The sequence below is a fragment of the Pogona vitticeps genome, chromosome 6 (genome assembly GCF_051106095.1).
Source record: "Pogona vitticeps strain Pit_001003342236 chromosome 6, PviZW2.1, whole genome shotgun sequence".
Lineage (NCBI taxonomy): Eukaryota > Metazoa > Chordata > Lepidosauria > Squamata > Agamidae > Pogona > Pogona vitticeps.
The window spans coordinates 44,723,449-44,867,627 of NC_135788.1; the positions used below are offsets into that span (position 1 = coordinate 44,723,449).

The following is a 144,179-nucleotide window of genomic DNA, read 5'->3' on the forward strand; positions in this document are numbered from 1 at the left end:
CTGCATTCAATTTTCTGTAACTTTCCCTATCTTCCTTGCATTTTGTTTCCCTTCTCTTCTCTACTATTTTTAAGGCCTCGTTGGACAGCCACTTTGCTTTCTTGCCTTTCCTTTTACTGGGATTTTTTTGTTGCTGCCTCCTGTACAATGTTATGAGCCTCTATCCATAGTTCTTCCAGCACTCTGTCCACCAAATTGAGTTCCTTAAATCTGTTCTTCACTTCCACTGTATATTCATAAGGGATTTCGTTTAGATTACACCTGACTAGCCCAGTGGTTTTTCCTACTTTCTTTAGTTTAAGCTTGAGTTTTACTATAAGAAGCTGATGATCAGAGCCACAATCAGCTCCAGGTCTTGTTTTTGCTGACTGCATAGAGCTTCTCCATCTTTGGCTGCAGAGAATATAATCAATCTGATTTCGCCATTGCCCATCTGGTGATTTCCATGTGTAGAGTCGCCTCTTGTGTTGTTGGAAAAGAGTGTTTGTGATGACTAGCTTGTTCTCTTGACAAAACTCTATTAGCCTTTGCTCTGCTTCATTTTGAACTCCAAGACCAAACTTACCTGTTGTTCCTTTTATCTCTTGACTCCCTGCTTTAGCCTTCCAATCCCCTCTAATGAGAAGAACATCTTTCTTTGATGTCAGTTCTAGAAGGTGTTGGAAGTCTTCATAGAATTGGTCAATTTCAGCCTCTTCAGCATCTGTGGTTGGTACATAAACTTGGATTACTGTGATGTTGAAAGGTCTGCCTTGGATTCGTATTGAAATCATTCTATCATTTTTGAGATTGTATCCCAGTACAGCTTTTCCCACTCTTTTGTTGACTATCAGGGCAACTCCATTCCTTCTATGGGCTTCTTGCCCACAATAGTAGATATGATAATCGTCTAAATTGAATTCGCCCATTCCCGTCCATTTTAGTTCATTGATGCCCAGGATGTCAATGTTTATTCTTGCCATCTCCTGTTTGACCACATTCAGCCTACCAAGGTGCATAGATCTTACATTCCAGATTCCTATGCAGTATTTTTCCTTGCAGCATTGGGCTTTCCTTTCACTTCCAGGCGCATCCACAGCCGAGCATTCTTTCGGCTTTGTCCCAACCACTTCATTAACTCTGGAGCTACTTGTTCTTGTCCTCTGCTCTTCCTCAGTAGATGGACGTCTTCTGACCTGACGGGCTCATCTTTCAGCGTCATATCTTTTAGCCTTTTGTTTCTGTCCATGGAGTCTTCTTGGCAAATATACTGGAGTGGCTTGCTAGTTCCTGCTCCAGGTGGATCGCGTTTAGTCAGAACATTCTACTATGACCTGTCCATCTTGGGTGTCCCTGCATGGCATAACTCAGGAATGGCACGCAGAGCACTTTCTGCAGGCACACAAACCATAAGTCGTCGGATTGCTACTCTGCTCACCCACAGCCAAACCTGAGGCGGCGGCTGCAGCCACGGTGCTGGCGCTTTGACAAGCGGCAGGCCAGGATCTGGAGCAGCTGGCGCTGGATCTGGTGTGGGGTCTTGAGGCACCTCCATACCCAGGATTCCCCAGTCTGCTGCCATTTCCAGTTTCACCACCGCCACTTCCGATTCTGCTGCCTGCTGGGTCCATTCCCCCCCCCCCAGTTTGGGCACTTGGGCCCAAAAACATTCACCGCTCCTGCCATAGCCCATAGCTCCTTTGAATTACTCAAGCCCCTTCGCCATGACAAGGGCTTTGTATAAGTATAAGGAATACTTACATCTATCCTAATACCAGAGATTTATGAGGCAGCTGACTGTATAAATTTACATTACACCAAACAAGTTATTTTCCTACTAAAGTTTTCTACAAGTCTCCATTCTTCAGATGTCACAACTGCATCAGTGATTCTGAACCTCTGGCCCACAGCAGAACCTGGAGTCTGTCGAAGAAGAGCCAATTTTAGTTCTGTTCATAAAGTGTTTTCCCCATTAGCTTGCTCACAACATTTTCTTTTGAAGAGAGGGAACTTCCCCTTAAGCAGTATAAACTTTATCTGATTGTGAGTTTTTCAGATATATTTCTATAAAGAGAAGCTCAATCTTTTGGTTGGTTGGGAATCTAGTCGCGCTGGCCACGTGACCACGGAAACTGTCTACGGACAAATGGCTCTATGGCTTGGAGATGGGGATGAGCACCACACCCTAGAGTCGGACATAAGTGGACTAAATGTCAAGGGGAACCTTTACCTTACTTGGAAGGGGAAAATGGGAGACACAGATCCTGTAGTGGTTCTTTCAAAGGGAAGTTAAGAGGGTGGTGAGTGGATTTCTTTAAGGTGATAATAAACAATGGTTGCAAAGCAGCTTTCCCCAAGCTGGCACCCTGTATTGGACTAATTCCCATCAGTCTCAGTTAGCATAGGTAGTGGCAGTAGACATAATCCAACATGTGGAGATTAAGGGACAGAGAAAGCAACTTGTGTACTTTTAAGTAGCAGCACTTCCACACAAAACATGTTTATTTAATAAATAGCTAGGGGCCTGGCTGTGTAAGGGACTCCCTGTATCATTATGAGCCTTTTCCAACATTAAGATCTCCAAAAGAGGCCCTCTAAAAAATATCAAGTTTCAGAGGTCCATCTAACAAGTTCACAGGAAAGGGCATGCTTCTGTGCATCTCCCAGAGTATTGACTGCACTCCCTTCTGAATTGTGATGTGTTTCCACTCTGAATGTTTTTAAGAAGGGAGTAAAAACATTTTTAGACTGGCTCCATGTCTTTTAAATTAAGCTCTGTTTCCAATAAATCAAGGGCTGGCCCTTCTTCCAAGCTAACCAAATATGGGGGCGAGAAAGTGGCACCACAGAGAACATGCCATCTCTCTGGAGCTACAGAACATAATTGTATTGTATTAAGGAAATCTTATTTTTGAAATTTCTTCAAGAGTTAACATCTTGCAATCCTCTGCATCACTATCACTCCCATAGGAAGGGACAATACCTCACTGATAAAACACTCTTGTGCCTGTGTAAGGGCCCAATTCCTGCCTTATCCAGATAGGAATCGATGTAGTGGCTTTCACTGATCATCACTGTATAAAATAGCCCAGCAAGATACTGATACCAATGTAATTGGTCTTATTAATGAGTACCAAAAGTCTGTCTTTCAGTGTTAGGAACAGTTTTCTTGGAGCTGTGACCCTGTCTGCTGAATAGTCACTGGGGCAGTAAATTGGAGTCTGTGCTTTTATCACTTGAAGTAAAAACTGGCATGATTGAATAATCCTACATACATTGTTTCTATACAGAAAAGTGTCAGGAGAGGGGAGTGGGGTATCCAGTCTGCCACACATCCTCACATACTAATTTCCAGAGCACAGGACATTTTTAACACTCAGTCATGGGAACCTCAATTCTTAGGTCAACTCATAGGTTTACCATCTCAAAGTCACTCTTACTATAGTAAAGGTTCCCCTTGACAATTTTTGTCCAGTCGTGTTTGACTCTAGGGGGCGGTGCTCATCCCCGTTTCCAAGCCATAGAGCCAGCGTGTTGTCTGAAGACAATCCTCCGTGGTCACGTGGCCAGTGCAACTTAGACATGGAACACTGTTACCTTCCCACCGAGGTGGTCCCTATTTATCTACTCGCATTTGCATGCTTTCGAACCACTAGGTTGGCGGGAGCTGGGACAAGCGACGGGCGCTCACTCCGTCATGTGGACTCGATCATACAGCTGAAGATCTACAGACCTTACCACACAGAGGCTTCTGTGGTTTAACTCGCAGCGTCACCACATCCGTCACTTACTATAGTCACCCTTAAAAACAAATTTGCACGAACAGTATAAAGCAGGGATAGGGCACCTGTGACCCTCCAGATATTGAGCTAGCGTTGTGCCAGCCCACTTGTTGCGCTGCTAACTAGGGCTGATGGGAGTTGAAATCCAGTAACATGGAAAAATCAGGTTTACCACCTTTGCTGCAAATGGTGCTATTTTTTAGAACAGTGTGGAAACAGTGCAGAACTGCAGATAATGCTGGACTGCATCTCCCAGCATTTTTCTCCATTATGTATTTTGGCTATGGCTGATGTGAGTTACAGTCCAACATCTGGAGGCCTTCACTTTGTATATCGTTGTCTTAAACTATTTTGCAGGTACCTTAATGTTGTACTATATATATGGTATCTTCTTTCTCACTGGGTCTTCTGGCATGTTTTATTCAGAGATGAAAATGGCTATGGAAAATACATGTTGGAAATACTATAACAACACTGTAGTGCAACATATGAACAATACCTGCCAAGGGCAATTTCAGATATGTTTCCATCTCTTCATGGCAAGACTGAAAGTCCGCAAAAGCCTCTTACTAGTAATGGCTAGGGACGTTCGAATACCTGTATTGCTATACATGCAGTGCTCCTCCCCCAACTTCAAAAGGTACACAGCACAGTTGGTACCATGTTTTCCATGGCAAACCAGTATGTAATACATTTACACTTGGCATGCACATAGTATGAGCAAAAGTTGCTGACAAAGAGTAGCATTAAAGGGGAAGACGCTAGATGGCAGTTCACCAATATTAAAGGGAGTTGGTGAGTTGGGACTTGCCAACCAGATGTTCAACTTCTGTTCCCATTGCCTTGGACTACTGGCAATGCTGGCTGGGACATCTGGAGCGGCACATGTCCCCCAGGTTTCCTGGTAACAGAATATCATGTAGGTATGGCTGCACAAAGAAAGGGATAGCACAGTGGCTCCCAACCTGGGGGTCGCGACTAGAGATGGGGATATTTGTATACAAATTTGAATATCCCCACACAGATGGAAATAACATGGGGCTGGACTGTCCAGTCACGATTTTGCCACTGAAGCCAGCTCGTTGGACCTTCCCATCACACAGTTGTCCGTAATCGATTAGCCAGTCCTGGCAGGAGACGGGATGACAAGTCTCTCTGCTAGGTTGGAGAGTGGCTAATCCATTGCAGAGAACAGCACAATAGGAAGCCTCCATGGAGCCAGCGGCCAGACCTTCATTATTGCTACCTGTGTGGGGATATTTGTATACGAATACCCCCATCTCTAGTCGTGACTCCCAAGAGAGTCCCTGGTGGGTCATGGGTCAACTTGGAAGTGTTGGAGCACTTATTAAATAATTTCTTCCTTGACCTTTCAGAATGGGATGTTAAAGTTATTATGTATAGTGGTGCCTCGCTTAACAGGCGCCCCGTTTAACGATGAATCCGCATAGCGACGAACTTTTTGTCATCGTTTTTGCGATCGCATTGCAATGTTTTTAATGAGAAAACGCTTTGCGATGATCGGTACCCTGTTTCGCATACCGATCATGGCATAGCGATGATTTCCCAACAGCTGATCGGCGGTTCCAAAATGGATGCCGGTAAACAAAATGGCCGCCTGCTGTTTCCGCCCGGATTCCTCGCTTACCAGGCAGCAAAAATGGCGGCCATATGGAGGATTTTCGCTTAAAGGTGAGTTTTAAGCCCATAGGAACGCATTGAAGGGGTTTCAGTGCATTCCTATGGGCTTTTTATTTTCGCAGTGTGACGAAATTGCTTTGCAGCGATTTTAGCTGCATGGATTATCATCGCTATGTGGGGCACCACTGTATATGTATGAGAAACAGGCCACTTGGGGGGTGATGACTTTACCCAATTACAGTGGTGCCTCGCATTACGAGCGCTCCATTTTACGACAAAATCGCTTTACGTTGAAGGTTTTGCAATTGCAAAATGATGTTTCCTATGGGGGAATTTTGCTTTGTGATGATTGGTTCCCTGCTTTGGCATCCGATTCTCGCAAGCGATGATTTTCGGCCAGCTGATCAGCAGTTTCAAAATAGCCACCGGGTAAAAAACATGGCTCCCCGCTCTTTTCTGGGACTGATTCTTCGCTGCACAGGCAGCGAAAATGGCCGCGCTATGGAGGATCTTTGCTGGACGGTGAGTTTCAAGCCCCTAGGAATGCATTAATCAGGATTTAATGCGTTTCTATGGGCTTTTAAATTTTGCATTACATTTTCGTTCTACAGCGATTTCGCTGGAACGAATTAACGACATAATGTGAGGCACCGCTGTAAAAATACCTTTTTAGGCAAACATCATGGGAGGGTCACAGGTTACTAGGCTAGGTCCCTTCCTCTATTCTCTGTACACACAATTGCACCCCACTGTATAATACCAACACAATTATTAAATTTGCAGATGATATAACAGTGGTGGGGCTCTTAAATAAGAACAATGATTCTGCTTACAGAAAGGAAGTACAAGGGTTGATATTCTGGTATAAAGAAAATAATTTAGCATTAAAAATAATCTTAACATCAAAAAAAAAAACTAAGGAACTCAGTTGATTTTAGGAGGAAGAGAAATGTACATTTGCCACACTGTATATAAAAGGCGAGGAAGTGGAGAGGGTTGGTAGTTTTAAATTTCTGGACACTTACATCTCAGAGGACCTCTCATGGACTATAAATGCCAACATGCTAGTGAAGAAGGCACAGAAGAGGCTGCATTTCCTGAGAATGCTCAGGAAGTTAAATTTATCTCAGCATTTATTTCTGTCCTACTATTGTAACACCATTGAGAGTATCCTAACCTATGGCATTCTTGTATGGTTTGGGCGCAGCTCTGTAGTGGACAAAAAAAGCTCTACAGAGAACCATTAAAATTACCCAGAATATCATCGGGCTCCAGTTATCAACCCTAGATGACATCTTCACATCCCACTCTCTGAGGAAGTCACACAACATCCTTAGAGACTTTTCCCATCCAGCTCACAACTTCTTTGAACTGTTGCCGTCTGGCAGAAGATACAGAACAATTAAGACCCGGACCACACATTTTCTGAAGTTTTTATCCCAGAGCTATAATTGCACTTAATAATGAACTTAAAGACCATTAGCAGTGAACAGTTGGACAGTGTTACTTAGCCTGCGGTACAGATGGTTGTGTTCTTAGTGGGGGATTTTTAGTGGGTGGGGAGTGTTTGGGGATTTTTTTATGTGTGTGCATGTGGGTCTCGTGTCTGTGTGAATTTCGTTGTATGTGTATACTATGTATATACTTACAATGACAATGTGTATTATATAAAAAGGGGTTGCAGCTTGAAGAAAATTGGGAACCACTGAGTTAGCAGAATTTAATTTGTAACATTAATTACTATTAAAGCATTGAAGAAATCCTCTTCCATGAATGAGAGAATTAACAAAAATGAAAGTGGCTTCCTGTGATTTCATTTTTGCTCTCCTGATCCAGTTCCAAAATATATGAAATTATAAATTTCCAAAGTATTTAACATTCAGCTTGTATTTTTCTCCCCATGAAAATATTCCTTTATATGTTATTTGTGTTAATGCAAAGTTTTTTTTTAAGATTAAAAGATAAACAAAGTATATCAAAGCTATAAACTAAATGATATTCAGCTCAAAAAGTTTCCTAAGTGATTGGTTTGTTGTTGTTTTTCAATCCTGCAACTTGCCCATTTGCAGAAGCATCACTCTCAGCACTTCTGGGAATTTCCAGCTTTCACACATACTTTCGTATTGATCAAACTGGCTGGATTTGTGTATACAAAAGATGTCCCTTTTTATGATATGTCAAGTCAACAGCCCACAGCAGCAAGGCTTTTCTTTAAAAAGGAAAATATTTAAAGGGACAGAAGCCAAATGTTAGCCTTTTCTGTTTTGAGAACCCATCAATTTCTTAGTAACTTCAAACACAAACATTTGGAGTGGAGGAGCATCAATGGAAAGCAAAAAGAATACAAAAACAGATTACTAAAAACCACATATTCTTCATAATATATCCCAGTCCCATGTACTGCCATCTCCCACTGCAATTAAAAAACTACGCAAAGTGTTTCTTCACTATGTTAAATTCTAATGTCCAGACTGGAATTTAAAATGTTCAGAATGGGAAGGCAGGAAAGAGAGTAACAATCTCAGTGCATGTCATTCTGGGAAACTGAGCAGGTTGATATGTCATGACTGTCCATAAAATAGAACTGTCCTCCTGATTGGGAATGGGTTTCTGAATACTGTGATTTTGTTGATTTTGGTTTGCTTTTACCATTCACCTCCGAGAACCCTTTCAGGTTTTCAGTCCAGAATCTTGGCAATTAAAATAAAACCACAAGATTGCCTAGATGAAGAATTATGCACTAAATGGTGAACAGCCACACCTGCATTTTGCAGTTATAGATGCAGCATTTGCAACCAAGATGTTGTCCAAATGAGTCCAGAAATACTTTACTTCAGTTTATTGAAAGCCATTTTCAAAGAAAAATAATTTATTTTAAAACAAGATAAATTCTTTGTACATTGCTTAAAATGTTGAGCAGCACTGTGTCCTGGACAATGGTTACTTATCCAGTCCTCTAACGAAAGCAGCAGCCCTGAGAAACCCATCAGAGTTATGTACTCACATGAGAAACAGCTTCTGCTGCTTTGTTATTACACAGGTAGTTGGTTCTTTGAGCTAAAGTGTAGTGACTTGGATTTATTTTATGCATATTGGATTTTGTTCTATTATTCTTCAGGAGATTGTGCTCCCTTGAGTCAGCTGTGTTCATTGGTCAGAATAAATTCCAGCATCTGACAGCATTTCCATTAATCACAGACAAGCCAGGATACGTGAGCAAGATCCAAAATAATAATAATAATAAAAGCATCTGGTGAATGGTATGTACATTATTTATGTATGCCATTCACTAAAAGAGTAGGATACATCCTGTTTTTCTTTCACCACAGACTGTATTACCTCCAGGAAGAGACAAAGAATAAAACAGCCAGAGCTGAAATAAAATGCAATGCATGGAAGGGAAAACAGATATCTTGTCCTTTCACAGTACACCAGTCCTATCATTCTGCTGTTCAGGAAGAGATCTGCACACTGCCACAGCAAGCCTTTTTCAGAAATCATTTTAGAGCTGCTCATCAAATACAACCTTTACTTATTAATTATTCATATTTCAAGGGCAAGTCAGGAAGGGATGCAGAAACTGCAGAAGAAATGGATTTCTGAACATTGGAATGTTCAGATGAGCAGCGGACAGGGAGCTCACCAAGTCAGGGGGCTGCAGTTCATACCTTCGTGATTATCAAGTCCTAAACAGAACTGTCCATCATGAAAGGCCATCTATCTCTCTCTTTGTATGTTAATGGCCAAGTCAGGAAAGTAATATTGGGGAAATGCCCACTTATAACCCCCTGAAGACATCCACTCATCTCTGCATGAAGGGGCTTTATACAGAAAAAGATTCTAGTACTAAATATTAAGTACCAACTGATGAGTAATATAGTTAAGAATTATCTATAGCTTAATTATCCCAAAGCTTTTAGGCTACTGAGATACTTATATACATAACATTTTGGACACTTGGTGCATCTTACTAAGTATAGGGTGTCAGTTATGTATTATCAGAGAAATAATAAATGCCTTTAAAATATTACAGTTCTTTCTGCTGATATTAAGATGTCAAGAGGTTTCTCTATATCACAGCAAAGTCAGTGAACTTACATTTTACAACAAGCAGATTCTGGTAACTGGCAGAAAAGCACTCAAACAGTCACTGCACTTTGGTTAGGGTAATCTCATGTAAGCTCGTTCACCACTTGTGAAGTGATGAGAGCATTTCCATACTATGATTCTCAGTTTTCTACTGCATCAGAATCTTCAGTGTAAGAATAATGAGGACATATAGTCAAGACAAGAAATTCTAGTAGTTTGGCTTAACTGTAGTCACCATAATTTAATTTGTTCAACATTCCTTCCTAATCCCCACCACACCTTCTGAAAAACCAATGATTGCTTCAGAGTTGGAAGTGCAAGTTCATCCCATCCAAATCTTTTACCTGAAAAGACTACATAAAGACCATCAAAAACAAAAAGAGCATTCTCATGTTTGCAAAAACGTCTGCAGATACTGTATTTCAAAGCAGCTATTCACACAAATAGCTGCAGTGCAAAACTCTTGGTTTACTTCAAGACCTAATACTCTAGTAATCGCCATATGTGCAATCCAAGCCAAGGACCCATGTGCAGCAGGCTTTTCATCTTACGCCACCCCTTTTGATTTCACTGGACTGCTTTCAAATTTACATCACAGTAGAAGAGGCAGACCCAGCTCTGACTGCCACAATTTCATACTCCATCTTCCCAATACCTATTTTCTGGTTATATACCTGCCTATTCAGAACTATATCAAATTGTTCCTGTAACAATCTTAACTCTTATGCAGGCAGTTTTGGTTGCACTGATCCAAACTAGTTTCTGGAAAGTTTAAATGCGACATTCGGTTTCTCATTTCCCAAAACATTGTTTCACTAGGTTTTGGAGGACTTGGAAAGACCCAAGAATTGTCATCCAGAGAGCTTTTTCCATAGGAGTTATGTTCCTGAAATGGAGAGTCACAAACTGGGACAAGACTCTCATCAGTACAAGATGGAGAAGAGCCAGTATTGCCGAAAACTCTGTCACTTGGTGGAGGTAGCCTCTTGTTGCATACTGTTCCAGAAGCAGCTAAATGTAGATTTGTGGTATCCCTTGCAAGGTCTTCAATGCCTTGAAGTCGGGCGTAGGGGGACACTGTGGAAATAACCAAGTATTCTTAGTTGTCCACTACAATAAAAAAAACATTCAAGTAAAAATTAGAAAGCATATATTTACTCATTGTATTTAAGAACAAAAAAACCCTCATCATTGGTGACAACCTAAATCCAACTAAACACAAGCAGACCGACTACCTCCACTAATACAGTTATACTGAATTACTCTGTTGTGCAAGTGGTTGCACAGCAACATGTTCTGCAGAACCAGGATTGCATACCAAGCATTTGGTAAACAGTAGACCTTGTGCTACCACAATAACATCAATGGAGGTAGGCCAAGACAGTCTTTAGCTCCTTTCCCCTTATCTTGCATTACAGTGATTCAACCAATGTTCTCTCTAATTTTCTGGAGTGCTGCACGGAAGCTCCGCCCCTTGCACATGGGATTCCAGCCACAACTGGAAGCAAATGGATGAAAACACTGGCTTGGCTGCATGCACGCCTTAAAGGAAAGATTGGACCCAACTGTTCTTCAAGACTTTCAGAATCCCATGGTTAACCTTTCACGAGCAAAGAAAAGAACATTGCACATGACAGAGCTAAATCTAATCTCATTAAATGTGGTATCTAGAATAGAAAATAGAAGGAGTAAGTCTCTTCTTGCTTATCTGGAAAGCCAAAAGCAACCCTGTCCCGTCTTACAGTATTAAGGCACAAAGTAGCAGGGAGGACCTACCACACCTTATTTTTTACCTGGTGCTAAAAAGTCAATTGCCACCTCTGCTTTGTAACTAAACTAGCAGGCAGATATTTAAACAAAAGTGTGCTTGATATGGCCACAAATTTAATGAAACAACTTACAGCCTGCATTCATGGGGGAAACTTGTGGCTCTTCAGATGCCATTGAACTGAAAGCCCCATAAGTCCTAGGCTTCAGAGGCAATGGTGAGGAATCATAGAAAGTGAAGTCCAGTAATATCTAAAAAGCCAGATATTCCACATTCCTAGACCACCTGAATGCTGAAGAGAAAGCTGGTTATCTAAACTACAGAAGATCTAAAGGGAGGTTTCAAGTAAGAAAGCAAGAACATCTAATTTTCAGAATTCCTTCTACACAGACAGTTCACTACGTACGAAATGACCCTCAGGATCAGTGAATTATCACAGTAAGTGGTTAAGAAAAAGAAAAATTACATACCAGGCACAGTTTTTTTTGGTTTGGGTTTTTGGTGTTTACATGCTTTTTAAGTTCAATACTTAAAGGCGGAGGCATTTAAAAATGAAATGCACTTTGGTGGGTTCTCTCTTTTTTTAATACGAAGGAGTTGTGATAAAAGGTCAAATACAACTAAACTTAACACCTCACCCTCGTACAAATAAGTAACACTTGACTGAGGGGAAAAGCCACAAGGGAAGAGAATACAGCATTTAAAAAAACACCACCAACAACTCAGCAACACCTCCACGTGTGAGGTTGACCAGTACGAGACAGAAGTCAAGACAGAAAATGGGCAGGTTTGAGCTAGAATAAAAATGGGGCTTAGCTTTAATTGCTAAGGATAAAATATAATAGTGAGCTGAACTTTAAATTTGCACTTTTCAGGTCAGTGGTGTAGTTTCATTTAAGCACTCTTCTTATAAACTTTTACTTGCCTTTCTTGGTCGCAGATGGGATGTGCTGCATTTTCCGCAGTATTTCAGCTTGCAATTCAGTTACCAGATGCAGGTTAGACATTTCCTTCTTCAGTTCCCAGTAGGCTTGCTGAGCATTTTCACTGAAAATATGTTTTCAGTGTTAGTATTTCAATTGGCTTCTCAATTCCTGTAACTGCTAGTCATTTACTGAAAATTTCCCAAAGCAGCAGTAAGAGAAAGCTAGTAAAAACCTTCAAGCATTTTTTTAAAAAAATCTATTTGCATATATATTAATCTCATAGGGGCATCACTACTAGCTGTTTCTTATCAGTGTCCATTTTGCTAAAAAAGATATATAACCTAAGGATTAAAAGTCTTTTATCTGTAAATGGCATGGTACAATCATTGATGTCAAAGTGAAATGGAAAGATTTCTCTGTATACGTATATTTATCTTATATGAAAAGGACTAAAAATACTTAAGCCATTCCTTGAAGGAGAAAGTTCCCAGTTCATCTTGCATGTCAAACACTCATCTTTATCAATCAAGGTTGCCCCTAAGCCACATGTGTGTGTACATTTTTTGCAACCCCACCTTCCTCCACATAGCTTTCCTCCTCCTCTGCACAGCCATCATGTTCAACCCCTTTGGTTCCAGCTGCAACGGAACCCTGCGAGAGGAGCGTGCGAGAGTCAAGTGCACACACAGGGGCAAAGTCACAAGAGACAGACAGAGACCTGTCCACCAGGGCTGAACATTCGTGGGTACATTGGTCATTATGTTTCCTTTTGTGCTATGGAAGTAATTGAGCTGTTACTCTAACTTGAACAGGAACTCTACTCCTAGAAAATGGGGTTGCCTTCCAACACAATGTTGCAGGCCCCCCTTGTAATTCACAAAGTCTGAGTGAGTGCTTAGCATTCCAAAACCTACATAGAAAAGAAAGCTTTATCCCCATATTGTAAAATATCTAGCTTCAGTGAAAATGCAATTATCAACTGTCAGAATGTCTACAAAAATAAAACAGTGCACTCATTTATTCCTGCCACCATACCTTGAACAAACAACAGATGGTGGCACACAACACATTATTTGTAGGAGTTCAAACAACACATTATTTGAATCGGTCCCCATGTAACTTGTCTTTTTTCACTAGAAACAGGTCTCTGTGTTTACAAAATGGATGCATTGTGACTTCCTTACAAGATTTTCGTGGCATCTAAATCTGTGAAAGAAATTTTATCAACTCATTACAGGGAGCTGCACTGCAAAGAGGTTCCCTCACACTACTGTTGTGAAGAGTGGGCTCATAAATACAAAAAACATTGCTTCCATTCATCTTAAGAAAGACATGACTGCATCCAAGTCAATGCAGAGGGAGAGACTTGCATTTCAGATGAGGTGATGAAGTGTATCTCCATTGACCCAATAATAACAATACTAAGAAAGAGAAGTACACAATAGGTAAGGATATTAAGTTACACCATATAGGTAACAATTGTACCTTCAGCTCCAGAGTTTAAGCTAACAACTGGTTTTCAGTACACACAACTGTTGGCTTCTAGATAATCTTAGCTTTCTAGCTTCAGAGTTATGTAAGCATTTTTTAAAATGCTGAATGCTATCCACTCAAAATTATGGTCAGGTTTTTTAGATTTCCCTTTGATTTGTTTTCACTATTGCCACCCTGTGAACTATGTATCTCTTGCCTGCTACAATATACTGCCCAGTTTTCAGTTGTTGTGTCATACAACAATCTACAACAATTAGGATGGCAACAGTCCAACTGTGCAGCAAGACTTTGAATAGACTAGTTTTGCTAATGCTGCATTCAATTTGGATAGATTTACAAACTGAAATCCTGTTGCTTAGTATAGTAAGTTACTAAAGCAGTCCAGTTAATCAGTGGGGATCTGGTGAGTCAACTCTTTCATAAGTTGCTTTGATTCAAGTGGGCCTACTCTAATTGTAACTTTAGTACAACTAAAGTAGTAAATTTAACTAGAGTAGGTGCATTTGAATCAATGAAACTATAGAGGAGCTAACTCACCAAATCCTCACTGCTTCAATGGGCCTAGTCTACTGTGGTTTACTAGGTTAAGCAACAGGAGTCCAGCCAATATATTCTAACTATCCAAATTTTAAGTGAAAAATTACAGTTGCCAATTCTGCTTCTTCAGCATTTACAGCTTGGCTCTTGAAGACAAAACATTTGGTTGAGGCTTGCATCCAGCTCAACAGAGTAAGTCAGAACAGGGACCTGCAACTCAGGGAAACTTAAGTCTTCCACTCTAGACAGAGATTACAAAGCTACCATTATATCCAGCACATACAAGAAAATACAGACTTTTTTCTCATTACAAACATGCAACAGCTCACAATCATTATCTCATTTTCTTTAAGATTGCTTTTTTTCAGTGTCATTGCCTTTTCCTAAGAAATGTCTTCTTGTTAAATATGAAAAGGTAGGACACCCTCTTAATTTGTCATTTCTCTTATTACTTAATACAAGCAAAACCAGAATTTAGTGCTACACATCTTGTGAATTAAGTCAAATTAATCTTTTTTACCAACACTCTTAGTCCCTTCTCTCTGGGAGCTCAATTGTTTTTAAGCAAAAATTAATACTTGATTTAAGAATGCCTTGTGTCATCAAGTAGTGACCAATATTTCACATGAATATTTTGGTAAATGAACACTGACATTCAAATTAAATCAAAGGGTACTTACTGAAATAAATATTTCAAAGAACTTCCTGTAGGTATGAAAAGAGCTATGGACTTGTTTTCACAGTCAATGTGAATTATGGTTGGATTTACAAATAAATCTAATTTGCATATGAAGCTGATACCAAAGAGATGTTTTCAAAATAAAACTCACTGTACAGTATTAGAGTGAGGGACTCATAGCCCTTCTTACCAAACAGCTGCTGGAATAGTTCCAGAGAAGAAGGAACTTTACTGTATTATGTGCTGTCAACTCACTTCAGATTATGGCAGCCTTCTACTTACAAAACCCTGAAAAGGATTGCCATAACTTAGAACTGACTTGACAGCACACAGTCATTATTATTTTATGAAATAATGAACCAGATAAGGTTCTATGTGCAGGTCTTGGCTTCCTTTATTCAATCACTATCTCTTATGCTAAGTATTCCTCTTTTCCTACTACCTTCAGTATTCAACTATTTTATATTACTGTATTTGAACTTCTTTTGTAACAACTATAGCAATACAAATAAACTTGTTTAACTTGTACTGCCTTCAAACCTTTCCTAGCATTCTTTGCTTTTTCAGTGAACCTTGTTTTCTCATGAAATGTCCAATGTATGCCAGCTTCAATGTAATCACTTTAGACTACTGAAAGCTCGAGCTTCATCTGACCTAGAACCAAATTGTCTTTCTAACAGTCCATGGTATCCATGAAGTATTTATCAAGTAATGAAGATGAGAACCCAAGACTGAAGACACACTGTTAATACAACATAACTGTATATACTCCAATATGCCTGGTTCTTTCTCTTTTTCCTTCCCCAGCACAATCCAAAGTACAACTATAAAATGACCTCTTCATAAAAAGTCTTCTCCCTCATGTGGAAAACAAAGAAAATGCATTTCTGAGAACTGGAAACATCAAGAGGTATTTTGCCATCCTCAATGCCTTTTCTCAGCATGTGGAGCTTTCATGCACAAATACACATCACACAATGGTGCTTTGGAGGGAGGAAGGTCACTGATTGGCCTGGGAGGGATGCAACAGACGCCTGTAGCATTCTAAAATAACAGCCTCAAACAATACAGCGCTATAGACAAACCTTACAGTTTACCAATACAATAAAATAAGGGTTAGGAAGCACCATGTTGCATCACTCCACCCCCACTCACCCTCAAGAACAGCAACTGAAGCCCCTTCCCCAATTTCTCTTCCAACGTGCCTTAAGTCTTCTTGTATCTATATCTAATGTTGATTATTACAATGATAACTGCAGGATCCACAAGAAAAACCTTGCCCTTCTTGTAAGCCATCTGAACTCTGACTTAAGGGTTATCAAGACCTCTTTTAAAAAATTATACCTGAAATGACATTCACATAGTGCAAGAAGATAAAAAAAAATAGATGAATAAAATCCTAGATATATTTAAAGATGTCTCACCACAAAGCAACTTGAACTATAAACACTGGACAGGAAAGGTAATTAGCTGCAATCTTCTAATGCTTTTCTTCACCAGTGAGCTATGCAGATTACATCTGATGATATATCTAAATCACAGTATCATTTGACTTCAGAGTTTGTGTGTGGACATGCAGATCCACATGGGAAAAAGCACCTCAGGTTTCTATCAGTGGTTGCCAACTGGGCACCCTTGTGGGGTGTCTAGATGATGGCAGATTGCAACTCTCAGAATTCCTCACCCCTGGCTCAGTCTCCTGGAAGTTGAACTCACTTTATACAAATTAGTTGTGATCCCAGGTTAGGAATCAGAGCTTTGAAAGATGAAAACACCATTCTGAAGAGAGTCTATAAAACAGCTAGAAGCCAATGAAGATGTGTCAAAATCAGAATTAGATGCTCTGTGGCCTGCCCTGCAGCTTCATGGCAATATGCTCAAAGTAGATTTCCTTAGGACATGACTATCTGTATTCAGGTCTCTCCCAATTCAAGGAAATCAATGGTGGAAATCCTACACACATTAACAGCAATTGTGCAAACTGGTTTTGCACTTTAATGGCCACTTGTCATACGCTGGATGTGCAATCAAGCACATAACCAGTTGTACAACATGGGCACGCAAAAGCTTACATCAGATAGACAACAAGACTGTGCAACTCACTCACACAAATTCTGCTTTACAAGACATAATACCAACAGGGTTACCACCAGTGTCCCACTTCAAATCAGTGCCTTCTTTAGGAGTCTACAAATTCTGTGGGTTAACCATGGAAACTATGTCCACCACAGTTCTACAACAAAGATGAAACAAGTTATTGTGATCTTCATACCTATGAATTTCCTGCTGCTGGACAAGCTCTCCATTTGTTAAGACTGCTTCCTGGGAGTCAATCTGAAAAGAAATATAAAGATTTCACTCTCAGCTTTTGAGAAATTCTGTCAGCCTTACTCAGAAGCTAGCAACTATCATATATATCCATTTTGCTCCCCACCACCACCGTTTTCTAATTTCATTATCTAATCTGAACCAGAACTTCAGAAGTAAAACTTAAATTTTGCCTTTAGTATCTATTCTACCTTATTCTACTGTACTTTATTTTATTTATATACCATATACTGTATCTCCCTGAACTAAGACCCATAGTGACTTAGAATATAATTTGGAAAAAAAATAGTATGAACCTACATTAAGGTACAAATGCAAAAAATTTAAACATTATTAACACAAAATTATAATACTTTAAACCTTTTTATTTAAAGCACTTATAATACTTTATGTAAAATGAAATAAGTACATCAGCTAAAACCCTTTTGTTGAAAAGTTTGTTAACTGCCAAAGGTCTGCCTAAATGAATAGGTCTTTGCCTTTCCAAGATTATACTAATTCTAGGTAAAATCACTTGAGCTATACTACATTTCCAAATGGGACTTTATTGAAACTGAATAGAAAAAACAAATAACGGCATCAAATTTTAGATGCTATAAAGAAGCACAAAAAGAAACATTTGTCTTTAGATTCTACTAAACATCAACAGGACCCATAAACAAGTACCACAAATTACATGCTCAGTTTAGCAAATTTTAAAGACCAGTGTAAGAGGAGGCCAATTCTCTCTCCAAATAACAAAGGCACCATTAGTTACCATCTTGGATCTAGCACCATCTAGTGGAGCTTCTTGAAATGTGCAAGCTAGTTTCTACAGCTCAAAAGAATGTAAAAACTCACATTCTGAACTATTTTAACCAACCAAAGCAGCAAGCCCCACTATCTGCTGGTTAGCCTATCCAGATGAACAAAGTTGTGGCAATCAATGATTGTTCACAAATTTTCTGGAAACAGTACCAAAAGTCACTGAACAGCTTGCTTAGCCAAGATAAGTAACTAAACAAATTTCAACCTGACTAGATTTTGTAATGGAACACAATACAGTCTTGACACTTCTATGTAATTCAAGAGTGGGTGCAGTCTGTGGAGCATGTACAGATACTCAGCAGAGGCCTGCACACAGAGAGAGAAAAAGGGGGGCCTTTGGCTTCCAAATAGGTAATTCCACTTTCCAGAATGTCCATACCTAATCTAGGGAATACAACTAGTCAAAGTGCATCATCCTCCCCCATCCCTACCATCTATATTAGGCCTTGAGACAAAAGAGAGAGCAATCAGGATCTAGAAACCAACACAAATGCAATGGGTCTCCCTGGGACTGCATTTCTTCAATGGCAGAGCCCAACATCACTCCTTCATTACATAGCAAGCAGCTTCTGGAAGAGATGACAATCCCCAGCAGTAGATCAAGAGCATGGCATGGAAGCTTGAGATTTAAAAGGCAAAAGCCTGAACTAATTTCCAAAAGCTGTCCCGTTTGTAAAAGACCTTTGAATACTGGGCAATGTTTTCATTCTAAAAACCTCTGAGTCAGAAACTGAACTGAGTCGGTGGAGAGTTGTTCTTTAGTCGTGTCCGGCTCTTTGTGACTCCACGGACCAGAGCACACCATACCCTCCTGTCTTCCACTGCCTCTCTTGCAAAGAAAACTCCATGGACTGTAGAGAGTACCAATATTCAATTGTACAAACCCAACTGCCTTCTGTTTGCATTATTGTAACAAGATCCATAATTCAGCATTACCTTCTGTGCCGGTTTTTCTAGCTCTTTTCTAAGATTATTACATTCTTCTCTTAACTTCTCCAAATCCTGTTCCAAACTGTGCACCTTCAGAGCATTATTCAGTTTGTCTATCTCCCAGTTAGATGAGTTAGAATTCAGACTCTTCAGAACTGTCAAAATTAATAAGAAAACACCTATTTGGTCAGGAGATAATCAAAATAAAGGCTTGATAAGAATGAGTCCAAAGTTTTCATTTCATTCTCAGAAAAAGCCACCCTGCTAGTTTACTAATTACAAAGGCTGGGTCCAGATTCACATTGCAGAGACCACAGCCCAGGGATTACTTATGAGGATATAATTACTGTATAAATATATTATACATGTAATTATTATAATATTGCATTATGAATGCCATGTGTGAAAACATATACTACGTATTTTCTAATTTGAAATTGGTTGTGTAGGTGTATTTTCAGCTTTTTTTAAATTTTAAAGAAAAGACAATCCATCATGTTACAAGTAATAAATACAAAGCTTACAATTGCTATTCCCCACAATTCTCAAAATCACATTTACACCGTTCCCATTTCATATTAAAGAAATATCGACCAATGATCGACCAAAGGCATCCGATTTTCAGTGAATTGACTGTGACTTATTTCTCCTCTATATAGTCTAACTTTATTAGTCATTTTCCCCATCAACATTGTATGTCATATCTGATTCATAAATGCTTGTAATGAGAGATCTTGAGCATTTTTCCAATTTCTAGTGATCTCAGATCTTGCGGTGCCTATAAGATTTGCAACTAATTATTTTCAAGGTTCTCATTTTCCCCTGTAAATAATGAAAATAACAATAATGTTTCATTCATATCTATTTTTTGATTGGTCAGCGTCTCTATCCATCTGATTATCTCATGCCAGAATGCTTGGGGCAAGAAATCCACATATGTTCCAAAGTTCCTTTTTGTCCACAGTTCCTCCAACATTTATCCAATATATCTTTATTAATTCTATGTAACTTTGTAGGATATAAATGGCACCGATGCACTACCTTCAGAAACATTTCTTTCACATTTGCTGATATAGATTTATATGGATATTTATTCCATATTCCAGTCCAGATTTCCTTGGGTATATCAATATTTAAATTTGTTTCCCACATTGTTTTAGGTCCTCAGCCTTTTCCATATTCTTTTTCAATAATACTTTTATATATTAGTGAGGTTAGTCCTCTTTTTTATTTTTATCTATTTGGATACAATATTGTTCAAATTCAGTTAATGTTCTTAAGAGAGCCAGGTTTTGTTGTAAGTGCATAGCAAAACTTCTTGTTTTATTTGTAGCCAATTGGTTTTTATTTGCTTTGTTTTCTCTTCTATTTGCCTAATAGTAACTGGTTCCCCTGAATTGAGTAAGTCAATAATTCTATATATTCCAATTTGTTTCCACTCCTTAAATTGTGCACATTTCTCTTGAGACTTAAAATCTGGGTGATCCAAAAGGGGACATAAACGGGATATTTAATATGTTTTCGCCATATCCTTAATGTTTCAGAAATTAATGGGTTCTGTATTTGTTCTCCTTTTCTAATTATTTTAGTGGTATAAATATACTTATTTACTATGTCCATTTTCATTTCACCTTCCATTTCCAACCAATTTTTGCGAGTCTCATCGATTTGTATAAATTTAATAATTTGGTTTATTTGTAGAGCTTCATAATATTTTTGGAAATGTGATATCCCTAATCCCCCTTTTTGACCCTATGTATATTTAACACTATTTATGAATCTTAACTTCTTTCCCTTTCCTGCAATGAATTTTTCTGGCTTTCATTGCCATCGTTTGTTTATTTATTTATTTATTTAATCTGGCTGTGGTGGAATATTTTGGAATAGAAATTGAAATTTTGGTAATATATATGATTTAATTAGAGCAATTCTCCCCAACATTGATAGGTTCAAATTGACCCACTTTTATCTCTCTCTTTTTTTGCTAATTTAAATTGATTTTTTTGATTAAGATTTTTTGTTACCCATATTCTTAAATATTTAAAACTTGAATAGCATAACTCTAAATGCTATGCTTTTTAAATTTTGTTTTGTTCTATAATAGGGATATTTAGGCATAATAACAGATTTTTGGAAATTAATTTTTAAACCCGTATACTGACTATATTCCTGTAATATTTAAGTGTTCTCTTCTTTGTAATGGGTCGTCCAAAAAAGGAGCCTATCTTCTGCGTATAAATTTATTTTGTGTTGTCTGTTTTTCATGATCAGTCCTCTAATGTTTCCACTTTCTCTTATTTTTGCCACAAGAAATTCTATTATTAATGCGAATAAGATTGGAGACAAGGGATCACCTTGTCTAGTTCCTCTGAATAATGTAAATTTGTTAGATTCAACTCCATTAATAAGTACAGTAGCACCTGCTCCTATGTATAATTTCTTTAGAACTGTAATAAAATTTTTCCAAAAGATGGAACATAAATTTCCATTCCACCCGATCAAATGCCTTAAGGGCATCCAGTGAGAGTACTGCCATCTTCTTTTTTCTTTATTAGCTACATATATAATATTCCGTACTCTGCGGATAGCATCTCACATTTGTCTTCCTGGCATAAAATCATATTCATCTGTATGAACATATTTAGTTACAAAAATTCTTAATCTTTGTGCCAGTATTGTTGAGAAAAAATTCTGATCTTGATTTTGCAGTGTAGGAGACATTGGATCCTTGTCCTAGTTTTAATATAGTTATTATTCTGGCCGTATGCTGTATTTTCAGTTTCATAAATCATCTGGAAGCCAGCAAGATTATCCTTTTTTAAACTGGGCCTTTTAAAAAAGAAAAGCGGAGGAGTCTCACCTTACAAAACATATCTCTAAAATTGCATGTCATCTTATATATGATGTTAATCTTAAAACAACACAGGAGCAGAACCTTTTCACTTCCTAAAATAGCTGAAGACCAACACCTGCATACAAACCCCATTATCGACTCACTCTCTGATCTCAGAGGCTCTTTTGCTGCAACTACTGGCTAAAACAAATATAAATTGAGAGGTAATAAATTCCATTTTAATTGTTCTATTTTATTTGTTTTCTTCTGCTTCCTAAATCAGCTTTAGAGTTTGAAATGGAAATGCTGATCATACACAGTAACAGCTGTAGCGATGTCACCAATAAATACAAAGCCACTATACAAGGAAAGCCTTTCTGACTTCTGAAAGTCCTGCCATCCTTACATTCACATCTAGTGAGGACACAAGACAGGGTCTTTCTGGTGGCTGCTCTCACTCTGTGGACCTCCCTTTCAAGAGAGGCTAGATTGGTCCTTTCACAAATGGCCCCAAACCATTTTATTATAGGTCTCTGGCTCCCTAAATAGCAGTGGGGGGGGGGTGTTAACATCTTTTTTCTTTGTTGTGTTTCTAAATGGTTTCTATGTGGTTTTAATTCACTCCCTTATAGTTTAACATGATGCCTTATTTAATTACAATTTAATATTATAACATACAGGCTGAAATCCAGTGGCAAGTCACAATTAGAGTAGGCCTATTAAATCAGTGGCCATCCTTCATAATTTCCACTGACTCAATGGGCTTTCTCTAGTTGTAAGTCACTACTAGTTTTCAGTCATTGCCTTTTTAGATATAACTGTTCTAATTCACTGAATTGCCTTAGCTGGGAGAAAATATAAATAAAATGAGGGAAACTATAAGTAAATAAAGAAACTCTGCTTCTGTACAGTCTACTGCAATGATACCTGAACTGTCAGGAAAGTAAAAACAAAAAAACAAAAAAACAAATAAAAGCAGCAACAGCAGGCCACAGGGCTTTGCATATGCAGATGCAATTCTGTAGTCAAGTACATATATTAACACTGTGACAGAAAATGAGCACCTCGTTCTGTTTCCACTTCAGCTCTCAGCTGTAGAAGCTCCACTTCTTTTGACTGCAACTGCTCATTCAATAATTGCAGGGATTCAGTGTTCTCTTTCATCTAATTGAAGAAGAAACACACTATCAGAGCTCTGCCTGTCTAGCTTACTAGACATTAATAAAATCTGCTACATGTTAAGAGACAATATGCCAGCTTGCTTTTCAGGAAAAGATGACCAAAGTGTCACAGGTTCTAAAGCTTTAACATGTTAAAAGTACTGTAAATACATATGCCAGAACCATGCACACAATGCTTTAAAAAAGAACATAAAACCAAAATCTTCTATGGCCATCAAGAAATACAATCAAAGTCAGCTCAAGTAATTAACAAGTTTTTCAGATTAATCAACAACTTTTTGCATCTGCACCACACTGGAAATCACATATATATAAATGTGCATGCATATACACCTATAACTAATTGTCACTTGCTGCATATTTTCTCTCTACAATTGGAAACTTTTTATGTCAAGCATGCCCTTGTGTCCTCCAGTACTAAACTCCAGAGGTACTCCTTGTGCAGCAAGGAGACCAGAGCTAAATTTGGCAACTGAGAAAGAAGGTGGCAGTACTAACTTGCTGCTGCATCCTGAGACATGCAGAAGTACAAAACTGTTTTTAAGGCAGGGGGGCAAAATGCAATTACTGTAAATAGGGACTTGAACAAGCACAGCAACCTCCAGAAACCACAGAATGCTGAGGGCCAACTGGAAAAGAAAAAAGAGAAAACTTGGGGAGAGGGCAGAGTAAAAGTGCATTGGCCTCCTTGAGTCTCTTACGTTTTACAGTATCTGGTAAAAATATATCATTGGCTTGGTTGAAATCCTCAACAGAGGCATACTAATGGGGCAAGGAGGATACACTGCAAAATTTCGTTATAGCTCTTACTTGTTTCTTCACAGAGCCCTATTCCACCCACCCAAGAAATAAACAATATTTTTAGAAGAAACAACACTCTTCCTCCATATTTCTCTGTTTCTTTTAATGAAGGGAAAGGAAAATCACATTGGGCACAAAGAGTCATTAACACTCTCCCATCAAAATGATTTCAATAAGAAATTTGTAACTTTCACATTGACATCAGCGCAATTTCACTGCTTACCTTCATCTGAATCACACCCATCCCACTTCCTATAGTAACTAATAACTACCAGATATGCTTCTTTCCCTGCTCTGCAAGAATCCCTGTATTCACTGCATCCATAGAATCCAGATCCTTTTAACCTACCACACAGAAACCTACCATTTTATCCATTTTAGCTTTCAGATTATCTCGATCAATACAAGCCTCTCGATATGCTTGGTAGGCTTTGTTAACCTGCTCACGACCTACAGAGCTCGTTGTTTCTTCCAAACGTGAACCAAGAAGCTAAAGGGTTAGAGTGAAAAGATTACACTGTCACTGGCTTAATTACTGTACTTCATAACTATCAAATGTAAATATCTAATTGTAAGCCAACCAAGTTAACATTGAGTCATTTTACAGCCAACAATATTTAGATGTATGCTACATTTAAAAAAAAAACCACACATACCAGCTGTGTTTATTTTTTCTAGTTTTAAAAAATGTCAATTGTAAGCACAGCAGAAATAGAATGCTCTCTTATAAGAACATTTAACAATTGCTATGATAAAAAATGAAACTTACTCTGCCATTTTTATTGGGGAGGAAGCAATGGAACAGAGGTAGACTCAATGTTTACTTACTTTTTCTTCTAACAATCGTACTTTTTTCTTTAAGAGAGAGTTCTCCTTTTCAGTTTCCTTCAGTCGTTTTTTGATATCTTCATAAGCAGTAACAAGTGCAAAATGTGAAGCAACAGACTCTCCACCTGTATACATGGGAACAGGAATTTCTCCATATCGCTTATGATGTGTATCTGCTTTTTCATGATTCAAAATATCAATGTCATCTTCACCTAGTTCATCCATGACACCTGAATAAAAACCATAATTATATCAAATACCCTAATATAGTAAAAATCTGAAAATTACGTTGAAGACATGAGAAATTATGCTGTAAGGTATCTGTTAGATGTTTTCCAGTGCTGCAAACTATCACCTCAGATTTGGGAGAAGGGGACAGTAGGAGCAATTCTTATTACTTCACTGCCAGCTAAAGCCTATTAGATAATTATACATTTTTGTGAAACTATTATATTTAAAATATATGTTCAAGAATCCCTCCAGATGTTTCCATGTAATGTGGAAGCAATGTTTCTACTGTTGGAGAAAAGAAGTGGTTATTTGAGAAAGAGGAGTGTTACAATCTATTCAGCCTCAGAATTTTGCTAAGCATTTATTCTAAATTAGCAAATTGACCCAGTAACAACCAAGCTATATTTCACAGATTCAGTAAATTTATATTCCACATTTCCACTAAAAATAGTTCTCAAGGTAACACATAATAAAATATAAGATGAAACATAAAATTATATGACAAAAAGATATAAAAGAATTGTGGCAGCTTAACAATTGTGTCAGCTTCCATGGATTACAGTCCACTTACCCAGAAGGCAAAGCATAATAGCCAGGCCACAAGTACATATATAAAGAGGACATAGTGGAGAGGTGTGACCAACTAAGATAGGAAAAATAAGCACATCAGACCAAAAGAGAGACAGGCAGACAAAGGAAGTGGACTTGATCCACAAAAGCTCATATTAAAATACCACAATGCCACAACATTTGCCTCTTATTTTTGTGTTTCTTTTTGTTGTTGTTTTCTGATTTGTCTGCACACATTAACAAATTTCTTCAAAAACTATAAACAGAAAAAATAAGATGGCAATTGTATTGGCACTGGGGTTTCAAAATGGCAATGACACTTTTAATGTCTGAAATAATCAGTCAAACTGATAACAGATACTGTGATGGTTTTCAGGAAGTATGCTAAGATTACAGTTATAAGAAAAGAAGTATTTTTGGCTATAGGTGTATCCAAGAATGTAGATGAAGCCAAAATATTAATATGTATAGTTGACTAACAATCCTTTGACCATACTAAATCTTTCTGATACAGGATTGGAATCTGAAAACCTAGATCCTTTCAGCCATGTGCCTCACAAGACAAATCTGACAGTATCTAAGGTGCCACAACACTTATTTTTATTTTTGGATTATATCCTGGATTCTTCTAACATGGTGACTGCTTCAAAAATTATAATTCAAACATCAAAGCAAATAAAACACCCTAAATACAAAACAGTATCAACCAATTAAAATGTCTTCAGAAAACACACATACACACACAGTTTAAATGCCAAAAATCTGCCAGGATAAAATAACATCTGCTGGCAGAAGGACATAGATGGAACTAGACTATCCTTTATCAAGCAATTCCAAAACCTGGTGCAGAAGGTCATTGAAGAAGAAATCTAAGTGGGGCTTAGAAAGTGTAGGGGGAAGGGATCAAAGCGCTGCAGAATCACTTTGATCCCTGCTTTCTCCCTTCGTGCTAAGCCTCGCGGGGCTTAGCAAAAGCAAGGGGAATGGGATCAAAGAAATCCCTCAACTGCATGATCATTTTGATCCCTTTCCCCCTTATACAGCCACTGGATTGCTTTGATTCTTTCCCCCCTTCTTTTGTTAAGCCCCATGGGACAAGGATTATTGTTCCTGCAGGGCTTTGATCCCTGCTTTCCCCTCCACTTGTTTTTGTACTCTCTTCAGCTTAATTCTGTGTATAAGACGACCCTCAATTTTTAGTCTAAAAATTTTAGACAAAAGTATAGTCTTATACATGGAAAAGTATGGTATAATATCAGAAGCACCTTTAAAAATGACGTGTGCATTTTCATGGATTGCCATTTCCTCCTTTAGATGCATGGCATATAAGACTTGTTGATACCTGCCCTCAAGATATCTCTTATAGCAGCCCTATCAATGAGAATATCTCCAAAATATCCTGTCCTCAACAGCCCTGCTCAGCTCCTATAAACTTAAGCCTGTGACTTCATTTAGTAGATTCCATTTAGTAGACTTCATTTAGTAGACTTCATTTAGTAGACATCAAATCTACAGGGGTAGATCTGATTTAAATCAAACTTATTTAAACCACAATTTAAATCAATTTAATTTTTTTAAAATTTGGATTTCTTAATGATTTTAATTTTTAAAAATCTATGGTTTTCATTTTAAACTGTGATTTAAATCATAAATCAATATGAATTTTTTTAAAAAATATTGATTTTATCCACTCTGAAGTCAATCCATTTCATATTTGACCTTCCAGTTTTCCTGCTGTCTTCAACTTTTCCTACTATTTTGGTCTTTTCCAGAGAATCTTGCCTTTTCATGATGTGCCCAAAGTAGGTTTCACCATTTTTGATGTTCAGTTTCATCATTTTTGCCTCCAGAAGGCTCTAAAATTCACTTGGAAATCTTTTGGGCAGTCCAGGGTATCCACCAAGCTTTCTTCCAGCATCATATTTCAAATGAATCAATTTTTTTCCTGTCAGTTTTCAGACTCATACATTGTGACTGGGCATATGAGATCTTGGCCATGATCTCCACTAAGACATCCTTACACTTGATCTATCTCGATTCTTTCATTGCTTCCCCCCAGAGTCTTCTGATTTCCTGTCTGCAGATACCATTTGAATTGATGATACAAAATCTTTAATTTTTTTCAATTTCTTCATTATCAACATTAAAGTTGTATAGTTCTCCTGTCATGAGAGTTTTGTCTTCTTAATGTTCAGCTGCAATCCCGCTTTGGCACTTTCTTCTTTCACTTTCACTAAAAGTCAAGTCAAGAACTTTTATTGGCATCTGAAAAGAAACAACACAAAAGGCAACAGTCCTTCTCTTTCGACAAGCAGCGTCTCAAGATCTCCGCTGCTTGCAAGACTTTAATATTTTATTTATTTATTTAAAGATTTTAAAGCTCCATTGGTGCTGGCTGTTGTTGGTCGTCATGGCCAATAGAACTTGGACTCCAAACAGTAAAGTCAGGGAGATTTTAGTACAGTGGGGCCTCCACTTACGAACATCCCTACTTACGAAAATTTCAAGGTAGAGAAAGCTCCGGCCGCAAAATTTGGGTTCGACTTGCGGCTGGAGCTTCAACCTACGAAAGGCAGGGGGAAAGGGCAAGAAATTCAAAGCTGCCCCTGCTGCCCTTTGCCTCCTGTCCCCGGTGTCCTCTGCCTCCCGTCTCTGTGGGGACAGGAGGCATAGGGCACTGGGAGCCGGAGGCAGAGAGCAGCAGGTGCAGCTTTGGAAGCCCGGGAAGCCGAAAGTTGCCCCGACCTCCACGCCTGCTGCTGGCTTCCTGGGCGTCCAAACCCCCTCCGCTGCCCTATGTCTCCCAGGAGGAAGAGATAAGGCATTCTGGAAAGACAAAAATGACATTAAATTAGAAAATTGGTATAATAAAGAATGGGACATTGCATTAAATGATAAATGACCTACTGAACTTAAGATGAAAAGAGGGGTAATAAGTTCAAATATGTTTTATGCTATTTGGGGTAGATTTGTTGAATTTGTATTAGTGAAAGGAAAGAGGAAAGCCTCTAAACAACAATCAATACAATTTTGGAAAGGAAGTTTGTATTAAAAGTATTGTTCTAAGGAGTCCCGTGCATATGGGGTGCAAGGTAGTTTAGATTGTATAGCAAGTATTTTGTATTCGATTTTGTTCTGAAAATAAAAATAAACATGTATTTCCAGGGTATTACTAAACCTGGCCACTAGAGGAAGCTGCAAACCATGCAATGTGTAGTGTTCCATACTTCCACATTTTTTGGAGTTCTCAGGGGAAGGGAGGCTTGGAACTGATTCCCTGTAGATGCCACAGTCCTATTGTATACATTTTCCCTCTGCTTCTTCTTCTAAACAAGTAACATCTGTTTTGGGTTAAGTCTGAAATCTCATTTTAAAACGCACTAATTATATTAAAATTCCTGAGGGGAAAAATGTGACCAATGGGATTTCCTTTTAATGCAATACTGACATGAATTCAAAATCACATAACTCACAATTACTGCTTTCATGATTATTAAACTACAGTGGTACCTCACAAGATGAATGCCTCGGGCAACAAAAAACTCGAAAGTGTCTTGTGAGTTTTTTGGTGCCCCGCAAGATGAATATATTTTTGTCTTGCAAGGTATGTTTTCCCATAGGAATGCACTGATATCTAATTAAAGCGTTCCTATGGGAATTTTTTTTAAAAAAAGTCACTTGCCAGGTAGGGAGCTGGGGAAGCACCATGGGAGGACTGGCGGGGGTCCCCGCAACTGTGATCCCCGCTTTCAGAGGTCCCAAGGCAGTCCTCTGATGGTGCTGGGCAAGCCTTCCCCAGCACCATTTTTGAACTTCCTGCCTTTTTCCCTGCCTTTTTCCATTCAGAGGCTTGCCGAGCACCATTGCAGGACTGCCGGGGGACCTCTGAAAGCGGCGATCGCGGTTGCAGGGGACCCCCACCAGTCCTCCAATGGTGCTTCCTCAGCTCCCTACCTGGTTAAGTGACTTTTAAAAAAAGTTTTTCCCATAGGAACACATTAAATAAATTTAAATGCATTCCTATGGGAAAACTCGCCTCACAAGACGAAAATTTCACAAGACGGCAAGTCTCGCGGAACGAATTATTTTCGTCTTGCAAGGCACCACTGTACTGAAAAATGCTACATGCAAGAGCAAAAAGCTGGTCAAGAAGACACTGATCTCTATTAAGTCTTTTAAAATGTAATGTAGGAGCTGGATGCTTACAAAAATAGAATCTATGATTTAGTTTTTCTAATGCTTGCCTTTTCGGACAAGTGACACAAGTATGGTCTGTTACATACAGCAATGATGTTACCTGTCTGTCATGGGTTTGGAGGGAAATTTCCATCCTATGGGGAGTGGAAGGCGGGACATCAGGAGGAGGGGCTGTACTGTATATATATGTGAAGCCTGTGAGGAGAGCTGAAGGAGAGCTGAGAGAAGAAGCTGGTGTGGGAGTCTGTGTGTCAGACAGGGTACTACTGTGTGTCAGTCAGTACCAACCTGATAGGTTCAGGTGTCTGTATGGTTAGCCAGAACTGATAGGTTCAGGGTCTGTGCTTTATTTAAAGGTGTTCTGTGTGAACCAAACTGGTGTATGTATGATTGAGACTAAGCCACGTTACTGTATCTTATTCACTTGATCATTTTATTTTCCCTGTGTGTTATTTAAATAAACCTTATTCCTTTATTTGTTAAAAATCCATTCCTGGTCTGTGTGACTCCTTATAGGGAATGGTTGGTGGCAGCTTAGTGAAACTGTGGCATATCCCAGTAGGTCTGGGGTTGTCACATTGATTGGTGTCCAGCGTGTGGGATACGACTGGTCCAGTTGTCCAGTGGTCCAGCAAAGCCTTGGCAAGTGTGCCCAGAGCAAGGGGGGTCTAGTCAGGGACAATCTGAGAGCGCGTAGGTAATCTTCTAGGCTTACCTCACGGGGAGGTACACTAGTGGAAGAACGTGTAACCTCAGATTGGTGGGACTAGATTAGGGAGCTCTGAGGCAACCTGTTTTGGCGGGAAAAAAGCTGAGGCAAAGCTGAGTGAAGTAGCAGTGATCTAGCCTGTCTGCTGAGAGGCCTAGCAGAGGGGGGTGGACTCTGGCTGGCAACAGTTGCAAGTTAGTGCTGAAGAACAGCAGCAATCTATAGAAGGCTGGTTCTGAGGCAAAAGAGAAAAAAAAAGTGGTCGCTTTATTTTGAGGCTTGACTTTTGAAAGCAGCCTGTTCTGGGGGGGGATTATGCCCTTGACTCGAAGCCAAATGGCAGAAATGGGTGAAGTGAGGGAACCCCAGGTAGACCAAGGTTCTGAGGATGAATTTGGCTCAGTGCAGGATGAGAGCACGGGAGAACAGAACCCAGAACTCAGGAAAATGCTCATAGCCCAACAGCATGAACTGAGGATGAGGCAATTGGAAAGAGAAGAAAGAAGGGAGGAAAGGGAAAGGCAAAGACAATTCGAAATAGAGAGAATGGAAAGAGAAGAAAGATTGGAGAGAGAGAAAATGGCGTTTGAGTTAAGAAAATTGGAACTGATGAATCAGAACAATAATAACAATAGAGATTCTGAGGTGGGCCAATTGTCTAAAACTGACCTGAAGAAATTCCCGGTATACCACAAGGGAGATTGCCCTGAGGTGTTCTTTTCCCTCGTGGAAAGAGCGTTTGTGGACTTCTCAGTAAGGGAAACTGAGAAGATGACCATCATGCGATCTTTAATCAGTGGCAGCCTGGCAGAAGTCTATGCAGAGATGCCAGAGGAGCTGTTAAAAGATTTTGCAGAGTTTAAAAAACTGGTGTTTGCCAGACATGGGATAAATGCGGAACAGCTGAGGCAGAGATTCAGGTCACTCACCAAGAAACCAGAGCAGACTTTTACCCAAGTGGGGGCCCAACTGGTGAGGCTGCTAGAGAAATGGCTATCTCAGGAGGGAACAGAGATCTTCCAGCAGCTCAAAGACCTGATAGCGCTGGAACAGTTTTATTCAGTCCTGCATGGGGAACTGAAGTTCCAGGTGAGGGAAAGGAAACCGAAATCTGTGGCAGAGGCGGCCGAGATCGCAGATTTTATTTCCCAAATAAGAAAGCCCTTAGGTGAGGGGAAATCTATAGGTAAACCTAAGGAAACCTACAGCAAGTACTCTCAGGGACCAGGAAGAAACCAGCAAGGGGGAGGGGCCCATGGTGAAGGGAAGCCCTCAGACACGAAACCAAGACCTCAGATTTTGGAGGGAAAACCAAAACAAGATGAGACAGACTCAAAATACAGCAGAAAATGTTATTTCTGTCAAGGAAAGGGCCATCTAATCTCAGAGTGTGAGAAATTAAAGCAGCTAAAAGGAAATGTGCCTCATGATTTGAGTGGAACCAAGCCAAAAGCTGTGTTCTGTGTCCAGAAAGAGCAAAGCTCCTTGCCATTGAGGGAGCCTGTTGCCATGGCTACTCAATCTGGAACAGTTACATCTGCTGATCAGGCTGAGGAAAATGGTCCTCTTGTGGAGGTCAAGCGCTGCTTACTAGTGAGAACAGATTCGCAGTTGTTTGAAACCGCAGGGGTGGACGTAGGAATACTTGACCATCAGTATAGGGGGCTAAGGGATACTTGTTCCCAGGTGACCCTGTGCCATCCAGATATTATTCCTAGGGAGTATATAATCCCGAATGAGAGCATGAAGGTGGCAGGGATTGAGGGACAGGTGATCTCGCTGCCAGTAGCTGAGGTACCTGTGAACTTTCAAGGCTGGAGGGGAGTTTGGCGGCTAGCGATTTCATCGACTCTGCCAGCAGCCATGCTCGTGGGAAATGACCTGGCTGAACATGTGAAACGGGTGCTAGTGATTACACGTTCACAAGCCACCACGGGGACAGTTCAGGGGGGTACTGATGAGCCAGAGACGGAAGCAGAGGGGAGTTCAGAAGCTGTGGTGGAAACCTTAACCACAGACAGCAGATTTGGCCAAGAGCAAAAGGCAGACGCCACTCTCCAAAAGTGTTTTGAACAGGTGACAGACGCCCAGCTAACACCTGAAACCCCAGTGAGATTTCGAGAGAAAAAGGGGATTTTATATAGAGAGACCCTGAGGAATATCTCAAAAGGGGGAGATGGGATCAGGAGTCAGCTGGTGGTACCTGAAAAGTATCGCCCCATGATCTTAAAAAGGGGGCACTCTGACATGTTTGCTGCGCACTTAGGGGTGAACAAAACACAACAGAGAATTACACAGAATTTTTACTGGCCTGAAATAGGGAAGCAGATCAAGGAGTTCTGTAAACAATGTGATGTGTGTCAGAGGCAGGGGAATAACCGTGACAGGACCAAAGCAAAGTTGTGCCCTTTGCCTGTGATTGACACTCCGTTCAAATGTATAGGGGTGGATATTGTGGGACCTTTGCCCAAGGCCACAAAGAGGGGGAACAGGTTCATTCTCACCATTGTGGACCATGCCACGAGGTACCCCGAAGCCATTCCCTTGACTAACATTGAAACTAACACAGTGGCAGATGCCTTGGTGGGGTATATGTCCAGGATGGGATTTGCCTCAGAAATAATCACAGATTTGGGCACGTCGTTTACATCACAGCTCATGAAACGGTTATGGCAAATCTGTGGAATTAAACACAAGGAAACCACTGCCTATCACCCTGAAAGTAATGGGTTAACGGAGAAGTTCAATGGGACTTTGATGCGCATGATTAGGGCTTACTTGGCGGAGAATCCAAACAACTGGGACCAGAAGCTGCAATCCCTTTTGTTTGCTTATCGATCAGTGCCACAAGCCAGTACTGGGTTCAGTCCGTTTGAACTTTTGTTTGGGAGAAGGGTGAAAGGGCCACTTGATTTGATCAAACAAAATTGGGAGCAGATCACCCAGGATGACCCACAAGATGTTGTGACATATATAGACTCTTTAAGGAATGACCTAAAGAGAAACCTAGAGCTAGCAGCGGAGACCCTGCAAGCTCAAAAGGTCAGAAAGAAAGCTTGGGATGACCAGGAAGGCAGGGAGAGGCACTTTAACCCAGGGGAGGAAGTGCTTTGGCCTAGGCCCTGCAAAGAGAACAAACTGCAGCTGGGTAGCCCAGAAATAAAATACTTGGGTCACATAGTAGGGGGAGGAGTGATAAAACCCCTAGAGGCCAAGATAGAAGCCGTTCGTGATTGGCCTAGACCCAACACCAAGAAAAAAGTCAAATCATTTCTTGGGTTGGTGGGCTACTACAGAAAGTTCATCCCGAGGTTTAGCGAGATAGCAGCTCCGCTGACCGATCTGACGCGGAAGACTGATGACCGCATCCCGTGGACCAGCGACTGTGAGGAGGCGTTCCAGAGGTTGAAGGAGGCCCTCATCAACTATCCAATGCTGCGTGCTCCAGACTTCGACCGGGAGTTCATCATCTACACCGATGCGTCTAACAGCGGGGTAGGAGCAGTTCTTTGCCAGGAGGATGAGAATGGTGACCAGCATCCAGTGTCCTACCTGAGTAGGAAACTCCAGAAAGGTGAGAGACATTTGGCAACCGTAGAAAAGGAGTGCCTGGCCATAGTCTACGCGATCCAGAAGGCCAAGCCTTACATCTGGGGAAGACATTTTATTCTGTGCACTGACCATTCACCACTGCAATAGTTAAAGACAATGAAAACCCACAATAGTAAACTTATGAGGTGGGCTTTAAACCTGCAAGACTATGACTTTGAAGTGAAGGTGGTCAGAGGGTCAGTGAACTGTGTTGCTGACGCCTTGTCAAGAAGACCCGAAGAATGAAGACGGCGAAAGAAACATGGACTATGTATATATTTTGGTGACCAAAAGGTTAAATGTACTTGTTTATTAAACATGCCTGGTTTGTATGAATAAAGGTAACTGGATGTATTGTAAATGGTAAATGTTTAAATGCCTAATTGATATGTTTATCCTAAAGTAAGTATGGTATTGTATGTTAATGTATAACTGTTTTTGTATGTTTTGGATCCAGGTTGTTTTTTGGAGAAAAGCACTTTAGCTTTCCCCCTACAAAACAACTTATAAAGAGGGGAGGTGTTACATACAGCACTGATGTTACCTGTCTGTCATGGGTTTGGAGGGAAAGTTCCATCCTATGGGGAGTGGAAGGCGGGACATCAGGAGGAGGGGCTGTACTGTATATATATGTGAAGCCTGTGAGGAGAGCTGAAGGAGAGCTGAGAGAAGAAGCTGGTGTGGGAGTCTGTGTGTCAGACAGGGTACTACTGTGTGTCAGTCAGTACCAACCTGATAGGTTCAGGTGTCTGTATGGTTAGCCAGAACTGATAGGTTCAGGGTCTGTGCTTTATTTAAAGGTGTTCTGTGTGAACCAAACTGGTGTATGTATGATTGAGACTAAGCCACGTTACTGTATCTTATTCACTTGATCATTTTATTTTCCCTGTGTGTTATTTAAATAAACCTTATTCCTTTATTTGTTAAAAATCCATTCCTGGTCTGTGTGACTCCTTATAGGGAATGGTTGGTGGCAGCTTAGTGAAACTGTGGCATATCCCAGTAGGTCTGGGGTTGTCACATGGTCTATATCAGAATCTGCAGTCAAGGGAAAAATTATTCTACAAATGGGATTCTGCATTACACACATGGCTGTATCTAAAATTGCAAAATGGCTGGAAGGTGCAAAGGTAGGGAACAACAGTTTACAAAAGCATAAAAGCAATTTGTCTCTCAGCACAATACTGCAAGAATGTTTATGCAGCAACTTTCCAGGTACCTATTCCTCTAATTCAGAGCAAAGTCTCAGGCAATATTATATTTATGTCTAGTTCCTCAGACTAGAAGTACCTATGTCAACTTCATGATATTCCTCCCATTCTATTCAGATTTTAAGCATTTTCAACATTATGTGGGCCATGGGTATTTTTCAAGGATGGCTTTAATATGCATTTATTTCTGTGGGTGGTGTTCCCAATTTGGACTAAGAATGCTCCATCACTGTTCTATGGTAAGAGAAGGGAGCAAAGAAAGAGGGTAACAGATTAAACAAACTAAGAAACCATGCCAAAGACTTGTGCTTCGTTACAAATGTTAAGATCTCACACAACAGAAGTTAAAGAGATTGATTCCCTTCACGTATGCCTTACAAAATCTCAAGAGCTGGTGAAAAGCCTATGTTGTCTAGACCCATTCCCCAAGACAAAGAGAACTGTGAACAAAATAAACATCAGGGTAACAGTATTTGCACTTGGGAGGTACACTCTTTAATAAGTCAAGAAAAATGACTTGTTTTTTGTCCCATTAACTTCTAATTTCAAGACGACTTGTATTCTTCTGTCAAATATTCATTCATTCATTCCTTGTCTTTCTCCTTAAAAAGGAGCAAGGGCAGCTTACATCATTAAAAGACAGTATTGAAAACTAGCAGCAGTGAGGATACAAATACTAAAAAGGAACAAACAAGTCTGGGAGCAGCTGGACTGAGAGAAAGGGATCTCCTGATGTACTTAACACCTGAGCAGACTAATAAAGGGAGATGCAGTCCTTGAGATAGCTTGGGCCCAAGCTGTTTAGGGCTTTATAGGTTACAGCAATTAGTCTGAATTGTGCCCAGAAATGGATCAGCAGCCAGTGGAGCTGCTGTAACAAAGGGGTTATGCTCTCCCTATGACCAACCATGGGTTAGCAATCTGGCTGCATTCTGGACCCGTTGAAGTTTCCTAACACTTTCCAGAGGTAGCCCTCACATAGTGTGTCACTGTGGCCACATCAGACCTCTCCAGAAACAAGTAGTAGTTGGTGCACTCGTTTTAATTGTGCAAATACACTCCTGGCTATTGCTGAAACTTGGGCATCCGGGCTCAGAAATGAATCCAGGAACAACCCCAACCTGTCTATCCGTGTTTTCAGGGGAAGCATGACCCCCATCCAGCACAGGCTGCATTCCTGTTCTCTGATTTGCCTTTCAGTTGAGCACCTCTCTCTCTCGTCTAGATTACATTTGTTTATTTTCCAACATCCAGTCTATTGCTGATACTAGACACTGATCTAGAGCTGAAATAGCTTATTGCAGATGGAAATGTCTAATACCTCTCCTAACCAGTTTTCATTTTTAAAAGGTTTAACCAATCTAGTTACAAATAGCAGTAGCAATTTTCCAGAACTTCATATGAAAGCAACATTCGTATTAAGTATATTCTCTAAAGAACACTAGGAAACATCTCATCAGGTTTGGGCAACTATTGTCTCAACTAAACATTGTGTGTTGTTGTTTTTTAATGGAGTCCCCTCAACTTCAGTACAAAATGAAAAAAATTGGTTCTACAGCACCAGAATAGCAATGATTGTAGTCAGCATCTTTATTCATCATTCTGTTGACAGTCATTTCTAACACAAACATACCACTGACAGAAAAAACAACAACAATCCTATATCCTTACACCAGTTAAAAATGTGGAAAAACTGTATCCAGTTATTAGCCACCTTGAGTCCTTTTTGGGAGAAATGCAGGATGGAAATGTTTTAAATAAATAAATTTAAATAAGTTGGGGCAATCAAAAGACTTCTCTTTTTTACAACTTTATTTATTTATTTTATTTATTTGTTGTATTTATACCCCACCTATCTAGTCATTTCAACAACTTGGTGAGTTATTTACAAGGCTGGCTTAAAATGAAATAAAAACAACAGTTCCATTTTCTATACAACACTTCCTTGTATTGAAGGTGCTTTTTGTGGAGCTTCTTTCTTGGTTTTCTCTGTATAAACCACTTGGGAGTTTTTGTTGTATTGAATGGTATATAAGCACCACAAATATATATATAAGAGCTGAAGTAATAAAGATGGTCCTAATGTGAACTATGCCTGTGAAGACTGGAAAGCACTGTCATTTCGGAGTGCTACTTAGTCAGTGAGCAACAAGGAAACAAAGAGTAGAAAAAATTATGTATACAAATCAGAATCTGAAGGAAGCAAATTTGAGAAAATGATGCAAATGAGGAATGTCTCTAAAGACACTTGGGCAATACAGCTGACTTCTGCATACTGCTGTACCATATATATACACTGTAGTCATTGCCCCAGGATCTTAACAGGAATGTATTAAAGACTGCATCATCCACTACTAATGAAGTATACATAAAGTTCTTTCCCTGTTTAGAAACAACCTCCATGTACAAAAACATGGACATTGTCATGGGTCACAAAAATTTCCCCAAGCACACATCACATCTGCGAATACAGTTCAGGCAAACTGAAGGCAAATCACTGCACAACCAGCCACATCTTTGCCATGATTGCAACTGCACCCCCACCCCAAAAGAATTAATCCCTAGAAACCTGCAAGGTGCAAAGAGGTCATACTTTCTAAACGTACACATTACTTCATAACAACTAGCTATGCAAAGTAGGTATTTCTGGGGGCTGGGAAAAGAGAATCAGGGTCTTGAGAGAGAGGACAAGTCCAGCCCAGGCAAGAAACCTGGGCGTCCTAACCAGACGCTACTCCTGGCAAATAAATAAATTTCTCAGAAGACTAGGCAAAAACAACAACCCCCCCCCCCTTGGACGTGCTGCTTTTCTCCATGCAGAAAACATGGATTTTCTACAGATGGCCACTTCGGGTGCCATCTCAAACGCCCTGAGGAGGAAGAGGAGGAAAGCCTTACGGAGCGCGGGGGGGGGCTTATTTCAAGAGCAGCGGCGCACAGGGCCGGGCTGGCCGGGCGAATGAGGCGGCGGAGAAGTGTTGTCGGGGGAAGAGAACAAGAGTCGACCGCGGGACAGAGGACAGTCCGCCGCCCACCCCCCGCCGCCACCGGAGGCGCTGGGAACGGGCAGGGCGTTACCTGCAGGCGGCAAACTCCTCACCGCAGAAGGGAGCGAGGAGGAGCGAGGAGGGGGGGCTCCCTGTGGCCTCCGGACCCGCCACTCAACGGGGCGAGAGAACCACGGCGGTGGGAAACAGGAAGGCGCTTCCTCTGCGGCTTGGGCTTCTCCGCCTCACGACGCTCATCGCGCTCTGAACAGGCCCAAGAGGCGGAACCAGCGGCAGCTCTAACTGACACGTTTGCTCCCTTCAAAGAAGAAGGAAAAAAAAAAACACCACCATCTACCCGCAACTGCAGGACCCCCTTCCTTCATTCGCCTCTCACACACCCGGAAGTCCACATTCGGAAGGCGTACCGGCAACGCTTCCACGCTGGAAACGGCCCTAATAAGGCCATTCCCCGAGGCATGCTGGGACTGGTAGTCTCGTTAGTTTCCTCGAACGTTGCATGTTGGGCGGAGGAGGGTTTTAAGGGAGCCGTAGTGGAAACGGAACGCGCGGGTGGAAAGGAGGCTGTGTGTACATGCCTTCCCGGCATACAGCGCGCGGGGGTGGGGCGAGGGGGAAGAGCGTGAGGGGAGTTGTAGTTCTCTCAGAGTGGCTGTGGGTTTTCCCAGTTTCAGAAACTCCTTGTCCGGGGTGGGGGCGTGTGGTGAGAAGAGTTACCTCATCTTGCATCTCCCTCACTTCACACTACGGGATGCTCCTGTTTCTCTGCTGAAGTTTCGTGATTGCTGGTGGGCTGCTTGACACGATGTAGTTTGTTTACTTGTTACAGTGTGTGTCATATATACATATTTTACAAACTTACTCCTTGTGTATGTCAAATCTGCTTTAACTTAGATTCCAGCGTTGAACCTTATAGGTTTCTGAGCCCCAATGGCCTTATGGGCAGGCTCCTTCCAACCCAATTATTCTATTCTTCTCTATGCTTTCAAAGCAATGAACAGTAACTAAACATCAAAATCAACAAGTGAAAAGTGGCACACACGCACAAACACAAATTCATATCAATTCACTTGACACAACCACTAGAGCATATATTTAAACTGCATAATCTCAAGTCCATTAATGACAGCTGAAGTCAAATATTACAGACATTAAGACTGTATGTATATTTTAAGAGACAATTCCACAATAGAGAAGGCAGCCAACTTTTTAGGTGTTTCATCTGAGCTTCCACTTAAGGGGAAAATGAGGCAGACAGGTATCCATCAGTTAAGGTAACAAGCTAGCAACATGAATTTGACCAAATTCCAGGAGGCAGTGGAAGACAGAAGAGCCTGGCGTGCTCTGGTCCTTGGGGTCAAGAAGAGTCGGACACAGCTTAATGACTAAACAACAAAGGTACATGCACACAGAAAACACTGGTCAAAATCCTGTTGCTTTTTAGTGGACATACAGAAGTTGCTGTTTGGTGAGGTACAGGTCATTCAACCAGGCAAGTGCACTAGTAATAGTCATCCTTCAGTCTAGAGAAACTATGGTAACGTGCTCTGAATAGAGGTCTTGGAAGAGCGTCTAGTGTGGCTGAGAAGGCCAATTTGAGAGTGACAATCTCTTCCACATTGAAGACAAATGCAATCTGTCCCCTGTCCAGCTCCCTGGTTTTGCTTGTTTCGGGACTGCCTCTTTGCCTCGGCCTGCTGGACAAGGGTCTCTTCAAATTGGGAGAGGCCATGATGTACCGCCTGCCTCCAGGTTGAGCGCTTGGACGTCAAGGTTTCCCATCTGTTGAGGTCCATTCCTAAGCCCTTCAGATCCTGTTTGCAGATATCCTTGTATTGCAGCTGTGGTCTCCCTGTGGGTTGCTTTCCCTGCACTAATTCTCCATACATCCTGCAAGTGCACTGACACTTTGCTTAATACCTATTTCCATGATTATCGCTCTGCACTTGGTAATTAGCAACAGGATTCTTGTATCTCACTACCAAGTTGTCCCAAGGTGGCATCCCTTGTATAGGAACACATTGTACATTGAGGTGAGAAAGTCAGAACCGATTCCTCAATCCTGCTTTCTTGGTTCTCCCTGTGTTCATAACCCTCTTATGATACCAGCAGTAGATGGATGCTCAGGCCTTTTACTTCTCACTGCATACTAAAAAGGGTAAATATATATCTCTGTTTGATTAACAGCTTTAAGTTTAAATAGACTGGCATTTTTGTTCCCACACTTTTGCTGTTGCACTCCTCACCCCACAAGAATGTGATGTCCAAGAAATCAATTTGGCCTTCAAGCTGAAAGAGATTCCCTCGTAAATTTACAATTAACCAGCAGTGAGGTCAAACCTAGTAAACCAACACTAACAATAAAAACATCAAACATACAGTATCAACAAAGGTAGAAATGGCACAAAACAATATCCAAAATCCATACTGAGGTGATATATTTGAAAGGCAAACAAAAGTAATTAAAATCAAAATTTCTCACTGTACAAGGTGGTGCCATCGTGAAAATCAGTGGCCATTTCCCCATTCTCCCACCACAATCATTTCTCTTATTACAAAACATTACAGATCACCACCACTGTCACCACCTTGCAATGATGCCACATTTTATTTAGTGTTGGTTGTCAAATTGTACTTGCAGGAACAAATGTGCAAAACTAAAATAACCCTTTATTGTACAACCTGTGCTACAGTTGGAAACACAACACTATTTGTGCTTACCCAGAAGTAAGTCCTACTGTGTTTAATGATGTTTTCTCCCAGTTAACTGTACAGAACATTATTCTGGGATTTTAAAAAATTGGTTTAAAATGTAAGATGCTCATTAATTTATCATTTATCTGTTGTGCTAAGCATGCTAAGTTTATTGCTAATGTATAATTTTCCATGTACCTTTATAGCCCATATTTCTGTTAAGCAGAACTCTATGCCTGCTCTGAACATCTGTGAGCAATATTTGCAAAATAGTTTGAACCTATGTCCTTATGATTTTAAGTCATATATAAAAAGCCTCGTGGCGCAGTGGTTAAAACGCTGTACTGCAGCTAAAACTGTGCTCACGACCTGGGGTTCAAATCCCAGGTAGCCGGCTCAAGGTTGACTCAGCCTTCCATCCTTCCAAGGTCGGTAAAATGAGTACCCAGCTTGCTGGGGGGGGCAATGTGTAGCCTGTATAATTAAAAAAATTGTAAACTGCCCGGAGAGTGCTTGTAGCGCTATGGGGTGGTATATAAGTCCAATAAATAAATAATATATAATTTCTATATAAAAGCCATGGATTTGCCTTGAAAACCACTACTGTTGGTCACCGTGTGCAAAGGAGAGAACATTACTGCTGCCATGCCATTCACAACTGTAATTGCTCAGAATGGCTACTTTAGTTTCATTTTGAAAGATGAATATTCTTGAATGATTACTGGCAAGCATACTTTTTGTGCTTTTTTTGTTCTGCTAATGTTCCCCTATGTTCACATTCTCTCCATATTCTTCAGAAAGAATAGGAATTCTAGTTTACCTTGTAAGTATGCTGATCAAAACTTGCTTTGTACAGTTTCCCTGAAGCTGCAAGTAAGCCATATTTTATTTTTGTGAATGTAGATAAAGGTTTTTTTTTTTTTTTGCTAGAGCAGTTTTAAGTGAGTACAGTTTTCATGGTAATTAAAATATATTCCTCTTCATTTGTCTTAGTCTAAACCTCTCATTTTTATGTTTCAGAAGACAACAGTATTCTACTGCCTCTAACCTGTATGGATTCCATAACAGATCACAATTTTTCTTTAGGCAAAATGTGGGTACAGTGTGAGAACAGCAGCTGTTTAAAGTGGAGACTGTTGCCGCATGATGCTGCTGCACATGTTGATCTAAATGCACCGTGGTACTGCTACATGAATATTGATCCACAGTTTAACAAATGCTCTGTGTCTGAAGAAGGTTTTCCTGGGGAATCTCAATTTCGAAAACACGGATTAAAATTTACGTATTCAAAACTTCCTTTAGGAAGTTTAGTTTTGGTGAAAATGCAAACATGGCCACGGTAAGGTTATAAAAATTAAAAATTAATTGCAGTTAATACAAGTTACATTATATTACTGGAATGGGAATTGAGCATACTTTTATTCTGGAAAAATAACAATTTATATTCTGCTTCACTTTTGTGATCTGATGTTTTCTAGAGATAGGTTTAGTCAAAACTACATTGTATTTCTGAAGAAGAATTGGGAGAATCCCAACTTTGCCAGTCATTTCTTGGGAGGGGGATGGATTCAAAACAACAGAAATTCACTATAATGGATTCCAAACCAACCATCCATAAACCCCATTGCCCACTCTGTCCATTGTGTGAGCCAGCAGAGTTTTCAAAGTGTCAGATTATCCACTCCCCCCACTCACCACCTCAATTTACTCTGTCCAGTTCCATGTCGCATTTTGTGAGCACAAGATTGCTTGCTTTTGTGTTTCTATATTGGGTTAAGCATCTGTGGTCATCCATATGATTTTGGCCAACAGTGTTTAGTAGCCTAGCTACCCAAGCCGATTATTAAGGATGCTGGGAATTTCAATCTAAAAGCTGGTCATAGTTGGTTCCTCATGATAGAAAACATACATGTTATGTATTTTATCTTTCTTTGAACTGATTGTATTTTTTTCTTTCTTTCAAGATGGCCTGGTATTCTCTGTCCTGATCCTGTTAATGGACAGTATGTGACACATGACTTGGATGGAAATGTTGAAAGTCACCATGTAGAATTTCTGGGGAAACCCCATTCAAGGCAATGGATTCTCATAAAATACATTGGCCATTATCCTAGTTCATTTATGGTAGGAACTTTTAAATTGATGTTGTTGTTTTTCTTATAGACTGTAATATTTCAATAGATATGAAGATCAGAATGTATGTGAAAAATATTAGTGATGTTAAAAATTTCAGCTTTAACTGTTTTATAGAATCTTTAGTATTTTGCAGGAAATCTAGAAAGGTTATCCCAATTATAGTTCTGCATATAGCAGCCTTCTCCTGCCAGGCTTATGGTCAGCACCATCAAGATTGATGGATTGATTTCTAGCCTTTGAATTCTGTTCTTTAGTAAATTGCAGGACTAATTCCCATTGATCATTTGGCTGGCATATCATGTGAAAGGGAACCTAGATTGAATCTCTCTGCTTGTTTAGTGTATGACTGGGGCTGTTAAAATTAACTGTGCTGGTCATATATTAAGAGACTGCAGAGATCTACACCGGCAACTCAATAACAGTTTGGCTGCTGGCTCTGTGTGCTACTGCCCCCATAGTTTTAAAACGGCTTATTTTTTGTCATAAAAGAGTTATCTGATCTTGAATTAGATGCAGTAGTTTGTCTTAGCCCAGCTTTCCATCAGCTATTACTGCTACACAAAGCTTAGAGAAGCTACTGTTTCAAAAGGAATTCACAGGATCCCCCCATGCTAACCAGCTGTCTGGAAGGTCCTAGGAGTTGTCCCCCAGTGAGTGGCTCCATCTTAGACTCAAGGAAATCAGACATTTTTTGTTGTTTGGAAACAGGTGAAAGATTTATTGGTGTATTTAACAATAAACAAGTGTCCTGAACATGGTTATGATTTCTCTCTCCTTCTGCAACGGGTCTGGAAGGGGTCTCCATTCTTCAAACAGGAACTGGTTTCCAAAACTATTGTTCCAAGGTCCTGGTAAAATGGGAGGAACTCAGTCTCTTATGGTCTGCCCCGTCGGGTCATCCAACAGGGGCACAGTCTCCTCGTCCACGCCATCATCCCACTGGATCCTTCCATTGGTGTCTCGGCTCTCCCAAGATCCTCCCTGTAACTCCTTCTCTTCATCTCCCTTACTCTCCATTCCAACCTTTCTCTCTTTTCTCTCTCTACATGTTCTTTCTCCTCTCTCAGTCTTCTCCACTCTCTCGCCTCTGCCTCTCCCCACTACAAGGGTCTAGGCGGAATTTCTGACCTCCTTCTATAATCAGACTCTTCCCTAGGAACCCTTAATCTTTCCCATAGCCCAGTCTATGGATCTTGCATCCACATCCACTCCCAGTCTAGTGGTAACTTATTCCTTTTTCTCTCTACTTCCCCTGTTCCCACTTCAAAATCCACCCTCTTTTTTCTCCCCTTTCCTGCCTTTTCTCCCTGAACCGCTCCATCTTTATTCTCTGCATGTCCTCTGTCAATTCCTCTATCCTCGCCTCCTGCTGGGATTTCTCGGTGGACTCTGGTGCGGGCCTGGGGTTTTCTTCCTTTGTTTTGCTGTTGAGGAGGGACGGCTCTCCAGCAAGTGGTGTATTCCTCTCGCCATCTGCCTCACACCCCCTAAAAGTAACTTTTTAAGGGAGTGATTATATGGGCATTTGTCCCACTGTTAGTCCACTGTGGGGACAGGCTGATTCTCTCCTTTTGCTGGCAACCAGACAATGTAAGTGCCAGCATGAACCAGTTCATCACCAGAGTATTCCTACATGCAGCTTTCTGGTTCCCTGTCAGAGGATACTTTTTTTAAGGTACTGGCAGGATCACTCCGTTTTGGTTCACTTCCAGTACATGCGATTTCTGAAATCAAACCAAAGCAAAGCTTGTTCCTTTAAATTTCCCATCCATCTTCAAATTCCCAATATTGGTCATCTTAGACACTTAATAATATCAGGAAATTAAAAGCATCACCTACTCCTCCCTAAAAGGGCAGAGGAAGGAAGCAATTTAAAAACAAATATGCCTATGAAGGCAGTGTTGATGTGCCATACCTTAGATTTTTTTTGAAAGCTTCCTCCTAGAAGGTAGAGAAGACAGGAGGAGCAAGGAGGGGGATTTGGTTTTGTTTCTTTTCTTAAGGGATGTGAGCCAAATAACATTCCTTGAGGAGCATTTGCCACATGAATGCAAAGATCATATCAAAAGGCATACCAGACATCTTTCTTGTTGTTTAGTCGTTTGTTGTTGTTTAGTCGTTAAGGCACGACTCTTTGTGACCCCATGGACCAGAGCACACCAGGCCCTCCTGTCTTCCACTGCCACCGGGAGTTGGGTCAAATTCATGTTGGTAGCTTTGATGACACTGTCCAACCATCTCGTCCTCTGTCGTCCTCTTCTTCTTTTGCCTTCACACTTTCCCAACATCAGGGTCTTTTCCAGGGAGTCTCCTCTTTTCATGAGATGGCCACAGTATTGGAGCCCCAGCTACAGGATCTGTCCTTCCAGTGAGCACTCAGGGTTGATTTCCTTTAGAATGGATAGGTTTGTTCTCCTTGCAGTCCAGGGGAATCTCAAGAGCTTCCTCCTATACTACAATTCAAAACCATAGCTTTGACTATGTGGACGTTTGTTGGCAAGATGATGTCTCTGCTTTTTAAGATGCTGTCTAGGTTTGTCATCGCTTTCCTCCCCAGAAGCAGGGATCTTTTCTTTTCGTGGCTGCTGTCCCCATCTATAGTGATCATGGAGGCCAAGAAAGTAAAATCTGTCACTGCCTCCATATCATCCATTTCTATTTGCCAGGAGGTGATGGGACCAGTGGCCATGATCTTAGTTTCTCTCCTCTTTCACCCTCATTAAGAGGTTCTTTAATTCCTCCTCACTTTCTGCCATCAGAGTGGTATCATCTGCACACCAGAGGTTGCTGATATTCCTTCTTGCAATCTTAATTCCGATTTGGGATTCATCCAGTCCTGTCTTACGCATAATGTATTCTGTATAAAAGTTAAATAAGCAGGGAGACAATATACAGCCTTGTTGTACTCTTTTCCCAATTTTCAACGAATCAGTTGTTCCATATCCAGTTCTAGCTGTTGCTTCCTGTCCCACATATAGATTTCTCAGGAGATAGATAAGGTGGTCAGGCATTCCAATTTATTTAAGAACTTGCCATAGTTTGCTGTGGTCCACACAGTCAAAGGCTTTTGCGTAGTCAATGAAGCAGAAGTAGATGTTTTTCTGGAACTCTCTGGCTTTCTCCATAATCCAGGACATGTTAGCAATTTGGTCTCTAGTTCCTCTGGCCCTTCGAAATCCAGCTTGTACTTCTGGGAGTTCTTGTAGGATTTTGAGCATAACCTTGCTAGCGTGTGAAATGAGTGCAATTTTATGGTAGTTGGAGCATTCTTTGGCACTTCCGTTCTTTGGGATTGGGATGTAGACTGATCTTTTCCAATCCTCTGGCCACTGTTGAGTTTTCCAAACTTGCTGCCATATTGAGTGTATCACCTTAAGAGTGTCATCTTTTAAGATTTTGAATAGTTCAACTGGAATGCCATCACCTCCACTGGCCTTGTTGTTAGCCATGCTTTCTAACACCCACTTGACTTCACTCTCCAGGATGTCCAGCTCAAGGTCAGCAACCACACTATCTGGGTTGTTCGGGTCATCCAGATCTTTCTGGTATAATTCCTCTGTGTATCCTTGCCACCTCTTCTTGATGTCTTCTGCTTCTGTGAGGTCCCTACCATTTTTGTCCTTTATCATGTCCATCCTTGCACAAAAGGTTCCTTTAATATCTCCAATTTTCTTGAACAAATCTCTGGTTTTTTCCTATTCTGTTTTTTTTTCTATTATTTTCCTCTATTTATTTGCAGTGTTCATTTAAGAAAGCCCTCTTGTCTCTCCTTACTATTCTTTGGAAGTCTGCATTCAATTTTCTATAACTTTCCCCATCTCCCTTGCATTTTGTATCCCTTTTCTTCTCTGCTATTTGTAAGGCCTCATTGAACAGCCACTTTGCTTTCTTGCCTTTCCTTTTCTTTGGGATTTTTTTGTTGTTGCCTCCTGTACAATGTTAGGAGCCTCCATCCATAGTTTTTCAAGCACTCTCTCCACCAAATCTAGTTCCTTAAATCTGTTCTTCACTGTATTCATAAGGGATTTCGTTTAGATTATACCTGACTAGGCCAGTGGTTTTTCCTACTTTCTTCAGTTTAAGCTTGAGTTTTGCTATAAGAAGCTGATGAGCAGAGCCACAATCAGCTCCAGGTCTTGTTTTTGCTGACTGTATAAAGCTTCTCAATCTTTGGCTGCAGAGAACATAATCAATCTGATTTTGGGATTGGCCATCTGGTGATGTCCATGTGTAGAGTCACCTCGTGTTGTTGGAAAAGAGTGTTTGTGATGACCAGCTTGTTCTCTTGACAAAACTCTATTAGCCTTTGCCCTGCTTTGTTTTGAACTCCAAGGCCAAACTTACCTGTTGTTCCTTTTATCTCTTGGCTCCCTACTTTAGCATTCCAGTCCCCTATAATGAGAAGAACATATTTCTTTGGTGTCAGTTCTAGAAGGTGTTGTAAGTCTTCATAGAATTTGTTAATGTCAGCCTCTTCAGCATCAGTGGTTGGTGCATAAACTTGGATTACTGTGATGTTGAAAGGTGTGCCTTGGATTTCTATTGAAATCATTCTCTCATTTTTGAGATTATATCCCAGTACAGCTTTTCCCACTCTTTGGTTGACTATGAGGGATGCTCCCTTTCTTCTATGTGATTCTTGCCCACAATAGTAGATATGATGATCATCTGAATTGAATTCGTTCATTCCTGTCCATTTTAGTTCACTGACGCCCAGGATGTCAATGTTTATTCTTGCCATCTCCTGTTTGACCACATCCTGCTTACCAAGTTTTATAGATCTCACATTCCCGGTTCCCATGCAGTATTTTTCTTTGCAGCATCCGACTTTCTTTCACATCCAGATGCATCCACAGCTGAGCGTCCTTTCAGCTTTGTCCCAACCACTTCATTAGCTGTGGAGCTACTTGTATTTATCCTCTGCATGTTGGACGCCTTCTGACCTGAGGGGCTCATCTTCCAGCGTCATATCTTTTAGCCTTTTGTTTCTGTCCATCGAGTTTTCTTGGTAAAGATACTGGAGTGGCTTGCCAGTTCCTGCTTCAGGTGGATCACGTTTAGTCAGAACTGTCCCCTTCTGACCTGTCCATCTTGAGTGTCCCTGCACGGCATAGCCCATAGCTTCTTTGAATTACTCAAGCCCATTTGCCATGACAAGGCAGCAATCCGTGAAGGGGTCCAGACATCTACATGACCTCAAATGACCCTAGTTAGCTTGTTCCAGTCAGTTCCCATTGAAGCATCTAGCCAAGCCCTAAGTTGGAGCCTCGTACCTCTTTCTTCCTATCTTGTTCCAGTTTCCCTTCTTTACACCTGTATTTCTTACTATTGGTCTGGGATTTCTAAGACACACACAGCTTGACTACATTGCTGAGATGTAAAAGATTGGATAGGAGGTGCGATGAGTTGAAGGAAAGACAGACTGGAGACAGAGCAGACAGTATGAAGGGGAAACATGCTTGGATAGCCTAACTAGCTGTTTCTAACTGTTGCATCCAATAGGCATGAAGTTGCTTGTGCAAGCACGCTTGTACAGTACTCTTCTTCATTTCCAGGAAGTTCTCCTACTGTTAAGCATATTGGGCAAAACTCAAAGGATTTTTTAAAAAACAAAATAAAGTAAATAATAAGAATCTCCAAAACCCATGGTACCTTAAAGACTGTTATGTTTTAATGTGAACTCTTATGGACAAGTTCACTTCTTCAGACATATGGAATGTAATACAGTAAAATGCAAAGTTCACAAATAAAACATTCATGCTAGCTTTGATTGCCAGTGGTGTATGTTTGTATCTCACACCTGGAGTAATTTATGGCCTGTGTTTGGTGTTCAGTTCTTTTGTAGTGTGGTTTTGTAAACATTCCCACAATAGACAGAAAACAGAACACAAGGCAAGGGCATAAAAGGGGGAGGAAGAGGGGGTTGTGTTGTTGTGAAGACCAGCTGTGAACAGGAACATGATTAAAGGGTATCAAGCAAAATCCAAAGAAACTAAATTAAACTAAACAAGACAAAAATATTTCCCACCTTAAATACTAACTATTATATTTGAATGTGAGCTTCCGTGGACACATCCACTTCATCAGACATATGTTTTGTCTTTTTTTGTCTTGTCATTTCTTGTTTTCTTTTGTTTCTTTGGATTTTGCCTGATAGGCGTTCACAGACTAACACGGCTACCTCTTCCAAAATGACAACCATGATTAAAGGGGACAGCAGAGGAATAATGCATGTTATGTTGTTTTACCGTTGAGCCTTGTACTAAAAGATGGGTCTCGTAGTTGTGAAGGAAAATAACAGTAGACAACAGCATAAGTAATTTGGTAATGAGTTAAGAAACTCTTTTTAACTCATTACAAAATAAAACTTAAATCAGCTCCAGAGTAGCTTGTTCTTGAAGTTTGCTGTTTCTGAATATGTAATCTCAATGGTGTCATGATTTAAAGATATTTACTAGAATTAAAAGCTTCATGGTCCAAAGCCAATTTATGCAGCTAGATGCATCACTATTGATAGTCTTTTGATTGTAATGTCTACCCCATGGAGCCTGAAAAATGCTGTAGTGGTTTTAAGAGGATGTACCACTTGTGCTGTAATGTTCTTTCCCTCTTTAATATTCAGCTTTCTTCAAAGGATATATGTCAAGTTTCATGATCTTTTACATGTTACCAAAAGTTAAGTGTTGGTTTGGTACAACATTAAAATGCTGCTCAGATCTTTTCTTTTGCTCTTCTAGTATGGCATTCAGCTTCTCCCTTTTTATTAGATGATCTCTTCTGTAGCTAAATCTCCTGCCAATCATTTAGTAGTTTGATAAAGTACCCTTAAATCTCCTCTTATTTCTGCCATTTCCACTTCAAATGCCTGCCTATCAATAAATGTTCTTCTGTCCTCTTTGACTGATCTTTTAAACTCCATCATCTTTTATTCCTTCTTCTTACATTTCATTTTTTACTTGGCCTGTTTTCTTTTTATGTGACATTGCAAATCTACTTTTTCTCCTTCCGTTACTAAATTCAAGGACAGTCACTGTTCATTGGTAGAACTGATTGATTACTTCTTAGACTTTGTCTTATGTCATTAACTAAGAGACAGAAAGGTCTGAAAAATGATATGCTCTATCACCCTGCTTTTGGTTATTTATTATATAACCTGCTCTAAACGCTAAGATTGCAGTTACATTTGCCTTCTGAATGGAAGCAAACGTGTGTTACTTTCAGCTCAAGCCATTTATGATCTTTGCCCATCCTCTACCTTGCAGCCAGTCTATAGTTTTCACAGATCTGTGACAGGGCAGATCTTGGAAGTAGGGATAATGAACTGCTGAAAAGGGAGGTTCAGATACTTCTAAATGGTTTTGTCAAAGAAGTAATCTTAGCAGATATCACTTGTCACAGCAAAGTAGCAGGGGTAGTCTTACTTTGAAGCAAAATCAGGTACCCACTCCATGTGACAGCAGGATTTTAACAAGATATCCTGCTGTCCACCTTTCAGATACAGGCTGACACAGTCTGCCTTCTACCTGTTAAGGTAGTCCCACCATTAAGGCTAGATGTCAGATGCAGTGGAAGATACTGTTCTGTTGCTAGTACTGAAATAGGAGTCAGGTGTCAATCCATTTAGCTTGTGTATGAAAAATGGGGTGGCAGGGAGACATCTTGCCCATCGCCTCAGGCAACAAAATATCTTGGGTCAACTTTGAACAGTGCTGCAGATATTTGAAAAGCTGTGCCTTCTGGAATCCCTTCTTATGTCATAATGCTAAATAGTTTGCCATTTAAAAGCTCCTGATTTTTGTCTGACAGCTTTTTCAGTTGTATCTGGCTGATCTCATGTGTGCATGCAACTACCTTAAATAGTTGTCCAAGCCTCTTGATTTTTTTAGCGCAGCAGACACTTTTTGTTTAGCTGGATATTGGTATTGATGGTCAGCTGAATCAATATCAAATTTCACAATGTTTGAATTCTGCTGGGTAGATCTCTCTGAATTTTCTTTTCAGGACACTTTCCATTAGGACAATCTCTTGCTTATACAGTGGTGCCTCGCTTAACGATTGCCTCACTTAACGAAGAATTCGCTTACCGATGGGTTTCTTTTAGGAATTTTCCGCATCGTTTAACGATGTTCTCTATGGGGGATTTTCACTCAACGATGTCTGTTTTCACTCCTGTAAAAGTGTCTTAAACTGTTTGAAACCTGTTTTAAATGCTTGCAATAGTTACCCCACCCCCTGAAACCTATGCAAACTTAATTCGGTGTTGTTCCAAGTCTTTGTTAATTTTTGGTGAATTTTTTTATTCTCCATTGAAAGCCATTGAACTCCAATGGCTTTCAATGGAGAATAAAAAAATTCACCAAAAATTAACGAAGACTCAGAACAACACCAAATTAAGTTTGCGTAGGTTTCAGGAGGTGAGCTAACGATTGCAAGCATTTAAAACAGATTTCAAACAGTTTAAGACACTTTTACAGGAGCGAAAAGGGACTTCGCTAACCCATTCAAATGCATTGAGTCGGCTTCAATGCATTTCAATTGGGGAACCGCGTTTCACTCAACGATGTTTCCTATGCCGATTTTCACTTAAGGATGGCAATCCATTCCAATTGGAATGGATTAACCGGTTTTCAATGCATTCCTATGGGAAATGGTGTTTCACTTAACGATGTTTTCACATAACGATTTTTTAAATTGAACCAATTAACATCGATAAGCGAGGCACCACTGTACATTATAGAGAAAGAAGAGTAATGGACAGGAAATAAACAGCAGTGACTGAATTGCCATCTAGATATCGAAGGAAAAAATTTCTACAGTTGGAAAACTCTACAGCTAGAACTTAAACATATCAGTTCAAATCCAGTTGGTAGTTCTCAACCTTGGGTAACCCAGATGTTCTTAAACTTCAATTCTCAGAAGCCTTCACTTTGTGCCAGTCAGGGTTTCTGGGAGTTGCAGTCCAAGAACACTTAGGTTAGCCAAGATTGGGAACCACTGATCTAGAATCACTGATCTGAATCAATGTCAATAACTTAAGTGTTACTGTATTCCTGTTGATTCAATAAAGCTATTCTAGTTGTAATTACAAATTAAATTTAGGTCATAACAAAATGTTAATCTGAAGTATGTTTTTTCAGGCAGTAGTAGGACAGGCCAGAGCAAAAGATACTATAGTTTTTAGACCATATACTTCTTGCAGCATAGTACTACTAATTTGCAGTCACAGTGGTTTGTTTTAATAAAAGAGCCTAGTGGCAGGTTTCATAGATTATACAAACTGCCTCAGACATAATCCAATATTGTCTTTATCAATTAGTATGGCAACTCCTTTCTAAACAAACTAAACTGCTACTTTATATGAACTATGATATAAATACCATGAATTGTTCTTGACACCTGCTAGTCAACAGGAATTTTTTTGTTAGTTTTTGAAGTCAGACTGTTCCTGATACTTTCCTCCATGTCCCCTAAGTAACCTTTACAATGCTTGAAAATATAATGTAATCAGAGAAGGCACAAGATTCATCACTTTTTTTACAATGATATAATAATTGAATAGGAGTGTGGCATCCACCCTAAATTATGCATTATAAGTTATACCTTATTCATAAGTTGTATGTTAATGTGGTTGTGAGGTGGAGCCAAAGGGGCTGCTGAAGAGGCGGAGCCTGGGAGATAAGCTGAGTCAGTCAGAGTCAGAGAGAGTGAGAGAAGGGACAGCTTTGGGGGTTTTGAGGAGTGTTTAAGGAGTGATTAGTCAGAGTGTAACTTGTGTTAATTAATATAGGTAAAGGTAAAGGTTCCCCTTGACATTTAGTCAGTTGTGTCCGACTCTAGGGGGCGGTGCTCATCCCCGTTTCCAAGCCGTAGAGCCAGCGTTTGTCCGAAGACAGTTTCCATTGTCACGTAGCCAGCACGACTTAGGCACGGAACGCTGTTACCTTCCCACCAAGGTGGTACCTGTTTATCTACTTGCATTTGCATGCTTTCGAACTGCTAGGTTGGCAAGGAGCTGGGACAAGCAATGGGAGCTCACTCCGTCGCGTGGATTCGATCTTATGACTACTGGTCTTCTGACCCTGCAGCACAGAGGTTTCTGTGGTTTAATCCACAGCTCCAGATGTCAGGGTTTCCTGTCTGTTGAAGTCCATTCCTAAGGCCTTCAGATCCCACTTGCAGATATCCTTGTATCACAGCTGTGGTCTCCCTCTGGAGCGATTTCTCTGCACTAATTCTCTGTACAGGAGATCTTTTGGAATCCCACCATCAGCCATTCTCACGACATGCCCAAGTCAACGTAGACGTCGCTGTTTCAGTAATGTATACATGCTAAAAATTCCAGCTCGTTCTAGGACTACTCTATTTGGAACTTTGTCCTGCCAGGTGATACCAAAAATGCGTTGGAGGCAATGCATATTGACGGTGTTCAGCTATCTCTCCTGTTGTGCACAAAGGATCCAGGACTCATTGCACTACAGGAGTGTGCTCAGGACACAGGCTCTATAGACCTCTATAGACCTATATATCATGTGCTTCTTATTGAGCCATACTCTCTTTGTGAGTCTAGGGAATGTGGTAGCTGCTTTGCCAATGCGTTTATCCAGCTCGACATCTAGGGAGAGAATGTCAGAGATTGTTGAGCCAAGGTACACAAAGTCATGAACAACCTCCAATTCTTGTGTGGAGATGGTAATAGAGGGAGGTGAGTCCATGTCCTGGCCCATGACTTGTGTTTTCTTCAGGCTGATTGTTAGTCCAAAGTCTTGGCAGGCCTTGCTAAAACAATTCATGAGTTGTTAGAGGTCTTCAGCAGAGTGGCAACAGTGGCTGCATCATCGAATGTGTCAATTTTTGGTGAACTGATTAATGGTATGCACACATATTATATACCCTGTTTCCCCTAAAGTAAGACCTAACCTGAAAATTAGCCCTATTATGGTTTTTCAGGATGCTCATAATATTAGCCCTAGCCCCAAAATAAGCCCCAGTTAAGTGAATCCCCGCCCTCCACCATTGTGCAGCAACCAAAAGAAGATGACATGACAGTATTTGAATAAATGTTGATTGTTGTGCATGAAAAAATAAAACATCCCCTGAAAATAAGCCCTAATACTTTTTTTGGAACAAAAATTAATATAAGGCCCTGTCTTATTTTTGGGGAAACAGGGTAATTAACATGGATATGAACTAATATAATTGATCAAAACAATAACATTTTAATGACTTATAATGATATAAGGATTTATCATTTTAAATATCTTTCCGATTTTGCTATTTAAACTTTATTGATATTTGAATTAAATTTTTGAGGGCCCCTGCTACTCATGATAACATCATATAGTTGCTTACGATACACTGAAAGTGATTGACTAGCACTATATTATTTATTCAGGTGAGCCTGAAACTACCCTGCAAGAGCATCTTTCAGGGAGGCATTCCAGGATATCCTCCTCTCATAATTGTTGGTAGCTTACCCTTATTGTGACCATTATATTTTATAATCTTTTTGTCAATTGTCATCATCTTGATTTTTAGGTTTGCTGAATTTGGGTTTCTTTATATTTATTTTTTATGTTTATTTTATTGTAGGAAACCATCCAAGATAGTAGCAAGGGCACTAGGTGTGGTGTGTGTGTGTGTGTGTGTGTGTGTGTGTGTGTGTGTGTGTGTGTGTGTGTGTGTGTGTGTGTGTGTGTGTGTGTGTGTGTTTGAGCAAGAGAATGAATGAATGAATGAATGAATGAATGAATGAATGAATGAATGAATGAATGAATGAATTTGCAGCCTCAGTATCTAGCTTTTAAGAGCAAACTTAAGACCTGGCTCTTTAAACAGTCTTTCCCTCCTGGCATCACCTAATGATTTCGCAATTTGGAATTATATTGTCACTGTTGTTTTTATTTTATTATATTGCTCTTACTTTTATGTCTTATTGTTAGCTGCCCAGAGTAGACTTTGGTCCAGATCGAGATGGTATAAATCAAATAAGTAACAACAACAGCAGCAGCAGCAACAACAACAATATCTATGAATCACTCAATCAAGCAATTAATTAAGTAATTAATTAATTAAACTTGTATACCGATGTAATAAATTGGTATACAATTAGTATTACCAATTAGTAATAAATACTACTCTGGGCAGCTTACATCCAGAGCTGAGTAAACATAAAGTAAAACAAATCATAAATATAGTGAGAAACAAATATAATGTATGATCAGTAAAACAACCATCAAATTAATCAATGAAAACCAGTTAGCGGTGAACAGGCCATCTAAAAGTAATCAGTCATATTATGTTAGAAGAGGATGTTCTCAAATACTTCAGTAAACATCCTTGTCTTGAGCATTTTCTTAAAGGCAGTACGGGAGAAGGCCAGGCATAGCTCCACCAGGAGCCCATTCTAAAGGGATGGAGCCATGAACGAGAAGACCTTATTTCTGGTAGATGACTTCCTGGTCTCCCAGGAAATTTATTATGATGTTTTATAGGTCATATGAAACTGTACCATCCTGAATATACCTATTTTTGTCTGAGATTGGAAGGCAAGCAGGGTGGGGTTGATAAGCAGGGTACGGCTTGATTAGTACTTGAGTAGAGGACTACTTGAATAGAAGACTACTCAAGGGACGTGGTGGTCCTGTGGGTTAAACCGCAGAAGCCTCTGTGCTGCAAGTTCGGAAGACCAGCAGTTGTAAGATCAAATCCATGCAACAGAGTAAGCTCCCGTTGCTTGTTCCAGCTCTTGCCAACCTAGCAGTTCAAAAGTGTGTAAAAATACAAATAGATAAAAAGGTACCACCACGGTGGGAAGGTAACAGCGTTCCGTGTCTAGTCGTGCTAGCCACGTGACCATGGAAAAACTGTCCAGGGACAAAAGCTGGCTCTATGGCTTGGAAACAGGGATGAGCACCGCCCCATGACTTGACTAAATGTCAAGGGGAACCTTTACCTTTACCTAGAAGACTACTAGGGAGCTATCTCCTGGTAAAAAAAAACTACAGGGAGCTATCTCTTGATATAGCTAGAGAAGAATCCTGCCTTAAAAATTGGAAAGATGCTGCCTGCCAGAATTGACAGTGTTGAGCTAGTTGGACCAAGGGTTAATTTAGTGTCCGGCTGCCTTCTATGTTCATATGAGATAAGGCTCTATCCACAAGAAGTGTGGTCAATAATAATGCAGAAAATAGCAAGATGTACAGTTGTAAACAGCCAGGTTTATACAGCAAATTGTTGTAAGCAGCACCAAACCAGAATATGCATGAGAAGAACACAAAGCAGATTGTTGTGAAATAACAGAAGCACAAAAAGAAGTGAATTGATTCCAGATTAATTACAAAATGTTCTTCAGAAATGTCCACTTTTTGATTTATCATAAGAAGGTTGTGGATTGTTCTACCTTACTTGGTCAATGTAATCTTTAAGGGTTTTTAAAGGCTGGGCACCACAATGATCTAGATGGTGCAGAAAAAGCGTAAAAAGTTCCAAAAAGTATGGCCAGAGGCACAGACCAGTTTTCTTTGTTAAAGTAAGTTTCAAAACGGAGTTGGTATGCTCAAGTAAGAGGCATAGATTCAGATTTCAAATCTAGTGGTGTTGATTGGATTGTCTCCCAGTCTTGCTATACAAAGAGCTGCCAGCGTTCCCACATACCCTACCTTCAGCCACATTGCCCTAAATTGGAACACATAGTTCCTTTTTTGCTGGGTATGGAGGCACACAGAAATGTGGCAAAGCCCATGCTGGGGAAGATGGAATAAAATGTATTTTACCCACTAGATAAGCCAATAACAGCCACATAAACAGCATTGTTAATTATCAGTAGTGGCCAGAGGAAGATATTATCCCCAGTTCATAGTGCCACTTGGGTTATGTTAAATGTCTATGTTTGATTGTAGATGGTGTCCCGGTTTGCTATTTAGAGTATTGTGTATAGTCCTTCAAAAAAGTAGAAGGCAAAAAGCCACATGGTCCTTGTACATAATCTAAAGGCGATGATGAGTGATATCTTTATTGGAAGCTAGCTTTCAGTCTATACAGGTGTACATCAGGCTGGGTGTTTCCTGCACTATCCTGTTGTGGATGATGCAGGAAACACATAAAAATTTCCAGAAGCTGGCTTCTCTTTGTAATTCTTTCAGTGGTCCATTTTTCCCACAGTGGCTACCAAGAGAAGAGCCAGCCTATGGAATTTAGCCAAGCTGCATAGCTCCAGAATGCCCCCAAGAGAAGGGAATGATAAACCATATCTGAGTACTCTATACCTAGAAAAGCCTGGAAAGGACTGAAATAAGTAAGATTTGACTTGATGACACATAACTATTATTATCAATAAAGTTATAACCTTTTTAAAAAAAGAAATTCCTTTTGGATTTTGTATAAGGACCAAAGTGTTTTTTTTTACCATAATTTTTTTCTTGTTTTTAAAGTGTTCAAGTGTTTCACCAGAAGGTGGCACACAGCCATTAATAAATAGAATGTCTATTCCTTTCTTTCTTTGTATTCTTGCTAGTTCTATTAGAAATTCCTTATTGCTTGTGAACAAAATGATCTTATATTTTACAAATGTTTTTGTCCCTTTGCCATTCTTTTAAAATGTGGGCATTACTATTTAAACAATCCTAAATGACTGTGAGAGCAGAACAGATTAGGATTTTGGTATCAGCTGGAGGGGGAAGGTGCTCTGTTACTTTTAAGGACACATCTGCCCGGAGGGCCTAGCTATATCCAAGGGAACCTCCAAAATGGCATAAAGTAATAATTATATGCTATCAAGTCAATTATGGCAATCCAATTCAGAGTCTTCTAGGTAGAGAGTACTCAGAAGTCGTTTACCATTTCCTTCTTCTAGTGTCCTGGGGCTGTGCAACTTGCCCAAGACCACACAGCCTAGTTCTTGTCCTGAGAGGTACTGTGGATAATCCAATCTCTGGCTAACTCACTGAGCTATCCAGCCAGTCACATAGTCATAGATCTTACAAAATGGGTTGTGCTTTGAAAGAGGTGGAAGTTGCCTTCAGTTCCAGAATCTAAAGCCACTTCCTTTCCCTGAGAGTCTCCTGAAATCCACCAGTGCTGAGCTGGTCTCATTAATTCCATGCCCCACTGGAGGCAGTGGAGCTGATATTTTAAAAATGGACAAACAGACTTTTTAAATGACTTTCTGAATTGGGAACAATGTTAAAATTCAAGAAAAAAATTTAGATTCTCAAAATGAAATATGCTGGCCCTACCAAAGATTTATAGAAAGGACAATAAAGAAGAACAAATAAGGAAATCCAAAAGTCAGAATCACCTTCTCCTCTGCCTAGCACAACAAGTTTGCAGAAATTTAGAAGCACTTGGTTATCTGTCATTTCTTTCCTTCTCCAGTTTAGAGATGATTTTCCCATTTAGTATGCACTGAATCATTATAAATACATTACTACATTAATCTGAATTGTTTATGAATGACACATTCCTCTGTAATTGGAGTGTGTTTGCTTGCTGGTCCTACAAAACGAACATCGAAAAGGATGAAGCTATGTTACTAGAATTACTCTCGTTTTGTCCTATTTTTCAAATTTGAATATGTTCAGAGGGCAAAGAGGTCCTTCATTAGGCATAGTTATCTGGAGCAATTAAGGGAATTAAAATAGTCAGCACCTATGTTAGCTTATTATTTTGTTCTGAAGACAAAAGAAGATTTCAGTTAATTGACTCCGTTGAAGAGATCTGTTAATTCAACAACTTACAAAGAAATAGTGCAAAGAAATTTAATGTGGTGCATTAAAATATTATTATTAAACCATCCCATTCTGTCTTATTCTGTATATGTTCCTACATAATCAAAGCAGGAGAGTCAGGAAGCCACCTTCTTCCCCATTTGTAATATCTGCAAAGAATTTGCCAGTGTGACCAAGCTACCTAAAAATAATAATAAAAAAAAAGAAATGTTGGTTTCACCTGTTTGGACAATTGTACAGAGTACATAGAATTTCATGGGTTAAAAGGATGCTAATAGTAAGGCTGGACATGTTAGGAGTTGTGTTTGGAGGCACGGTTAATTAGTCGCTATTCCTGAGAAACATAATTCATTTTGGAACATTTGCATATAAATAAGAAGCCAGTTGGTTGCATCAGAAACTAAAGTGTGCGGAAGAAAATTATAACTCCTGTGAAATATTAGTTCAGCCTAAAGGAATGAGACTAAGAAAAAGCAAGGCTGTGAGTAAGAGATTTTTTGAATCTGAAAGAGCAGAAGAACTGAAGAAGCCAGAGCTGCTTTTGCCTCTTGGACTTCTGAAACCTTTGTCAATTTGGTTTAGGGTTTTGAAGATTCTCCTCTGTTGTGGATATCCAACTCAGTTGAGGAATATACCTCAGATTTTTGACTGACTTTGAAATCAAAGGGACACTTCAACTTCACAAATTCTACAAGCAACTCCTCTATTGGTGCTGTTTTAGCATTTTGTTTTTGTTATAATTGCTGTTGTCTGTTATATAAACACAGATAAGAAGATATTCATTTTGTGAAATTGTATTTGCAAGATCCATCAATAGTAAGCAAATAACCCCACAGAACTTAAAAGTGTCACAAAAGCAGCTCTCTTCAGAGTTCTTATGGTATTGCTGCAGATTATACCAATTTTCCCAGACACAGGGAGGTCAATTTACAAGCCACCTTGGGTTCTTTTGAAGAAGAAAGGCAAGATAAAAATATTTTAAATAAATAATAAATTAGATAAAGTTTGATTAAGGACAATACCAGATTTAAGATTTTAAAAATATCCATGGCTTCTGATCAGCTTGCTAGATAACACTAGATCTTGAATGTCTCCTATATGTAGAGTTATAAACACACTTACATAAGAGTAAGTCTAAGTTAATTCCATAGGCTATGCTTGCAAGTAAATGTAGATAATAACTTGTTTGTCATTTTCAGTGACCCTGTGACAAGTTTAATTAGCATCTTTCAAAAGTTTTATAATTTTTCCTTGCAACTGGTTTGGATTAAAGCTATTTCCCTTCAATTTGTTGTTGCAGGGAACTTTTCTCTTAGGATTGCAAAAGGAAAAGAGAACCATTTCGGAAAGTGCTTAATTCACTGACTGCATATGTTGTCCCTTTACCAATGTGGCAACCCATGTGGTACTGAAGGCTAAAGACAAAATGAGGATTGTTATGACATGATGAATAACAGTCCCACATTTATTCATTTTGAAGCCTTTATCAACTCATACTAAAATAAAATAAATCCTGCCATTAACCCTATTTGTGCAGCAGAGTATTAAATAAGCTTAGGATACTTCCTTTCTTTGGGTGTGGGATTTAAAATGCTATGTTCATAGGATCAGCATCATCTGTGAGTGTGCTTAGCTTGCCAGCCCAAACAATGAAAAAACAGCTCATTGAAAACTCATGGTCTCCTTTTAAACGTTATAATTTGCTTGATGACTCAAGAATATAGGCCACAGGACAGAAACTTTATTTGCTACTGTAAACTTGAGAAACTTCTGCAATTGCTGGGTTTTGGGCTATGTTTGTCCATTTCCATTGGTGCATCATTAGATTAGCTGTTATCACTAGGCATAGTGATAACTGACAAGATGCATTGTAACAGAATGGCTCCTGCAGTCTTCTCTGAGCTTCCACCTTCTGTGATCTCAGTACTGATGATTCTTTATTTGCTTCACCGAGGCTATTCTGCAGCCTTCATCTCCTTTAGGCACTTTTCCACCTAGCTGCCTCAGTGCCTCTCCCATCTCCAACGGTCCCTAAATAGTGTCACCATACCAATCATATTTTAACAACTGGCCAGCTGCTGGTATACTGGCCTACATGTAACAGCCAATAAATATCAACAGAATGTTCTCTATCACGGTCTATTGGGTTTGATTCTAGTGTCTGGTATAAAAACAACTGGCCCTAACAATAAAACTGCTGAAATCTTGACAGTTGCTTTCTCTGTAACAATAATGCCAACTCTTGGTTGGTTGCCAACTATGGGACATACAATGTTCAGAGAGGAAAGCTGCCAATTGTTTCACCTCTCACAGTTCAAAGTGTATAACATTCTGCTATGTGTGATATATATAACACACTCTTTAAGTATTTAATATAGACCAGATTTAAATTATTTAAATTATTTAAAATTATTTATGTTCTCAGGATTTGTAGATTCTTCCCAGTCTCCCATATATATATATATCCCAGTCTCCCACATCTCCTTTCCACCTACTGCAGATGATGCTGTTCTGTCCCTTCAGCGCTGCCTGGGGACTGTACTGCAATGGATGCAGGAAAATGGGCTGAGGCTGAACCTGGACAAGACGGAGGTCCTGAGGGTGGGTGACTCCACTGTTGGCGGCTTGGGTGACTCCCTCTCATTTGGGGGGGTGACCCCTGCCACAAAAGAGTGGGGTTCGCAGTCTGGGGATCCATCTGGACCCGGCGCTCACCATGAAGACTCAGGTGGCATCGGTGGTCCGCACTGTCTTTTTTCATCTTTGGCGGATAGCCCGGCTGCGACCCTATCTCGATGTGGGGGCGCTCACCACCTTGGTCCATGCGCTCGTAATCTCGAGATTAGACCACTGTAACGCGCTCTACGTGGGGCTGCCTTTGAGGCTGATGCGGAAACTCCAAGTGGTGCAGAATGCGGCGGCCAGACTCCTAAGTGGAGCAAGAAAATGCCATCAAATTTCTCCTATTCTGGCTGTGTTGCATTGGCTGCCCATTCGGTTCTGCGTTGACTTCAAAGTTCTGATGCTCACGTTTAAAGCCCTAAATGGTTTAGGGCCTTGATACTTGGCAGAATGCGTACTCCCACCCAACTCTACCCGTGTCACTCGCGCGAGTCAAGAGGTGAGGCTGAGGAGCCTGATGCTGAGAGAGGCCCGGAAGGAAAAAACAAGAAACCGGGCCTTCTCAGCGGTGGCTCCTCGCCTCTGGAACAACTTACCTCCGGAGATTCGCGCGGCTCCCTTGCTGGGTATTTTCAAGAAACAACTGAAAACATGGATGTTTAGGCAGGCCTTCCCTCCCCGCAGTTAACTCCTAATTTTTCTTCCCTCCTCTCTATTAGAACATACTCTGTTTTCTTGCCATCTTGGAGAAAAAACTTTCTTTTCTTTTTTTTTCTAATTTATGAAAATTATGTTATATGTTATGTTATATATATACTTGTTTTATTTGGTGTGTTGTAAGCCACCTAGAGTGGTCGTAATTGACCAGATAGGCGGGGTCTAAATGGAATAAATAAATAAATAAAATTATATATTTTTATTTATTTATTTATTTATTCCATTTATAACCTGCCTATCTGCACTTTTGCAAGGTTTGTTAAATATGTCATTTGAAAGGTCTGCTAGATTTTGACATAAAATGGCTGTAGATTCTTCTTAATCTATCTTTATTTTTCCATCCTCTGTGCTATCTGCAGTTATTTGCATAATGAGTAACTCCATATTTGTTGGCTGGAAATAATTATTCCATCTTTTCATTTCATATTTCTTCATGTTACACAGATATGGCAAAGCTCAGAACTGAGGAACAACAGGGCCCATGTTGTCAACAAACACAACATGCAAAAACCAAACTGTCCCTCTCCATCCTGTGCTTCTCCAAAGAAATCATACCAGTTAGATTGAAGCTTCTTTTTTGTCCACAGATGCCTAGCTAAGGTTGTGCTCCTCTCATCCCATTTTATATTCTCTGGTAGAGGGGGAGAATCCAATTACAAAACAAGCTTCACCTTAATAAATGTCTGTTGACAAGATGATGGTAAAAATAGAGAAAATATTAATAACTTCTAATCAGTTCTCTTTATTATTAAGGAGAATGCAATTTACAATTTTTGCATAAGCAGGGATTAGATGCTGAGTTTAGTTAGTTATTGGAGCCTAGCAACAAGCTAAAGCCTCATCTGTTACATTTGTTTAATTCTAAAACATGAAGGTAACACTCTAAATGCAAGTATCTTTCATCATATAGCCTATGTAATGGGATGGAATAATTAAAACTGCATCTTTTTCTCTTCACCCTTAATAAGCTTTTTCCCTTAGCAAAGCAGTTTAATTTTAGTTGTGCAAATATAAATATTAACATATAGCATCTGGCAAAGTGCAGTATAAACTTTGATGTGGAAATAATCTCCTTCTTAAAATGTTCCAGGCCATAGTTTCATTCTGTTAAACTGTTGTTTGCTAAACTAAGCCTTCAAGAGAGATAGGGTAACAAATAAACCTGATTTTACTAGCGCTCTGCATGACATTTTTAAAAGATAAGAGTGGACACAGGCTAGATAGACAGTATATAAATTGAATGAACAAATAAATAAGTAATTGCTATTTATTTTTTAAGAATATAAAACTCTTGTTAATAATATTCATTGTTTAAAGAATAATGCTAATTGTTAAGTAAAAAGCAGAGTTAGTAATGCCTTTATTGAACCGATATGTTAAGTGCTATCAAGATGAAACCAACTTATTTTGACCTAATCAAACGTTCAAGGTGAATGAGATATTTAAAGAGTGGTTTTACCAGTTCTGCAACCCTCCAAATTCCCTAGTGGGGATTTGAATCCAGGGCTCCTGAATTCCATTCCATCATTCTATTCGCTATACTACACAGGGTATGTCTCTTTTGAGCTATCGAAATACAACAGAACAAAGGAAACAAAAAATGGGATGACCACTTTTGTGCCTTTTAAAAATACTTTGATGATCTGATAAAGTTATTGTTCAATTCTGATTTTTTTAAATTTTATTTAGGACCACATCAGTAAGCTTGTTTTTATTTGCAGTGGAGAATATTAATTACTATTTTTAGCCACTTCTTAATTTAAAGAATATACCTTTAAATGGCCCCTCATTCCACCTCCCATGACACTCAAACGCAATTTTTGAGAATGGTGAAATGAGAAGTCATTACATTATTTCACAACTCCTTATTTACCTTGCAATTTCTCTCTCTCTCTCTCTCTTATTTTTATTTATTTATTTATTTATTTTGCATCGTATGCCCACTGATGTTAGCCAGTGTGGTATCTCTGCTGGCAGTTCCTTTTGCCAGCAGATTTCTGAAATCAGCTAGTGCAATTAGTTTTTCATGGCAGAAAGGCAACTGTAATGACAGAAGAAGCTTCTATCCATTCCAAACCCACTAGAGCCACTAAATCTTTGAGTTAGGCTAGCACTGGACATCAAGCAGGGTCTCTGTGTTGTACAATACATGCTAAAATCCTGCTGTGTAGTTACGGTATGTTGCCATGATGCTAATGGCATTACATTTTGAAGGAAACTGCATCAAGTTCAGTAATCAGCATAGACATTAGCTATTACTTGCTGAATCATATTGTTCAGTATGCAGCAATGTCCACAATTATTTTCTTAATGTGAAGCAATTAGCCTCTGAAAATTATTTATTTTTATTTATTTATTTTTTCGATTTATATACTGCCCCATAGTGCTTGGAGCACTCTGGGGGCAGTTTGCAATGTAATTAGGAAAGCTGCCTTCACACTTCTGGATGTTGTTTTGAATTGGGATGATTTTTTTGTGGCCCTGCAATCTGAATGATGCACATATTATCATTTGTCTAAGCCAGTGGTTCCCACTCTTTTCAAGTCATAACCCCCTTTTATAAAAGCTAAGTAACCTGCAACCCCACCCCCACTCTGGTTGCATAAAAAGAGGTAAAGTCATCCCTTCTCAGAAAGTAGAGGCTTCTTTCTCCCCCCAAAATACCTGTTTCTCATACATACACACTAACTTTAATATCCCACTTTGAAAGGTCAAGGAAAAAAATTATTAAATGATGACCACAACGCATATAAGGTGATCCACGATCCACCAGAAAACACTTTGTAATCCCCTTGGAGGCTACAACCCCCAGGCTGGGAAACATTGGTCTATGAAATGATAAATTACTTCTGTCGTTGTCCTCCATGTGTTATTTTGGGGGAGGGGGGTTTCCCTTCCCACCAGTATTTTATCACACCAAGAGTCCTTAAAACAACTTTTTTTTCGTTCAAGAAATCATTTTTTATTCAAAGGAAAATAATGTACACAAACCTAATTATAGATAGTGTAAAACCGGAAGCAGCATATATTAATTGGTTTAATATGTTGTTTCATATATCCGTGTTAAAACTGTATTATTGTAAATTGGTGCAGCAATATTTTATATAGGATGCTTGTGTATATAGCTCACATTGAATTCCATCGTGTGCCCATGATGGTGGGATGAATTTTCATTCATTTGTATTATCCAGAATATCTTAAGAAGTCTAGTTGCCAAACTCTACCCACAGGCCCTAACCAAGAGCCATTTTAATGTCTCCAGCAAAAAACTCAAACATGCTTCTCTTTGCTTAAAGAATAAAAGAGATGGGTAATTTGGCTTACTAATCAGTTGTCACTCTGTGCCTTGTGTAAATTCAAAAATATTAATGCAAGTGCCTGGTGTAAAATAACAGCTGTTTTCAAGGGAGTGGTGGTATTAAACTTGTTTCATAGTTGATTATAATTTGATATTTCATGCAAGTCAATTTATATGTAAAAGACAGGAAAACTAAAAGATCACAGGGTTTTTTTGCACATTTTGGTTCTAATATGAATTTCACAAAATATTATTAATACTGTGATAATTTTTCCCTAATAGGCAGATGTATGCAGGAGAAAAAAAGGCTGGTATAGAAGTGCATTGGAAGAAGCTGACAAACTGCTTGCCTGTTCTGTTCAGCAAAGGCTTGATTCATGCTATTTATCAAAAAAAGGTACCATTACATGCTTTTCTGTTTCTATTGTTTCATTATTTGCCTGAGTGTAAAGAGTTTTTCTCCTCTATAATTGTGGCAGAGACCTTTAATAATATATTTAATTGCAAAGTGCTCTGGTGTTTGGACCAGTTGAGACATGGACTGAGTCATGTACCCAGCAGGCTGCATAAGTCTATATCTAAATTTAATTCCTGTTGAAAACAGTGCTGTCAAGGTAGACTTGCAGTTATGATCAGTGCACTGCTTAGTTGCATCTTTGGGTGCTCCTATTTACATGTCACTGAAACTACCAACATGAATTTGACCCATCTCTGGGAGGCAGTAGAAGACAGGAGGACCTGACGTGCTCTGATCCATGGGGTCACGAAGAGTCGGTCACGAAAAGTCGGACACGGCTTAACGTTAAACAGCAACAACTTATGTGTATCTGTTGGACAGTAGTTGGACTGCCCTGTGTCTGGATGTCAGCTGAAACCTCAGGAAACTGCTAGACTTCTCCAGACCTTGAGGCAGGGAGTCAGATTTCAGAATGAGCAACGCTGGAATAGGATAAAATGCAATGTTGTAAAGTAGCTTTAAACCACGGGGCAACTATTTCTACCAAATTCCATCTGGTACCAGGGGGTGCTGGCTCAGTATGAAAGTGTTTGTATGAATACTGTACTATGCTTATACAACCTTGATGCATCAAAGAGCAAGGAAGGGGAAGAAGACTAGGGAGGCAGGCACTGAATGCAGGTACTCCTTCCCATTCTACATTTTGAAAGAAGGCTGTTTTTGTTGTTATGTGCTGTCAAGTTGGAACCTACTTGGAGCAACCCTAACATAATTTTCAAGATAAGTGAGATATTTAAGGTTTTACCAGTTCCACTCCCCCAGTCAGTTTCCATGGGCAAATGAGGATTCAAACCCTGTTCTCCAAAGTCCTAGTCCATCTCTCTATCCAGTACAGCACACTGGGATCCTCTTGAAGCAAGCTAGAGAGTGGAATATCAGCATCCTGACTACTGTGCTTTCTTATTGCAAAAACCCTAGGGGAAAAAATCTCCATAGACTGGTGATGAGCCTTCTACTAGCACCAGCACCACGGCTGGAAAAGTTCTCCCATATCACATGTGCTGTCAGTAAGGACTCGTTCAGAGGAGCAGGAGAAGTGTTCAATTGACAGTAGAAGGAATAAGAGGGTTGCTTGAGGTCAGTATGACATTTGGATATGAGGATCGTGCCAAATGGTATATCGCACCTCCGCCCAACCTCAAGCAACCCTATTTAGAGTCTAAATTTTAGACTGTATCAGCCCACACCAAAAGGGACAGTGCTATTGCACCCTAAGGCTATGCAGGATGTGAGTTCAAATATAAATGATGCAGTTCCTGCAGTGCTGAGTACATTTTGTTGCCTGCTTCTTCACAAAATTTTATTTTTGCCCTCACTCTGGATTGCCATATTACCCAATTAGACAGATTTTACCCACATTCCAAATTGTCTTATTAAGATCCTCGTTTCACAAATGACCCAGAAACACAAACACTTGAGCAGAAACAGTTCAAACCCCACTCGCAACAGTTTCCTGACCCAGTTCTGTATCACAAGGGCACACTGTTGTGATATCACAAGGCAACCACACTCTACCCTACCCTGGTCTCTGATTTTGACCTTAAAGCAGGCCAACCTGGTAATAATCCCATGCATGTGGGTCAGTACATGAAGGTGCCATATTACCTATTACAATATAATTGAGGAACTATTTTTCATTTTCCATATTGCATTTTATTATTACAACATATAACTTTAGAACAAATAAAAATTAGTTTGTAGACTTATTTTATTTGAAAATAATTATTATCACTCATCTGTTACTCTTACTGGTTTCACAACCTTTTTTAGGCACAATGAAAAATAAAGAAGCTAAAACAAAAATGGACACAATACTGTGCAGTAAAGTGGTAAGATTTACACATATATTCTTACAGTTGTGACTGAACAGCAAATTGCATTGCTTGCAAACTTCTGCTTTCAGCTGCATTGTTTCTAAGCAGTGGTATTACTATTTGCAACTGTTTCAATTTCTGTGATAGGAAAATGGACTTTGTTCCAACTTTGTGTCAGTTCCTGTTATTTATATATAAAGCATTTTATAAGGGACCCCAAAGTAATCTACTATAAAATACTAATAGGCAGATTGCTTGATATTGAGACACATACATTTAGACCATAGCACTCATTTTAAAATGTTTACAGTACATAGTAATGTAAAGGTTTTGAGAGCAGGCAGGATAAGACCCTAAATATGAAGATAAATATAGACCGTGTCCACCCACTGCCATTGTAAGTGTCAGGCCCAATCCTATGTGTTGACGTAGCCAACTGTAGTTTGGAATCTTTCACTTCCACTTTTGTTTAACTCTGGCCTCTTATGGTTTATGGTTAATTTAAAATGGCTTGGAGCCAGAATACCTCAAAGGGCACCTAATCCTGTATGATCTCTCCTAGAATTTCAGTTCTTCTCCAAAGCCCTATTGTGTAACTCCCAAGCCCCCAAACTTCTCTGTAATTCTGATTGTGGAGTCTGGCCCATCAGGCTCTCTCTGTCTTTACTGATTGTCCAAAAAGGCAGTCAAAATTGTGTTACAGTGGTGCCTCGCAAGACAAATTTAATTCTTTCTGCGGTTAATGTTGTCTTGCAAAAAATTCATCTTGCGAAATGGGTTTCCCATAGGAATGCATTGAAATCTAATTAATGTGTTCCTATGAACAAAAAAAGTCAGAACGTCAAATTTGGTTTACAAAGGGTTTATTAAGTGCTCTTTAAGGCCATACATATTGTGCAGATGATTTAAAAAATTTCAGTCAAAAAACTTTAACTTTTTAAACATCATAGAAAGACATTTAAAAATCAGCAAACATGAGGCAGGAACAAAAAACGGAAAACATTCTTCTTGTGAAGCACGGCCAGAGGAACATTTGTCTTGCGAGTCATCAACCTCCATTCCCCAAACCATTTGTCTTGCAAGTTTTTTGTCCTGCGAGGCATTTGTCTTGCGAGGCACCATTGTACTTCGTCATGCCTTTGGCTTTCAAGATTGGAAAGGTTCTTAGTCTGTTCTTAAATAATGTTTTGCTTCTGTTATGGTTTTCTGTTATTGTGCTTTTATTACACATTGGTTTAATAGCCATAGTGGAAAGAAGGCAATATATAACTATGATGTAGGTGGGGTATGTGGAGAAAATCCAGCACATGTATACTAAGCCATATAGCAAATTAAAGTTAATTTTAAAATAAAATGGATTGTAGCCAATCTTGTCATATCACCAATACTATTTGTGGAAACCCCATTTTCATCCTTGAGCAAGCTTCAAACACAAAAGTTTGGTTCTATTCAGGCAACTCACTGTATAAACACTTTTACAATTCATTAATATGATTTCATTACACTAGTGATACTTTGTGTTACACTAATTATGCTAGTCATTCCACTAGTGTTTATGCACCCCCTAGTAGAATATGCAACCACTTATGGAACAAAAATCACTTATTGTCCTTTTTTTGCTAGCTTGAATTGACTGCACACCATGAAATTCAGCAAACATTCACATACAAACAAAGCTTGCTTCTGTTTCTCAGATAAAACCTTGGGCAAAAGTATGTGAGAAGAAAAATAGCTACAGAAATGGAAGGGGAAAAAAGTAAGTTTAGAATCCAATGTTCAGTTCCTGTATTTAGTTGTTTTAAGCTGCTCCTCTAGTATTCTTTCACTTTGCAATATTGTGCTGCTACACAATTATGTTTCCTGAGATAGTAGGTTAAATTGTGTTATAAGTTTCTGAGCATGAACACAAATCTTTTGTTTTCTGACTAGGAAATGTATATGTGCTCTGATGTCTGGAGCCACACATATTATTTTTCTGTAAAAATATACACTATGCCCTTTGGTAAAAAAATTCAGGGTGGCTTATAAGATGCATGAATCTGCAATAATGGAAACCTCTAAAACAATGGCATCAGTTAGAGCCACTAAAAGCTATTAAAATTGTTATAAGCCATAGAAAACAGGGCTGCTTCCCTGTACATCTAACAAACACCCAATAATAAGAGTTCCATAACTGAGGAACCACTACCAAGAATTCTGTATTCCTAATCACCTCCAAAGGTGGGAGGAATCTGCAGTCAGACTTCTGATGAAAGATCTCATACCTTACACTCTACTCTCAGGCACACTAAAATGGTATCCTCCTCCTGCTTTTCCTCTCCGAGAATAATTTTCAAGGAAGCCATTAAGTCTGTAAGAAACACCCTGAGGGCCTTTCACTAGGCAAAGGAGTCTCTCCAGTTACTATAACCCCAGGCTGGGTGATACCTGGAGCGTGCATGAATTAGTACTATGGGCAAGCTTCTAAGCTAGAATTCCACATGTCTCCTTACATGAGACAGAAATCTCTCCTGATTGTACACTTTGTACTTAGGGCACCAACCAGACAAGGTAGACCACTCAATGACATTTGTGAACGTAGCCTCTGGCTAAGGCACCTTCTTTAGACACTCAAATCCTTTTCCCCCCCAAGGATCACACTTGGATAAAAATATTAAAAAGTTTATTAAAATTATTAAAAAGATATAAAGAATTTTAAAAGCAGGTTGTACAGTTCCAAAACAACGCAAAAGAAACAAGCAATGCATATTCAGATAATTTAGTGAGCCTGACTTCAGGCTTGATATTGTGATGGGAGGGCAGGAGGAGGGCGGAGCTCTGTCTCCTGGGCTGAATTCCTACCTGTTTGGGAACCCCCAGGGGGTTAAAACCACCCCAAAGAGGTGGTGAATTGGGGGAGAAGCCTGTTGATCATGGGGGGATGGCGGTTACCCCTGTTTTGATCTGGGAAACTCCCCAATCAACCAGCGGGTGGAAACAAGCAGCTGAATAGCTTGCTTGCAAGTTGCCGGCAGCTGGCAATAGAGAAGTGATAAATCAGCTAATTAACATTGTCATTACCACTGGGTGAGATAATATTTTATAACTATACTGCTTTATGACTATTCCTGGATGAGACAATTCCCTATAACAGAAATAAGTGTCTCTTATCCCCACCACTTATAGAGCAGCGGTGAATCTAGAGAGAGGGAAGAAGACACAAAGAAAATATATTGGACACTCATTAGACCTTTAATTATACTTCAAGGAAGGAAGTTTGGTATTACTTTAGTGTTAGAAATTTAAGAAATATTTCTCTTAAAATCACCATTAGCTAAACAACTCTGAGAGTTAAACTTGTTATATTATGGCTATCTACAGCATTGGCAGAAAGCCCAGAACAATGACCTTGAACATTCTATGGCGGTCTTAAGCTTAGAATTTGTTTTGACTTCCCTCTTTTTTTCTGCGAATTGACTGAAACATAGATAAATTAACCCTGGCAAGTCTAATACTGCCAAAGTGGAATTTTTAAACTGTATTTTGCTGAGGTCTAAACAAAGACAATTCATCTTGGAATATATATCTGGCTAATGTGGACCTATATGAACCAATAAAAACATTTGGATGTATCCTGGGCTCTGAACATTATTGGAACACAGGCTGGGATAGAATTAGTACTGGAATGGACTACTTCCAGAGCTGGATTACAAAAGACATCAGGCCATGAATACAAACATCGAGTGAACTAGACTGTCACTTTACATTTGAGACTAGATTCATATTTAACCCTAAAGATGATTGTTGCAATCCTCCAGCTCCTCTATTTGTTTTTCCCAACTTCCAGATTTGCCTTTGGATGCTGTGTGTTCAGTCGTTTAGTCGTGTCCGACTCTTCGTGACCTCATGGACCAGAGCACGCCAGGCCCTCCTATCTTCCACCGCCTCCCGGAGTTGTGTCAAATTCATGTTGGTTGCTTCGATGACACTGTCCAACCATCTCATCCTCGGTCGTCCCCTTCTCCTCTTGCCTTCACACTTTCCCAACATCAAAGTCTTTTCCAAGGAGTCTTCTCTTCTCATGAGATGGCCAAAGTACTGGAGCCTCAGCTTCAGGATCTGTCCTTCCAATGAGCACTCGGGGTTGATTTCCTCTAGAATTGATAGGTTTGTTCTCTTTGCAGTCCAGGGAACTCTCAAGAGTCTCCTCCAGCACCATAATTCAAAGGCATCAATTCTTCGGCGGTCAGCTTTCTTTATGGTCCAGCTCTCACTTCCATACAACACTACAGGAAAAACCATAGCTTTGACTATTCGGACTTTTGTTGGCAAGGTGATGTCTCTGCTTTTTAAGATGCTGTCAAGGTTTGTCATTGCTTTCCTCCCAAGAAGCAGGCGTCTTTTAATTTCGGGGCTGCTGTCTCCATCTGCAGTGAACATGGAGCCCAAGAAAGTAAAATCTGTCACTGCCTACATATCTTCCCCTTCTGTTTCCCAGGAGGTGATGGGACCAGTGGCCATGATCTTAGTTTTTTTGATGTTGAGTTTCAGACCGTTTTTTGCACTCTCGTCTTTCACCCTCACTACAAGGTTCTTTAGTTCCTCCTCACTTTCCGCCATCAGAGTGGTATCATCTGCATATCGGAGGTTGTTGATATTTCTTCCTGCAATCTTAATTCCAGCTTGGGATTCCTCCAGTCCAGCCTTCCGCATGATGTACTCTGCATATAAGTTAAATAAGCTGGGGGACAATATACAGCCTTGTTGTACTCCTTTCCCAATTTTGAACCAATCTGTTGTTCCATATCCAGTTCTAACTGTTGCTTCCTGTCCCACATATAGGTTTCTCAGGAGATGGATAAGGTGGTCAGGCACTCCCATTTCTTTAAGGATGCTACTTATGTATAATTTTCACCTTTTATATGCTGCCACCAGAGGATTTTCCTCAATCTACCAAACTGTAATAATGAATCACAGCTGTCAACATTAACAAGGTTTATTTATAGGATAACAGTTCATTCATACATAGAAATCAAAGATGGTAATTTTATTCATTCAAAATACATTCTTTTGATTTGGGATAGGCTTTGCTTATTTAGATTTTCTTTAATCACGATGTTACTATTTTCATACAGTTTCTTTTATTATAATCACTTTTAATTCACTCAATTCTTAATCACATAAACTTTCCAAGACTTGTCCTATTCATATCTCTTTCAATCTCTCTATCTCTCTATTACTCTTCTCTTTAACATAGCCACAGCCCTAACTGCCTAAACTGTCCATAACTGTCTTTTTTCTCTCCCTTTATTTCTCTGGTTCCACCCCTCCTGTCATGTCATAGGCTCCCACATCAGAGCTCTGACTTGACTGATTGGAGTGTTCTGAGAGCTGTCCGTCACAATGATCAAGCTATTAAAGTGGACTTCTTGAAGCAATTATTGATGGAATTGGACTGATTACTTTAAACAACTAAACATCTTTCACTTGGAATACAATTATTTTGCATCTTGGAACATAATGTTACAACAAGGAAATTTTTGGGATGAAACAAAATCTACCCTTCAAGCAATTTTGGAAATAGTGAAATCCCACAACGAAGAGGGAAAATTATTCAATGAGCAGTTGAGTGAGTTCTGAAACCTTTAATGGCATTTACAAATTACAACACAAGCAAAATAGGAGAAGTAAAATTACACAAATTTCACAAATTAGGAGTGAGAAGCAGGGGACAATTTCAGAATTGCAGATAAGAAACCTGCAACAGCAGCAGTCACAGCATTACATTAATCACTCATGAAAATAAAAAGAATTGACTCAGAAGAATTGGAAAAATAGGAGATCCAAGGTTCAAGAAAAAAATTTCAGAAGTGAGAATGAGCAGGGCATTGAAACAGTATATGAACCAGGGTGTCAGGTGTCTCTAAACAAAAAAAAAGTCTTTTTTCACGAGGGATATTGAGAAATCGACCGGCATGGGTGGCTGAAGGAAAAATATTAAAACGGGCTAACATAAAAGCTCTTCTTAGATGTGGGTTTACTAGGGAATGGAAATATTTGGGAGAATGATCCTGAGATGGAAAAAATCCAACAGAAAGAGGGGAACATACAGAGTTAAGGTTATTGCATAGGTAATTGAATTCGGTGTGACAGAGCTTGTCCTTGATTATGGAATAAGCCCTAGTGAGATTCATATCTACCAAAGATTCCAGGGATAAGTGAAGAGAAAATAGATTCTTTTCAATAAACTGGAACCAAGAAAAGGAGTAAGACTCACACAATAAATCATATATCAGGGATCCAGAATGTGAATTTAAAAAGAGACGGAGACAAAATTTAAATGTGAGTAACCAGGCAGTTATGGAAGGTAGGTGAACGCCCAATTCTAAAGAAATAGTAGAAAGCCGAATTAAGTTGGGAATTCCTAATATTCTGCAAAAAAAGTTGCTGCAACTTGATCAATATCCAAATTAACCAAGTGTATCATATAGGCACACCATATAGCAAGTTAGAAAGAATCTTAGACTGAAAAATCTGGATGGCTGCTGGGATATATTGGTTTCTGGAAGAATAATGAAATTTAGAAATAGCTTTTAATTGGGGAGAAATTTAAGAGATGGCAGGTTTTTAATGAAATGTCCAGCTGAGTTTGCGATGAATATGAAGACCCAGATACTTATAAGAGTGTACTTGACGGTAGGAAGAAGATCCTATTGTCCAAGGGGTAGGGGACAAAGAGTGGGGAAAAACCAAAATTTGGGTTTTATTAGGGTTAATGGATAGATCATTAAGATCATAGAAATCCTGAAATTTAAGTAAAGTGCGACAAAGACCTGATCTAATACGAGACATCAGCATTTGAAAGGGTTGAGGGATCTATGAGGGACAGATAAGGGATGAGCCTGTGAGAAGGGGAGGGAAAGAAGAGAATAGGAAGGTGATCACTCTCAGTGTGGGTATCTACAAAAAAATTCATTATCGGGGGGTAAGAGGTCTGGAGAAGCTGGAACATAATCGATGACACTCAAACCTCTCACTGAACAATGAGTAAACTCACTGGGCATATCACTGCCCGAAGAACCATTGAGGATAAATACATCCAAAGTAGTACACAGATCAATAAAAAAAATGGAGTGTAGCTATTAAAGGAATGGTCCTTGTAAGTCCCTGAAGTAAGAAAACAAGGAGGAGACAGATCTTCTAAGTTTGGTCCAGACTACCAAGGAAAAACTTTGTAGGCTTTTCACCCACTCACAACCCTATTATTGTTCTTAGCTCTGTTAATAGATAGAGTTGTACCACAGTAAATTTCCTTTCTACTGTTTATTTCTGGAGCATGTGTGATGTGCTAACTTGGTATCATTTTCATATGTCTTAGCACAAGCTTTATATTTTTCTGTACCTACTTCTGTTCCATTATACCTGGGCACTCTTAGGGAGTGCCAGTTACAGCAAAGTTCTGCAGTACATGAAGAGCCATTTACTTCCATATGATTTTTACCAGCCATTAAGATCTTTTGAGGACATGTTCAGTACTCCTGCAGTTTCTGAGATATTATGAGTGACAAAGCAGTGCAGAACAGAGTGATCTCGGGTGTGGCATCCTTTCTTTGGAATTCCCCTGCCACTATATATTTGTCAAATACTTTCTTGATGTGTTTCTTTTTGCAAGCAGTTAAATATTTTCTTTCTTTTGAGCTTTGAATAGTATCTGAGTATTATTGTTGCTGCTACCATTTAGTTTTTTTTAAATGTGATTTTAGTGGTTTGAATTAATAATCCTTAAGAATAGACCAATTGAAATAAATGAAGCATAAATTAGTTATAACTCACTTATTTCAGTTAGTTTATTCGAAGTATGATGGTGTGTGTATCCAACCCGTTGCATTGGAAGCACTTTAAAAATAGTGTTAGCTACCATAGGAGCCTTCCATCCCACTGACAGGCACATCAGAAATATTCCAATAAGCAAAAAATAAGCATTTCAGTGCAGCCTCTATTGTGTTTTCAGAATGACTGAAATGCTTTTTAACAATTTGCTCCTTAAGGAATTGATATTTTTAAGGGGGTTGCTATATTGTAAATAAAAAAGGAAATATGCATAGTATTAATTTCATTTTACATATTCATGGTAATTTACTGTATTTGCCAGCGTATAAGACAACCCCCCAACATTTCCACTCAAAATATAGAGTTCGTTATATACTCGCATGCGTGTTTCTGCTTTGGCTGCCTCATGGGGAGAGTTCATTTTGCCGCTTTTGGTTCCTTTCGCTGGGAGAGAGCGAGGGTTTACTGGAAGAAGGACAACATTGGCTGTCCTTCTGGGTTTGACTGGTTGTTTAAGCGGGTCAGGTAGCTATAATTTGCTTTCATTGGGAGGTTTGCTTTTATTTATTTATTTATTTATTTATTTGTTTGTTTGTTTGTTTGTTTGTTTAATTTATACCCCGCCTATCTGGCCTAACAGACCACTCTAGGCGGCTTCCAGCATAGGATAAACAATAAAATAAAGCAAAAATTGCATAAATCATACTATAACACACACAATACAAGGATAGAGTAGAAAATAAATAAAAGAAGAGTAAACAGAAAAATCAGGTATTAGCTGGAGGGAAGGCCTGGATGTATAGCCATGTTTTTAATTGACTTTTAAAAGTGCCCAGAGTGGGGGCAGCGCGAATCTCAGAAGGGAGATTAAGAAGTAGCATTTTTTTTTCTTTCTTTAAAGTAAAACTTGCTGGCCTGACTTCTCGCTGTGGCACCGCAGTTTTGCTGCCGCACCACGGTGCAAGTGTCATTAAGTGAGCAACAATCAAGAGGGCTGGTCCGTGGGAGTGCGGAAGCCTTTAGCTACCCCCCTTGTTTGTGTGTGTGAGTGCTGTCCTTCTGGGTTTGACTGGTTGTTTAAGCGGGTCGGGTAGCTATAATTTGCTTTCATTGGGGGGTTTGCTTTTAAGGAGTAGCATTTTTCTTTCTTTAAAGTACGTAAGACTTGCTGGCCTGACTTCTCGCTGCGGCGCTGTGGTTTTGCCGCCTCTCCATGACGCAAGTGTCGTTAAGTGAGCAACAATCAAGAGGGCTGGTCCATGGGGGTGCTGAAGCCTTTAGCTACCCCCTTGTTTGTGTGTGTGAGTGTGTGGGTGGGTGTATCTGTGTGTGTATGTGAGTACGTGTGTGTTGCTTTTGAATTTTGAAGTGCACCCAGCATATAAGACGACCCCCCCACTTGGAGGCATGTTTTTCAGGGCAAAAAAGTCATCTTATACGCTGGCAAATACGGTATCTTTCTAAATTTTTTAACCTGCATATTAGGAGACTGAATTCTCAAAATTGCTCTCAGACAGTAGTTTAGACCACCAGTCCCCAACCTTTTTTGCCCTGTGGACCAGCTGGGGGATGCAGGGCACCCCCTGCGCTCGTGCACATGCACAAAGGATGGTGCAGCACTTGTGCAGGTGCTCACTCACTCACTCGTGCACATGTGCAAAGGGCGGAGCAGTGCTTGTGCAGGCGCTTGCTTGATTGCAGGCACAAAGGGCAGCACAGCACTTGTGCAGGTGTGCACACACTTGTGTGCAGGCGCAAACAGGTTGTGCGGGGAGGGAGTGCATGCAGGAGTGGGGGAGGTCTCTCTCTGCGGCCTGGTCTGGCTCAGGCCCCGGACTGGCACCGGGCCACAGACCGGTGGTTGGGGACCTCTGGTTTAGACTATTTTGCAGTTAACTGGAAGCATGGTTAGTAGAGTGATATATGTTGTTGTCCAAGCCCAAGAACAAGGTCCAAGGGTTCCTGGATGAAATAGATTATCTAGTTCCATTTCAGTTTGACTTCTGAGCCAGTTATGGGACTAAGACTGCTTTGTTGCCTTGGTGGATGGCTTACACTGGGAACTTGACAGGGGGACCGTGTTCCTGTTGGTTTGGCTGGACTTCTCAGTTGCTTAAAGTACCATTGACTATGGTATCCTTCTGGGCCATCTTGCTGGGATGGGACTTGGAGGCACTGTTGTACAGTGGCTCCAGCCCTTCCTAGAAGGGAAAACTCACAAGGTGGTAGTGATGGGGCTCCTGTTCAATACCCAGACCATTAAAATATCAAGAGGAGAACAGGTAAATTATGGCTACAAACATTCACAAATAAGGAGTTAATGAAGAATTGCTTTCCACAAATACCTGTGAGTTCCTTTTCTGATTCAAATGTAAAGATAGGTAAAGTTAAAGGTTCCCCTTGACATTTAGTCCAGTCATGTCCAACTCTAGGGCGCAGTGCTTATCTCTCTTTCCAAGCCATAGAGCCAGTGTTTGTCTGAAGACAGTTTCCGTGGTCACGTGGCCAGCGCAACTAGACATGGAACACTGTTACCTTCCCACTGAAATGGTACCTATTTATCTACTCGCATTTACATGCTTTCAAACTGCTAGGTTGGCAGGAGCTGGGACAAGTGACGGGAACTCACTCCGTCGTGTGGATTTGATCTTACGACTGCTGGTCTTCTGACCCTGCAACACAGAGTCTTCTGCGGTTTAACCTGCAGCGCCACCACATCCCACAAATTATAAAGATAGCAGTGTACAAAACATTACAGCTTGGAGTAAAACTCAGTTGTGCCTACAGCATAACAGTATGACAGATAGGCCATGACCAATCATGACACAGTGATTTCAGTGGGCCTGCTAAGTCTGGACCCAACATTATATGTTTTCAGAGTTGCCAGGTGTGCAATATCCCATTCCCTGAGGCTTCATGGTCAAAACAAGTCATTTTGTATGGTAGTCCCTTGTGACATCACACAGGCAGGTCCAGCAAGAGCTGAACGGGTGGGATTGTTTTTGCATGCTTTGACCTGCTGCCACCAGGGCTTGTACAATAAGAAGGTGCTTGAGTCAAACACTGATATTCCCCTACCTTCCTTGCCCCAAGTGACACAATATGCCTAAGATCATGTGGGAAAAGGTGAGGAGTTAGAGGGAGGACTAAAATACATGTGCTTAAGTCCATCATGCCATTTGGAGCAACATACACACAAATATCTTCACAGAGAGCCCATGTGCATCATTGGCAACTGCAGATTGGTAGAAATGGGTGCCTAGACTTTAAAGCCAGTTCACACAGAGGAATGATGTTATCTCTTTCTCCAGTGCTGCTTGTCCAGAGATCTGGCTATCCACCTGGAGAGATGGGAAAGCATGGTAATTCCCTCAGACTTCAGCCTGGCAATTCTGTATCTGCTTATTTTTAATTTAACTATTTGAATAAAAACTTAACCAATCTTTCATTTGTTTCAGTTTATTAAAAAATCTCTTTCATTTTTTAAAGTAAAAGAATTTCATCATGTTTACTTCAAAAAGGAGCCTCAGAAGATATATTGTCGACAGAAAATCTAGGTTTGTATAAATATGTTTGAGGATCTTTAATCAGGAGAGGTATGAATGGGTGTGTTAAATCATATATATGTAGACTATAGATCATGTATCTTTCCATGTAAAAATAATACTTGTTTCTGAATGAACTATGGAATGATGCTTACCATAAATAAAATACAGTAAAATAAACAAACAAACAGAATTTTACAGAAATACTTTGTAAAGAATACATAGCCTAAGCTTGTGAAATGCTTCCAAAATATAGTTTCAATCCTATGCACATTTATTTGGCTGGAGAATTTCAAGTAGATGTATATAAGATTTGTTGTCAGAGTATTATATTATATTGGCCTATTGATTTTCAGTAGGATTAAAGCATGACTAACATGCTTTACATGAATACATGGCTAACTTTGTTTGGATCTGACTCATCGAAAGCCTCCAGCCAAGTATTTTCTGTTGATTTTAAATCATTTTGAAATAGAACTCTCAGTGTAAAGTTTATCTTCCTTTAGCCACTAGGTAATACTCAAAATTTGGATTCAACTGACCTCTTAACTCAGCACACCATCTAAATAAACCTCTAGCTTCACCTTTTGCTTATCATAAGGAACAGCTCTGAGTTGCAGACCAGCCTTTACATTAGGGAGCAGCCATTACTGTTTTTTGATCCAAAATTCTTTACTAGGCATAAGCTGTTACCTACTACACCTAGCAGTGAATAACATATTCAGTCTACAAATCTCTTTTTTGGGACTGAGGCTGCATAGTAGACTCCATGGCTATAACATCTGGTCTGATGGTTGGACATTTCTGTTTCTTTCCCTATCACCTGTTTTTGTACTGCCTAGTATGATGATGAATGCTTGAAGAATAATTTAAATAAATAAATAAATAAATTAAGAGCTTAGAAGTTTGCACATTTCTGTGGCATTTTAGTTACAGTTCTGTTAAAGGTACTGCCTGATTCTTTGGAGGGATTGGTTAGAACCATTAGTGTACTGTTAGCTATTCCAAGGACTTGTGGTGGAGCAATCTGAATGTTCAGTAAATCTGTATGTCCAGTATATACACATCTTTCTCTAGCCCTTGGATTCCACAGTGTATTAAATAAAACCATAAATAACAAAACCACTTGCAAAATAACAGACCTTGGTGACCTCGATCACACAGCAGTTAGACATTTTTATTACATATCATATAGGTAATTAAATTTTAAGGGAAATATTATTTGACAGGATGACTAAAATCAATGCACTGGTTTGGGTTACGGGGTAGTGGGCAGTTTTGTTTATCAGTGTAGCCTTCTGTAAGATACACTGAATCTTTCCTGATGTCTTACTTGAAATTAAGAGGTGTGAAGTACTTGTGCCTAAGCATTATGTAGTAAAGTGCTTCTCTGCCGTCAGTTTGCTTGCTGCCTCATCATGAACTGATTTAAGGGGTGAACCTTGCTGTACAGAAGGGTGACGAAGAATAAATAGTCATATTGGTTGTTTTTGCACCATGCGGGACTTTTATGATGCTTTATTTGATTGATGAGAGGCTGGTACAGTATACTTGGCATATCTGCAATGTGTTTTAGTTCATGGACTACATTCTTACTTATAAGGCATGTTCCCTCATTCCAAGATTCAACCTTGATCTCATTTACATTTCTTTCCCTGACAATCCAGTGCAGATGCCTCCAAATGCCCTCTCAGTTGCTGCAAATTCAAGCCATTTCTGTACTAGCAGGTTTCAATTTAACTTCATTGTACATTCCCTGCCTATGTGCCCAAAGAGTGTCATATCCATGCAGCAGACGAGACCTTTTGTGACAAATTCTCATACTATTACATCTGTCACCAGCAATGCAAACATAGAGATCACAGTAGTTATTGCTAGCTATTACTCGAAAATGAGTGCTGGGTTACAATTTTGAAATAAAATGCACACTGTTGCAAGTCTGCAACACATTCTTCTTTGCCTGGTATCAAGAACCAGATTACAGCTGTTCTGACTACAAATACTTTAATAGAAATATACAAGTGACAGAGATAAAAGGGAAAATACATTTACAAGACAAAGGTTAGTCTAGCAATATTTATACTGTAGCATACAGACCTAACCCTATATCAGCATCAACAAGTAGCTGAGAAAAGTAAAAATAACAGTTTACTTGCTCAAAATCCTTGCTTGAAATCTTCATTTTAAACACTATTTCCCCCTTTTTGACACATATCTGAGAGCATACTAACTGGTAGAAATGACTAGAAAGGAAAAAATGACATTTTTAGATAACAGTTCTTCAAAAAACTGAGAGAAGCGCCTCCTTAAAGATCTTTTAAAAACAGATGGAGTTGGGTGTTATCAGCACACTGGTGGTACCAGACCACAAAATTCTGGACAGCTACTTTCAGGTTTTTCATGTATATGTGAAATAGTACGGGGAATCATGGAACCCCGAGACACCGCACAGGCTAAAAGTCAAGGTGTTGAAAAGGAGCTCCCCAGCACCACTACCTTTGGTTGCAGAGAACATAATCAATCTGATTTTGGTATTGCCCATCTGGTGAAGTCCATGTGAAGAGTCACCTCTTGTGTTGTTGGAAAAAAAGTGTTTGTGATGACCAGCTTGTTCTCTTGACAAGACTCTATTAGCTTTTGCCCTGCTTTGTTTTGAACTCCAAGGCCAAACGTCCCTGTTGTTCCTTTTATCTCTTGACTCCCTGCTTTAGCACTCCAATCCCCTATAATGACAAGAACATTTTTCTTTGGTGTCAACTCTAGAAGGTGTTGCAAGTCTTCATAAAATTGGTCAATTTCAGTCTTCTCAGTATTGGTGTTTGGTGCATCATCTTGGATTATTGTGATGTTGAAAGGTCTGTCTTAGATCTGTATAGAAATGATTCTCTCATTTTTAAGATTATATCCCATTACAGATTTTCCCATTCTTTTGTTGACTGTGAGGGCTACTCCATTCCTTCTACGGGCTTCTTGCCCACAATATTAGATATGATAATCATCTGAATTGAATTCGCCCATTCCTCTCCATTTTAGTTCACTGACACCCAGGATGTCAATGTTTATTCTTGCCATCTCCTGTGTGACCACATCCAGCTTACCAAGGTTCATAGATCGTATTAAAACAAATTCCCTGGCAAATGAGACAGAGAAGGAAAGAAGGAATATTCTTCTCTGATATCGTTACTTCAACAAAATGGAATCTCATACAGATGGCTAACACCAGAAGGTTTATTCTTTAGGATTGATACACAGAGATACAACATAACATCTCCGATGAAAGCAAGAAACTTCATGGAAAAAAATGAGAAAAATCTGAAAATACAGGGTGAAAGAAAGAAGGAGAGGAAACCAGAAGAAAGATCCCAAGAGAAACCAATGCAATTATCACAATCAGAATCAGATACAGTTAGGAGAACATGAAGTAGCCGAGTCAAGATGTACCAGAAGCATGACAAGGAAAAAACAGAAAGGTAATAATCTACAACAAGATGTCTAGAAAACAAATGAAGATTTTTTTTCAGTCAACATAAATGGTTTAAACTCGCCTCACAAATGGAAAAGGACTTTTCTACAATTGCAGAAACAGAAATCTGACATTATTTGTATTCAAGAAACCCATATGAAAAGAGCAGACTTGAAGCTGCTAGAACAGCCAAAGTTAGGAAAATTATTTGCAGCTTCGGATGGAAGTAAAAAGAAGAAAGACGTGGCTATGTATATCAAAAATTAATTAGAACCTAAACTGATTTTCGCCTCAGACAATGGAAGGATAGTAATGGTGGAAATTCAAAGAGAATCAAAGAAATTGCTAATCGTTAGTATCTACACACCAAATGGAAATCAAGAAATTTTTTCAAACAATTGCAACTAGAACTGATAAATAAAGACTATGATTACTACTGTGTGATAGGAGACTTCAGTGCTTTGAATTGGGCCCTACAGGCAAATGGCTACTCAAAAAATGAAATCACGAGAGCCATCAAACCAAGAAAACAACACCGAACTGAAGAAGAAAAACAGCCACCCACAAATAAAGTATTTCTGCCATACATCAACGGGGTCACGGACCGCATGGGGAAACTTTTGAAAAAACACAACCTACAAACAGTATTCAAGCCCACCACAAAAATATAACAAATGTTACGGTCAGCAAAGGACAGAAGGGACCCCCTCACCACTGCAGGAGTATACCGGATACCTTGCAGTTGTGGCCAGGTATATATTGGAACCACAAAATGAAGCATCCACACCAGAATCAAAGAACAAGAGAGACACTGCAGACTAAAACAACCAGAAAAATCTGCAGTAGCTGAACATGCCCTAAACAAACTGGACATGAAATTCTATTTCAAAATACTGAAATGCTGGACAACACCAGCAATCATTACGTCAGATTGCACAGGGAAGCCATTGAAATCCACAAGCACCAGCAGAACTTCAACAAAAAAAGGAAACTGTGAAGCTCAACAAAACTTGGCTCCCAGCTCTCAAAAATACAGCGTGCAAAAGGTCAACGAACTCCACCCAGCCACAAGGACAGGGAATTACTACACACAAAAGACCAGCTAATGACACCCATTAACCAAAGTGACAGATAATCTCTTCTCCTTAGCACAACAATACACCCACAACAAGACACACTAATCACCCATCTACAGAAAAAAGACAAAAGCCTATCTCACAGCCATAAATACTGCATTCCCTAGCCAACTACACCAGAGCACAGAGTGCTGTCATCTGAAGATGCTGGCCACAGAGATTGGCGAAAAGATTTATTGAAAAAGGACTGTGAGCTAAGGTCTAAAGAAGAGTTAGAAACACAGAATATATACATAGACTGGTGGTTCAGAGCACAACTAGAATCCAGATATAGCAAAGAAAAAATAGAGGGTTTCTGTTCAGAACAAACGACATTTGATAAAGCTTTACTAGGCTCAAAAGATAAAATAATTAAGAAAATGTGTGATCATTTGTTAGAAATTAACATGCAAGATGAAATGGTTAAAGAATATATGATTAAGTGGGCACAAAATATAGGACATAATTTTGATATTGATTGGTGATTGCAAATATGGCAAAATAATATAAAGCTCACAAAATCAGTTAACTTTAAAGAGAACATATATAAGATGTTTTACAGATGGCATATGACTCCTGAAAATGTGTCAAATATGTATGCAGATGTATCAAATGTCCGTTGGAAATGTGAAACACATATGGGAAGCTACTATCATATGTGATGGACTTGTAGAGTAGCGAAACAATATTGGATAGAAGTACATACAGTACTGTGTTACAGCAAATATTGCTTTGTAAGGTTCCATTAATCCCAGAACTGTTTTTATTGAGTATGATACCAGATAATATAGATAAAGCAAAGAAATGCATAGTTATATATATAGTTACCGCAGCTAGAATTCTTTGCGCTAAAAATTGGAAATGTCAGCTGGTACCGAAACAAGAAGATCTTACGAAGATGATAGAGGAAGTGGCAGAAATGGACATCTTATGAAAAGTGATGAAGAACTATCCATTACAGAAAGCAACAAAAAGATGGGACTTATTCCAGAACTGGTTAGAGTCATCAGATAGTGCTTGAATAACATAGATCTAAATGTGAACTAAAATATGGAAGGCAGAAAATAGTAGAATAGTAGAGTTTGAATCTTGATACTGCAATATGAATAGAATGGATGTTAGAATATTTTTGTTTCTCCTCCCCCCAACCCAAATCCTTTTTTCTTTCCCTTTTACCTTATGTATCCCACACCCCAACCCAAGTTATCCTAATAATAATAATAATAATAATAATAATAATAATAATAATAATAATAATAATAATAATAATAATAATAATAATAATAATAATTAAAAGGACAGAGAAGGAGGGAGCTAAACTTTGCTTCCTGACAGTTTCAACTATGTGCATATCCTTATTACACAGTAAAGTCTTTAAAGTGCTAAAGAATAGATACAAACAAGAACTTGTAAAGGTTTTTTGGACTGTAACTCCCAGAATCCCCTAGCCAGCAAGGCTAGTGACACTGCTGGTTAAGGAATCCTGGAAGTAGTAAAAAATAACTTTTCCAAGTTCTGGTACAAGTAGTGTTGTTAATAATCAGGTTGTTCAGATTTACCCAGCTGAGAGCAATGACTGAACTTTGTTACAGAGGATTAACATCATATTAAAAGAATTTCTCTTTGTATTTGAAATCGTAAAAATTTCCCTTCCACTTTGTGGAAGAGTACACTGTGTGTTTTAGCTAAATTACCAGTAGACATCATGTGCATTTAATATACATGTGATTTTTTTTATTAGTTCTTTCTGAGACAGAAATTATACTGAAAGATTTGGACCAATTTCTTATGCATGTTGCAGACTCCTCCAAGTCATCTTTCAAGTCATTTGTGGATGGAAAAGACAACAATGGAAGGGATGAGGTATTAATTATTCAGATACACACTTTTAAAATACAGTACCAGTAGTAATAATCATAATAAACTTCAATAGAATTGTTATTTATCATTAAGAAACATAATTAAAAGTGTTTCTTAAAATGCATTTTAAAAAACTATCCCTATAGCCTTACGGGGATATACATTTGGAAATCATAACAGTGTTTGAAGAATAAAATTACTAAATATATGTGCATTTCAAAACCTAAATGTACACAAAGCTGCAGCTACTGACAACCTCATTTTGTACTTGTCACAAACGTGCACACACACAGGCAAATTAGCCACCATTTCAATACACATCTATCAAGCCATGTTCTTTATTCAGCACTGGGATCAAGGGAATTTACAGCTGTTTCTTGATAACCTCAGCCTCAGGTCTCCTCTTTTGGCTATGTTTGGTTGGCATATTTATCTAAGTTACTTAGTCTTGAGTGTGTTTATACTGATTTTTTAAAGGACCTGTCTTTCTTCTAATTCCAGTCACTGAAACAAATTTCTATTTCAAGCCTCTGCTTTTTCTTCTATTCCCTCAGATCTGTTCTGACCCCTGGCTTCTGCTTTTATCCACCAGTGCTCCCTTCTCTCAGAGCCTTGGATCTTAAGCTAGCCACTAGGTCTCTCAAATCCTGAGGTAAAAACAGGATTTTTTTTCTTCAGAGTTGTTCCCTATCTTAGTCCCCCAGATTTGGGTTCAGAAACCCCACCACTAAGCTTTTCCCAAAAGCTCTAGTGGGTAACCTACTTCTTCACCACAGACCTCTGTCTAAAAGGTACCCTTGACTTAAAAAAAATCACTTTAAACTCAGGCTTTAGTGGATTGCTTCATATCCCACCGCTGGACACCAATTGTGACATTTGCCTCTTTGTCGCCCCTGTTTGTCTCCCCAAAACAGAGAGCTCATGAAGGCACACCAAAAAAAAAACACCTTTTCAAATGCTGCCACCAGTTGATTTCTTTATCAACTTTCTTTATCAATTTCTTTATAATCGCTGTCTTTTGAATAAAACAGATTTATTGATTACAGAAGTTTCTACAGTAATTCATACTTACTTCAGGTTCTACAAGTTACTATTCTATTTAAATCTCTCTCTCTCTCTCTCTCTCTCTCTCTCTCTCTCAACTCTACTGTAAACTAAACTCCTTCTCTTTGGCTCCACCTTTTAACATCTCTAGTGGACCCACATCTCAAACACATCAGCATAAAACATGAATAATGCATGACTTATTTAACATAATAAGGGTGAATGCCACAACAGCATTCTGGGATTTTTAAATTTCTTCTTCCCTAGGAACGGAGGAAGCATGTAGTATAGAATTATTAATTACAATATAATCTCTAAACATTTTCCAAACATGCTATAGCATAAATCTGAAATATCCTACTTATTTGTTTATATAACATTCTACCAAATTTGACCTAGCATATGCATTAAACTATCTGCAATCCATGCTGACTGTTCCCAGGTATGCATAGACATTGCAATGTTATATCCCAGGTTGCAAAATGGAATCATGTTCCTAGCATAAAATTAAACCACTGAATTATCTTTTGAAATTTGCTTTCTTTGAAAGCCATTCCCACAAAGTAATGTGGCAACTTTTCAGTATAGATCTGCAATTAGATTTGTGTATTAATTGCATTTATGTATCTCTTTCTTGCAAAGCTCCCTCTCTTCCTCCTGTTTCATTGTGCCCCAAAATTGTATCCAATTTTGGTAAATGCCTTTAGCTGTGCAGCAGAAACGTAGGGATAGATACAGCAGAATAGCTTCAGATTCTCCAGATTAGTCCACCCCTTTTTCTTCCCAGTTGGCACCTACACTCTCAAGAACTTACACTGAGACGTTAGTAAGAGAAAAAACAAGAGATTTCATTACTTACAGTTGAACAGATAACAGCAGGCTAAAAACATGACTGCTTTAAGCAACAGGCCTCAACAGGTTGCAGGCTGCCAACAGACAACTCTTTGAATCAGAGTCAGAAGGTAACTATTGGTTACTGCTGGGTGGATTGACAGTCACCCTAGCGCAGAAATATCCCTCCTAGCCACACCTGGAAGGAAGCATGCAAGGTTGCAAAAACTCCAACAATGTTCCCTTCAGTTATTGGTCTATTAAAAATAACCTGTTCATGACAAGAAAACTAGTGTGGTATAGTGGATAGAGTGACAGACTAGGACTCAGGAGGCCTGGGTTTGAATTCCTGCTTAGCCATAGAAACTCACTGGAGGAGTAAAACTGGTAAAGCTACACCTTAAGGTGTAGCTTTACCAGTTTTACTCCTCCAGTGAAATATGAGAACACACTTTAGGTGAATATGTCTTTGGTTGCCCACTTTGGAGAGTTCTGCATGGATTCTACCACAAAAGATGACACTGAGGGAATAAAGTGACCCATTGTACTGCACGAAGGTTAAGTCTCAGATTTCACTGGGCCTGCTTTAAGCATGACTTAAGTTCTAGAAAGTAGTTTAACATTCTTATTTGTTAAAAGACACATCTACCTGATCATTTGCATACTGTGATCTAAAAGCACTTCTGCATTCACATGGGCCACATACATTATTCTTCCTTTGCTAGTGGATTAAGTGAAGTTCTTTTATTGCAAAATTGTGTTTCATAGATTCATAATATGAATATTTCTCTTCTAGGTAGCTAAGTGCTGCATGGCATTTACTGAAAAAAGACCAATGGAAATCAACACTCTAGAGGACAGTATTATAATTGATGGGAAAGCTTTCAAGGCTGAAGAGTGCATTGAGAACATAACAGACAGATTTAAGGAAATAGATTCTTTAATGGCTGAATTCCAAGACAGCTTGTAGCACTGATAAAAGTGAACCTATTGTACTATTTACAGCTTTTGAGTACATCTCTTTCTCACTTACAGCAAGAGATCCTTAACAGCAATCCGACAAGATTGTTAGTTTGAAGTTTAACTTATTTTCACAGACTATTTTTTTGTTATCAATAAAAACTGATACCAAGTTTCGTTTGTGTTCTGATTTAAAAATAGGATTTAACAACAAGATTATGCACTTTCAGACATTTCGTCCTGATCAGTACATATTTTTGCCTGGTTTAAGCAAATTTACATTTCTTTAAAAAGCAGAATAAAAATAAAAAGCAATTGTAGTTGGCTATAAAGAGATGTTAACCACTTCTTTAACTTCAGAGGATTTTGAAGAAAGTTAATTACAATTCTTTTAGAGCAATTTTAAAAAATACTATACAAATTCAATTTAACAGCTTTAAGTATATGATTTTCTCAAGTATGAACCATTTGTCTCACCTGTACAAACCTAACTAGCCTGAACTCAATCATGGAGGATGAATACTTTTGTCTAAAAGGGATGGCGGGTGTGTTTGTGTCTTTAGTTTTCCTAAATTGCTACCACCAGTAAAATCATCTTTGTGGCAGTGACTTTGGGAAATCAATGATTTGTGCTGTGCCTCCCAATGGCTTCCCCCAAGGAAAGGGATTTCAACCTATGGATATTTTCTTCATACTCCCCAGAATAACAGAAACATCGTCTCTTCACCATCACCAGAATGCTTAGGATGAGAAATAAATTATTAATATATTTAGCTTAATTTAACATATATTTTTCTCTGATAGAAGTATTGTTATTATGCTCCACTGACCTAGTCCAGTGACTTACAGAATGAGGTGTGTTTATGTGGGTGGTGTTTTTGTGATATAAAGCGGTTGGAGCATGATGTTCAGGATTGTCCCTATGTTCTTCCCCTGATTCTCCTCTATTTTTTTAATATATGGGATTCATACTATATCACCTTATCACTAGAACTGATATATTAGTTTAGTGCTAGATCCCCTCCAGATGAGACTTTTTTAAAAAAAATCAACAAAACAAAAGCAATCCATACAAAATAAAAGATGTTCCTGTGATATGGGGTATTTCTGTACATGTTAAAAAGAATTTTGGAACATTCCACCTCTTCTGAAACACTGTACAATTCTTTCAAAACCAAGCAGCTTGAACCATGAAATGACCAGCAAAGGCTTTACCACAGGAAGGAAGGAAAGAAGGAAGGAGCGGGGTGTTGGTGTTGGTGTTGGCTGAAATGTGAATCACATAAAGTGTGAACACTGGACTCCCAAATCAATTCACAGCCTGTGTATATCACCAACTGCAAATTTAGCCATAATAGAGGCTGCAAATCAGAACAGAGTGATTCAGCTTGCCAGTGTAGTTGCAGCCATAGCGGCTCTATTCTCATTGGAGCTATCAATTAGACTTAACTCCACTTGTTTGCTTTCATTCCCTTCCTATCTTATCCATGCTGAATAGAGTTACTGCTGTACTCCCTCTCTCGTGCTGCTGTTCTTGTTGCAGATATGCAAAGGGAAGCATCACAATTATTCTGCCTTTTTTTTTTTGACTGGGTAAGACAGGCCAAACTGTCAGCTATTCTTTTTATTATGGCAACCCATCTATGTCTGTAGGATTTCCATTATGTAAACATCCACTTAATACTTCTGCTGTGAATTTAGAAATATAACAATGAGAAAACGCTAAATTAGCTAGCAAAGATATGGTCTTATCTTAGTTAGGTTTTGTCCATAGACCTTTCCCCTTTTTTAAAATTTGGCTGCCCTTGGAAAATGTCTACTGGGACTCTACACCCTCTGAGCAGTATTTCTTGAAGGTAAATGAAATCCAAGTGAATATCATAAGTTATCCTATGAAGAATGACTAAAAGAACTAGGTATGCTTATCTTAACAAAGAGAAAACCAAGGGGAGACATGATAGCAGTCTTCCAGTATCTGAAGGGTTGCCACAGGGAAGAGGGCATCAATTTAGTCTCCATTGTGCATGAGGGTAGGGCAAGAACCAATGGGTGGAAACTTGTCAGAGGGAAATCCAACCTGGAAATAAGGAGGAATTTCCTGACAGTAAGAACCATTAGGGAATGGAACAGCTTGCCTCCCAATGTTGTGGGTGTCCCGTCGCTGGAGGTTTTCAAGAAAGAATTGGACAGCCATCTGTCTGGGCTGGTATGAGGTCTCCTGCCTTGGGTAGGGGCTTGGACAAGAAGACCTCCAAGGTCCCTTCCAACCCTAGGACGATTCTATGATCATCAGTTTATTGCTGGTTAAAGGGAACTTATAGAACAGTATTTCACAACCTAGTGCCTTCATATGTGTTTGACAAGAAGTCTCATTATCCACATAGTTTCAGTTTAACACATGTGGAGTGTATGAGATTATAAACAGTGATGCTGAAGACTTCATGTTTCATTCCATTTCATTTTATTATAGTATCCTTGTGAAGACAAAGATGAATGGAGATTACTTTAGTCATCCCTTTCTGACAGTCTTTATTTCATAAATAAACCATTTGTTTACAAAATAGCTGGCAGACTACAAGGCTATTCGTATTAATCTCTGTTTGATGGACTTAAATAAAAATTGCATAAAATGCTTGCTTCTCTTTCGCTATCTTTTAAAAGGGTTGGATCCAGTTTAATAGTTCAGTAGTATTAAGAAAATCTTTAATTATTTGTTAGAAATTAAAATGTAAGACGAGATGGTTAAAGAATATATGATTAAGTGGGCACAAAATATAGGCCATAATATTGATATTGATCAATGGTAGCAAATATGGCAAAATAATATAAAGCTTACAAAATCGGCTAATTTTAAGGAGAACATATGCAAGATGTTTTACAGATGGCATATGACTCCGGAAAAATTGTCAAAGATTTATACAGATGTGTCAAATATTTGCTGGGAATGTGAAGCACATGATGGAAGTTTTATAATATGCGGCGGACTTGCAGAGTAGCGAAACAATATTGGATAGGAGTGCATACTTTGTTGCAAGTTCCACTAACTCCAGAACTGTTTCTATTGAATATGATACCAGATAACATAGATAAGGTAAAAAGTGCTTAGTTATATATATAGTCACTGCAGCCAGAATTCTTTATGCCAGAAATTGGAAAAGTCTGGTGATACCGAAACAAGAGGAACTTACTGAGAAGATACGGGAAGCGGCAGAAATGGACATTCTAGCAGAAGTGTTGAAAGACTCTCCAATACAAAAGGCAACTGAACAATTGGATTTATTTTATAAATGGTTAGAGTCACCAGATAGTGCTTGAATAACATAGATCAAAACTAGAATGTAAATGTGAATTAAAATCTGGAAGGCAGCGAATAGTAAAAAAGCGGAAAGTTTGAATTTTGATATTGCAATATGAATAGACTGGATGTCAGTATATTTTGTGTTTCTCCTCTCTCCCTCTTTTTCTTCCCTTACCTTCTGTATCCCATACCCTATCCCAAGATATTAAATAATAAAAAATAGTTCATAATTTAATTAATTATAGATTATTTCTGTATCATTTGTCACTATTGGTATTCACTAGAAGTAACATCTTCCTTGAAACATTTTGCCTGGTTTTGTTTTTTTATTGTGTCAATTTTCATAAACTGCTGGGTTCATTCATTCATTCATGCATGCATTTTTTCAACTTTTATACTGCCTGATTAGTGCAAGGCACTACTCTGAGCAGTTAAAAAGCAAAAATTATAAAGGTAAAACAATAAACAACATGGAACAAACCCATCAAGAGCATCAAATAATAGTAAGCACATTGTTTTAATAAAATTGGGTGAAACCTTAGTTATGATTACCCTGTATTTATTGGTTTCCCTCTTAAATCCAGAATATTGCACAAATGAAAATGGGCGCATTGAAAAAGCCAACAGAGAAACCTAGCAGTTTGCCCATTTTTCAGATATAGGAAAGCTATAAGAAATGTTGACCTAAACTGAATTGTTAGTCCCAACTACAATACATCACCTGAATCAATGGGACAGCATCTGCATAAATCCCAACTGTGGGAACCTAGCTCTGGCATCAGGAGGCAGCTGGTGTAGCAAGTTGGAGAATAGGTGGATGGGGAAAGGTCAGCAGCATCACTTCTGGGCCTTGAACTCTCCTCTCCTATGAAAACCAGAATCATGCTTTCTTAAGGCTTTCAGAGGTAGGATTGTTCATGCCTAACTTTCCAGCTTTTGGGTGATGGCAGAGAATTAGTTCCATGGTCTAGAAAAACTTGTTTGGGCTGCATGTTCCTTGTCCCTGATGTGCACAGGTAATATTATCCCGCATCCTCCAATCTGGCATCCTACAGATGTGTAGAACTAGTGTTCACCATTCCTAGTCAGCATAGTCAATTCCCATGCTGAAGATGATGACAGCTGTTGTTCAATGCATGGGAAAAGCAGTAGGTTGGAGGAAACGACATTATACCAGTTATCTCCCTTAAGCTCTCAATTAGACCTCAGGATTTGACCTTCATTTCCTGGACATTTGATAGTGGCTTAAATACAAGGAAAAGTTTAGATTTCAGGATTTCAAGGGCTACTTTGGGATCCTTTCTTTCTTTCTGGCAGCCGGGAGATCTTGAACTACTGTACTCCCTGTCTAGTGCTGCTGTTCTGAAAAGACCTTGTCTTGCACCATTAGAGAAAAATCTCCAAAGAAGTACTGAATTAGCCTCCAAATGTAGCATCTGAGAAATCTTTCAACATCCCTATGAATATATACACTTAGTTAAGCTAGAATGTGCCTCACTAGTAAACTGAAGGCACTGTCAACTTGATTTCACAGAACCTGTAAGAGAGAATTTTTGGAAACAGTATAAACTGGCTTTGTTATGTGAGAAATCAATAAGGTACAGAGCCACTTGAATCTGCGAGTAATCCCAAATACTTTGCTCCAACAGAGCAGAGATTTCTTTCACAGTACCGAGCCTTGAACTGCAGCTGGATGCTGTAATTTACAATAATGCAATTTCTCCCTTTCTCCTAGAAGTTCTTGTGTATTAGGTGAATAAAGACAAGTGCACCACATCTAGCCATTGCAGAATTGTTCAAGTGTTTCATTAAACATCTGTAATGTTTCTTTTTTTCTAGGACAAAAAGACGTTTCTATTATGTGCAAGTGGATAATGGATGTATAACACTCAATTTGGTGCTCATAAACAAGAGGGGGAAACCGAGACTCAACAGCATGAGGTTTTCACAATGCTTAATTCTGACTGAGTCACAGCATAGGCCCTGAATATCCGTGGGTTCATGTGGGATGAGTTTTGGAGGTCACCTAGTCCAACCCTCTTTACGGTGCGGAGTCTGAAGTGCAGAATGCTGGTATTGCACCCCAAAGAGATGGTTACCTAACATCTACTTAAAATGAGCCTATCCACCCCCAAAGTAGACTGTTCCACTGCCAAGCAGCTCTTAGAAGGCTTGTCCTAAGGTTCAGCTGAAATCTACGTACTTCCCTGGAATTTAAATATATTTGCTCTAGTTCTGTGCCTATGCAGCAACATCTACGTGAACAGACCTTCAGATCTGGAAAACAGCTAACATTTTTCTTTTTACAGTTACTTCAGTTCTTTCTCACTGACCTTGGTTTTTCAGACTCCTCACAATCCTTTGGATGTGTTCTAGTTTGCCAGTGTCTGGAAATGTAATGACAAGAAATGGATACAATATAATATAATATACTGTAATATAATTGATTGATACTATGGTGTAAAGAAAATCATCTCACACTTAACATCAAAAAAACTAAAGAACTCATAATTGATTTTAGGAGGAAGAGAAATGTACATTTACCACTGTACATAAACGGTGAGGAAGTGGAGAGAGTTGGTAGTTTTAAATTTCTGGGTACTTACATCTCAGAGGACCTCTCATGGACTATAAATGCCAACATGCTAATAAAGAAGGCACAGAAGAGGCTGTATTTCCTGAGAATGCTCGGGAAGTTAAATTTATCACAGCATTTACTTCTGTCCTACTACCGTAGCACCATTGAGAGTGTCCTAACTTATGGCATTCTGGCATGGTTTGGGAGTAGCTCTGTAGCGGACAAAAAAGCTCTACAGAGAACCATTAAAATTGCCCAGAATATCATCGGGCTCCAGCTACCAACCCTGGATGACATCTTCACATCCCGCTGTCTGAGGAAGTCACACAGCATCCTGAGAGACTCTTCCCATCCTGCTTATAACTTTTTTGAACTGTTACCGTCTGGCAGAAGATATAGAACAATTAAGACTCGGACCACACGTTTTCTAAATAGTTTTTATCCTAGAGCTATAATTGCAATTAATAATGAGCTTAAAGACCACCAGTAGTGAATAATTAGTTGGACTGTGTTACTTGGCCTGAGGTGTACATGTTTGTATTTTTAGTGGGGGACTTCTAGTGGGTGGGGAGTGTTTGGGGAATGTTATGTGTGTGCATGTGTCTGGTCTCTGGGTGTCTGTGAATTTCGTTGTATGGTATACTGTGTATATACTTACAATGACAATAAATTATATTATTATTATTATTATTATTATTATTATTATTATTATTATTATTATTATTATTATTATTATTATTATTATTATTATTATTATTATTATTATTATTATTATTATTATTATTATTATTATTATTATTATTATTATTATTATATCATATCATATCATATCATATCATATCATATCATATCATATCATATCATATAATTGCCTTGAATTTTTTAAAAAATAGCTGATGCACCTCACTGCTGAGTCATGTTCAACTTATGCCATAAAACATTTAGTTCCTTTTCCATCTACCCTGCCACTGTTTAATTTCATCTTTTTGGCTTTACCTAGTTTTCTTGACTGCCAAGACCTGTTTAAATCTTGTATCTTCTGGCAACTGAAGGTTCATTCTCCCAGGCTTTTCATGTTTGATAGGTGTGCTCACCTACAAATACCACACACATATTTTTGTTAAATATGTGGCCAGTCCTTGGGACCAAGCAGCTCCAGAGTGGCTGTTCTAAATTCACTCAGGTGAAGGCTTCCATGATTGAAGAGTTGCCCACAAAGGAGCTGTAGCGTTCACCCCTTGGTATGCAAAATAAGTCACATATTATTCATGTACTATGCTGATGTGGTGGAGAGGCGGAGCCAAAAGAGCCTTGTGGCACAGTGGTTAAACCACTGTACTGCAGCCAAAACTGTGCTCATGACCTGGGGTTCAATCCCAGGTAGCTGGCTCAAGGTTGACTCAGCCTTCTATTCTTCCAAGGTTGGTAAAATGAGTACCCAGTTCGCTGGGTAGGCAATGTGTAGCCTGCATAATTCACTTGTAAACCACCCAGAGAGTGCTTGAAGCGCTATGGGGTGGTATATAAACAGCACGCTTTGCTCGCTTTGATAGAGATATTAAAAGGCGGAGCCTGAGAGGAGGAGTCAATCAGAGTGAGAGTGAGTTAGTCAGAGTCAGAGAGTCAGAGAGAGAGAGACAGAGAGAGAGAGAGAGTCAGAAGAGATAGAGATAGAGTTAGAGACTGGTTAAGATAGAGAAGGTGGAAATTATATGGCAAGAGAATAGTATGTATATCTGAAGAACTGTGATTAATAAATTGGCTTCAATTTAATAAATAAATTTTGTTTGCATTCACAATACAAGTGTCCTGACAAACGTCATTTATATTGTGGATTGAGGTAATCCACTGGTGGCAGCGAGAGGAAAATGCGACGTGAGCCTTTGTGAGGGCCAAACACGCAGGTGACACAAAGGTGAATGCTATTCTTTCGGCATCTAAATTCTGCTCCACCATTCGAAGCTAGTGCATCTGGCCCTACAGCCCTTCACACACTGAATCAAGAAGTGGGACGTGTTGCTTATGAACAAGTGAACTGCATATCCTCTTTTATACTACTGATGTCATGACTGAAGAGAGACCTATCAGATGGAATGGTGTACATTTATGTGACTGCTGCTCACTTTTAGTAGTGGCTGTAACACAACACAGATTGTCCTTTTCCAAATTGGGGTGTGTGTGTGTGTGTGCGTGCATGCGCGCGCGCACACACACACACTTTCCAGTCAAATAACAAAGACAGGCTATATTTTCTCTTTTTCACAATGTCCTATACCTGCCATCCTTCTGGGGAAGGTGGTGGTGGTGAAGATGTTTGGAAATAATTATGCACAGTGTCATTTTATTTCTAAGCAAATAAGAATGAGGCTGGCTGATAGCTCAGTGAGTTGTGTACCTAGCACCAGAACTACATGACAACACACTTGGGTATGAATGCACAGTTGGAAAAGTAGCCTTTTTCTTTCTCTTTTCGTACAAAAAATATATATACTCATTTATACTCTGCGCCTGCTTATGTTAGCAAAATTTGATTATACACAAGGAGGCTTTTATATGTGTGCATTCCTTTCACATTAAAAAAGGACTTACCAGGAGCCAAAACTAAATACACAACCTATGTGCATCCCTGAAAAAGAAAGAGTGTGTTTAATTTGTTAACCATCAAGTCCTTCCAAGAGCTTATAAAGTCATGTTCCACTGACTGCACATTTCACTGGAACTGTAATTTTTCTTTCAGTTCCAGGTATGTCCTTTATACGCGTTACAGTATCTATTGACTCAGTCTGTCATCAAAACACCCAATCTCTGACAAGCTTGGCAGTTTCCCTTTGATAAATGGATGGCAAATAAACTGTCAGGCAGTGCCATGAACACGCCTTGATCTCACTGGGAAGCCTGATTCTAATGTCACTAATTCAGGAAGGATTCAACTCCAGTTAACTGGAAAGGTTGCACTTTTCACCTGGGGCCAGCAAGAAAAGAACCTCTAATACACCAGCAAGTTCCTTACAGCATGATTTCTGCAAGGAATGATCCCTGACATATCTACAGCTGTGGGTCCAGAGGATGGATGGACTGCATCTTAAAAATAAAAAAAAAGAATAGTCATTATGTGCATGTGTGCATGATGGAATATCAGTGGCCAGCATGAAAAGGCAGCCTCTTTTCTTTAAGTGTTGCATGATGAGTATTCATGAGTGTGAACTTTCTTAATCTCGGAAGTTTTGTAAGAGGACCTCCTTTCCTGAAATCAAACCCCCTACAGACTCATGACTTATCAGTCAGGCCTTGGATCTAGCAGTTCTGCACTAAAACTATGGACTATATTAAGCAAAGATCATATTCCAAGACTGCTTAACAACAAGATGTGTTTCTCGGGGATTGGGAACCAGTCAGAGTGCTGGGGTGGATGCCCACCTTTTCAACCTCTCCATTTTAAGGATGAAGGTGGAATTAAATAATGAAGGTGGAACTAAATTTTATGATGATTGTCAGATATGAAGAAACAACTTAACTCTTTTTGCAATATAACTAACTTTATATGTCAGTAGCTATTTTGCTCTTCATGGAGTGGGAGAACTTCATTAAATGGTGTTAGAGTACTGAAGGAGTAATGTCATATTTTGTGCTAACTATTGCTATGCTTTGTGTTGCGCTGCTTTCTTCTCTGCTGGTAAGGAAATGAGGAGCAAATGAGGTGGAAAGCCCAAGAAAGCAACGAGCTGAATTGGATGAGAGAGAGATCATTAGAAAATCTATTGGAATGGAAATGAGAGCCTGGAAGAGAACTCAATACAGAGTGTTTTACTCGAAAGAGAACTGGGCAAAGGGGGTTGATGTTATATTCCTCATGCAACCACTGACCTCAGTGCCCTGTAGTGGACATGTATACAATCTAGATGTAATGTGTAAATATGAACCAAACAAGGAGGATTTGTGTCTTTTCAGAATAACCATGGGATGGAGCAAATAGCCACTAGTTACCCATGGAGTGGAGCAATACCCGCATAGATCCAGCTGTTTATACCTCACAGTTAAAAGTGAGGAAAGAGAAAGAAAATCTCAGGAGGACATTTACCTTAGAAAAGACCTGTCCTTGCATTTCCTGCTCTAGAGATTGATTAAATCATCAGGACCACTAATTTCTGACCCTTGGTGATGAGAAGGGAGGGAGTAGAGAGAAAGAATGGAAAGTGCAGAAGAGCCAGTTCCCTGCATTGTTCTTTTAAGAAGAAATCAAAGAAAATTGTAGCCATGGCTTTTTAAAAGTCACTCACTCACTCCCTTTTTCAAGTGGCTCCTTCAGGAGGGTGATTGGGATTTTCTTCTGGCGACTGGGAATAAAACAGAACAAAATAAAAGAGAGCAGCCAGCTCTGCAGATTGCCAGTAGTGCCCTTCTCCCCTGCCTGCGTTACTTCAGACTATGAGCTGGCCTTGTCACATGTGTTTCTCCACTAACAGGAATAGAGTCTTCCTGAAATGGATGCTCTCACAGACATGAACCAGGTTAGGGTTTCATGCAAAGGATACAAGGCAGCTCAGCCTTAATCTGTACACATCCTCACATCAATGCCACCTCATTTTAAAAACAAAGAAATACAATTTTCTAAAAAAATAGAACCTAGGAAATTATGACTTGTCCCTCTTTAATAATAGGAAGTTAGTTTTAGTAGAAAGACTGTTTCAAAAAAAGTCATATTGTATACTGTGCCATTATGTGGTGATAAGCGCAGGAAAATTCATAAAAGAAGAAATGTGACCCATTTGTCTTCAAGTGAACTGGTCTAGTTGCTGCAGGGTAGATAGGACACAATTTTCTTGTTGTCTGACCTGCACATATTGTCACCTATCAAGCTGAAAACAACCTGGGTGGCATTGCAGGGGGATAGGGACAATGGCAGGTCCAGACAAATTGCTAATTGACCTATTCTATTCTATTCAGGATAAAATGTTTTGTTTATTGTTTCCTATGTGTGGAAAGCAAGCAAGGAACATAAAATGCAGCAAGCATCATAATTTTATTCACAACATTAATAATATTCACAGTAACAAGGTCCTTGGGGAAGATTTTGTAACAAGTTGCATAACAAAATTACATACAAAATATCTTTCCAAGCTCTGTTCATGTTTTCAACCCTCATTCTTTTTTGGAGGCTTGGACAGATATGAACTGGTCTCAAGTATGCTACATCGTCCAGCTGCCACTTTTCCCCTCAAGAATCCAGGGTCAACAAAGTGTCAAAACAAAAGGAAGTCTTGGAATTCTTCCCATTCACTTCATCCTGAAGTTGGTCAATTACTTCTCATTTTCCCTGGCAGGAAGGCATATGGCCTTAATTTTCCAGAGGCACTGAGAAAGGATTTTGATTAGCTAGCCTGTTGCGATCTCTAACCAAATAATGGTAGCCTTTTGAAGATAGGGATAGGCCCAAGGCAGAATGTTTGTTTGATGCCCCTTCTCACTGCCTCCTTGTGTCTGTCTCAATTTTTCCATCATATTGGGGGTGTATGATTTTAACATGCATACACTACTTTAAAAGACCAGCTGCCCTGGACATCTGAAGATTAAGATTTTATGACCTGAATTAAAAGCCAGTATCCTGTTGAATATTTACATTTACGGAACTCCAACCACCAAATATGATGTAATGATCTAGGAAGGTGCTGATTTGTACACCAAGACATGCTAATTTGGAAGGTGCACTTTCTTCTTGATAATTTGAAATGGTTAGAGTTAGATAAAATCAGAGAGCTAAGGAAACATTTGAGAAAGTTTCAGCCAGGTCCTTACTGTAAATTGTGTGTGTGTTCTGTGCCATCAAATCAGAATTTATAGTGACAATAATAGGGCTTTTAAAGTAAGTGAGATATATAAGAAGTGGTTTTACCAGTTCTACTCCCCCAGTTAGTTTCTATGGCAGAGCAGGGATTCAAACAATGTTCAAAAGAATCCTAGTCCAGCACTCTGTCCACTGCACCACACTGGGAATCCCTAATGTAAATTTTTGTGGTTGTTTAGTTAAGTTGTATTAGACTCTTTGTGACCCCATGGACCAGAGCACGCCCGGTCCTTCTTTCTTCCACTATCTCCCAGAGTTGGTTCAAATTCATATTGGTAGCTTTGATGACACTGTCCAACCATCTCGTCCTCTGCCGTCCCCTTCTCCTCTTGCCTTCACACTTTCCCAACATCAGGGTCTTTTCAAGGGAGTCTTCTCTTCTCATGAGATGGCCAAAGTATTGGAGCCTCAGCTTCAGGATCCTCCAGCACTACAATCCTAAAGTATCAATTCTTCAGCAGTCAGCCTTCTTTATGATCCATCTCAATTCCATACATCACTACTGGAAAAACCATAGCTTTGACCATGTGGACCTTTGTCGGCAAGGTGATGCTGTCTAGGTTTCTCATCGCTTTCCTCCCAAGAAGCAGGCATCTTTTAATTTCGTGGCTGCTGTCACCATCTGCAGTGATCATGGAGCCCAAGAAAGTAAAATCTGTCACCGCCTCCATATTTCATATCTTCTATTTGCCAGGAGGTGATGGGACCAGTGGCCATGATCTTAGTTTTTTTGATGTTGAGCTTCATACCATTTTTGCCCTCTCCTCTTTCACCCTCATTAAGAGGTTTTTTAACTCCTACTCACTTTCTGCAATCAGAGTGGTATCATCTGCATATCTGAGGTTGTTGATATTTCTTCTGGCAATCTTAATTCCGGCTTGGGATTCCTCAAATCCTGTGTTTCGCAGGGGGACAATATACAGCCTTGTCATACTCCTTTCCCAATTTTGAACTAATCAGTTGTTCCATATCCAGTTCTAACTGTTGCTTCCTATCCCACATATAGATTTCTCAGGAGATAGATAAGGTGGTCAGGCACTTCCATTTCCTTAAGAACTTGCCATAGTTTGTTGTGGTCCACACAGTCAAAGGCTTTTGTGTAGTCAATGAAGAAGAAGTAGATTTTTTTCTGGAACTCTCTGGCTTTCTGCATAATCCACTGCATGTTAGCAATTTGGTCTCTAGTTCCTCTGGCCCTTTGAAATCCAGCTTGTACTTCTGGGAGTTCTTGTAGGATTTTGAGCATAATCTTGCTAGTGTGTGAAATGAGTGCAATTTTATGGTAGTTGGAGCATTCTTTGGCACTGGCCTTCTTGGGGATTGGGATGTAGACTGATCTTTTCCAGTCCTCTGGCCACTGCTGAGTTTTCCAAACTTGCTGGCATATTGAATGTAGCACCTTAACAGTGTCGTATTTTAAGATTTTAAATCGTTCCACTGGAATGCCATCATCTCCATTGGCCTTGTTGTTAGCCATGCTTTCTAAGGCCCACTTGACTTCGCTCTCTAGGATGTCTGGCTCAAGGTCAGCAACCACACTATTTGGGTTGTCCAGGACATCAAGATCTTTCTGGTATAATTCCTCTGTTTATTCCTGCCAGCTCTTTTTTTATTTATTTATTTTTAACTACCAGGAATAGGGTAGGGAATACAGAAGACAAAAGGGAGTGGGAGGAGGGGAAAAGATTTAAAGGATAGGAGAACACAGAGTATACAATCATCCAATCTATTCATATTTCAATAACAATTCAACTTTCCGCTTTTTAAACTATTTGATTACCCTCCAGTTATCAACTTACAATTATGTTTTAGTTTAAATTTAAGTTACTCCAACCCTATCAGGAAACTGAGACCATTTGTAAAATACATCCCCTCGTTCAATTTCCTTCTGCCTTGGACAGTCATTCAGCACGCCTGAAAAAGTATCCATTTCTGTCACTTCCCACATTTTCTCAGTACGCTCCTCTTGTTTTCATGTCTCTTTTTGGAAAAGAAGGATGAATCCAGGACAGTAATCCAATTTTTAAAAAACATTTTCTGACTGTAGTAGCTAAATATCTCATTGGGTAACTCTCTATCCCATCTATGTTACCTGGCATTGTACTCAATAAAAGCAGTTCTGGATTTAGTACAGTTTCATTTAACTGCTGTTTAACATCTGATAAGTTCTCTTTCATCAGATCTTCCATCTGGCTGAGACGCTCATTTACCTGCTGAAATCCTGTTATTATTATCTTTTGCATGTTAGCCTGCCATTCTTTATCTGATTTTTGTGCCCCTATTCCCAAATTTTGAGTTTGGGCAGACAAGGTCCCCAACATTTGATATTTTAATTTTTCAGAGGCCATTTTAATCTTTCCAATGAGTAGGGTCTGTATAAATAATACTATATACTTTACCAAAGCTGCCAAACCTCCAATATCTTCCAAAGTTTCCACTATTTTATCAACAAACCAAACCCACAATCATAAATTTCCCCTAGGTACTTCCTCCCATCCTTACACAGATATTATAGTATATAAATCAACGTTTAGCCCAATAATTTAAATTACAACCGTGGCAATATTATCAGAGTCCCACACAGTCCAGCCAAAAAGAATCCAGACTAAACAGCAGACACAGGGGGTCAGTCTCTCCAGTAGATATCCTTATAATACGTCTGTAGCAGAATGTAGAAAGGTGACGTCATTCCTGCCTGTCCATCACAGCAGCTAAAGGGGAGGAGCCTAGGATAGAGCAGGAGGGGCGGAGTTAGAGTGACAGAAGGAGTTGAAGGACAGTTGGAGACAGTTGGAGTTAGGGAGAGGTAGAAAGAGTCAGGGACCAGAAGATGTATAGAAAGTGTTAGGGTTTAGGAACAGGTTAAAGAGGTTTAGGAGAGAAACTTGAAAATAAAACACATGTAACAAGCAGGAATGAACGCATAAGCATAACAAGAGATATACAAAATTGATAGTAAAGTGATTGACTACATGATCTTAAAAGTATTAACACCTGAACCAATTCACATATGATTTTCTTGTTGAATAATAATAAAAGAATACTTAATCAATCATAAACCCTGCTTCCTAAAGTATATCACCTTTTGGGGTGGCAGTTCCTGTGTGGGGGACTTGAAGTGGTATTAAGAGAATACCTGGCGGCAGCAAAAAGGGCATGTTTACCTGTGTGGAGCCCAAAGAAAAAGGTGCCACAAAGGGGGATCGCCACACTGTCAAACTCCAGTTCTGGTTTTCCTAGCTCCTCACTCTAGTGGGTAGCATCGTCTTGCTGATGGTTCACAGTCCATTTTCTTGCTTCCAAAAGCTTATTCCTCCTTCTCCAAAAACCCAGGAAGCTTCTGTTATCAGAGTCCCACATAGTCTAGAAAGAAAAATCCAGGCTAAACAGCATTCACAAAGTTTCAGTCTCATAAAGCCTGACCAGTGGGATTTCACTCTGGGATTTTTTCCAGAAACAAAAGATTTTTTCCGTCTCACTGTCTCTTTCGGCCTTGAGCCACCCTGCTGTTTAAGAATCAGTTTCATTTTTGAGGAAGCAGGCTGGTAAGCAAAACTCGCTGCTCCTTATCTTCTTTCAGCCAAGTATTTTCACTCTAATTTCTTTTTCATCTTAATGGGGTTGTTCATAAATCAAAGGCTTCAACTTATTTTGTTATTGTTTATTTTCAACACCGTATTACTTATTCTCCTCTCCTTGGGGGGTAGGGATGGAGTTGCTCACAGCTCTCTGCCAAAATGGCTCCCACATCCGATCTGTGCTCAGGTGAATTTTCAGAGGGAAGAAATAGGTTTGCTGCCCAATCTTCTTCCTTCTGATGCTCACCAACTGCTGTATAAAGACCTCTCCTGGCCTCCCCTTTGATCCCCCATTTCTAGAGGGACCTCAGACTGGGCGGTTCCAGTTTTTCCCGGGGGCTATTCCCAGGAGCTGCTGACAGCACCGTGATGAAGCTCCACCTCCCTTGCCACCTCTTCTTGATGTCTTCTGTGAGGTCCCTCCCATTTTTGTCCTTTATCATGTCCATCTTTGCACAAAATGTTCCTTTAATATCTCCAATTTTCTTGAACAGATCTCTGGTTTTTCCCTTTCTATTATTTTCCCCTATATCGTTGCACTGTTCATTTAAGAAGGTCCTCTTATCTCCCTTGCTATTCTTTGGAAGTCAGTGTGGCAGTTGCCCCACTTCACTCATGTCAATCACATTCAGGGTCTCATTTACATGGGCCTATGAGAGGAGTGGAAGGGCGGAGTCACCAGGGAGATAAGAGGCTTGGCAAGGGAGAGAGGGGGAGAGGAGTTGATGGTTGCGGAGAGTGGTGGAGAGAAATTGCAGAGAGAGAGATAGGTAGTCAGGGAGATAGTGATAAGAGATAATTCATAGCGATAAGCTGGTTAAGATCAATAAATATAGTAGGTGGTGATCGTTTATGTGAAAAGTATCTGACGCTTGAATGATTTGATTATAAGAATTAAATAAAGAACATCTGTGATCCTGAGCAACTTTAATACACCTTAATAAATAGAGAGTAAATAGCTTTTGTTGACAGTCATCAGACAAGTGTTTGTCTACCGTTCTTGGTATTGTGGATAAAAGAAAATCCACTGGTGGCAGCGAAAAAAAGAGGAATCATCGCAACTGGTCAGAAGGCGTAGCATGAGCTCCTTGTGTGGTGAAGCAGGCAGGGGCCACAAATAAAACGTCACAATCAGCTTTCAATTTTCTATAACTTTCCCTATCTCCCTTGCATTTTGCTTCTCTTCTCTGTTATTTGTAAGGCCTCGTTGGACAACCACTTTCCTTGCTTGCATTTCCTTTTCTTTGGGATGATTTTTGTTGTCATGAGCCTCCATCCATAGTTCTTCAGGCACTTTGTCCACCAAATTCCTTAAATCTGTTCTTCGCTTCCACTGTGTATTCATAACGGATTTGGTTTAGATCATAACTGACTAGCCCAGTGGTTTTTCCTACTTTCTTCAGTTTAAGCTTGAGTTTTGGTATAAGAAGCTGATGATCAGAGCCACAATCAACTCCAGGTCTTGTTTTTGCTGACTGCATACAGCTTCTCCATCTTTGGCTGTAGAGAATATAATCAGTCTGATTTTGGTATTTCCCATCTGGTGATGTCCATGTGTAGAATCACCTCTTGTGTTGTTGGAAAAGAGTGTTTGCGATGACCAGCTTGTTCTCTTGACAAAACTTCAGCGAGATAGCCTTTGCCCTACTTTGTTTTGAACTCAAAGGCCAAACTTCCCTGTTGTTCCTTTTATCTCTTGACTCCCTACTTTAGCATTCCCGTCCCCTATAATGACAAGAGCATCTTTCTTTGGTGTCAGTTCTAGAAGGTGTTGTAAGTCATCATAGAATTGGTCAATTTCGGCCTCTTCAGCATTGGTGGTTGGTGCATAAACTTGGATTATTGTGATGTTGAAAGCTCTGCCTTGGACTCATATTGAAATCATTCTATCATTTTTGAGATTGTATCCCAGTATAGCTTTTCACACTCTTTGGTTGACTATGAGGGCTACTCCATTTCTTCTATGGGATTCTTGCCCACAATAGTAGATATGATAATCGTCTGAATTGAATTCACCTATTCCCATCCATTTTAGTTCACTGACGCCCAGGATGTCATTGTTTATTCTTGCCATCTCCTGTTTGACCACATCCAGCTTACCAAGGTTCATAGATCTTACATTCTGGGTTCCTATGCAGTATTTTTCTTTGCAGCATTGGACTTCCCTTTCACATCCAGGTGCGTCCACAGCTGAGCATCCTTTCGGCTTTGGCCCAACCACTTCATTAGCTCTGGAGCTACCTGTACTTGTCCTCCGCTCTTCATGAGTAGCATGTTGAATGCCTTCCGACCTGAGGGGTTCATCTTCCAGCATCATATCTTTTAGCCTTTTGTTTTTGTTCATGGAGTTTTCTTGGTAAAGATACTGGAGTGGCTTGCCAGTTCCTGCTCCAGGCGGATTATGTTTAGTCAGAACTCTCCACTATGACCTGTCTGTCTTGGGTGTCCCCGCATGGTGTAGCCTATAACTTCTCTGAATTACTCAAGCTCCTTCACCACAACAAGGCAGCAATCCATGAAGGGGTGTAAATTATCTAGGACCATAATCATGTTGCATAGTTACTCCTGTTGAAGACAAATGATTTAATTTCCAGTGGCTTCTCAGTGGCAGTTAATAAGTCCTTGTCTGGATTTTCAGCTGTGCATCAACGCACTAGCTTGGCACATACTCCAAAATCCCCTCAGGGACTCGGTAACTGCCAGCAAAAAGCCACTGAAAATTATGCTATTTCCCTTCCACAAGCTCAACTGAGCAACAGAATTTACCCCTGACCATGCTGACTAGGTGTTCCTGGAACAGATCATCCAAAAAATAAACATTTCCAAGTCTGGTGGTGCTGCAACAAATTAAGGAATATGAGCAGGTAAAAAGTCTTTTCCTGTTGGATGACAGCGTGGGCTTACTCCCACATATGTGCATAGTAGAGTGACCTTAGCACTGTCAATTGTCCTTTATCCTTCCTGCTGTTCAGGAGGGAAGGACTTCCCATGGAACACAAATAGCCACCTAGGTTTCCGTGCTACTTTCTACAGCAGTGGTGGGAAGAAGAGGAAGAGGAAGAAAAAGCAGCCACCTCACATTCCCTTTTTCTTCTCCTGCCTCAATAGGCAACAACAACAAGGAAGAGCAAGGGCATACCACTCAAATGTCTGTCTTGGCCTGCTAACAGCTTGGCTGCTCTTGGAAATGGTGCTGTATTTGCCCTTCACCTTACCACAGTCCCCAATCAAACTTATTTCCATGGCCATTGTTCACTGTCACACCACTTCTTCTTTTTTAGTTTGTCCCCATCTGGTTCTTCACACACAATGCTGGAATTTTTTTTCTTCTTGCCCTTAGAGGGCTGCATTCCCAGTTTGAGAACCATTACTTTTCAGCTTATGAGAAATTAATGGTGTGCAAATCCAAGCCGGTGACCAGCAAGAAGAGATCCTGTAAAGTAGAGGCATCCAAGTCATGGAACAGCCTTCCTAGAAAGCTTTACTCAGTGCCCCCTCCCCACCGGGATCTTTTTTACCACTCAATGAAGGCATTTTCTTTCATCTAGGCCTCCTCCAATCTGGGACTCTCCATTTTTAAGTAATTGGGGGTTTTTATTGTTGTTGTTACTGTTGTGATGTACGGTTCATTGATTCATCTTATGTTCTTTGTTTTTCTGACATGATGTCTGTATTTGTATCTAATTTGTTTTTATGTTGGTTTATTATCATGGTGCTGAGAAAATATTATGCTATGAAAATCCTGTCGGTAAAGTAAACAAACAACAGATAAACTGTATTCAATCCTGAACACATTCATGGAGATCACTGCACCTCAGGGCAGATTACTCTGATTCCCACTTTTTACAGGTGATGTGCTGGGCTTGAGAGAAAACTATGTGCGCATGCAGTCACAAGACCCCGATGTTCTCTTCTCTTATTATTTTTTCTCATCTTTTCTCTCTGCAGAGACAAAGTCCTCTAATGCAGTATATGGTGGCCGTATTAATGAAGCTGCTTCTGGCAAAGGCATCTGATGTGGGAAATATGCAGAGCAGACAGTAGAATGGCTGAGGGAATGGGTTGCAACTAGCATAAAGAGCACCACAGAGAGCATTTTTGACACTTCCTGCTGAAATTCAAGCACCTGCCATGTTGAAGATTACTCAGACAAGTGGAATGCATTGCATTTGGAGCAGCCATGGGATGTCCCAACTGTCATCCTCAACACGCTTTCCTTAGCTATCTATCCCTTAGAGTAGATTCACACATACATATGTGACCAGCCATATTAGGCTGCTTCACAAGTGACTGTAGTGTGAGACACAATCAAGAGCCTGAAATACAGGACTCATTCACAAGCACTACATCTTCAGTCAATGGGCAATGTGGGCATTGGGTTGTGCATTTTGATCATTCTCCTTGTGTACCCACTGGCCTCTTCTTCCACTTTGACATGGTCAGCAGCAAAGGAAATCAGTGTTTGGAAGAACTGCCATGTTCAGCTTCCAGAATTTTTAACAATAACAACAACAGTGAAACTTTAGTTATACTATGTAGTATTCAAATAAAATGATATCAGGGTGGGCAAACCACAGCCTCCAGATGTTGCACGACTACAACTCCCATCAACTCTAGCAAACATGAACAACAATAATAAATGCTAGGACTTGCAGTCCAGTAACATATGAACAAAACTCGAGAAGCTTCCTTTTCTTGTACTACAGATCCCAGAACGTGTAATCCAAATATGCTTTCATGACCTGTATTCCAACAAAGTAACTTTTTTGAGTTCTCTACTTTGAATACATGCTGTCTGAGTCTACCACTGAAATAGGCTGCCCTAATTAGACATTTATAGCTGCACTCTCCTAAGCGACCCATCACCTTCTGCTGGATGAACCAAGGTCAGAGTGATAACAGCAGACGTTCAAGGCACAGGGTAGTCTGTTCTGTACTGTGAGGCACACAAGATAACCACCTCAGAGAGCAGATGCTTGGGGTGGCACCTATTAGCCTATTGCCAGTGCTGAACTGCCAAACAGTTGTTTCATGTACATGGAGCTGGGAAGCAGTCTGCTGCCATCTTGTTCTTTACCTCAGGCAAAAAAAATTTCTTGGGGCAATCTTGGGCACGGCCATTGGGTGCATTTCTGCTTGTTACCACACACATTTCACTACACAAGCAGTACAAACAGGAACAAATCCCACATACCTTCCCCTACAAATATAGAGCTAAGCTTGTTAGGTCAGCAGACTCCCATTCCCCAAGATTTCAGAGTGCAAACTTGAAGCAGAGGTGTGCCATTCTGATGTCACATGAGATGTTCTTGTAATGTCATGGAAGACAGGCCCTTGCGTAACAATCACAAAAGGACCTGTATGCACAGATAATATAGATCTTCTGCACTGTCTTCTTAAACAACATTATATGCACAACACTTTTGTGCTGAGCAAGTGAGCCATGGTGCAATGGTGACTGAGAAGGTGAGTCACCCGGGCATGAAAGTGGAGCCTGGTTGAAGTCAACACACAGGAAAAATCCAATGTTCTCCTCCTTCACCAGAGCATGATCTGATATTTCTCTCCTCTCTTGGAGACCCATTGAAGCACAGCAGTCCCCTGAGGCTTCAGCTAGCACCTGAAAACCTGAGTTCAGAAAATGTGCTTTTAGGGAGTTGCAACCCTTAGAATCTAGACATTCTGGCTGGGCTACTCCGAGAGTTGTAACAGGATGGGAATAATGTTTCCAAGCTCTGAGTAGATCCCACTCAGTACAATCACCTCTCCCTCTCTCTTAGCTGATAAATGACCGAAGCAAGAATTACCAAGGGAAGCAGTGAGGCATGTGTTCTCTTTTTCACATTGCAGCGCCCTCTCTTGTACATCTGACATGTGAGGCAGTGTATGGGAACTGGCCCTAAAATGTCAAGCAAGGATTGATTGGCAGGACTTTGAAACAGCTATGAGAGATCAACAAACCACAGAACAAGCTTACTCAATCACATAAATTAAAGCACCTCAAACACAATTCTTTTCCAGGGAAGCAGCAGACTCATTCAGATGCAAATCACCAAGTGATAAGTCGGTGAATGATGAGACACAGGTTGATATGCACACCTATGCAGATCAGCCTTTAATGTGTGCCAGTGCCTATACTTCAGGTAGTAAAGGTATAGAGATGTGTCATTCTAAAATAATGAATCCTGAAATTAGAGCAAAGCTGATAGCTGTTCTATGAGAATGTTTGGTTCAAAATGGTTGTGTGGGTGGGTGTTTGTGTGTGTGCAGTTTTCCCCATCTCACAAATTGGAGAAGTTTAAAGGAAAGGGGAAAGCAGAATGATTCAAACTTTCATGAAGGGGCTTATTATAGCAACAGTGGGCTCAATCTACTTTACTTTCTATATTTATCTGTGGTCTAAATACAGTTGATAGTCCCAATTAGATAAGGGCCACTGAATCAATGGAATGTACATAAATGCAGAGTTAGCAAGCCCCTTGGTTCAGTGGATCTACTACAGTTATTGACTCGTGACTAAAGGAAGCCATAGCCTTGAGTTCACAAGTCCTGAGCAGGGCTGTTAATGACCTTTTGGAGGTCACTAATAGGGTCATCATGAGTCAGAACAGAAGCAAGTTGATACACATAGAAACAACAGTTACATTTGAGGCAAACAACGAGAAGTAGCCCTTTCTCCCCTCTCTTTCTCTTTTCCTCTTTCTCTCCACATGAATGCACATACCTGAGCATTGTAGCTTTGGCAGCAAACCTCTTTTCAACCATTAAGGGCAATAAACAGGGCTGGCCTGGGGAGCAAAATCCACACAGGACTTCCACATAGCTACAAATTAGTTCTAATGTAGTCCTGTACAAATTCTACTGCAATGAACATAATGGCTCTCATGCAGTTCCTGTTTCTGAAGCTGGAATGGAGCATGCCTTAGTGAGTTGTAGCCAGAGCTTGGAAAAATGAGACTTTGCAAAGCACAGCTGGGCCAGCCACAACTAGAAGAGCTGCTAGTTTTTGTTTTGTGTTTTTAATTATCTAAAACAGGAACTTTGTCAAAGTCTGTTATATCCTGTATTAATTAGTAGAATAGGGGTTCTTTTTGGAGTTTTTCACTATGGGGACCAAGATATCTTGGCAAACCAAAACACCTTAAAACAAGAACTGCTGGATAGCTCAGTGGTTTATGTGTCTTGCTGTGGAGCCAGAGGTTGGGAGTTCAGTTCCCCACTGTGTCTCCTTGACAGAGGTTGGAAATGATGATCCACAGGGTCCTTTCTAGCTCTGCAGTTCAATGATGATTATGATTATAAATTCATGTGGTACTTTTGAAAAAAATGTATTATATCATTAAAAATTGCTCAAGAGGTTTTTTAAATTATTTCCAACTCCACACACAGCCCGCTTCACAGTCTATCCGCTTCACAGTCCGTTCAGCATAGGTGCAATCATTTCATTAGAATATATATTGGATGCAAATTAATGCAGTCATTTGAAAGCTCCACCTAAGGTGCCAAACATGAATCAGCCCTACCTTCAAACCGTCAAAAACCTTTAAAAATGCTAGACATTCCTTTAGAGTGTATCAGCAGTTAAAGTTTTTTTCATTTACGTAAGCTGCTTGAATGTTTTATTTATTTGATGTATCCATTTATTTATCAACAGGATACCCCACCACAATCGGATACTCCACAAATGGAGCTCTAGATTGCTGACAACAATAAAATACAAAGGTCTGTTGAAAAAAAATTCATTATTGATTAGTGGAAAGATGTCAAAGATGGAACTTGTCTACCCTTCACACCAGGGGATTCCAGAGTCCTGGACCAACTTCTGACAAAGTTCTGTCTTGCATTCTTGATAATGTGCTTCCTATGGTGGTAGAACAAAAAGAAGTGCCTCTTCTGAGGATCTAAAAACCCAGACATGTTTACATTGGAGCACACTGTTGTTCAAGCAGTCTGATCCCTTGTGAGCTAGTGCTCTTTAGTCATCACTAGCACTAGAACTCTGTAAATGGCTAATAAATAGCCTATTGGCAGCATTCTGGACCAGCTCAAATGTCTGAACCTTTTTCAATTGTAGCCTTACATATTAAAACTTCTCATCTCAGCTATTTGTTTATTGTCGCATTCACCCTGCTCATGAATATTTATATTGAGATTTGCATGCACCAATAGGAGTTGGGGGAGTGAAGGGGAAATTAGAAGAAAATAGGTTTTCTGAGTTGAGAGTTAATGACATTGACTGGACTTTTATCATTTGTAACAATAAACAATTTCTACTTGGTAGTTAAATGATACCTTGCCCGGATCTCTGTCATTGATAGTGAACTGGTGGCAGCTGAACAACACGTAGCATGTGCCTTTGCCTGGTAAAACAACCAAGGGCCATGCTGGAACATGACAAATTGGTGACATAGTGGTCAGATCCAAAACAATCCAGTGTGAAATTGCATTTTCTTGAGTCTGGAGGGAAAAGGGCTTAGGATCTGTGGTGTAAGAAGTGGTCACCAGTTAAAGTCTTGTGGAAGACTTAGTTTCAGGGCTTCTGAATCCAGGTCTGGGGAATCCCAAAAGAGGTCCTTCAGCTCTTGTGAAGGAAAAAAACAGTCCAATTTAATAAGAAATTGTATTGTTTATGCCCCCCAAATGAAGTAAAAAGTTGGTTATGGAAGCACAGGTTGAGCTCCAGCATGCTGAGGGAAATAGGAACTCTCAAATTCAAAGTGATGAAGAAACTGAGGAACCAGTAATAATTGCCTCAGAAGGAGAAAATAGCCAAAGCCCCCAAGATTTTGAAAAACATAAGTTGGAACAGGAATTTAAACTGAAGGAGTTAGCTATGAAAAACCAATTAGAATTGGAAAAAGAAAAAAATCAGAGAACTGGAAAGGAAAAGAGAATTGGAGCAAGAAAAGAGGCAAAGAGAAATGCAGTTCCAAATTGAGATGAATAAATTGGAAATGACTGTCCATCATCATCTTCTTCTTCTTCTTCTTCTTCTTCTTCTTCTTCTTCTTCTTCTTCTTCTTCATCATCATCATCATCATCATCATCATCATCATCATCATCATCATCATCATCATCATTCCAGTGTGGGAAATCCCTCAAATATAAATCTAAAGAAATTTCCCCAGTATCGGAAAGGAGACTTCTGAATCTTTCCTGATTTGCTTTGAGAGAGCTTGTTGGGACTTTGGGGTTAAAGATGATGAGAGGATGATAATTTTAAGGTCACAGATAGGGAGAGTTTTATCTCAGATCTATTCACAGATGCCTCTTGATCAAGCTAGATATTTTGAGGCTTACTGCAAAATGGTGTATTCCCAATTTGGGATTAATTCAGAACATCTCAGGAGAAAATTTTGTTCAATTTCAAACAAACCTGAGGAGTCTTTTGCTCAACTTGGGGCATGTTTAACTCAGTATCTTAACAAGTGGGTAGAACAGGAATGGGTCACCTTCTTAGACCAAATGAGAAATGTGTTTGGATTAGAACACTTTTATTCAATTTTACCAGGGGCGTTGCATTATCTTGTCAAGGACAAGGATCCTAAAAATGTGCAACAGGCATCTGAATATGATGATTCTATTAGTGGGATCAAAGATCCTCGATTATCTGAGGTAAACATTGATAGAAAAGTTTGGGATGACAGTAAGAGAGTATCCCAATCCAGTAAAAATTACCTCAGTCATACTCAAGTTAAGTAAAGACATTTTAAAGCAAAACCTTCATTCTCAGAGCAAAGTCTACTGAGATTGAATAACCCTGAGAGAAAAGCTACTAAATCCCTTTACTCTGAACATAGGCAAATAAGCAATGTTATGCTTGTGATAAAGAAGAACATAGTTGATCCCAGTGTGAAACTCATAAAAATAGAAATTTTAGTCAGCCTAAAAAAGTATTTTGCCTTCAGCCATCGGTAGTTGAAGCCTCTAAACTAAGTCCCTTAGCACTGTTGCTAAGGGAATGGACCTGGCAGATGGCCCAGAGCTTCCCGAGAGCAGGGTGAAACGATGTTATTTTATAAAGTGTGATCAAAACTTATTGGAAATCTCTGGAGAAATGATTTTTATCAATGGTAAAAAGTATCTAGGTATTAGGGACCCATTCTTTAGGATGGGTAACTATCTGTCACCCATCCTAAAGAAAACCTTGTAGGGGTGAAGGGCCCCATAAACAGCTAATTGTCCCTGTTAAATACCAAGAACAGATTCTGGAAAAAGCACACAAAGATGTATTTGGAGCACACATGGGTGTCTCTCGCACTATGCAAAGGGTCACACAGAATTTTTATTGGCCAGGGATGGGGGAGCAAATTAAGCAATATTGCCAAACCTGTGATCCTTGCCAGATGTGAAGTACTGGAAATGACAAAACTAGAGCTAAACTATGCCCATTGCCTGTTATCTTGATCCCTTTGCAACGTTTAGGTCTGGACCTGGTGGGACCCCTACCCAGGGCGACGAGACAAAAAATAAGTATATTTTATCCATTATTGATTTTGCCACCAGAAGCAGTCCCCCTAAGAAACATAGAGACGGAAACTGGTGAATGCATTACTTAGTTATATTTGTTGAATGGGTTTTGCATCAGAAATAATAACAGATTGAGCAACTTCCTTTACTTCCAAACTAATGAAGAGACTATGGCAGGTCTGTGGAATTTCCCATGTGATGTTGTCTCCTTACCACCCCCAAACTAATGGGTTGGAAAAATTTAATGGAACATTAATGAGAATGATACATCCGTATGTGGCAGAGAACCTAAATGACTGGGATAATAAATTATGACCACTGCTATATGCTTATCGATATTCCCCAAGAAAGCACAGGTTTTAGTCCTTTTGAACTTTTGTTTGGTCGTAAAGTAAGAGGGCTTTCAGATTTGTTATGACAGAACAGGGAAGATTATAAAGAAAGGGACCCTAAGTCAATTGTAGAACACATGGATAATTTAATGAACACCTTACTACAGACCTGGGCAAAGTGCGGCCCACGGGCCACATATAGCCCACGAGCTGCTCCTATACAGCACACCAGTTGTCACTCCAGTCCAGAGCTTCCTCAAAGCAGATCCCCAGCATGCCTCCCCTCGCAAGCTATGGAGCGAGGACACTCCATTTTGCAGCTGCTGCCTCCTCTTCCTGGAGATGTCCGCCCCCGCCCCCTCCTTGGCAGACTCCCCACGGTGCCCACGTGCCTTCCTCCCTCTTCCCCCATTGCCTGGCTCCACACTGGGGTGCCCCTGCTGGCAATGGGGCACCACCCACACCCCAACAGGTGCACCTCCTTCCTCAACCAAGGTGGCAGGCGGTGGCGAGGGGAGTCTGCTCACTTCTCCTCCATGGAGCCATGCCCTTGTCTGCCCGCCGGCTCACCCCTCCTGTGGCCCTCTGTGGTTGCTTGGGTCCCCCGAGCCCAGGCGGGGCCATCCTCAGCTCACGTAGGCCCCTGAAAGGGTGCCACTCCCACACCCTCTGCCACCAACAAACTAGGCCTTTGTTGTGGTGTTCAGTCCTGAGAGCCACCCGATGGAGTCGCCGTCAGGTGGGTTTTGCCGGCCACGCTGGGAGTAAGTGTTGCCATTGCCAATGGTCTCACGTTCCTCTCCACGCCCAGGATGTAATGGGAAAGAGGAGAAAGCAGCAAAATTGCCAGGAAAAAGAAAGGAAAAGGAGAGAAAGTTGGGGCAGCGCGCGCGTGAGCGCAAGGGCAGTTGCCAATGGGGCGAGGCTGGCAGCAGGCATCAGGGCACCTGGTCACTGTGGCAACAGCCCCAGGGCATGGGTGCAAGTAAGTGGGGTCTTCTCTCTCTCTCTCTCTCTCTCTCTCTCTCTCTCTTTCACTCTCTCTCTCTCTGGCTTGCTCACTCTGCCCACTCTTTCTGCTGCCTCCTTTTTTTTCTGCTCCAACTCCAACGCTGTGTCACTGGCTCCCGAGCGGGAGTGTCTGCCTCCAGTCGAGACCCTCAGCTCCCACCTGCCCCATCAGGTTTGGGGGCATCCACACCGAGCCAAGGAAGCTGCCCTTCTTTGCCGGCATCCCACAACCCCAGGTCTCGCAAATGTTACCCTTATTGCCCCTGCCCCACCCCCACCCCCGCAAATGTTGCCGATTGAGGGGCCGGGTCCTTGCCCTGCATCCAATCCAGCACCGCTTGAATTGTGGCAGGGCAGTCCAAGCCACGGAGCCATTCGTTTCGAAAGATGTGTTGGCGGTCATTAAACTTTTCCAAAAATGTGTTTTCTCTTCCTTTTCTCTCTTTTGTCCTCCAGCCCTGCTGAAGTGGGAGCCTTCGGGTGAGGTGGTGCAGGGCTCTTCTTCGACTCATCCTTTCTTCCTCAGTGGTTGCACACACGGGGGAAGGGACAGCACCAGACCAGGAAAAGGCAAGGCATGGTGCCTTTCATCTCTTTCACACCCACCCACAAGATAAAATAAAAACAATCATAACATCACCGTTTCATTGTATTTTTAAGTAAAGTTGGTTCGGCCCCCAAAATCAGTTCAGATTTTTCATGTGGCCCCCTATAGAAATTAATTGCCTACCCCTGCCTTACAAAGATCCCTAGAGATAGCTGGGGAAAACTTAAAGGGGGCCCAAGTTGGACAGAAAAGTTGGTATGACAAAAAAGTGTGAGAAAGAACATTTGGTCTTGTAGAAGAAGTATTAATGTTGAGACCCATAAAAGGCAATAAGTTGCAGTTAGCATAGATCGGACCGTACAAAGTGTTCTCCAAAATCAATGATGTCAATTATATTCTCCAAAGGGAAGATGAAGGCTGTAAAATAGTCCATGTCAACATGTTAGATCCCTATTGTAGAAAAGGAAACTGGGATCTATATACTGTCAAAGAAGACCCAGAAAAGAAGCAAAAATCGCTATGCTGGGAAGGCAGGGGAAAACTTAAAAATAACCCTGAAGATGTGGTCTTTAGCCCAGCTCTATCATTAAGACAGAAAGAAGAGGTGTGTGCTCTCCTGCAGAAATATGGGTCGGTGTTTTTGCACAAACACGGAATTGCAAAAGGGGTAGTGCATAGAACAAACACTGGGGATGTCCAGCCCATAGCCGTCACTCCTTTCAGAGTAACAGGTCCCTATATAGAAAAGATTCGCACAGAGCTGAGTGAGATGCTAAAAGCTTATATTATTATACCATCCATGAGTCCTTGGGCTGCTCCTATAGTCTTAGTGGATAAACCAGATGGGAGCATCAGGTTCTGTGTAGGCATCCTTCAGTCTCGAGAGACTATGGTAATGTGCTCTGAATAGAGGTCTTGGAACAGTGTCCAGTGTGGCTGAGAGGGCCAATTCGGCATTTCTTATTCTTATCTTTAACTGAAAAGCCAAATGATTCTTAACTGAAGGGAATTGAGATATTGCATGATATAATTCCTCATCTTGGATCATGTCTGTTAAAGTATCAGCGTTTCTAATTTCCTAACTCTGGAAACTGTCAACAAAGAAGACACTTTAAGTCTGGTTGAAAACTGAAGTTCTATAGATGCTTACCTAGGAATAAGCATTGCTGACTGCAGTGTGACTTGCTTTTGAATGTATATGCAAAATGTTAAACTGAAAGGGTTCTCTTTACAGTATTTGTTTATACAGTGGTTCTCAACCTTGTGTACCCCAATGTTCTTAGACTAAAACTCCCAGAAGCCTTGACCATTAACTGGGCTGGTCAGAATTTCTGGCACTTATAAGAATCTGGGCACCCAAGGTTGGGAACTACTGGCTTATAGAATTCAGAAGTGTCCTTGAATAGATGTTCCACTTCTGGTTACAAAACTTCACTCTGTTGCTGTTTATGAGATTTACCAGAAAAATTGGACATAAGATATTACAGAGCAGTTTCACCTAACAGACATATAAAAGCTGTTGGCAGATTGTTTGTACCTTCTGTTTGACTAAATGCATTATTCATTATCTTCATAGTTTCATTCTGTGAAATGCTTGTATCCAATGATACCGTATCCATGATTACTAATATTACATTTGCAAATTCTGTCATAATACCTACAATTTTTAAAGCAATCGTACTGTTCTCAAGCAGAACCACCCTGTGGTTTGAATTGTGCTGCAACTGACACAATGAATAGCTCTAAAACAGAACTGCCTTCAGATAATAGAGAACAACCTGTTCTTAATTAATTGATTTAGAATGTCTTGTTTTATTATTTTATGGTCCTATAATTATTTTATTATATGTTTACCTATTGATTTTATTCTGTTTTATTTTAAACTGTTTTTATGTTCTAATTAATTAAATAAATGTCCTTGAGCTGTCCTTGTATGCCTGATTATTTTGGCAAGAAGATGACTTAGATGACTTCTATAGGTAAAAAACCCATAAGGTCCTTTACAGGAACCTAGTAATGTCATAGCAAGCTCCTTATAAAATTAGTGAATATTTGTTATAATTTCCAGCTTATGCTGGCCTATAATCACATAACCTTAACCACTCACCATCATGAATGTCCTACCTTTATTTGTTGACCTCGATGCTGTTTTCATACCTTCTCTTGACATTTTCTTATTTTTTTCCCCATGTTACATTTCACCACAACTGCTTATATATTCCTCCCATTCAGGCTTTCTCAAGGTGAACCCTCAAATGGATCGTGCCTGTTGTTAACTAGCAGGAAGAGGTGCAATTTCTGTTACTCACCTCCGGCAATATCTCATCACAGTCTTTTCACAGCCTTCTACTAGTCATGCTGGCTGAGAGAATTCTGGTTGTTATGCCTCAGAATTATTTTTCCCATTTGTGTTTCTGCCTTGCTGTGGTGCCCTCCAAGAACATGTGTTTTAAGTAGGCAATGGATGAGATTCAAAGTCAGGAAAAGTCACTTTTTTTGGACTACATCTCTTAGAACATCACAGCTAGAATGACAATGGGTCTTGGGATTCTGGTAGTTAGAGTCTAAAAATGTAATGTTTCCATCTCTGGTTAAAACTTGGTTAAAGGTCAAAGGATATGGCTCGTGGTGGATTCATCAAAGAATTCCCCTTTGAGAACTTATTAAGCATGACTCTGACTTTCTTAATGGTTGATCTGGCCTTGAATTGGACTGCAACTCCCATAAGTCCTAGCTACCACAGACAACAGTGGGGAATGCTGGGAGTTGCAGGCAAAGAACAACTGGAGAGAAGCATTTGCTTGCCCCATGCTTAAAGCAAGGCCATGTTAAAAATAAGACTGCAAATGCTAAATGCCTTAGACTGTGGCTAGTTTTTTAAAAAAATGTAGTAGAGGTTTCACATATGTGTTATTCAAAAATGGTACACAAATTTGAACATGAATTAAACCCAGTGATATTGTCAACTTCAAAAGAGATCCTTAGGCACCATCCCCTGTGAGAATTTTGTAAAAGATTTTAGTGGTCGGCCTCCATGTCCTCAGTAGATTAATGTTGCTTGGCAGCATATTTCTGTCTAGTTCTCATTCTGAGACTACAGACAACAGTAGACCTCAAAGGCAAATCTCCAAAGGCCTGTATTCCTAAAAGCCTGAGTATGACAGTAACCTCCAGACTGCTGGATGTCTGTGTAGCTGCTGCAAAAACCCCTTAGAGAAGCAGAGATCGATGTACGGGTGAAACAATTCCATGTACATCTGTGTCATCTGCTTTGAAATATGTAGAATAGAGGGAATTATTGATAAGGTCAGCATGTGCATGAGGAAACAATTCTGTTTGCCATGTGTGTCTCAGAGTGTAAAATAGCCTGGAATGCAAGTTGACAGATATGGTGTTCACTAAGGCCCTGAGGAATTTGAGTTAATATGAGAAAGGCTTTGGTTTAAATTGTTTGAAGGTGGCAAAACGTCAAAATTATTCAACTACCAATTGGGGCTCCTAGATGCTGTAGCACAGTACAAATCCTGAAGCCGTTGTTCCCTGGATAGCCTCATCTCTTCATGGATGAACAGCCACATCTACAACTCAGCTAGAGGATTTGGTCTCTAGCTAGATCAAGGATTTATTTACAAAATGTACTTTGTCTTTTACTCAGTTCAACAGAAAAAGAGCAGCACCTCTAAGTATCAAATATTGAGTTACAGCTTTTATCATCTTCATGATTACCAGTTTCATATTTGATTTGTAAACAAAGTACCCATGAGTAGTATAAAGGAGTAGCCGTCATCAAACTCATTTTGGCAGGTGCCATGCCCCTATGAGGTGGGACAAAGGGCCAAGAATCAACCCAGGCCCCTCCCCCTGTTTGGGGAGGCTTTAGGTTGACATAAGGGGTTGTTGAGGTCACTGTGGCCTTGGCATGCCCTTAGGCCTCATGGGTCTGAAACTCCACAGCGATTATTTCGGGGCCCATCTACTTGCCGCTCTTTACAGAGACCGGGACGGTTTGGAGATGTTGGCGGACAAGGAAAATCTGCAATAAGTTGAACAGTACAGTACAAAAATAAAAATAAAAACCCACATTTTAGTAAAACTGCTTTAAGACTATAGTCAACCCTTGACTTACGAACGGCCCTAGTTATGAACATTTCGGGTTACAAACCGCTCTCATAGGAAAATATGGACTTGACTTGCAAACTTAGATTCGAGTTACAAACCAGAAAAAAACACACGTGGGAGGCAGGGAAAGCGCAAAATTTGAACTTTCAGTTAACCGTATCCCAGTGAAGAGGGTGCCTGTCTGCTTCCTCGCTCTTCCAAGCATTTTGTGAGTGGATTTGGAGACAGTCTGGTATTGTCTGGCAGTGCCTGGTACAATGCTGTATGGACTGTATTTTTATTTTTTGGCTTTTTTAAAAAAATTGATTTTTGGATTTTTAACATTCTTTTTTTCAGGCAGAGAGACTGCCTGAGTACACTGTATGTTTTTACTTTACTGTATGTACTGTATAGGGTTTTTTGCAGCTTGGTGGGGGGCTAGGGCATTGTTTCAAAATCTCTGTGCCTGTGCTTAAAATGTGGATCCAGAGTCTTTTTGTGCTGAAGGAATGGCTGCTGGGTTCTGTGCCATGCTGTGGGGGGATTATGTTTCTGTTTTCTGATGGGTCTTGAAAGGTGCTTTGTTTAAAAGGTGTTCCCTCCCTCCTTTGCTGCCCCCTTTTTCCTCAAAGGGTGCTTGTCTTGGCTGAAAAGGTGCTTTTCAAGGTGTTCTGTTGAAAAGGTGTCTGTTCCCTCCTTCCCTCCCTCCCTCCCTCTTTTCTTTCCTCTTTTTTAACCTAAGTCATCTTAGGTTAAAAGGGAAAAAAGAAAAAAACTGCCCCTACTGGTAGGAACGGATTAACTGGCTTTGCATTAGTTACTACGGGAACTAATGATTCGCGTTTCAAACCGCCCCTCGACCTAAGAACCAAAAACAGCCGGAACAGATTAATTGGTTTTCAGTGCATTCCTGTGGGAAATGCTGATTCGAGTTACAAAATTTTCAACTTATGAACTTCCTTCCAGAATGGATTAAGTTTGTAAGTTGAGGATTGACTATATTTAAAGACTATTCTCAGTGTTAAAAAAACCATTTTAATTTTCCAGGAATCACCCCATAGTCTGCAGGGAGAGGTTGACCACCCCTTAATAATAATCCACAAAGTAGACAACTCTCATAAGGCCTATAAACTTTTGAAAAAAGTTTGCAAATTAAAGACCTGTTTGCAATTTGCAGAAGGTTGGACGAGGCTGAAGGGGTTTGGCTAGAAAAGGGGTGATCGGCATGCCTCGGCAAGCCCTTAGGTCACCTGGGGCTGAAATTCCACAGCGGGGATTTCAGGGACCTTCTGCACATACTCATGCCCCCAAGGTTGCTACCAGGGGCTTGTGGGTTTTTCCATGCCCCTGTGCCCCTTAGTGCCCCCTCTAAGTGTCAGAGAGAGCCTGCCACAGTAAACTCTGTTAGCTATATCCTACTGTGTTGCTAAAATCTTTGGCCTAGATTATAACAACTTAAAACAAGTTGTCAAAATGAAGCTTTGTTTCATACTATTTCACAATGTTCCTACATTCTTTTTGGGGAACAATAGCTTGAACAGTAAATTTCATTATGGATTAAACTAAATTTTAATTCCAGCCCTCTGATGCAGGAAAATGGTTTAAATATGTTGAATCAACAAAATATGACCAGCAAATTACACTCCTGGTTCTCCATGCTCTGCAAAAGGCTGCTAGGACTTGTGTTACCTAAATCCTTTTTCTGTGTCTTGCAATAAAATAAAATAAATACGTATGCTCTGCCACGCTCATTGTGATATTTTAAAACATAAGTCTTTCTAAGGGTTGGCTGTCTACACTGGAATAAATTGGGGTGTGTGGGGGATGGTCTGAGCATAACAGTATCCATCACAAACCGGAAGTTACATTTTCCCCTTTATTTTAAAGAACAAGGCCCATAGTTACATTTCCCCCCTTTAATTAAAGAACAAAGCTACATTATGTACCTAATTTTCCACATAACATAACAAATCCTTTAAAATAGATGATTGCTCACCTTTTAGCACAGAATTTGAATTCCTATGGATCTGAATTTTGGTTACAGGCTTCTATAAAAAAAGGGTATAGAGCGAGAGTAAGGTCTATCGTGTATATAACAGTCTGGCCAATCATTAAAAAGCACATTTGTTATGTTATGTGGAAATTAGGTACATAAATAAACATAAAACCCTTACCCTTTCTACCCAGTCTCCACTGATGAATAATGGTGGAATATCCAGCCCTTCTTCCTATAGTGCAGTGGTCCCCAACCTTGGGCCTCCAGATGTTCTTGGACTACAACTCCCAGAAGCCTTCAGCACCATCTCTGCTGACCAGGATTTCTGGGAGCTGAAGTCCAAGAACATCTGGAGGCCCAAGGTTGGGGACCACTGCTATAGTGCATTACAAGATCTTTAGTTTTTGAAGTATTTAGAAGTAAGTTATTCTCGCCACGCCATTTAATCAATCGTTCCACCAGCTTTGCTTTACATGTGCAATTGTTGGAGTTTCACTTATACTACATGAGTATCTGCAAAGAAATAAACCCTTCTTTTCCCTTTCTGTGTTGCAGGAAAGTGCAACTTTGGACAGGCAGGACATGATCAGCAATCTCAACACTTTTGACTTTCTTAGCACTTCTTTTGGCAGTTCGGTTTTGGACCTACTTGGTGCTGAGCTGCCCTGTTTGTGAAGACTAGGGTTTAAAACTCTATGGGGGATGCCTGGAAAATCAAAATGGGTTTTAACACAGAGAGAGAGATTCTAGGAAAAGGCCTTGGGTATAAAAATGTGGAATACATATTTTACTTTGAATCATATTAAATCAATTTTACTAAAAATGTGGAGTTTTTGTACTCTTCAACTTATTGCAGATTTTCCTTGTCCACCACCGTCTCTGCAAAGAGTGGCAAGCACACGCAGAAGGATCCAAAAATCCCTGCTATGGCGTTTCAGCCCCAGGAGGCCAAAGGGCCTGCCATGGCATGTCCTACGGCCAGCCCCTTTTCTTTTTCACCTCACAGCCAACCTGCGCTGAATCCTTGTAATAAATAATTGTTTTAACCTTTTATAAATATATACTGCGCAGTAGGTGTTTTATTTTTGTAATTTGCAGAAGGAGCCGCAGAGGTTGAAGAGTGGTTAAGGTGACAATGTAGAAATATTACTTGGTAAATCTTCAATATCTTTGAGTGCCTATCAGTGTGGAAATACAACATAACACTCTCTATAAGCACTGACGCTTTTGATAGTGGCACTAGAAGGTATAATTATTTAATTTATTGTGACTGTATACAACAGAGATCACAAATAAAGTTGGTGGAATATTCTCAAGATCCTCCTCATCAACCCCCCCATCAGGATGCAGGACGGCTTTCTTGTGCTTTTTGGTGTCTGCTTTGGCTTTGTGGTATATAGGAATAGGGCTTATGCAGACCTGCATTTTCTTCCCAGATTTTCTGGGTCTTCAGGCAGGCTGTCTCTGAGACTTAGAGGGGGCCCTAAGGGGCACAGGGGCATGAAAAAAGCCACAAGCCCCTAGTAGCAACCTTGGGGGTGCAAGCGCACCGGTCTCTGCAAAGAGCGGTGAACATGCACAGAAGGTCCCTGAAATCCCCACTGTGGAATTTCAGCCCCAGGTGGCCTAAGGGCTTGCCGAGGCATGCCCTATGACCATCCCTTTTCTAGCCAAACCCCTTCAGCCTCGTCCAACCTTCTGCAAATTACAAACAGGTCTTTAAGTTGCAAACTTTTTTCATAAGTTTATAGGCCTTATGAGAGTTGTCTACTTTGTGGATTATTATTAAGGGGTGGTCAACCTCTCCCTGCAGACTATGGGGTGATTCCTGGAAAATTAAAATGGGTTTTTTAACACAGAGATTCTAGGAAAAGGCCATGGGTCTAAAAATGTGTGGGGGGTTTACTTAGAATAGTCTTAAATCAGTTTTACTAAAATGTGGGGAGTTCAAACATCTGAATTCTCAATTTTCACTGCGAAACAGAGCTGCCTTTTCTTCTTCACCTTCCAGCCATTCTGTGCTGAAACCTTTCAATAAATGTATACTGGTGAGCGTATGTTTTATTTTTGTATTTCACAGAATGATCCATGGAGGTTGACCATTGGTTAAGGTGATGATGTGTAGAAATATTACCTGGTAAATCTTCGAGCGACCCTCAGGGTGGAAATACAACTTAACAATCTCTAAAAACTGTATGGGTTACTTCCTGGAAAATCAAAATAGATTTTAACACAGAGACAGATTCTAGGAAAAGGCCATGAATATAAAAATGTGGATTTTTTTTTACTTTGAATAGTCTTAAAGCAGTTTTACTAAATGTGGGTTTTTATTTTTATTTTTGTACTGTTCAACTTATTGCAGATTTTCCTTGTCTGCCATCATCTCCAAACCAGCCCAGTCTCTGCAAAGAGTGGCAAGTGCACGCAGAAGGGCCCCGAAATCATCGCTGTGGAGTTTCAGACCCATGAGACCTAAGAACATGCCAAGGCATGCCCTATGGCTAACCTTTTCTAGCCAAACCCCTCCAACCTCCTCCCATTGGCCTACAGTACCGTGGGGATGACAAGTTACTTTGGGGTCAATTCTGAGGCTGCTCTCTGATCACGGGGGACTCCTGCATCTATCAACCCCTCCTGTAGGTCCACGGTGACCTCAACAACCCCTTACGTCAACCTAAAGCCCCCGCCCCAAACAGGGGGAGGAGCCTGAGTCAATTCTTGGCCCTTTGTCCCACCTCAGAGGGGCGTGGCACCTGTCAAAAATGAGTTTGATGAAGGCTACCTCTTTATACTATTCCCATGTGTCCTACTGTATACAGGACTCTTCTTTAAGGCCATCAACTGCAAATCCAATTCCAGTGTAAAGATAACCAGCCATAAGAAGAAAGAGCAAGGGGTTTGAAATTGGCCATCAGCAGTTGCCGTTGGCTGAGAACACTCTGAGTTGGCAGGCTCACGGGTCACTTGGTCATGATCCTCTCTAGTATGGTGAGATATATTGCATTTTTATTCCCATTATAATAATCAAGCAGGATCTAGATGCAGTCATATTCAGAGCAAGCCATTTGAAACAGGGGACAGAATCTTTTAATATAAGTTTTGCCATGCAACTATGGGTTCAGCAGTGTGAGTGGGACTAGCAGCAATGATTTTCTCACTTTAAATAATTCCCTATCCCGTTCTTCAGTTCCCAAAGGCTTCCGAAGTCTAAGGAGAATCATAGGACTACCTAGAACCTGACAGGAGAGATGGGAATTAGGGAGGGCTGTAGCTGATGATATAAGAGGAGTTGTAACGCCAACAGGATTCCAGTCAACAGGACTAAAGTTGGCGATGCTTAAGTAGCCACCCTATTAGAGATCATCAACGTAGCATCTCAGAAAGTAATGGCAATTCTGAAATATTAATCCATTCATTTCTGTAGTGCTCACACACTAAGTTTTGAAAAGGTACCAAGGAGCTAAATTTTAACAGCAGTTTACAGATGATAACAGGGTAATTTTGGAAACAAAAAACTAGAAGCTGTATAGAAATAGGTTTCAAAACAAGACAGCTGTTAGAAAATGTAGAAATTCTCATCTTGTAAAATGTAAGAATGACATTTCGAAACTTCAGAAAATCCAGAAGTTTGCCTTGTTTGTAGCTTTCTAGTCGAATTTGCTATAGTATTCTGTGAGTTATGGTGAAATAGAAAGACGGCATGCTCTTTCACCCAGACACATGTTATTCCAATAAAAGACAGCTGTTGTCTCATTCTCTTGGACCAATATAGTGAGAACTCTTCCAGTCTGATTCTTAGGTCATGGAGGGACTGCACAATATTATTTAGCTGGCAGCGGGATCTTGAGACTAATTGGCTTCTGCTCCCATAGTTCCACTTCTTTTGTGCCAATGCTTGCTCTCCAAAACAGCTTTCTCACTAATGATGGCATATTAAAAGGGTCTTATTCTGATTGCCTGCCTTTCAAATAAAAAAACAAAGCAAACTAAAACAGAACAAAATCCAGACAGCAAAGATGGAGTGTCTGGGACCACCAAAGATTTGCCACCTTGCCCTTGTTTGTATTGCTTTATGAAGTAGCTGAGTTTTGTTATATTGGTAGTGGCAGTCAGATAATATTCTGGAAGCTGCTTAAGGTACAGCTTCAAAACTGGAATCAGGACTTTCTTCTTGAAGTTCAATCACAGATGGAATATCTATGAAAAGCATAGGATACAAGCAGACTCTGCCTACAGTATGTTCCACTTCCCCTCTATGTTCACCGTCACACATTCCTGCTATAATCTCTGAAGTGCCAGAAGTTTTCTTTTGGCATTTCACATTACACGGTAGGGAGATAGTATATCAAAGATGTTAATTTTGTAGATTGGACAATGGACCAGCTTTTTTTTAAAAAAATCTGTAGACTCAGTCTGTAGTGTAATATTTCATTTGGGAGATCAACATACATTCTTACCAGTATCATATTGATGGGAACATAAGATATGCATTACACTTATTTCATGAACAGCATAGCACACCACTTTGCCCCAATTATTCTTTAGATCAGTGGTTCTTAACCTTGGGTTATTCAGGTGGTTTTGGACTGCAACTCCCAGAAGCCTGGGATTTCTGGGAGTTGCAGTTCAGAAACACCGGAGTAACCCAAGGTTAAGAACCACTGCTTTAGATGACAACTACCTGGGCACATGGGCTAAGGGTTCTAGGAACTGTGCTCCAAAAAAGGAAACATTTTCAAACTCTTTGTGATAAGCATTGCATACAATCAAATACGTCATGTGAGATCTTCAAATATTATGAGATGCACCTAGATGACCTAGTGGTATCAGAGTTCATGAACCATAGAATCCAATTACAGGCAAACACTTGAAATCAGATGCCAGCTATGGAACATAATGACCACCATGTGACCCACACTTACCTGTCAACTATATAATGCTACAACTAATGCAGTATTAATGTTTGAACTGAACTGAACAGAAATCCAAACTAGAATTTTTACCAACTACCAATACCACTACCAACACAATAAAACTCAACTACTTCATAAAATGACAGAGGACCAGGGTAAGGGTGAAGCTTTGGAAGACTTAGACACTCCATTCTTGCCATATAGATTTTGTCCCCAAATGCCAAGGCACTGTGTGGGTGCAGGGCTGATAGAATGGAAATAAGCATAATTTGTGACATTGTAAAAGATCATTACTGAATATGGAATAGGTCTGTTGAGATATCACCCTTTGATTCCAGTTTTCTGAGAACTAATATGAGATAGTTTTTAATATCAAGGCATTTCTTTAAAAAATTACTGGATGTCTGTTTTTTTTTTAAAAAAAGGAAAATCATCATTACAATTTTCTAAAGATATGCACATATGCACAAAACAGCAATTACTGGAGAGATGTGTTTAAATCAATGATTAGAGGTGACCTATGTTTGAAATAATTTCTATGTGAGCATGCACAGAATTCCAGGACTCAATTTTTTGTTGGTTACCAAAAAATCTCAAAAAGAAACAGGGGTGGGGGCAGTTATCTCTAAGCCTGAGTTAAATGGGGATTCTGAGTGTTAGAGCTGAAAATAAATTGTTTTTTTTACACTTTGAAGCTGAATGCATGCAAACCATCTAGGTTACACAGGGGGCCCTTGCAGATATTTTGAGTAAATTTTTCAGGATCATTTGGGAAATTTTCATTCAGTTTTGGCGGATGCCTTTGGAATGAGCTTCCTTACACCAATAAACTGTGGCTTAGTCATTTTTTTAAATAACTTGTTGGTTCTTATATACCTTCAGGTGTTGCAGAACATCAGCCCGAATTTCTATGCTAACAGTGCAACACCAGTTCTGTATTGTTCTCCATTACTAGGAATCGTGGATGTAATTTATCATTTTATTAACGTTGTAAACAAGTGGCTGGCAATGACGGCACAACCTAGTATGTAAATCAATAATGCAATGAAGAAGACAATGCTTCTAATTAGTTTTTAAATGTTATGAGATACACAATCTGTCACTCAACTAGTGTTTCAGATGCCACACATATTGGGCACAATTTAGCTCTATGATGGCAGAATCATGTGCACCCAGCCACCAATATTTACAGTAAGGAATCAAACAACAATCCGGGACAATGCAAATCTGAGACATGAACCATAACAAAAACCCAGAAAGAAACAAGTTTGCTTGGGAGAGAAAATAATAATATTTCATGATTGGACAATTGTATCAGTATGGCAGAAAGAGCAGCACAAATATTATTCTCTTATTTCACTGGTTTTAACTGTTTTAATCAATCAATCAGCCAATTAGATTAATATGTTCCACATTTTTATTGATTTTATTCTTAGCTTCCCTGAGTCCCATTTGGGGCAAAAACAGGGTACAAATCTAGTGAATGAATGTTTAAACAAACTGTTTATTGTTGGTCACCTTAAGTCCCATTTTTGGGAGAGAAAGGCAGGGCACAAATGTAACAAAGAAATAAATAAAACCAGCCAGCAAGAAAGCAACAATGTCTGACAAGTATATTATAAATAAACAGAGCAACATTGTCTGATGGTAGCAACAGTCAAGAGGGAGTTCAGGAGGACATCTTACAGAGAAAGACCATCAGTACAATAATACAATATCACCAGGTGGTCACAAGATAAGACAGTTGAATCATGCAGGTTATTAAAACAACAATACATGCGTTAGATGTTCATCCACCTGCTGATGACTTAGTGATAACTCACTCAGTTATTCAGTACTTTAATTTTCAATTTGAAGGTGAATGAAGAATCTTGTAGAAAAATGAATTTTAATAAACTGTAAATGATTTATTTCTGAAAACACAGCTTGCCTTTGTAATGGATCTCTTTTGAGGTGGGGGTACTGTTCATTTTCCATTTATATTTTAAATGCAAGAGCCAGCAACATTAATTTAAGCTAACATACATTCTTTGCTGGTTGGCAAAGTTCTAAGAAGTCCATGCTACACAACAAAGAAATCATTGCTGGTCAAGGCACCACCTGGCAAACAACAGGATAAACTGCTAGCATCTATGCCCTGGGAAATAATGTAGCTCACCAGAATGCTTTGTAAAGGGACTATATTCAACCAGGCATTTAAAAACAAGCAGAATGCAGAACATTTACATTTTGGACTCCCAATATATTCCTGGCCCTGCTGGCTGGGGAATCTGGAAGCTGTTCCATAAAAGTAACATTTCCAACCTTTGTTTAATTGCGTACCAAATATTGCAGACAGATATTCATTAGATGTTTTCAGGTACCTTTTAGAGGAGCAGCTCTTTGAGATAAGGGTGGCTTATATTTAGAAACTTATATTTAGATGTGCAGGCTCATCATCTGATAAGAGTCCTGATTTCAGAATGATCAGATCAAAGCTTGCCCTTCATTCAGTGACTGAACAGAATAAATTATTTTTATTCTGTTCTTTGGGCTCACTGGCTGGGAACATTATCCATTCAGATATTGTTTAAGGTTCCAAAGGGCCCTGAACAAAATGTCCATTTGAGCCCTGACCCGTTTCTTTTTACCACACCATCAGCCTTGTGGTGCCCAGGCAGGCAGTGTAGTGGAGCCCACGGAGGGCAGATGTTTTCATTATAAGGCTCCACAGCATCATCTGCCACTGGTTTCTTGCTTTCCCCATTCACTTATACTAAGCTGCAGTCCTCACAGCTGGTAAATTTTCCAAGCAATAGAAAACGTCAGGATATTCGTGGTGTTCATGTAACTTGCCATGGCTAATTCTGACTAATGGGTGAGGTGCTGAGGTGCACCTCAGTTGTGCAGTTGGGGTTTGACCAGACAAGTTGGCTGAGATATATCCAAGTATCTAATCAATTAGCCAAAATTAGCTACAAGTTACACAAATGTTACATGAACATACACATGCGGAGGGGAAACGTCCAAGCTTACTATGCTTTTGGAGCCTTCTTGTAGTGGCAGCTTTGAGGAGACAGGCCATTTTAAGGCATTTGGAGGGTACTGTTTGTCACTGTCACTGCTGCCCCCTTGCTGTGTGAGATCCTAGGCAATTGCCCTTCTCTTCAGAAAGGGTGTGCATGCACATCACTGCCATTGTCTTCTTAAAACTGACACAAACACGCATGTCTGTGCATTTCTTTGATTGTCTTTTTGCACACTGCACATTTCTAAACTTAGGCGAGGTGCTGAAGCTCAGCTGCTTAAATGTCTAGGGTCAGACTATGCTGTTGAGTCAGCAGAGGGGAGGGGAGACTTTCTGCATATGCCCAGGGGCACTGCATGGACCGTTATGACCTCACACTTTGGGGCTAGGCTCCAGCATTCAACCCCAGCGTCTTGGCTGAGGTCTCTCCTTTCCCCTCTAAGAAGCCCTTGTGTCCACTGAAACCGGCACATAACGCATCTGAAGGAAAAACCCACAAGGGCGGGAAACCCTCATGTCTTGCCTAAATGTGCTGACGAGGGAGAGGGTGGGGGCTCCTCTTTCTTCCATCTCCCTTCCGTTTACTCCAGTTTTTCTCGGGCAGTGCTGCGTGGCACTGGCTGTCTAGAGAGGGAGCTCCAGTCACGTAGATAGCTTTTTTACACACACACACACACACACACACACACACACACACACACACAGAGAGAGAGAGAGAGAGAGAGAGAGAGAGAGAGAGAGAGAGAGAGAGAGAGAGGAACATCCAAGAGGCACACATAGGCTAAGGGAAAATTGGCGGTGGCGAGGAGGTCGTGCGGCGACCAGCGGCGGTGGCTGTGGGGGGCCTCATGAAAAGCCAGCCTCAGCTAAACGGTCGCCCCAGTTTCCTGCCACCGCCCTCAGCAACAGCAGCGGCGGCGGCGGCTCTTCGTCCAGGTCTGGATCCATTTGCTTTCCTCGCCTGCCTGAGTCTTTTTGCTTGCCTCGGAGCCTGGAAGGAAGGGGGTGGAAGCGAGGCGAGGCGGCGGTTTTAACTTTTCCCTGACAAGGGATTGCTGTCAGCTAGGCAGGCCTGCCGGCTTTTCCCGCCGCTCTCTCGGCCCACTTTTAACTTTGTTCCACCAAAGGCTGCCTGGGGACGAGTAAGGCAAGGCGAGGGAAGAAAGGAGAGGCAGAGGCAGGCGAAGAGGAGGAATAAAGACTTAAAACGCCTTTCCCTCAGCTTGGGACACGTGAATAGTCCAGGGAAGTGAGGGACTCCACCCGCCACCTCAGCGCAAGCCGCCGGTTTGCCACAAGCCGTGCGCTTTTGGGGTGCCTGAAGGCCGCCGTCGGACCGAGACCGCCAGGCAGACACGTGCACACGCGTGCATCCACACAGACCCGCCTTGGTGGCCAAAGTCTCAGGCAGCGTGAAAGTGTACTCGGGCGTCGGCGTGTGGGCGCGCGCGAATTCGCCCCCCTCTCCTTGGTGCAGAAAAGGCGGAGGAAAAAAAATACAACACATAGACACACGCCATGTGAGTGTGCCAGTCTTGCTCCGGTTTTGTTTATTTGTTTTGAAAGGAGAGAAAAGGGGTGGGGTTTTAAAAAACCAAAAAAAAGCTCTGAAGAAATTGGCGCGTCGGGGTGACAGAAAGTCCTCTCCCCCCCCCCCCGCCGGCCCCGGTTTCGTTTGTGGGCAGTTCTTGGCTGAGGAAGATGGACCTGGAGGTGAAGGGAGTTTCTCCGTGCCCGGCGGAGCCCATCCCCCGCGCGCAGGGGTCGGGAGGAGGCTGCCAGCAAGAGCAGCAGCAGCAGCAGCAGCAGCAGCAGCAGCAGCAGCAGGATGGGCGGGCGGGGGAAAGAGGCGGCGGGGACCGCGCGCAGCACCAGCCGCCGCCGGAGAACAGGCAGAGCAACGAGAAGGAAGACAAAAAGGTAAGACGCCCACCCAACTCGGTTGCCCATTTGCCAGGCGGTGATCGCCCCGCAGGCAGGGCAGGGAGAAGCCGCCCCCTTTAAGACACTGTGAAGGTCGAGCGTTGGACGGAAGGGCTGGGTGAGGAAGAGCATGATCTGCAGAGGGAACCCGGGGAAATGGGTTTAGGGATCCCGTGTGATGTGAAGTGAAAGACACCAGTCTGCTCTGTGTTGCGAGGAAATGTATCCTGGCTTTAATCCCAGATGCCTGCATTATATGGATGCCTCTTCTTTCTTCTAAATTTAGAGCTCTTGTCGTTTTTTTCTTTTCCTTCTCCCTTCCTGTCTGCTTTGTAACAATGGGTTCTGCAGCAGCGTTAAGGTTATTTAAGGTCATGGCAGAGGGTGAAGGGTTAACTAGTCATTTGCTGGAGAAATCCCTCATTTGCCATTCTCCTAAGTGATTGTATGTGTGTTTCATCCTCTTATATGCATTGTTCTGGATCCTGTGCCTTTGCGGGTAGTATAAATAGAATTTAAAATGGAGAAGGAAGAGAAACTGCTGGCTCAAAAGTTTGGTTTAACAATGTAGCATGCTAAAGTCTCTCTTCTTCGCTGTGTGTGTATCCAGCTGTATGTACAGACACCCACACCTACATCTCAGAAGGCAGAAGAGTTGTTTGGTTGCTGAGAAAAACCTGCATATTTTTGTATTCTCAAAGGCATTCACCGCTGGGATCTGATGGTTGTTGTGGGTTTTTTCGGGCTTTTTGGCCGTGTTCTGCTCCAGTCCTCTGAAAATGCCGGCCACAGAGACTGGCGAAATGTCAGGAGGAACAACCTTCAGGAAACGGCCAAAGAGCCCGAAAAAACCCACAACAACCAACTGCATATTTTTGTTGTTCCATCCAAGCTATGTAGCTGTAGATTGGCTGCTTTTGATTGTACCCTATGCAAAACTTTGGAGACCTGTGTTCAACAAAGAAATGAGACAGACTGGCCTTTCTTGGTACTGGAAGAAATCCAGCTATATGGATTCACTACACCAGACAATCAGAGAGAGGGGGAGAATATCACCCCCTACAGAGGACATTGGTCGAGTGTTGGTCTTCTCTGTCGGCACACTTTCCTTTCACATTATATTTCCAAACTCAGGTTTAACAAGTTGAAAGTTAAAGTGTATCACCCATTACAATGGGCAATGGATAGACTCCCAGTATTTTTCTCCAGCTGTAAACATAACTGATAATTGTTTGCTTAAAACATTGCCTGATGCAAAAGTAAACAGCAGTCCCAAGATTGTCATCTTCTTCAGTATGGACGGTTGCACTATTCTAGAAACAAAGTAGCCTTACTGAGGCATTTTATTACATGGATGGCATTACAACTGTACAAGGAGCCAGACAAGATAACAGGACCCTGAACCAGATTAAGAAAATAGAGTACAAATAGTACTTCCGAAGCAAAGCTGTACTTATGAAGCAACAGATAATTAACCTGTTGCTTAACAAATTCTAGTTTGTACCTATAATCAGACATCCTCTTCTGCAACTGAGGTATATTGGCAGCTACCCTCTAAACATGTTACATGATTAAACATGCCACAATAGTGTAAGGCAGGTAGGATCTATAATTATTTAAACACACATATTACACACTATGTACAGAATGAGAAAGTTGGTTGATGACACAGTATTCCGTTCTCTTTTACCTTTAGATTTTAATTGCTAATTTGCAACAGCTTTGCCATTTTTATTAATTGGCTCTCCCATCTCATTCATTCATTCCATTTTATTTATATACTGCCTTTTTGCAATAAAGAGACTAAAGGCAACTTACAAAATATTCAAAAGCCACATACGTTTAGAATATCATAAATGACAATATTAAAATGGATTTAAACATGTTGCATATTGTAACAACATCTGAATGAAAAGCATTCAGGAACAAAAAAAAATTAAAAACACATTTAAAAGGTTAAGAAGTGCTACATCCCACATTGAAAACTCATTCATAGCAGCCTGTAAAGCTTGCCTGAACAAAAAGATGTGCCTGCTGGTGGGAAGACATAGGGAGAAGGCTAGGGAGGTCCTCACTTTCCACTTACTCCATTAAAATGACATCCAAAAGCTGTTAAGCATTACTCTACTCATGAGTCACTTTTAAAGCATGCACTTTGCTTTTTCAATAAAAGAAGGTATATTTTAGTTGTTTGTGACATCAATGATTTTACTTAGTTGTGACTACATGCTGCCACTAATGTTGTGGTGATACATTTTGTTAATCTGAAACTTGCAAACAGCTTGGCATGGAAGTTTAAATATATTTCTCTAATATTATTCTGAACATTTACTTGAAAAATGCAGCAAACGCTATGACTGAAATCAATGGCAGCTGTGCCAACGCCTTCAGCATTGCAAAGACTAGTCATCAGCAGAAATCAGTGATCAGTAGTTACTTCTGGATGCAGTGTACATGCTGCCTAATGTTTCACTAAGAGCTGGTAGCAGAAGTCACATAATGCATGAGTACAGATGAAAGAAGACACTAAAATGCGCTTAGTTAGATTTATAACAATTTAAAACATACACATAATTGAAATCTAAACTATTCTGTTGGGCTTGTGAACAACCTCTTGACACAAGAAGAGACCTCTGTGTTTTTCTCAGGCATGGTTTTTAAAATAACGTGCTGACAGATGTCTCCTTGGTATTAAAGCTGTTTTGGCTTTCTTCATTTCTGAAGAAACTCTGTGCTTTGGGACTGTGGGCAGAAAGGAGAGTTGTTAGTTCTGGGAATGTAATGCTTTTGCTAATGCTAATATGACTTTAGATATCTACTTAAGCATTGACTGTGAGCAATCCATAATTACCTTGGGTCTTTCCAATTTTATTATTTAGGCTACTAAAGGAAACTTTCCCCAGTGCATAGAGATATGCACAAAGAAACACTGTTTCTCCTTAATGTATTAAACACAAAATCTTATTGCTAGTTGTTAAAGCACTTGCAGTGTGAACCTGTGTGATGCTTACTTCAATCACTCTCATGATAATCCTATGAATTAGGTCACTATGTTGCAGACCTGTATGCTCTGGTTTGGGGGTAGTATCCCCCAGAGTCAGCCCTATCACATGACAGGCGGAAATAGCCCATTTAAGTTTGCTTTGCTACCCACAGCTAGAGTGGAAGATGCTGCCTTGTTACTAGTCCCAGAAGAAGATCCAGCTACCAGTATGATCAGCTTATGCATGTGGAAATTGCAGGAGGCATCTTGTTTGACTCTGGCAACAAAATGTTTTGGGTTGGTCTTGCTGTGTTCCTGCTTATGCACTGGGATTCCACATTGACATCTGCTACTATCCACTTATGGCCATGGCCTTCCTAGCTGAGGATGTCTTACTATAGGATTATAGTTGCTGGCCATGTAGGTGAGGGGCTCTGGGAGTTGCTGTCCAACACAAAACAAAACCTCCTCCAAGCTCTCAGTGCAGTATTGCTGTGTCATAGATGGGGGAGTGCGTCTAAGAAGGCTTAATGTCCTGTTAGGTTCTGTGGTATGTAGGAGTTAAATCTGAGTCTCAGACCCAAGGTACACATTTAAACAAATCATATGTTGGTTGGGCCTATTTTCTTTTTAAGAAATAGAAATTCCTTGAATGCAGAAAATTAGCATATTGAGAGAGAGAGGGGGAGAGAGAGAGAGAGAGAATGAGAATGAATTAGTCTTCCTTGTGGAAGCTGTGCTTTTATTCTTTCTGTAACTGTGCTCAGTGCAGCAAGTACATGTTAACATTTCAAGAAGGAGGTGTCATAGCTGGGAAACAAGTCAATGTTTTCTCAGCTTCAGGAAGGTTTCCAGACAATCTGCACAGCTTGCTTGCGATGAATTGTTCGCACCAAGGAGATATACTAAGACAGGTGTTACCTATAAGGATGGGGTAAGGTGCTTTTAGACATCTGATTGCTGAATGTTGAAGAACACCATTTGACCATTTTCAGAGGTGATACAGAACAAGAGTTACCCTATCCCAGTGTTATAGCATGTAGTGTCTTTAGTATAAACATAGAGGGGAGCAACAAGCCCCTCTCTGTCCATCACTGTTGTCTTCATGAGAGAAATGAAGGGGAGCAAGAACCCTAATTCTACCTTCAATTTCTGCTGGAGAACTCGGATTTGCTATCAGAAATCCTCCAGATTCCTGAAGAGTCATAACAGTTGTCTTGAGTGATTTACTGTATAGACAGCTGGCCTGAGGGCAAGCAAACATTTTGATTCTTCAAAATTTGTTCTTTCTGTCACCGTGCAATTGCAAGAATCCACTTGCAATCTTTTAAATATTATAGCACCAGATCTGAGTCAGGACTGATGCCTGGGTCACTAAAACAAGCCAAGTATGTCCCTTATAAATATGGAGTTTGAGATGGAATTTAACTCAACCTTTTATCTAGTATTAAATGAAGCAAATTTAAAAATGTAAGTATCCATATAGTTTGAATACCCTTAGTACTATTTCTTTGTTCATGGTGCTTGGTTATTCATATTACTTCCTGTCTTTGGACACAGCATGTGCTCCTCACTTTTTATTTCATCTTGATTTCTAATATATATTTAATAACCTCTACAATTGCCCAATATGAAGTATTCAGAAATAGGGCAGTTATATCTTGGAAAGGAAGAGAATGAACTGTGTAACCCTGTACTTATGTGGCTGGCAGTGAGTTCAGCTGGACTCGAAAGTAACTTCTAAGTAGAGATGGAAGGATGAATAGGACTGCTAAATATTAATTGTATACCTGTGAGTGAGTGACAAGAGCATCATTTGTTTTTATACATTTTATTTCTGTGTCATTTCACTTTGCTTTATTTGTGGAATCAGTTTTGCTCCTAATTGTGGTAAGAATTGTTTGAAAGTATCTACCAAATAGGAATAAGAGATATTACAACAGTTTCAGCAGGTGAAGACTGGAAATGGTTATGCTGTCTGGAGGATTTTGTGACTATTAGTGCAAAAAGCAACTTTCCAAAGAATTGACTAAGGCAGTCTAGCCTGAAAAAAAAAGGATTTTGTGATGTCTCACACAATGTTAGAGAATTCTGAAAGGTGGCTAAGAAATACAGTATTTGAAAAGTTATTTTACCCTTAAAAAGAATTGCAGAAACATGCTGAGAGTGAACAGCTGTTTGGAGTTTTTTCATCCATGTGATCAATAATGGGATGAAGCTTGAAAAGCCACTCATGCTGACAATAGTTCCTGAGGCGAGCACGAAAATGTGATGGTAATGTTAGGATCTCATTGAAATAGGTAGTATTTTGATGGTTGAAAAAGTGAAGTGAGGTGTATCTCTTTGCATTTGTATGGTTGTGCATTGGAAATTGATTACACAAAAGTCTGTGCAGTTAGAAATAATGAATAAAAATAGACCACAGAGAGGATGGCCTGGAAGCCTTTGTTTTTATTATTAGTTAATCGTTTGTAGCTTCTTTCAGTGTTCCAGGGGCTCTTCAGTATTATCTTATTTATCGTTACTGAAACATCTGCCAAGTAGGTTTGGCTAGGTGATGTTCGGTTTCACTCACTCTCTTAGTGAGATCCAAACTTTCTGAAACGTAGATAAACTATTATGACTGTCACAGATAGTCTGCTCTGCACTGTTTTAAGTAAAGGATATGTATAGTCCTATATATCTTATGCATGTCTAGGTTCAACAGGACTTATTGCTAGCTGAAAGTGTATAACAGAAGTGGATAACATGTGCCTCACCACATGCTGTTGGACTACAGCTCTCATCAACTTTAGCCAGTACAGCCTATGGTTAGGGATGATAGGAGTTGCAGTCCAAGAACATCTGGAGGGTCACAAGTTGACAATCCCCAGTGTAAATAATTGCATCTGTAATAGAAATGTAGAGGTTTGTTTTATATTTTAACCGCCAGTGTATCTGTTCACTGAAGCAAATTTAATATCTTCAATACATTTCAGTAGGGCCTGGCAGATGTGCATTGTTTTAAAGGGAACATCACTATGGAAAACGAGCACGATGTCTGCTGAACTCAGCTACACTGAACTTCACATAACAGATGACAATGCTTCAGCATCTATTAGTGCACACTCCTCCAACTCTGAACTATCCAGATGTATTGGATATAACTCCTCTCATCTGCCAAGAGCACAGCAATTGGGAACACTGTCTGGGAATGATGGGAGTTGCAGTCTAACAAATCTGGAGAGCATCAGTTTGAGGAAAGCTGTTTTAAGATCTGTACAAACAATAGCTTTTCAGAGATGGAGATGTTAATGTTATTGCAGCTGGCATTATCTGTTGTAAAATATTATTATTGTCTCTTGCCATACTTTTGTTATTATTCAAACTATATCCCTAGAAAGAAGATATACATTCCTTCCATTGCTGTAGACCTGCATACATTTTACTTTGATTAATGCCTATGATAATTATCATACTACCTCCACTCCGCACACAGAATTTGAAGGAATTTAAAAATGTTACTTTATTATGCTTCAACTACCAATATTATCCAGCAAGCATGGATTCTGGGAACTGTAGTCCAAAATGTGAATTTCCAAGCTCTGCATAGGCAGAAAGCACTTTTGATTCAGTACTTAACTGCTAAAATATTTTTTATTTATATATTTAAAATATTTTCCCTCCACCTTTCTCCTTAAAAAGGACCCAAGGCAGCTTACATCCTGAAAATACAATATTTGAAGCTGAAAAGATTGATTATACAATAGTGGCTTACATCATTAAAAGACAATATATAGATTCTTATATCCACATTGAAACATGTCTCTTCTTAAGAGAAAAATGAGTACCAGATTATCCATTGAAGAGAAATTAACTACACCAGAAGTAGCTTGTGTTTATCAAGTCACTTTCATGTTTCATTTTGATTTTATAAGACAATGGAGAATAATCATAATTAATTATTGGGAAAACAGAGGAAGCAGAATTTTCCTTCACAGAAAGGATGTTCTCCTCCATTATCTTTCTGTTGTTTTCAGTTGATTGATGTTAAGTCAAAACTCCTTGCAGATCAGCACCCTTACAAAAAAATTGCAGCAATTGTTCCAGAAAAGTAATGATATCTCACCATAGTTGTATAGACATCCAATTATGATCTCTTTAAAAGCTTGCTTGTTCTGGCTCCTTACCTGCTAGTTCTCTGCCCTCAATGCTATTATAGCAAAGGTGGGTACAGTAAGTCAAGCCGTCTGTAAGTCAAGGGTCCACTGTAGTGAGTTGAAATGCAGTGTAGTACACACACTTAATGTGAATGACAGAGAAAGTCTCCATGAATCTATTGCTGGATATTACAAAGTGGGAGCAGGACAGAAGATAGCCTGTTCAACAACTACTGATTGACCAGCCACAACCAGTATAAAGTACATATAGGATTGCAACCTATGTGTCCTTAGATTACACAAGATACCTCCATGAAGAAATAGTTACTTTAAGAAGCTCAGATTTTTCACAATTGTTTTATTGGTCATTGTTTATTGATTCATATATTCTTTGCTCTTTTGTAGTTTAATTATTAGCATTCATGAATTTTAATGGACACAACTTTAACAAACTAGGATGTTTTGAAGTCCCAGGGCCAGTTGTCTGTTAGAATTTGGCATCACATAAGTAGGCCAAATTTTGTCTCCTATGTTATGTCACAGAAAAATATATTACTGCTGAAATGTCTCTTGAATTTAATAGCAGCTGCCAGATAACCAGGTGGAAAAAAAGGAAAGTAATTTTATTTTATTTTGTCTGCAAACACACTTTCATGTATGTTTTTCAGCTGCTCCAGTTGTGAATTTGGAAATTCGTCGTTTGATGTTGTATTCTCATTTAAACATTTTATTGTATCTGGAACCTCAGATTAAAGCCTGAGTTGGTTCTAATAATCAAACCATCCACTGATTCAACAAATATTATAGCTTCTCAAATGTAATTATCAGGACTTATGGAAAGAGCGGTCAGGCCCTTGTGATTAATGTGATATTGAATTGAGCTTTGGGAGCTACAGCTTCACATTTCTACTGAGATTCATTGAGTGGTCAGTTATTCTTCCTCTTGACCTGATCAGGGTCATTTTTGTGAGGTTAAAGTTGGGAAGAGGAGAGACATATATTCTGCCTTGGGGGAAAATGAATAAAGTAATGAATAAGATTATTCCAATTATTTTCTTGTAAGAGTGATAGTAATGCAACTTAAATTTAATTGGCAATTTAACATCAGTGCAGGTGAATTAATCAATTATTTTTAAAAAAGAAATTAAAAATCAGATTTTTAAAAATTTAAATCAGATTTATTTTAATGAAATGCTTTTGGAGGAAAAATCTATCTAAAGATAGTTTTCTGTTTAATATACATTATAGTTTAAATGGTTTGATGAGGCTTAGCATGAGGCTGTATATTCATGCCATATTTACATTTTTTGGTAAACTAATTCAATTAATCCAAGTTATCCAAGTTTGAGATCCAAGCTTTCTCCCAGTAAAATGGCATAAAATAACAAACTTCAGGAAACAACCTTAGTCCCATTATTCTGCAAATCTATGTACAAACAATGAACACATTACAGTAGGATAGTGATATCCACAGGGGATTGGTTTCAAGCTTCCCCGTGGATGCTAAAAATGTGGATGTAGTGAATACTAGACATTTCATGGTATCTGGATCCTTCTTGTGGCCAGCTCTGGTAAATACACTCTGGAAATACATATAAATATATATTTTGGGGGGTATTTAGTATTTTCAGGCAATGGACAAGTGAATCATTGGATTCTTATTCCATGGATAGGTTCCTATTGTACTAGGTTTGAAGATTGTAAGATAGTTTTTTTAATACATAGTTTGTTTAACCACTTCAGTTAATAAACATTGATGTTTAAACAAATACAAGGATATGTATGCTATATAATGTTATTGTTTAAGTTAAATAAAACAGTTTAAATAGTTCTCCAAATATGAGTGATTAATTTATTAAACTGAAGTCAATTCTGATATAGCTGTTTTAGTAATCTGACAGGTTATTATTCTAATTTTGAAATACTCATCTGGTTGGATATACTAAAGATTGTAACTATCAGCAAGAATGAGTCTTTACATTTAAAAATAATGATTCAAACTGAGTCTTACTGACTAGTGATTTAAATTGTGATTTAAACTGTAATTTAAATCCACTTGATTTAAATCAAATCCATCCTGCATCAATGTAACTATGGTATTAAAAATTCACCTCTCCAATACATAATCTTAACTGAATTGGATTTAAACTCACTAACAATGAACTAAACATTAACCATATTCTACCAATGTTTCCATTTCCACTCAGATCCTAGGGAAGTTACATTTCTGGACTTTCAAAAAGTTCATAACGATCATGGTGGCTAGGGAATTCAGAGACTTGTAATTTTTCTAGGCAACATCTACTGTTGAGAACATTTATTATGTTACATTGTCATGTAGGATGGGACAATTAAGTTCTCAAGTTGGCACTAATGTGATCAGGAGCATATAGAACTGATTAGCTGAATAAAAAGAGTCAGAACTAGAGATGGGGGTATCTATATGCGAATACAAATGTCCCCCACAGGTGGAGATAACGAGGGTCCAGTCCCCCTGGGGCCAGACCGACCACTCATGATTCCGCTGCTGCCGATGGCTCCATTGAGCCTTCCCATCGCTCCGTTGCTCGTGATGGTTTAGCCGGTCCTGGCAGAAGGTGGGATGACGAGCCTCTCTGCCAGGTCACAGAGTGGCTAATCCATCACGAGCAACTGAGAGACTGGAAGGAGCCATCGGCAGCAGCGGATTCGCGAATGGTTGGTCTGGCTCCAGGGAGCCAGACCCTCGTTATCTCCATCTGTGGGGGGATATTCATATACGAATACAAATGCCCCCATCTCTAGTCTCATGTGCATTTTTAAATTGGCCACTGACTGCTGGATACTTGAGTAAAGAAATTGTGTGACAGATACTATATGGACTAGTAGAGACTGGCTAGAGTCAGGAAATTGAGACCTGATCAGAACGGGAACATGAATGCATTGTGTGTGGTGGGGTGTCATAGTTTGTATGTCAGTTATTTACAACAAAATGTACTCAGAATGATTCACAAAAAACATCAACCTGTCAAAATACACCACAGTTTAAAAGGGAGGGGGAAGTATTTTCCAAAAATAAGTTCAAACAAAAGATGATGCAACTGTTATAATATAAACTCAGTGTTACAGTGAAATAATTAGAGGTCAGTAGATAAATAAATGCAAAACAGAGTCAAAGTTAAGGAACCAGAGAAAAAAAGATCACTATAACCCTAAGTGCTAACATTTTGCTGCAGTTTGAGGGCTACAGGAAGACTGGCTAGAATATAAAAAAGGTAAAGGTTCCCCTTGAAATTTTTGTCCAGTTGCGTCTGACTCTAGGCGGCAATGTTCATTTCTGTTTCCAACCCATAGAGCTAGCATTTGTCTGCAGACAATCCTCCGTGGTCACGTGGCCAGCATGACTAGACATGGAAGGCTGATTACCTTCCCACCGAGGTGGGAATATCGTTAATGTCAAGTGGGGCGTTTTCATCAGTCTATATGCTTTTTGATTTTGTCACAATAAGGACAAAGGGTTGAATCCACTCTACTATGGAGGAAGGCTGGATTCAGCCCTTTATCCTTGCTGTGTTTGCTACCCAAATAGTTGCCTTTTGGTGACAATTTGCATAGAGGAAAGGCCTTTAGCTGAAACCAATGAGCTATGAACATTACAGGGTGTGTTGTCTAGATTGGGACCAAAGCAGAAAGCAAAAGATTAAAGTTTCCCTGCACCACACAGTCTGAATTGATTCCCTCACATTACTTTTGAATAAGAATCAATAAAGCTTCATGATATGTGTTAAAGGTAATTTGTTGTTTGACTCTGAGAAACTCCATTGTGAGTGAGGAGCTACCAGTGTGCCATCCTCCAAGACACCCATCATTGAGGAAGACCACGGCTGCATAGAGGGGGTGTTGGTAGAGATAGAGCAAGAGAAAAGAAAAAGGAAGGAAGGGTTAGAATTCTGCTTGTCCAATGACAAGGGGGAGGAGTTACATTTGATCATTTGGGAGGAGGTGTTAAAAGAGGGGGAAGTGCGCACGTTTTCAGGGTAACGGATGAGCTAAGACTGAAGAGGAAAGATCAGGCCGTGCAAACAGAGAATGAGTGTGAGCAGGAGAATGTATTGGGGTTGATGAAGGAGTTCCCTAACCTCCAGACAGGAGGAGGTTTGTTACCAGACCCGGCGGCCATCGGAGCGGTGAGAGAGAACCTTGAGCCGGTGGGATGGACAGTGGTCATTTATCCGTGCAACCAATGTGGGGGGGAGGAAGGTAATTCGTCCCAGTCCCTCTTTACTCCAGCAGCCGCGTGAGGGGGACTGGGTGAGGCACCCCTGCTGTGGCACGATTTGCATGGTGCAGAGCACACCGTTGAGGCCCATGACGGATCAAGAGCAGTTTGGACCACCCCCGATGTGAGGAGTGATTTAGTAACTCTAGATGTGAGGGTCTGTAGCTATAAGATTCTACCCGAGTTGAGTTTGATTGATCCTTTTGAAGCTATTGAGTTGGATGTATTAAAAAATAAAAGAGACTCTGTTAAAGTTTTAAACCAGCCTCCGTCTCTCTTTCCTGTGCATACTTGGGGATCGCCCACGACAGAAGAAGAACCCGATCACATCCACACATTCCAGTGGCTTATGGATGGAGCATACTAAACCAGACCAAACAAAGCAGAACAGCAACACTCAATTAATGAGGTTCTGGTATAAGCAACAGGTTGCAATTCATTCTTTAATATTTTGGTTCTTCTTTAATATTATCTTTTACTGTGAATTGTGATATAACAGTACTGCGCTCCTCACTTAATGACCAAGTTCTGTTCCTATGACCAGGTCGTTAAGCAAATTGGTCAATAAATGAGGAACAATAAACTATACAAGAGTGATAAATCACGTGCCATGGAGAAGGGGTGTGACGAAGACAAAAGCATGCATTTACAAGTGTCAGAAATCCAAGCGGTCGCTAAACAGGTAGATCATTAAGTACCTGTACTTTTGTTCTAACAAAATTATTTTCATTAAAAGTGAAATTTGTCTTCAAATCCCTACTGCACATAGAAGTTGGAATTCGAGGATCTATACCCAGCATAAAACAGTTCTGTTGCTTATAAAAATTGGATATAAATTAATGAATAAAGATAAGCAGCACTCTTGCTTTTGAAAGTATTTGCATAGTAACACTAAAAGGATTTGGGGTCTTTTGTTTTTGAACTTAGTCTCGTTTT

The 144,179-nt window shown here is 39.9% G+C and overlaps 3 protein-coding genes and 1 long non-coding RNA gene across 13 annotated transcripts in view; 3 read left to right on the forward strand and 1 right to left on the reverse strand.

Annotated features, from left to right (window-relative positions):
- Nucleotides 1-8,226: 8,226 nt before the first annotated feature.
- Nucleotides 8,227-38,641, reverse strand: AZI2 (5-azacytidine induced 2). Of its 6 annotated transcripts, none has more exons than XM_020807998.3 (8): nucleotides 38,528-38,641; nucleotides 24,604-24,833; nucleotides 24,140-24,265; nucleotides 22,858-22,957; nucleotides 18,967-19,139; nucleotides 17,168-17,229; nucleotides 12,185-12,306; nucleotides 8,227-10,568 (listed from the first exon to the last, which is right to left on the reverse strand). In XM_020807998.3, the coding sequence occupies exons 2-8, from the start codon at nucleotides 24,826-24,828 to the stop codon at nucleotides 10,207-10,209; spliced, it is 1,170 nt and encodes a 389-aa protein (XP_020663657.2). In that variant the 5' UTR covers nucleotides 24,829-24,833; nucleotides 38,528-38,641; the 3' UTR covers nucleotides 8,227-10,206. The 6 variants fall into 6 exon arrangements, with proteins under 6 accessions (XP_020663657.2, XP_020663619.2, XP_020663629.2 ...); XM_020807960.3 differs by having other exon boundaries at nucleotides 38,458-38,579; XM_020807970.3 differs by having other exon boundaries at nucleotides 18,967-19,115; nucleotides 38,458-38,574.
- Nucleotides 38,642-38,716: 75 nt separating this feature from the next.
- ZCWPW2 (zinc finger CW-type and PWWP domain containing 2) lies at nucleotides 38,717-93,698 on the forward strand. 2 transcript variants are annotated; one of them, XM_073003435.2, is made up of 9 exons: nucleotides 38,717-38,908; nucleotides 41,835-42,153; nucleotides 42,779-42,938; nucleotides 65,595-65,709; nucleotides 67,600-67,658; nucleotides 69,338-69,399; nucleotides 78,942-79,009; nucleotides 85,317-85,438; nucleotides 88,107-93,698. In XM_073003435.2, exons 2-9 carry the CDS (start codon nucleotides 41,867-41,869, stop codon nucleotides 88,278-88,280), a joined length of 1,047 nt encoding a protein of 348 aa, XP_072859536.2. In that variant the 5' UTR covers nucleotides 38,717-38,908; nucleotides 41,835-41,866; the 3' UTR covers nucleotides 88,281-93,698. The 2 variants fall into 2 exon arrangements, with proteins under 2 accessions (XP_072859536.2, XP_078233448.1); XM_078377322.1 differs by having other exon boundaries at nucleotides 38,717-42,153.
- Nucleotides 93,699-130,482: 36,784 nt separating this feature from the next.
- Nucleotides 130,483-144,179, forward strand: part of RBMS3 (RNA binding motif single stranded interacting protein 3) — a 1,057,118-nt gene continuing 1,043,421 nt past the window's right edge. For 2 of the 4 annotated variants that reach the window (XM_078377327.1, XM_073003440.2), the window contains exon 1: nucleotides 130,484-131,860. In XM_078377327.1, coding sequence (XP_078233453.1) covers nucleotides 131,642-131,860 — 219 coding nt within the window. In that variant the 5' untranslated portion in view covers nucleotides 130,484-131,641. Of the gene's footprint in view, nucleotides 131,861-144,179 lie in introns of all 4 variants that reach the window. The other 2 variants (XM_073003441.2, XM_073003439.2) reach the window with 2 other exon arrangements.
- The window catches only part of LOC140708174 (uncharacterized), an 80,955-nt gene continuing 68,661 nt past the window's right edge, over nucleotides 131,886-144,179 (forward strand). Inside the window, exon 1 of the long non-coding RNA XR_012088346.2 lies at nucleotides 131,886-131,981. This is a non-coding gene — a long non-coding RNA (uncharacterized LOC140708174). The remainder of the gene's footprint in view (nucleotides 131,982-144,179) is intronic.

Excerpts from the sequence above, each read along its gene's own strand:
- AZI2 (XM_020807960.3), bottom strand. The coding sequence starts at position 38,485 with ATGAAGGAAGGGGGTCCTGCAGTTGCGG. Across the intron at positions 22,958-24,139 it reads AAGCTAAAATGGATAAAATG|ATGAAAGAGAACACTGAATC; the intron begins GTAGGTTTCTGT and ends TTCTTCAATTAG. Across the intron at positions 12,307-17,167 it reads CAGCAGCAGGAAATTCATAG|TGAAAATGCTCAGCAAGCCT; the intron begins GTATGAAGATCA and ends ACATATTTTCAG.
- ZCWPW2 (XM_078377322.1), top strand. The coding sequence starts at position 41,867 with ATGGATTCCATAACAGATCACAATTTTTCTTTAGGCAAAATGTGGGTA. Across the intron at positions 65,710-67,599 it reads ATGCTATTTATCAAAAAAAG|GCACAATGAAAAATAAAGAA; the intron begins GTACCATTACAT and ends AACCTTTTTTAG. Across the intron at positions 85,439-88,106 it reads ACAACAATGGAAGGGATGAG|GTAGCTAAGTGCTGCATGGC; the intron begins GTATTAATTATT and ends TTTCTCTTCTAG.